Source organism: Dermacentor andersoni, chromosome 3, assembly GCF_023375885.2.
Source record: "Dermacentor andersoni chromosome 3, qqDerAnde1_hic_scaffold, whole genome shotgun sequence".
In the NCBI taxonomy this organism is placed as follows: Eukaryota; Metazoa; Arthropoda; class Arachnida; order Ixodida; family Ixodidae; genus Dermacentor; species Dermacentor andersoni.
The window spans coordinates 3,978,167-4,109,675 of record NC_092816.1 but is presented as its reverse complement, the minus strand read 5'-3'; the positions used below and the strand labels follow the sequence as shown (position 1 = coordinate 4,109,675).

The 131,509-nt window shown below is 46.7% G+C and overlaps 1 protein-coding gene and 1 long non-coding RNA gene across 2 annotated transcripts; both read right to left on the bottom strand.

The window, feature by feature from the left end:
* Nucleotides 1-19,920: 19,920 nt before the first annotated feature.
* On the bottom strand, nucleotides 19,921-27,586 carry LOC129382159 (uncharacterized). The gene is made up of 3 exons (XR_008610247.2): nucleotides 27,155-27,586; nucleotides 25,940-26,032; nucleotides 19,921-20,167 (listed from the first exon to the last, which is right to left on the bottom strand). It is a non-coding gene; the product is annotated as an uncharacterized lncRNA (long non-coding RNA).
* A 2,938-nt stretch (nucleotides 27,587-30,524) lies between these two features.
* LOC129382160 (uncharacterized) lies at nucleotides 30,525-90,428 on the bottom strand. The gene is made up of 5 exons (XM_055065660.1): nucleotides 90,320-90,428; nucleotides 84,161-84,223; nucleotides 69,895-69,998; nucleotides 69,777-69,835; nucleotides 30,525-30,642 (listed from the first exon to the last, which is right to left on the bottom strand). The coding sequence occupies exons 1-5, from the start codon at nucleotides 90,413-90,415 to the stop codon at nucleotides 30,572-30,574; spliced, it is 393 nt and encodes a 130-aa protein (XP_054921635.1). The 5' UTR covers nucleotides 90,416-90,428; the 3' UTR covers nucleotides 30,525-30,571.
* Between the last annotated feature and the right edge of the window lie 41,081 nt (nucleotides 90,429-131,509).

Here is a 131,509-nt window from a genome sequence, read left to right as displayed (position 1 = left end):
GTTCCGAGGCCGGTGTTTCTTCTTGTTGCGCGATATTGCGCTTTTGAAGCAGAAGTTTCGGAATGTCATGTTTGCGCTGACTTAATTGTGATGACACACGTGTTGTAATGGTTGGGGTGGGGCATGAAATAGATGGTAGCTGGCCCATGCCCTCGTCGAAATCATCCACGCTGAGGACGTTGTTGAAGGGAGAGACTGGTACTCATCGAGAACGAGGAATATCGGATTTATTTACAATATCTACATGAGAGCGTAACAGCTCATCAGTCTAGCATGACTGAACGAGAATGCACACTGCGGAGCCGACGACGGCTGCTTATAAACACTCTGTCCTCCCTAGATCCCTAGGTGAGGGAAAACGGTCGTTCAACCTCCGACCAATTCGGAGCGTCCGGAGTTATTGTAGCCCACCCGCCTTTGAGGAGGAGGGTTTAGGGCCGATTTACGCTCAAACCGCCCATCGCCGCACGCCGCACCGCAAGCCAGCGGTCCGCCAGTAATGGCCGACGTGACGTCACGAGGGGCGGTCGTGAACTTTCGCCTCCGTGCGGCGACCGCTTAAACATGGCGCTGGTTCGAAGCGAAGCGGAGCGCGAGGCCTAGGCCCCTAGGCTGCAGCGGCAGTTTGTTTTTTGTGTGGTTTATTGTGATCATTGCAAGAGCTATTCAGCACCTGCAAAGCTATTTGTCTAATGCAACAAGCAGCTGTACTCTTCCTGACCTCTTCAGTACGTGCGATCGCCAAAGGAAACAGACGGATGTGTGTTGTGCTTACGCGAGGGTCGGAAGTTATGGAGCCGCCGATTTCGTGTGTTTTGCCGTTTTTTGCATGTGCATTACAAACGCGAAAGCCATCGTATACACCTGCATTCTGAGCTTGACACTAGTTTGGTACGCGGCAAAATGAAAAGATTGCGATCGCCCTCCTCAGCATATGGTGTTCGTAGGTGTTGTGTGTGCGCGCTTCATCGATACGAAGATTGCAAGTTTGTGCAGTACTGGTTTGTGTTTCAGAAGTGATGGCACGATGTGTAGCGATGAGCTTCATTATCGCCTCATCGCAGTCATTCGTAATGTGCTGTTTGTGTCTACCTTCGTGTGAGCTGTTTTGCGGGCTGCGATGCGCATTGGTGACCGCGAACACGTACAGAACGTTCGAGCGCTAGGGTTCTTACTTTTACGAAGCGTAAGTGTACTGTGATGTGTACGTGCAATGTGTCGCAGTGGTGCTACGCGTATAAGTGTTCGTTTCATGCAATATGCATATGTTCTGAAGTGAACCGTGCATAAGCGTTGCGGGCGAGTTTTGGTTCCGGCCCTTTCTGCCTCGTTCACGTATCTTGTGTGCTTTTTCAGAAGTTACTTCCGTGCTATGAAGGTGTTTGTAATCAATGAGGGCAATATAAGGAACAGCTTAAAAGTTACATAAGTACATGCGCGCTGTCGTGAAATGTGGGCGCGCTTATGCACTGTTCTCATGAACGCAAATTTCGGGCACCCTTCATTTTTGTCATGTGGACACTGGTGTGAACAGCAAAATTCCTGAGGTATATTTCTAGATTAAGCAAATTATGCAGTCTAATACTGAGGGATGTGAGCATCTTGCATGTGCAAGAAATTCAGCTGCTTGTTTCTTGTTAGTATCTGAGTACACACTGTTAGTGCCAACACCAGTGGCACAGCATGATAAGCATATAATGTGTGAAAATTACATACTTCCTTTTGATTCTTGACAATTTGCATTTTTTGATAAAAAGCCATATGCATGTAACAAAGCATGAAGATGACAACACAACTGGTATGGTCAATATATGATTCGAGGATTGTAGCAGCAGAACTTAAGGAACACGGACACAGAATGGACGACTAGACGAGGATGCAGCTGCACTGTCAACTGATTTCTTAATTGAAATTACCACTCTTATTTATTTCGTCGCCATATCTCTTATCTGTCTGAGGCTGTCTCAAAACGGTGACTTCCTTTCTTGTCAAGGCGACTGACGGTGTGCTTACACATTGCGCTCCTGTTTTACTCATCTCAAATGCCTCAAGAATCTCATGAGTTAGCCTATTGTTGTTCTTTTTCAGGACTTGCACTTAACGAAATTTGGAGGTGCATGTGCTTACTTAGCTATCTTGTCTCTTGTTCATTTTGCAACATGTGCAGTGCAAGGCCAGATTGCTGCCAGGGGTCCCTGAAAGTGATGATGCGTGCTCTCTTGTTCGAACATTAAGGCATCTTCCTGTTTGCTCTATGTATTGTTTTCCACAGGACAGGAGGATGGCGTACACTACTCCTTTGACACAATCGCAGTATCTGCTCTGGTGGATGATCTGGCATTGTGGTTCCTTTTTTTCCTGGTTCACTCATGAGCACATACTTTTTCCCTTGTTTGGTGCTGAGCACACTACTCGGACGCCGTGTCTTTCACCAACCTTGATGACATTCTGGGTCAGTCCATGCACATATGTAATTTTTGCAGAATTGTTTTTGGCATCCACAACTTCAGATCTGCTTTTGCTTTCTTGTTTTCTTTTAGTCTTCTCTACGAGGCCTTCAGCTATGCTGCATAGTATTCACACGGCATGTCTTTCCTTGCATTTTTCAGCCTACTTAACTGCCGCTGAAAACTTTGTTCATTTTGATGCTGGCATGATTTTAGTGCTGAACTAAACTCTGCACTCGCTATTGCCCTTCTTACAGTCTTGAAATGGCTTGACGTGAAGGGAAGAAATTGTCTCTATGCTCTGGGCTCGAGCCCCCAGTGTAGATGTCCTGGTTGGAATTCTAGTAAAATGTCGAGGAACTGCAGGGGACTGTGGTTCAGACGCTCATAAGGGAAGTTCAACTCTGGGCACGTTGATCGAAAGGACTCCAGTACGGTGTCCTCAAGTTGTTGGTAATCAGTTGCATTCTCTTTCAATAGATGAAGCGCCAATAGTGATGGCACACTAGGAAGGAACAAAGACAGGACAAGGCACTACTTGCAACTGTTTATTGAAGTCAAAGGTGGCTGATTAATAGCCATGGGGAAAGGGGGGGGGGGGGGCGATAAAAGAGGAACACTGATTATGTAAATGTGCACTATCTATGGACATGCTTTCATTTGTGTAAATATTCAAAGACGGGGTGCTGACACAGGCTTCCCCTCTTTTCTTAATCTGGTTGGCCTCCAACAATTAATGCGCCACAGAATCTTTACTTTTAAACATGATTGTTGTATCATGAAGCCTTGCTTCACATACTTGTTTCTTCTCATTCCCGCAGGCCTTGCAATGAAGTGGCAAGTTTGAACCTTATCCATTTTTCAATGAAAGCTTATGTTCCCACAGGCATCCATTAATACATCGGCCAGTTTGGCCGGTATACTCTTTCCCACACTTCAGTGGTATACGACCCCTTCTTCACACTTAACAAAAGGGTTCGTATGTTTAATAGAACACCCGACTTTCTTAGAGCCATCTGAACCAATCGGGCGGCACAAAGTAGCAAGTTTTCGGGGCGCAGAAAAAAACCACAGGAATTTTGTATGTCACGGCGATGTGTTTAAGATTATGCGCCACTTTATGAGATTATGGTATCACCACTGGTTTAGCTTTCTTTTCGAATGTTTGACCTTCACTTCTTTTTCTTTCTTTTTTCACCTTTTTCAATAATGTCTCCGAAGCTGCGCTTAAAACCAAGCAAGAAAAGCCAGCCTTCCTCAACTTCAAAATCTGTTTGTCAAAGCTTGCTTGTGCCTTATGACAGCACGATATTTTTCAGTGCGGATTCGAGGCACATACTGGCAGTCGCACGTTTAACAGTCTTGGAGTGTGTAGACTCATACGGCAACAATTCCTTGCGGGCACGGGGTCAGCACATCCAGCAGGAACCTTTGTCAGTAAGGGTTATGTCAAGATCTAAAAACTGCAAGCTGTTATCCTTGGCTAGTTCAAAAGTAAAATCTAAGCCTTTGCCTTTCTGTTTAAAATCAGATAAAATGCCCTGCACAGTATGCGAGTAAGTCACAGGGGATCATTCCGTCAGTAAAATTAAAAATCGTCAACATACCTAAATACCTTGAGCACTTTGCCTCCGTCAAACACCTTGGACAGCACTCTGTCGATGCCCGCAAGGAAAATGTTGCAAAGTACGGGAGCCACGCCTGAGCCAATACAAATTCCTTTCTTTTGCACATAAAACTAGCCTTGAAAACAAACAGCTGTTGAGCACAAATAAAGCTCAATTAAACATACGAACCTTTTTGTTAAGTGTGAAGAAGGGTTTGTATACCGCTGAAGTGTGGGAAAGAGTATATCAGCCAAACTGGCCGATGTATTAATGAATGCCTGCGGGAACATAAGCTTTCATTGAAAAATTGATAAGGTTCAAACTTGCCGCTTCATTGAAAGGCCTGCGGGAATGAGAAGAAACAAGTATGTGAAGCAAGGCTTCATGATACAACAATCATGTTTAAAAGTAAAGATTCTGTGGCGCATTAATTGCTGGAGGCCAACCAGATTAATAAAAGAGGGGACGCCTGTGTCAGCACCCCGTCTCTGAATATTTACACAAATGAAAGCATGTTCATAGATAAGTTTTAGATTTAGATTAAATGTGATTTCCTTCATATATATCTTCAGTGTTCTCGCACGTGCGCATTCACATAATCAGTGTTCCTCTTTTCTCGCCCCCTCTTCCCATGGCTATATAATCAGCCTCCTTTGATTTCAATAAACAGTTGCAAGTAGCGCCTTGTCCTGTCTTTGTTCCTTCCTAGTGTGCCATCACTATTGGCGCTTCATCTATTGAAAGCTATGCACCAACTAGCCCCACAACATGTTTTATTGCATTCTCTGTTTGGCACAGTATCAAGAAGTCCACATATCGATAGATCCGTGTGACACGCCTTTCCTTGATGGATCCTTGAATTTTCTTGTCGCATGCTGCCAAGTACAAGTCACTCAGGATTGGGGCTATTTTTGATCCAATGCAGACCCCTCTGTTTTGGACAAACAAGGTACCATCATGTACAGTGATTGTGGCAGCGAAATAGGCGCTCAACAGCTCCAAGAAGGTCTCCACAGACATTCCTACAGAGTTTTGAAATGGAATGACTCCTTGCTTCATGACTGTCTCTCTCAATACATTCATCAAATCCACATGCGGTATTGAATAATACATATCTTCGATGTCAATCGAGGACCCATACCAATCATTTTCGTACATTCTTATCTCGAAGGTTAGTTCTGCGGAGTTCCTAATCATGAACTGATCTTCTACCCTAACTTGAGAAAGTTGCGTGAAAAGGTGTGCTGAAAGCAGCAATTGCCACGTACCAATTTTATGGCTTTTTTCACTGAAGAACACCGACAGTGTGGTGGTTTTGTTGCACAGCTGGCTACCATTAGTTGTTTCTCCTAGAAGCATCTTGACCTTTCTTTTCGCTTTCTTTAGGTCTTTATTTTCTACCTTGCAGAAGTTCTTGTTGATGGCTTCTAATGCTTTTGTATTGTAGCTGCTGGCATCAAATACTACAAATCCCTCTTTGTCTGAAAGGCACAATATGAAGTTTTCTTTTTTCAGTTCCTTTACAGTTTTAACAAAACTGTGCACATGGCATTTGCATTCTTTTGAATGAGCCAGTGTATCTACTCTGTCAGCCACAACTCTGCTAGCGTCCTCTTCATTCGCTTTTTCTGCTACTCGTCTGATAATGGCAAGCTTCCCTGCTGCGTCTAGTCTCAGGGGAAGCGCAAATTTTGGACAGAGTTCCAATACTTCAGAAGGTTGTGAGAGCTGCACCTGTCCTACTGTGACCACTGGGTTCTTGCTTATCTTCTCGTACTCTTTTTGACCTTGTATTGTTGACTTCAAAATTGGCAGGAACCACTTATGCCACATGTGTTCAGTGTTAGAACTGCCGCTGGCCAAGTGAAGACGATAGTATTGTTTGCCAGAGGATTGCACCTTGAGGAAGTCGGTGAGTAGGCGAATCTGTTTCCATATATCAGCCCGCAGTATCTTCATAATTCTTCTTGCGTGTCCTTGGGAAGGCGACAACATCCTGAGTAGCAACCTAACGTCTTCCACTGAAACATTCTTCTTGATGCAACATGAGGATAAGCGGGCCCAGCAAGTGAAGAAGGCAATGTGAAGACATATTTGTCGTGAGTCAAGCAGATCCAGGAAACAAGTAGAAATGCTGAGAGTGCTGAAAATGAATGTCAAAGAGGTGTTTAACGGGGCCAGTTGTTCCATTCTTTGAGGATAGTAGCAGCAGAGCTTGAGGAACACGGACACAGAAAGAACGAGGAGATAAGGACACAGCTGCACTGTCAGCTGATTTCTTTATTGAAATTCCCTCTAATTTTTTTTCATCGCCATATCTCTTCTCATATATCTGAGGCTGTCTCAAAAAGGTGACTTCCTTCCTTGTCAAGGCCACCGGCAGTGTGCTTGTTGGTCATTTGCATTTGCATCATTTGCATCTTCTGAAGGACCCCGTGCATGCGAATAAAGTACTTGTTTGCTCCTAATGCTTAATTTGTGTTTTTCAAATACCATACTTAATAAGGTACCATATGATAGAAACTTTCTAACTTCAAAAATACTGGGATGTAAACATCAGTTTGTATTAATTATGGTAATGGCTATTCGCTTTTAGAAAAGTATTCAATTCAATTTGCTTCTGGCACTATACTATTTGGTCCTGAAAATACTTATTTGCTCACCTGTAATATTGCATCTTTTTTGTGCTGCCTTTCACATGTGCATTGCAAACAAGACTCACATAAATGTGCACTCAGAGCATATTACATATAATTAAAGAAAATTTCCCAGTGGGCTAGTTGATTCGACATAACACTGTTGCGCAAAGTGACGAAGGGGCAGGACTTAAGAGAGAAAAACAATGCACGACACCCGAGTGCAAACTAACAACTGTCTTATTTTTCAGAAAATGAGACCTTCATATAGCCTACTCGCATGTTCAGGGATGTTCTTCCCAGTCTAACCATGCCATCTATTGTCATTCATTAAGCTAATCTCTTTGCTGAGTGATATAGATGGCACATGGGGTCATCTTGATGTTGTAAGCTTCCATGACTTCTTTTTCTTTGGTTACTACATTTCAGCAAGATCCCCATCCTGTGGAAGATACGGCATGAAGCGCAATGTATGGCAAGGTCTCTGGGTGCTTGTATCAGACTGCAGTTGTATAGATGGTCGCACAGTCAATCATTTACGCACCTGCCTGTTTGGCGCATGTAATCAGCCCCACGTGTCAAAGGTATCTTGTAGACCATGTCTATCGTGCACTCAGTCAATCCTTTAATGTGGTTTATAGTGCATGCATTCAGGGTATTCCTTTCACTGGTCATTCCATTTACTTTTGAGCACATTTCCTTCAGCTTTTGTCGTGCTGTGAGGACCACTCGTTCGCTCGGTTAAACTGAGCGAACGAGTTCAGCAAAAGATGAGAGCGAAGGCAGCATGCAGTGGGAGATTAAAAAATCGGCAAGTAAGAAGAGGCATGAGGAGGAAAGTGGATAGGAAGGTGCAGCATAACCATGAGGCGGAAAGGAGAGGAGTGTATGGCAAAAGTGTGCGAATAAAAGCGAAGTGCAGTGACGGTAGCTACGAGATGGTGCCAGAGTAGCACGCAATGTCTGGGAGGTTTGTTGGCGGTGGCTTCTGTGAACCACGTCCACGCATCACCCATGCGCTGGCTCACGCGATTCGAGATTGGCAAGGCAGTGGTGCCACACTTCGCTCCGTTTGCAACATGCCACACGAGACCGATTGTCCTTGCCAGTGAAATGACAACACATGTAGAGCTGCACTAAAATTTCGTATTAGGGAGTATCGTAATTGTCTGTGACTTTTTTCTGTCAATTGCATGTGCTGTGCAGTAATAAACATTGCAGAAGCATCGTTGGTCGCTTATGCTCTTATGCCTCTCAATATAGGTATTGTATCAAAGCAGATTCCTTGCTTTGTACACATTTGTTTCCAGAGCTGTCTCTGCACATTTTACACTTTATGAAGAGGGGAGGCTACGGAACAGCTTAGAAGTTATATCACTGCTCCATGTATTGCAATTATTCATTTTGTGCTAGGTGTCATGTGCTGTAACGTAAGCTATGCAAATGCTCCTTATGCAATCTTTTGCACACGTGGCGACACAGCAAAACACCTTCTCTGCCACTGCCGAACCGTCGCATATCTGTACACGTGTACATGTGTGATAGCATTTCCCTTTCTGTCATGCGGGCCATATTGCGATCACATCACTCTCGCTCACTATGTGTATATAATTGTTGGCTGCCAAGCTGTGGTGTACTTTTTTGTCCTTATATTCCTTGGCTGTCATTCTGCCACGTTAAGTTGCTGCCATGCAATAAAACATGTTTCAAGTTCAGTCTGCCTCTTCGTTCACGGAAGCCCTGGAACACGACACCAACCTTTCACGCTCAAAATTTGTTCTGTGAGCTGTACTCCATCTCAGTAGTTCCTTGCCGCACTGGGGAAGCTGCAGGGCTCCTTAGTTAATAGGAAGGCTGAATGACCCTCAAGGTGTCTTCATCGCACCGCACCGTCTGCTCGGTGTCTGCTTTCCATCCTGTCATTACATGCTCCATTGTTGGAGGATTGACGAAAAAAATGTTTTGACGCCATAACCAGAAGCCTTGTTTACGTCCATGCGACAGCGGAGCTTCGCTTAACCTGTACACTTTCCCTTCATTTACCTTGCAGCCACCTTAATAAACAGCAGGTATGAACGCCCTCATAAATGTTCACTTGCGGCGCAGCGTCTGCTCGGCATCTACTTGCTGGAATGAAAGCAGTTTAGGAAATAATCTAAAGCTCTATTTTACTGACTGCAGCATTTATCATGGGTGCGAAGAGGGTGTTGCGACAGAAAGCCTGTGGTGCAAATTCAAGGAAATGTACTAGGATGCTGATCAAAAGTTTTATAGTTGTATAGTGCAAAACCACATTTACATACAGGAATGACATGACACTGGTCATAACTTAAAGCAACGGTTCGTGGGGCCCACATATATGGGCACATAAACATCATTCCCAATGCAAGTTTGCCAGTTGCAAGTTTGACTTGATATGATAGTCACTTTTCAGATAGAAGTGACATGATGACATACTGGTAATCAATGCCTGTTATTTCTTTATTCCCACAATGATCAGTTGTATAATACTTGTGCTCAGATACGATAACGCATCTCTGAATCACAGATATCACATCCAATCTGCCCTATGCAAGTTTGCCTCATGAAATGGGAAACTCATTGATATAATCAGTTACGGATTATGCCAAAGTGTTATGCTGTTTCTTGCAGTTTTGTCTTTCATGAGTATTTGCATAATGTGAAAAATAGTAGCCTGATGTTCTAAATGTTAATGTATACTATATGACAATACTATTCTTTTTTCGTGATCAGAGGAGGCTTTTGTGTCAATATATAAATTGGAAGTTTTTTAACAACGAATATGTGACAAGTACTTGCAGGTGAACAAGCGTATGCAGCCTTCCAAAGGCAAGCACGGTAACGAATGTATCTTTTAGCCGTATTGGCACAAAACTTTCCAATAGGCTTTTTTTTGCCTAAAGCCAACCACCCATCTCGATCTAGCAGATTTATCTTTTATGTGACAAGTCTGTGTTGTTTTCCTTGCAGCAAGTCATTTTACATGTGTCTGCAAAACATTGGCCCTTCATTATGTTTGTTTTTTCTACAACTTTCATGTTTTTTTTTGAAACAATTTATTTTGCATTTTTGGAAGCTCTTCATACAGCAGCCATTATTTCTTGGAAAGCTTCTTTGCAACGAGGCTGTAAAGTTGTTGATACACTATTCAAGTATTTTTTTTTATATAACGTTAGTAGCCTTGCATTTAAAACTTATCCTTTGTCCCCAATAGTTAGCTCTATTTTGCACTAGTTGGTTAAGATGTAGTACCTAAATATATGGAAATAAATATTGCTACTACAAGTACTCACATCGTCGTGTCACTATTCAATATTTGACACTTACTATTTTTGTTCAATTTCTGTTTGAAAAAAATTAACATTCGCCCACCTCACAATGCACGAAGATGCGCCCAAGCCATATTTGTGATGTAAAAAAAGAGGTGAGGCATGCAGACAGGACACAAGAGCAGAGAAGTGGACTTCTCTACTCTTGTTTCCTGTCTGCACACCTCACCTCTTTTTTGCATAATGAATCCTTACCAAATAGCTCAACTTTCTGTCGTTCTAACCCATATTTGTGCTTTCTGAAGTCTTACTTTGCTGCATATAATAGTGGCAAAAAGCAGCTTTTCAGAGAGAACTTGATTTTGTTGTTCTGTGTATTCTGTTCTTCTGCCATAAGTATAGTGAACTGATAACTATTCGCATACACACAGCCTCTCAATGGAACAGACATTTATTTGATACACATGAATTTGCACCCTGTTCATCTAGATTTCAAAATTATGCTGGTTGTGGCTAGCCTCCAGTATGTACAGAAGCATGTCTATGATGTGGTCTGAGGGTACATGTGCAGTGCTACTGTGAAGCTAGTTATAGTTCTCACAGCAATGCACCAAGTAAGGTTGTTGCTTCATTGTTATAAAGAAAGACAGCATCAGCTAGGCTGTAAGGGCAACAAAAATGATTGGTGCAATTCACCAAACATACAAACAGAATATAATATGACCATAATGCCATGTGCTAGTTAGTATATCAAGTGACTAAGAGAATGATGTAAGGGCTGTTTGGTTAATCTGGTTTATTTGTCGTTTTAAAACACAGGCTGTGAAGGTAACTTCAACATGTCGAGGTTGTCAACATGTCTAATTATTTACGAAATTGGGGAGATGGCAGTGAGACTCCCTGGGAAAGCAATACCTCAGTTGTACTAATGGTATGGCTTGATTATATAATTTCATCATTGCTTGTTTAGAAATATGATGGTGAGTTAGAACCTATGAAATGCCACTACAGCAAGGCTGAACATCCATCTTTACTTCTCAGAGGCTTAGAGTGATAAACAGTTATGCTTTAGAGCATATTTTGGTAACAAATATATGCCATCTTCATTTCAGTGGAATGGAAAGAGGTGATTGAGCACAGCCATGCTATTGTAGCATGCATGAAGGAATACAGGAGAGCCTGGGGGCTAATATATGTTAATAGAGTTAACAAGTAGCTGTGACTGGCAAGATTATTTTGCTCCACAGAGGATGCTGCAGTAAGGTTTGTGCAACTGTAAGCAATACGAGAACGAGTGAAAGATTACTTGTAATATATGGATTTGTATGGCAGATGAGAATGTGCACCCAATTTGCCACTACGCATTTTATCTATTTTATGTTCAGCACAGAGTGTGAGTCACTATGGCTTCTTAACTGGAAATTTCTGCGTTCCGTTTCACAGTGTTTATGGGGCTACCTGCATTCATTTGACTACTTATGAAGTGATTGGATAATAGAACATGCCCACATCACAGATTTACACAGAACAGAATATGAATTCATCATAAAGCTCCACCCGAGAAACTGTCTGTTGGTTATGAAAACAAAAAATGGCAACAAACATTCCCTTACTTTCTTGTGCTGCCCCGTAAATGCTGCTAATTAACTAATGTCTACGATGCAGACATTCTGTTCTTTCATTAGGGGCAGGTGCAAGTTGCCCTGACACAATGAACATGCATTCATTGCCTACAAGCTACTGCATGTTGGAATTGGTGTTACAGCAGGCATGGTAAATGTTCTCCCCTGCTTGTGTCTTGTGCACCACATGAGCCAGCATTTCATTTCATTGTCGTGTACCTGTTTAAGCTGTTACTGATTCAGAAAGGCAAATATAAAACGACTTACTACGTCAACCATTTCACATGCAAGATCACTGCACTCATTGCAAAGCCTATTAGAGAGTTTTAGATCAGGAGGATGCAATCGTTGAGGCTCTAAGTACTAGGGGGCCCCAATGCTTGTGTCCCCTTAATCTAGATCTCTATAGTCGCTTGATAATCTTGCTTTGCTTTGAGATGAAGTACACATACTGTGCACCTATTTGTTAGTCTATGCACTTCTCTTTCTTTTTAATGTGGCTGTGCATTAGCTAGCTAGGTTGTCACTACATGAATGAGATTAGGGCCATGCCTAACGCTATCAAATAACATTCCTTTGCTATAGCTCACTGACTGTGCAAGCTTCTTTTTTATCTAGGGAAAAGAATAAAAAGAGAATGCATGCATAAATGATGTTGATAGCAGCAAACGGTCTCAAGGCAATCATCCTTGATTGTCGCCATTGCTGAGAGAGCAAGCATGCCTGTATTCACTTTGACCACAGGCTGTACATTGTTTAAATGCTGATAGAGGTATGGATAAATAGTGAAGGGGCAGCAGATTGGCCACCCAGGCCTTTATGCATGGGCATTGCTGCCTTGCGTGCCCCATAAACCTCTGTCATCTCTTAAGGCATGAATGACATAACACTACTTCTATTGGCAGGGACATCTTTAGCAGCAACAAGAAATGTAAACATTAGGTGAATTCACGCCTATATGGGGTGTCTTTTCAGCAATATGAATTAATATTTGTTTTCATGCAAACATTCTTCTCTTGAAAGCATATCTGACAAGCATCTCTGCCTGAAGAAGTAACTGTGATATGTACATATCACTATTATGTATGTCATAATTGTAATCAATTGCTCAGGACGTACTGATGGCTAGTTGTTTAGTCATGACTTAACATGGCAGTGCACTTTGAAATAATGATGTAACATAGTATGAACAAATGCTAGCTCTGTGCGCTCATGTACGTTCATTCGGTGTTACATCATTGTTCAGAAGTGCGATGCCATATTACATCATGTAAGCAATTGTAGGCTCACTATTAACTTGACAGCTACTAAAGAGACCTCAGCAGCAAAGTGCAACTAAATCAACAAGCCACTTTTGATGATTCACATGCGTGCTCAGTGACGAAGTGACTTGTCAATCAACACAGCTGTATTCTGTGATAATAGAACCATCTGTATAGGAGTATGTTAATAGATAATGCTGCGGCGCTTCAGCAGGCTACGCTGTTGCTGTGACAGATCCCTTGCTCATTGGCTTAGATACACCTGTGTGTTCATGTATGCACGTTCTTCCAAGCTGTTACGTACAGGGTCTGGCCCCATCCGTGAAAGGAATGCGCATTGGTTGGTGGCAGAAAACAGACCGAGTTTATTTTCTACAAGAGATGCAGATGAGAGCCGCATGTGTTCGAGGGGGCAAACTCTCAGTCCCTGTCTAGTGGCCGAGATGCTGGGGATGATGGAGAATTCTTGGAAGTCGACTTGGGGCAGGGTCGCTTCCTGTTTCGTCTGCACTGGTGCCTTGTCCAGCCGAGGAGTGGTGGTGCATCACTTGTACACAACATTTTCCTCCCTTCTCAGATGGAGTCGCCTTAGTGATCCGGAGGGTGTCGTTACCGCTGCGGGCATGACTCTGCAGTTGTGTTTGGCACGGTCTCAGGGGCAGTGCCAATCTCTGGTTTGGTCACCGATGATTGCGAAGGCTTCAGCATTCCTGAGAGAGTGGCCTCTGACGACGTGGAGTTATCTGCTTTTACCCCAAGCATAAATGGGAGCGGGACACTGCTCGCGGTTAGCGTACAGCCCTTATCCTGTGTCGCCGCATCTTCTGTGGGGTGTCTCAAAACACGGGGCTTGATGTGGTCACATTGTCATTGCACCAACCTGTTGGGGCCCTTAATGAGCCACGATCTATGGCCTAGCTTTTCCAAAACCGTTCCCTCTGTCCAGATCGGATTCCCTCCGAAGTTTCGAAAGAAAACTGCTTGTCTGACAGCGAGTACTGTCGACTTTGTGTCCCTGTTGCAGTTCGTATGGATTTTGTTCGCTTTTACTTGGGGCTGAATGCACGTGAGAGCTGTATCCAGCTCACGCCCGAACCCAAGTGCAGCTGGCATTTCACCCGTTGATGTGCAGATGGTGGTGTGTTGCTCTAGAAAAAGTGGGCCAGCCTACATGCGAATGTTCTGTCCTTGTTTTTGGCTAATGCTCGTTTTGTATCAAAAGCCATCCTTTCTGCTTGGCCATTTGTTGTAGGATGGTACGGTGTGCTTGTTACATGGGTCACTCCATTTTTCTTTAGGAAGCTCTCAACTTCTGCTGAAACGAAGGATGGCCCGTTATCAGTCACAAGCTTTTTGGGGAGCCCAAAAGCTGCGAAAAGGTTCCGGAGTTCCTCAATCAATGTGGCAGACTGTGTATTATGCATGGAGCACACTTCCAACAATTTGCTGTATGTGTCCACAACAATTAGCCAGCATTCTGCCTTCTATGGGACCAACGAAGTCTGCGTGAACTGTGTCCCAAGGCGTTCTGGTGCATTCCCATTTGGGCACTGGTGCCCTGCCTGGTGCCCTTTGGTGTTGACAACAAGTTGCACAGTTTCTAGTGAGCCGTTCGATATCTGCGTCAATGCCTGCCCAACAAAAGTACCTTCGTGCACATGCCTTCATGACCACAATTATATGGTGGTTTGCAGGTGCGAGTTTAAGAAGGTAGTTTCTCGCCTTTGTTTTGGAGTTACCATCCGGGAGCCTCTAACAAGGCACCCTTCCTGCACTGAAAGCTCAGTCTCCAGTTTCCGGCATGATGAAAACTGTTCTTTTGGCAGTTTATGAACTTCACCATTTGAAACAGCCTCCAGCACTTGGGACAGAACTGAGTCCTCTCGAGTCATTCGTGTTAGTTGACGCGGTGAATGCTCAAAGCTGAGCATGGTACCCAACATGAGCACGTCTCTTGGGGGATAAGGTTCAACTTGTGCCGGTAGTGAAAGTCAGCTTAGAGTGTCTGCATTTTGGTGCAGTAGGCCAGGCCTGTACAGCAACTTCTAATCATACGTTGCTAGTTTAAGGCACCATCGCGTAATCCTTGATGAAAAGACTCGGTGTACTTGCTTTGTTTCACTCACGATTCCAATCAATGCCTGGCGATCTGTTATGGTCACATGCCAGCCAGCTATGTACTTATGAAAATGACTGATGCTGTAGATTACTGCTGCACTTTCTTTGTTGAGCTGGAAGCAGCTCTTTTCGGCACTTCCCAGTGTTCATGAACTGAATGCAATGGGCGCCTCTCAGCAAATAGCATCTTCCCGAGCGAGGACGGCATCAACTCCGTACGGCGATGCGTCCACAGACAAAAGAAGGGGCTTCGTCCCGTCGTAGTGAGCGAGCACTGTAGATGCATGAATCATCTCCTTAAGTGCCTCGAAATTGTCTTGATGCTTGCTCTTCCACTTCCAGGGCGTGTTTTTCTTTAGGAGCCTATACAATTCCACCACGACCATTGCTCTGTTCTCCAAAATGCAGTCGTCAAATGAAATAAGGCCCAGAAAAGCCCTTAGGGATGTCTTGTTAGATGGTTTGGGTGCTTGAAGTATAGCCTCAACCTTTTTCTCGGTGTTGCAAAAACACCACTGCCATCAATTCGATGTCCCAGGAACTAAACTGACGTAATTCCGAACCTGCACTTTTCTTTCTTGAGGCGTAAGCCTTTCTCAGTGTCTCGACAGAACCTGATTCAGACGCTGTGCGTGCTCATTTGCACTATTCCCGTTGACAATGATGTCGTCAAGGTGAACACTCACCCCTGGAATTCCAGGTATCTGTGTCTCCCTCAGGCACTGGAAGATAGCTGGTGCAGCGGAAATTCAGAACGGGGGGCATTCCACCCTGAATAGTCGTTTTGTGGTGTTCACTGTGAGCAGTGTTGCTGTTTCTTCATCAACTTTCAGTTGTTGATATGCTTGATAAAGTACCAACATTAAAAAGAGGGTTCCACCATGTAGGTTTGCAAACACTTCATCTGTAGTTGGTAGCAGGTAAGATGCCTTCTTCGCTGCTGCATTAACAGTAACAGTATTAACAGTACTCCTATAGTCACCACAGACATTGAGTGTACCGTCGGTCTTCTGAACAAGTACCAATGGGGTTGCCCATTTGGTATGCTGCGTTGGTTTTAGGATGCCTTGGGGCTGTAGATGGTCAAGCTTATGTTCCATAAGCGCCTGCAGCGCCACTGAAATCGGACGAGCCTTGCAAAACATTCCTGTCGCACCGTCTTCGAGTTCCAGGTGAACTAAAGGACCTGTATAGCTTCCAATGTCTTCCTTGAAGACATCTGGGTGTCATCCCACGACCTCTGTAATTTCTAGTGCTGGCTCTCCAACGTGGTTGATCCCCTTCACCTGAATTTGAAGTGCCAAAAACCAATCTCTTCCTAGGAGGTTGCACCCGGTGCCCTTCATAACCAACAATGGCAGCAGATAGTCCTTTGATCTCAACATCACATGAACTTGTGCAGAGCCCAGTACGTGTAATTGTTTACCTGACCATGTGCACAAATCGAGCGGCTCGCATGAAAACCACGGAGTGTTTTTCTTCCACCTTCTGTAGTCCGTGTCCTCGCTTATCAGGGAGCATGCCGCACCTGTGTCCACCTCAAACTGGACTGGATTTCCCTCCACTATCAAGTCCACGAGGGACTTGGGGCAGTGTGTACGTACACTATATGTGTGCAGCTTGCAGCAGGATTTGCTGACAGGTGGTGGTTTGGCACTGTGTGCCCGTAGCTGCTAGTTGTCAGAGCGTGGTTCCGTGTTTTTCTTTTTCTTTGAGATGCAGGCATGCTCGACGTGACCTTCCTTGGAGCAGAAACGGCACTCGGCTGTCTTGAATTTGCATGTTTCAGGGTCGTGCAAGCCGTCGCATCGATAGCAATGTCGCGCTGACGTATGCTTGCCTCCTGGCTTGGTTTGCGACGTCCTGTTAATTTCCCCCGAGTTTGCCACTCCTTTGATATCTCGCTGATGCCTTGACGCACTTTCCGCTGACAAGGCTAAGTCCACAGCGCATTGAAATGTCAGGCTTTTTCTGCGAACAGTCTCTGCGGAAGATGTTCGTCCCAGACGCCGCGGACGAACCTGTCCCGCAGCATCACATCTTGGGACGGCATAGTTCGGTTCGCCGCTGAAGCGGTTGTTTGGGTGTTAGGTGACGTCGTCGATATTGTAGCCGAAGGCAGCGCTCCGAAGTTGCAGTCGGCTGTCAAGGTTCCGAGGGCCGCAGCGTAGCTGCTGATCGACTCGTCTGGCCGTTGGTCGGGTCTTTGAAACACGTACCGGCTCTAAAGCTCGGATGTCCTGTTGTCGAAGCGACGCCTAAGAAGTGTCACTAAATCATTTAAGTTGACTTCTGCCGGGATCTTCGGCGCTATCAGCGCGCGCACACGGTGTTCGAAAGTGTCGGCTCAACACGGCTTCGTCGCTGACGTCGCTCGCCACGAAGTAAAATCGAGGCGCTGGATCCACGATTCCCATGATTTGCCCGAGAAAGGCTCGACAGCGCCGTGCATTCGTCCTGTAGCCACGGTCGAAAAATTATCCGCTTCGCAACTCCTGCCTCATCGCCAGTGTTACGTACGGGGTCTGGCCCCATCCGTGAAAGGAGTGCGCATCGGTTGGTGGCAGAAAACAGACTGCGTTTATTTTCTACAAAAGACGCAGGCGAGAGCTGCATGTGTTCGAGGGGGCAAACTCTCGGTCCCTGTCCGGTAGCCGAGACGCTGAGGGCGACGGAGGATTCTCAGAACTCGACTCGGTATGGTGCCGCTTCCCGTTTCTCCGCGCTGGTGCTTCGGTCCATCGCTCCTCGCCTTTCAGCCGAGGAGCGATGGTGCGTCGCTTGTCCACAACACAAGCATTCGCTAGCACAGCTACAAAAAGTGCGCCAGCGCGCCGTACACAACCGAGCACATAGTGACCTATGTTGTCGCAACATTATGCGGTAGCAATAAACAAATAACAAAAAAGCGGCACAGGTAAGACGACTGCACAGTATTCCAAAGGTGGGTCACCACGTCAATGCCACACATGCAGCACAGAATGTGACAGTGCAGGAGTCGCGTTTTCACCACGATGCGGAAGCTTCAACCTACATCGACAAAAATATACTAGTGTCGTCTGCTGTTGGCGATAGTTGCCGACTTCGAAGTGTTGCTCTGCGCACTGCCGAATGTTTGCCAGCTTTCAACAGACGTCGCGACCCAAACCGAAGTGCGGATGCAGGCGCATTCGAACCGCTCGAGCTAAATAATAAAAAAATAACTAATAACACAGCAAACGTAATAGTAAAATTCTGGCACGGCGCGAAATTTTGCTGGTCGCCAGCACACGAGACTGCCAACTCGCTGATGCATGTTGCCAGTTGCTGGCTACCTATCTGGACAACCAGAGGGCGCATGCGAAACGCACCGCATCATGCGGTTTGAGCGTAAATGCAATTTTGTGACCGATCGCGACGACCGCCCGTTTTTCACGAACCGCATGCATGCGGTGCGGCGTGCGGCGATGGGCGGTTTGAGCGTAAATCGGCCCTTACACACTCACTCCCGCACAGGTTGCACTGACCACTCCAAGGTGAGAGGGTTTTTCGCGGACACGGGTCTGCCCCGAGCAGGCGCCTCTTGATCGCAGAGTTGACCCCGCAGACAGTCACCGCCGCGTCTGTCCATTGACTGACGACTTCTACGGCCCGTGAGACGGCGCCGCAGAACATATCCTTCTAGGAATTCCCCTGCTCCAATCGAACCGTGACGGCGGCGGCGACTCCACAAACAATACTTGGCCCGCCGACTGCGTCTAGACATCTCGGCGCCTCACGGCAGGGGAAGCGGCGCATTGTGGTCCTTATAGAGCGAGTCGTCGCAGCAGACATGGTGGCGCCGAAGGGCTGCTGACTCGGCGCATTGATGTTTTCACAAAGTGAGTAGTCACAGCAGACCTGCCGGCGCCATTCCCACGGTCGCTTCCCCGAAGATCGCCAGCTCCCGCCGGTCAAACGCACCAGTGTGCAGGCACGCGCAGAGCCGGGTTACTTTTGTTTGTTCATTGCTACCCTGCTTTGACATGATTCCATGCTTGAGACAGGCAAAAGAATTCAACAAGATAACAAAATCTCAAACGAAACTGGACTGACCCAAAGTAGAAATATTTATTCCTTATTTAAATGGCGCGCCAATCAGTGTGCGTCGGCGGCGGCGCACAGACGTCTCGGCGCACATCTCTAGTGCGGCGCCTCGAAGATTTCGCTGCACTTCAAGCTGACATAGTAACGCTGTTGTGAAGGTTGTAGAGGGAATAATACACGACGAAGCGCGACATGTATTTAGATACCGCTTCTGTCGCAGTGGCACATACAGGAGACTTGGCCGAGAATGCGCACATACCTACGTGCCCAAGGGTCCAAAAATGGGGCAGCTCGGTATAAGAAATGAAGTAAAATCAAGATAACCGTTGAATATCATGCGCTGCTCCACCATGTGTGCTTTACAGAGATAGATGCCCGTGAGCCGACAACATGAGTACACTGTAAAATAATTTACACCCCTAAGGGTTTTTTTGAGTGTCTATAACTAACCCCCTAGCACCCTAGAAAAAGCTGGGTTTTATAGGCAATTACACCCTTATGATGGTTATTCTATATTCCAATAACACCCTATCCCTTGAGGGTGTTTTGAAGAACATATTACCCTTCGACCCATGGGGTGTAAGGGTGTGATCAGGAATATATTACCCCTTCACCTATCGGGTGTAATAAGCAATATAATAGCCCTTGCTATAAGGGCGTTGAAGTATGGCATGTTGAAGCGGGTACACATGCACTTCATTGTATGTTTCGTAAGTCTACAGTCACGCTAGCACACAAAAATGTTATGTACGGTGTGCATACAATACGTAATGTGTTTCCAAATGCATGGCATAGCAACTTTGAGAGAAAACACATAATCACGTGTGAGTGTTCTGCGTGAAATGGTCCCATTTACCACAGATACAGGAAGAGTGACTGCATGGAGGGTCATTTATTCTAGCCACCTGTACAATATTTATAGCTTGCACTATGCCTTGTATGTGGTGACAAGTCTTGTGGTCGTTCTACACTGAAGAACAGTCTTATTCAAACCAATGTTCCAGGGCACAGGCGAGGCTGGTGATGCCTTTGTGTAGCTCCATTCCAATGTCCTATGGTGAGCCATCATAGATGAAGCCATTTCTTCACTGATCGCTGTAGCCATCTGCTTGTTTTCTACCTGCAAAATGATTTGTTGCAATTTAATGTCAGGAAAAGTACACGAAACATGACAAGCAGCGCTTCCCTGCATCATTCACTTTAATATTTCAAGATCACATGAAAACAAGGATAAAGAAAACAAGCAGAGATAGTGCTTACTTCCAAGAAATCGTTATTTCGAAAGAATAAGGCATTTATTCTGCCACATCATGAATGTAGGAGAGACAGGCTACACAATTATATGAGGGCAATTCAGAAATTATTGCCTCCGAGCCCACTACTTTGCCAATATTACTGCAAACATTTTGAACTCTTTATCATTGATGCACTTATGTTTATGCTATTGAATGTCGCCTCACCTTCTCGTTCCAGAGTAATCGAGCAATTCATGGCATCGAGTGGTGACGTCCAGTTGAAACAGTAGGCTGTAATTGAATTTCTGACTGTGGAAGGTTGTGCGCATATCAACATTCATCGCCATCTGACTGCAGTTTACGGGGATGCCTGTGTTGACGTCAGCACTGTGCAGAGGTGGGCAAGGACTGTGAAAGACCAAAATCCTGCCGCATCAAATCTCCAGAATCAGCACCGAACTGGATGGCCCACAATGGCTTCTGATGAGGGTCATGAACATCAGGCAGATAAGTTGACTCGGGGCAATCGCAGGATCAAGCAACACCAGATTGCAACAACACTCGCCATTTCCATTGGCTCAGTGAACCACATCATTAAAGACCTGCGTTACAAGAACGCTTGCGCTTGTTGGGTGCCACGGCAACTGATGACTGAAATGAAAAAGTTTAAGCACAGCCAACAAGTTCAAATCTTCTTGTAACCCAGGAGGTTCTTAATTATGTAGTTCGCTGAACCAATGGAAATGGCGAGTGTTGTTGCAATCTGGTGTTGCTTGATCTTGCGATTGACTCGATTCAACTCGTCTGCCTGATGATGATCCTCATCAGAAACCGTTGTGGGCTGTCCAGTTCGGTGCTGATCCTGGATGTTTGATGCGGCTGGATTTTGATGTTTCACAGTCCTTGCCCACCTCCGCACAATGCTGACTTCAACACAGGCATCCCCGTAAACTGCTTTCAGACGGCAATGAATGTTGAAGGGCGTAGAACCTTCCGCAGTGAGAAATTCAATTACAGCCCGCTGTTTCAAACGGACATCACCACTGGATGTCATGCACTGATCGATTACTTTGGAACGCGAATAGATAGGAAGATGGGGCAAGTGACATTGTATAGCTTAAACATCAGTGCATTAATGATAAAGAGCCAAAATATTTGCAGTACTACAGTTTGCAGTAGCGTGTTTGGAGGCATTACTTCCTTAACCGCCCTCAAGCTACAGCAATAACACTGGGCAGTTTGTTTTCGTGTGTGACATCTGACCCAAAACTACCCTTTAGAATGTGCACAAATAAAGGTGCTCGTGTTGAGCCCAATAAATTGCTTACAAATATATCAATCCTTTCTTACGCAATAAGTTTACAATGAGAAGCCACATCATCTCACTGCAACTTTTCGCTACAAGCAAGTTATATTGAAAATAAGGTGCAGCCATATGCTTCGCTATGCATTACAGGGTAACCATCAAGAGGTACTTTGACATTAATGCCTTGTTCCCAAAACCAATAGCTTAAATGCCAAGCATTATTTCACAGGAGGTGGTGGCCACAAGGCAAAAACAAATTCGCAAAGTTTACGTGCCAAAACACTGACCTTACACTCATCGGTTAATATAACACAAGGCATTGTTGTTTTGCCTGCCTCCTCAGGAATATACATTGTTAATAGGAGTAGAAATCAGCATTTTCACAGAAGCTTGCTCCTTTAACAAGAGGCACAAACAATGCTGTTCTTCAGATTTCCCAGGCAAACAATGCAAGCATCACTATACTAAGCATCACTAAGCTGACCTTTATTTTTTTCTTAATCTCTGACCTACACAGTGGCTGCTAACAGCCCCTCTGTCAGAACTATTCGGCATCTCTACTACAAAGAAGCCTTACCTACACCTTCTGACATCATCATAGCCATCTTCACTAAGCAAGCACATAATCCTGCTGGTATTTTTATTGCAGAGGTTTTTCACTAATGATCTTCCAAGCAAGAACACTTTAGCATCTCATCATTTAGATGCTTTTAACTGGAACAACAGTGAATCCAAACTTAACAGAACTTTAGCTATTTTAATCAAAGCACAGTGAAAGCCTTTCATGTATCAAGTTTGTCATCTGCTTTCACTTGATCTTGCTGGTTATGAGTTACACTGAGATCAAACATTCTAATGGCCAACATCTTTCATCTGTGAAGCGCAGAAAACATTAGTGCACTTGTCAGTGTTGTTACGGCATTCTTAAATGTGATGATTAGGCTGCTGGCTGTTTAGCACTGTAGTAGCATTGTACAGGGTGATCATTTTTAAGTTTTATGGAATTTTACAAAATGTCCTGTGGCAGATGGCATAATTCTTGTCCTTGAGCTAGATTACTTGAAGAGGTGGACATTACTAGCATGAGAAATCGAAACACATGTTCAACTAAACAAAAAAAAATCACTAACTTCGTAACTAATTATTTTACTGCACATATTGCAATTTATGAATTGTAGCTAATGAGCTTGGAAGACATATGCAGTTGAACTTCCAGGCTGACACCAGTTTAGGAATGTATTCCTGATAAAGACCAATACACAAGGGTGTTCCAGTTACTTTTGTGCATCAGTGCATTTTTACGGCAAGTTTGATGGTGCATATCTCCAAACTGCTGTCATTCTGGAAATCAATTCCAAGTGGATACACCTTGTAATCTCACTGGCTATGATTCGTAAATTACAACATGTGCTTCATATATGTGGTGGCACTGGCAAACACTCCCAGGGTTCTACTAGGAAACATAAATACCTAAGAAAGTGGATGGGTAAACGGCGCCCACGGTAGCTCAATTGGTAAAGCGTCGCATGCGTAATGCGAAGACGTGGGTTCGTTCACCACCTGCGGCACATTGTTCTTTCATCCACTTTCCTTTCCATCAATTTATCATTTCGTTATTTCATTTATTAATCACAAGTAATTTACCCTAACTTGTTCTTGGTGTCAGTGTTTGCTGGCTTCTTAGGATGTGATTAATAAACATCGGGTTCCTCAGTTAAGCCCCTTTATTTTCGTTTATATGAGCCATAAAGTAATTCATTCGAAAGATAATGAATAAATTTTTGTTAATTAGTTTAATATGTTTCGATTTCTCAGGCAAGATATATCTGCCTGTTGGAATATTCCTGCTCAAGGACTAGAATTATGCTATATGCAACAGGGCTATATTTAAAAACTTCACAAAACTGAAAATCATCACCCTATATAAAGACAGTGTGAATTTAAAAACAAGCTTCAGTGAACCTTATTGAATCAGCAAATGGCCAGTGTAACTAGCCTGATCATCCTGGAAATCTTTTGTAGCTTATAAGCATAGTTTTTAAATTCCATATATAGGAGTGCAATTTTTTCTTGAAATCAGCTTTTTCTTTTTAACAGCTAGCATCCCTGCCAGTTTGCTCAAACATAATGTTGCATGACTTCAACAGTACTTCACAATCATACCTTTTTCTGCTCACAGTGTCTAGTGATGTGTCTTTAGCAGCTGAGATAATTAATGCCCATGCAGATAAACATAAGAAAACAGTGCGATAACTGCCAAGAAAATGCGATCATGGGTTTTGTTTACAAAAGAGCATGTGCTCAACCTTCTGCCAAGTTTGTTCTCCATGTCAGGCTAGTACGGAACTTGCACAAGAAGCACCTTTTGCATTTTGCATCCATGAAGATATTTTATATGGTTATGGTGGTGTCGAAACATGACATCAACCATAAGACTTTAAACTATTTTATGAAACAGTTATTTGTACAAAGATAGGAAAGGCGCCAATTTTGAATTTATCACATTTGGTTTAGAGTACCATAGTATAAATGGCTCAACTGGCACAGGTACGCAAACGGGCTAGTTGGTATTGGTCGATGACGTTAGACAATGTGAACTCGACAAAGGATGGAGAAAGAGGCGATAGCATTTGTTCCATTTCTCGCCACTTTTGACGTCCTTTCTACAAGTCTGCACTGTCGAACATCATGGATCAACTAGTACAGCCTGAAACAAATGTCATGAAAGAAAACTTGGCTTTCAACTTCGACAATTCTGCCTGTAAGGTATTATGGTTTCTTTAGAACTTATTTGTTTGTACAAAGTCAGACCCATCAAGTAAAGCTTACTGAGAAAGAAATGAACAACATCAACACCACTCAAGGCACATGCATCAAAGGAGTCAGAGCATCATATACATTACCTTTAAGTGCAAGAGTATTCTTTTTCTTAAGCAAACTGCATTTCTAGTATCTTAAAAGCCTATATATTCATTTGCCACAGTTATGGGAAAATCACAACATGGAAAAATATGTGTTGATGCAATTTCAACTGTTATGTACAACAACAAAAGGTAAAGCACAGGTAGTCTCACTGCTCCTCTGTCTAAATGACATTCAGTTTCATTTGTCGTGTCCACTCCTATCCTGATGGCAGTAGAAACAGGAAGACAGCAGCGTGGTTCAGAAACTAGACGAAGGAGCTGATATCCTAGCTGACATAAAGAGTAAACAAGGGAGCTAGCTGGTCAGGCCATGTAGTGCAGACTTGAGACATCATTAACTAGCGTGAAAAAGACAACGGACGACAGCTAGAAGCACACAGGACAGAACTCTAGGCTTCAACTGAAATTTTGGCTACACAGAAACAGGATTCAGGGGATGCGACTATGACGCATGGAAGCAACATTCATCCTTCCTTTTCCCGGCCTGACACAGGAGGTATCGGAGCAAATCGATGGACAGGTTCATTTTGAGATACGAACATTCTTTTTTGGCAAGAGCCAAGGAAGGGGTGCTTACACACCTATCACCCGCTCTTTGATGCAAAGTGCTTCGAATATTTTCATGTCGACCTGCCTCTAGAGCCGCCTGGGCAGATGAGTGCTGTGAAACTTCTCAGTGCATGAGCACCTACAGCAATGATTGGCCGGATGGCCACCAGCCACTGACAACTGCCCTATCTTTGTTCCTCTAAGTGGTCGTTTAAACACCGACCTGTTTGGCTTGAGGAAACACAGGGCAGCCGTAGTGGCTGGTGGCCACATGGCCAATCATCGCCATACGTGCTCATGCACCGAGCAGTTTCAAAGCAATCGTGTGCTCAGGCAGCTCCAGAATCAGGTACATAGGGAAATATACAAACCACTTTGCATCAAAAAAGCGGGGAATAGGTGTGTAAGCACCCGTCTCTGGCTGTTACCAAGAAAGTTCGTAAGTGAAATTAACCTGTTCATCAATTTGTTCCGATAGCTCCTATGTTGTTTCTGTCTGTCGAAATTCTGTGTAGCAAAAATTTCAGTTAAAGTCTAGAGTAGAGTTCTGTCTTATGCGCTTCTCGATGTTGTCTTTGTCACGCTAGTTATTGATGTCTCAAGTCTGCAATGAGCACCAACTAGCCCAAGTGCCTTCTTCAACCATGTAATGCATAGGGCAGATAACCGGTGGCACATTCAAGTTACAGAATGGATGCCAAGGGAAGAGAAGGGTAGTCAAGGATGGTAGAGAAGTAGACTATCATGAAGTCGGAAAATTTCCAGGCTTCACTTTGAATCAGCTAGCGCAAGACAGAGGTAATTGGAGCTCACTGGGAGAGGTCTTCGTCCTCTGGTGGGAAAAAATATGTAGGCAAATTGTGATGAAAAAAGTATACCTGTCGGCTCAGACGTCTTCACTGTCTTTTCAGCAACGTGTAGGCCCAAGACAGCCAGTCGGTTCCCATGCAATTGCTTCATGCTGACTGTAACTGCATGGGCACAAGAAAACAAACCACCATTAATGCCACCCGAGATTGACCACTGAATAAAAGAACCTCTAAAAACTGCAAATACAATTAAGCATTTACCAGCTTAATACATACATATATAAAGGCCAAGAATAGTTACAATAACCATACGCTTTATAACTAGACATTAAAATAAGGTAGTGAAACGTACAATAACCGTGGGACGTTCAGTGCAATTCATTTCAAAATACTGTTGACCACTGACATGACGCCTTAGGCAGGGTTCAGTCACACAACAAGAAAACATAAATAGTAGTAGTAATAAGCATGCCTGCGTGAAACCAAGACAAGAGTTCAAGGACGAGAAAAAAATTGGCTTCCTCAGAGCACTTATTTATACAAAAAGATAAATTTATGAACAAATAGCGCAACCACGCGTTCATCCGCAACAGCACGAGAGCTTCTAGAACAAACGAGCCCAACTTAAAACGAAGGATAAGTACATAGCCGGGATGGTCGTGGTTCTTTTGTTTTGCATTAGTTCTAGTCATGAAAGCACAAGCATTGCATTGCAAGCTACCTGCGCCATTACCTATCACGTGACCTCCGACAAAAAACAAAAAATAATACAATTGAGTACAAGTACATAAGCGACATTTAATACGGTTGTCACACTGCACACTTTTGGTCGCGATCGATCCTGACGAATCGAATTTCTGGGCGCGTTTGGCTTCGTTGCACAGTCTGCGGACGGGAGCCAATCGCGGTCGAAAAGTTCCATCCTGAGCGGGCTTGATCGTGATCGAAAGTGGCCCTGTGACACCGGTATAAGTCTGCGCCCATCTTTGGTAACAGAATGAACCAATTAGTCAAACCATAGTATTATTTACCTGCCTGCGCCGAATACTGACGCGTAGCAGTGCTCAATTCTCTGCAACTCTAGTTGAGGTCACGTGAACAATGAAACATTCGATTTTTTTTTTCTTTTTCACATTCGGTGCCCGTAGGCTACGCCTGGAGTACAGATACTACACTCGCATCCAACACACCCTGTGCTGTCCTTTAAAAAAATTACGCGAAAATTACAACCACAATGACGCACCATAAAAACGCGATGCTGAACGTGACTACGTACGTACGTACCCTTTATATGAGCAGTCCATGCGCCTTGCAAAAGGCCCTCCGTTTGAAGGCGGAGCGCTGTCACGATGTGTACTCTGGGCACGCCGTTTCGTTTACGTAGTGGATGGACCATGTTGACGATGCATTCCGCCGAAAAACAAAACGTCCACTTCATCACTCTTCAGGCCGAATGGAAGATGTTTTCTCCTTCACCACGAATGACGGCCGTCGTAGGCATAGTAAACACACTGTCACAAAGAAACACCGATGTCGTAGGCCGCTGCTGCCTTTCTTTCTCACGCATAATCGCGTCGCCATCACTCTGGACGCTCACTTCGCGTCGATGAGCGCAAAAGTACACGAAAACAACGAGGTTAACGAGGTGGTACAACCTAAACGCAGCAAAAGACAATCTAATTACTCACAACTTCAAGAATGTCACGGAGAACCAACATAACACACATGCACCCGGCGGCCCGCCGCGAGACGCAGGAAATGACGTAGCGGCGACAGCGGCGACACCCGTCGGGGGAAGTTATTTCAATTTCGGTTTCGTTTTCAAGGCATAAATACAAATATTTTTGTAAACTACATGTGTATATTACTTTCCAAGCTATTTATTTTACGCTACCTCTAAGCCATTTTCTGTGTTTACGGGTAGCTTCAGTGGAAATTTATTCGCAGAAACATTGGCTGATTTTAAATCAAATGGAATGGCAAAGGTGGGCTGGTAACTGCGGGTAAGTGAATTCATTTTCTATATATATATAAATATATTGCTTGGACGTTCATTTGTAAAGAGACGTGGTCCTTCCTGATTGTATAATATGCAGAGGTATTTGCGAGTCTGTCTTTTTATTTATGCACAAAGAAAGAGAGAGAGAGAGAGACAAAAAAAGCTTTAATTGGCATTTTTAAAAAGTTGACAATGCTCATATTTCTTAACTGGTGTGCTCACGCAAATTCTAAATAGCTTGGGCGAACGACAGATGTAGAAGTACTTGCTTAATAGCTTTATAAACGTATAGGCGATACCACGAAATTTCATATGTGCAGAATTACACGAAAACCTCAAGTTTGCAAGTACGAAAAGTCTTTATTTGCGTGGTGTCGTGAATGTGCAATCGAAGCGAATCCAGTTCTCGTTTTTTTTTTTTTTTTTTTTTTTTTTAAGAGCGGGTGAGCGAGTGGGGCCGATGACCGCTCAAACGAAAGAACACATATAACAACGGGAGACGGGCGAGTCTCGCGCAGGTCTGCATATGTCAAGACATCGCGAACGTAATTGGCAGGTGGGCAACTGCGCGCGCACACTTGAAAAATGCCTCGCCACTGTTCCGTGAACAAAGATGGGTCTGCAAATGCCCCGCCAATCTCTGGAATCTCGTTATATCTACAATGATTGGCTTAATGTCCTATTCATGCATGCAATAATACTGTCTCCAATTTGGGAGGGGAAATATTTGAGTAAATAGCGCTGTTAGGCGGTGTTGTAAATACTGTATGCATCGCAAGTTGTACGTTGGTTCTCTATACTTTCTCATATTATTCTCCCTTTCGTTTTGAGCACTCCGTTCTGGCAGCTGTTTGTAAGCCAGTAGAAATTTCCTTTACTATACAACTACAAACTTAATAGTTTTTTTTTTTTTTTGTATAGCCAGCTTCGTAAATTGACGCAGACGCGATGCCATGAGCGTTTTGCACGGCTCTTTCTGCAGATGCTGCTTGAGCAAAGCATTGTGGTGGGTGAGAAGGCTGAAGTTTGCAAACGAACCTACCTTGTTTATAAACGTGAGAGAAGTAGAACGAATTGAGGTTATTGATTCGGCGAAAAAAGGTCAGGTGGGGTCAAAGCTTCCCGAATTGGCGTATCTTTTTTCCGCGTATGGTTCGTCGCGCCCTTTTCTGCCTGTTTTGTCGTGCTTGAAAGAAACCTAGACGACCGCACTGCATTGGAGCAATTGTGGCGCGTCCAGCTGCATGCTGTCACGTGGCCTATTCATTTTGCTGGATTCCTGGCGTCCCAAAAGCAAGAGCTGCACTAGTTCTGCCTTACTGAAAACATTTTGAACATTTTTCTTTTGGTTAAATATTCAATACTAGAAAAAGTAGCAACAGCAACAGGTTTTTCGCAGGACATATTTAAAATAGTTCATCAAAACAGACAGTGAAACGTGGGGGACTCTCTTCAGGAGTTTTGTCGGCATTGAAAGCCCGACATGTCTCGGTGGGAAGGGAATGGGGTAGGGGAGGGCCCACTTCTGGATCCGCCACTGGTTTGTAGTGCCGTGGGACACGCTGTCTCTTCGTACAACTGTATGTTTGTGAATGTAATAAAAATAAACAAAAACACCCTTGCACCCACCCCCAATATTCTTAGTCAGTGCACCCTTTCGGTGGGTAAAAGGGTGTTATGGCATCTAGAACTACCCTATGCTTCGCAAGAAGTCATGGTGATGGGATGTTTCTTGAATGAAAACACCATTCAAGGGTGTTATGACACGCAATTATCACCATCAAGGGTGTAAATTATTTTACTGTGTACACGTTTTATGTTGCGAATTGTTGTTTGAATACGCAGAAGAAGGGCGCGCTTACTGGCTCTACATTGTGAGTCAGAATTCCGTGGTCTATAATAAGCTGGAGCATCCTACAGAGTATACCTTGTTTCTCAAGAATGACAAATGTCTGTTTCGTTTAAAGCGCCGCAAGGCGGAAATTCCTCGGTCGACGAGTGTTCAACAATACTCGGGGCCGAGCTGTTGGCGCTGCGCAGCACACGACCAAACAGTGCACTGGCAGCTGCGTACCAGTTGGCGCTTATGGCATATAATTGTTACCGTAAAAATAAATTAAGTAAATACAGTTGAACATAATGTGTTATACCGTTAAAAAGAGTGCGTCTATACATATGGGTGGCATTATATACCAGGTTTTATGCCGATGAGAAAAACAAGAACAAGGTAAAAGCGGGAATTTTCTCTTGACTTTCCATCTCCCGTCTGCCCCGTGTTTTTCTCAGTTCTTATGTACTGATTTCTTACGCAAAGCAGCGCTGCTGACAACTACTTTCGTTAATAGTACTGCAGCGCAAAACAAGCGACGAGGAGGACAGTGACGAAGGGACTCGTCGTCGCCATTTTACTTCTTCATGCTCATTTGAAGGTTGAGCTGCGTTGTGTGTAGCTGAACCTGAGGTTGTGAGTTGGCGCGCGTCCTTCATTGCCCTCCGTTTTCTTCCATCACAATGCATAGTTTCTCGCCGGGAGTGCATGCGAATTGCGCTAAAAGTCGCTTTAGCCGAGGTCCAAGTAACGCCAGTCAACTCTGTTCATCGTCCACCATTATACGCCGGCTTCAGTTCCTCTCAGGCGCGAAACCGACGAACCACGCCAGGGACGCCAAGCGCATGCACTCGCACGAAGCGTTGCCAAGAACTCACGGACTGAGATCAAGGGCCAGGACACCGGGCGTCGACAGACCCAGTCCAGTCAGTATGGCAGGCACAACTGCGTGTCACAGAATACAAAAGAAACGGCGTGGCACTCAGCTTGAGCTTACCTAATTAACTGTGGCTTGTGTGTTTAAGGAATCCTTGGCTTCTCAAGCACCAGCTCGTCACGTACGAGGATCAAGGGGACGCTAAAGCCAAATATTAAGTCAAGCTAAAGTGATAGATTAGTGCTCGATAATCCCTAAGGCGTCAATGTTATCGCCAACACAGCCTTAACAATCGAGAAATTGAGGTAAATGCAGGACATGATTAGAGACTTCCCCGGGACATTCAAGTACTTGCCCGATGATGAAAGCACTCCTCAGTTAAATTCTGTCGCTAGCACTCAACCACTCGTTGCAAAAAAACATCCTTGCATTGTATTATCGGACAAAATGAAATGCTACTTGTCGAGTTCTGTTTAATTTTCTTAGAAAATATGACTCATTGAAATTACCCTTGACAACGACGCGGGTAATCGAAAGGCTTCGTATTCGCTCGACTATGCGCCGCCCACGCTTTCGCTTTTCAGTAGTGTCGTTATAGCGTCGTGCTGCGCTGGTTTTACTGGCTCAGGAAACTCGCACAAACTGGAAGTAGCAGAGAATTAAACTTCCTGCGTGATGTCGCCGGATGCCCGAACGGTCTACGCCACTTGACAAAAAAGCAGCTGCAGCGGCGAATCCACCGCTCTGTCTTGGCTCGGTACCGCCGTCTAGCAGGTGTCGCTTTACTCACCGATGGCAGCAAAGGGTAGTGATAGCGTATGCGACGTCACCACTCCCCGGTTTCTGTAGCGGGAGATCTCAATTCAGAAAAATGTATTCGAACCCTTCAGGTAAAATTTTCTCGTAATCTAAGGCTTGGCACGAAACAAGCGTTGCGAGGTTTCTAGATCATTATTTAAACAGTGCCGCCTACTTAGCATGTGCGTCTAGTGTCCCTTTAAGGTGACCTGCCAACGGTGAAATCATCTTAAGAAGGGAGCTGTTTTTCGAGTTACCACAGGTTTTCCGCATTTCCGATAATATTGGAGTTTCACTTTCTCCATCCACCACAAAAATGTTAGCCCATACACCCTGATTTCATCGTAATCCCATCCAATTTTCGTATGATACCGTAGTACACCGTGTGGTGCACCCATAGACGCAGCGCCCACTGTTTCGTTCTTTAGGCACCGAGGCTATACCACTTTTCGAGCTTCCAAACGCGTTTCTCAGCATTCTTTTCCCGGCTTCTTAGGTCCCCGGAGAAAACGTTTCACTGCATCACATAGGCGCTTCGACATCGCGACAGCGCCTATCGGTTGTGGGGAGAAAAATGTGCTCATCTTGGAGCCCACAAAGCAGCACCGCTCAGTACCATATTTAAAGATAATTAACACTGAGCTCTTCTGGGAGTTGTCCAATTATGCGTAAGCATTGTGTCACTGGCTCATCTCCACGCAGCGCGGTGTCATTATCGATGTTATGAAACTTTATTCCACCAGTATAAACCCTTATACGAAGGCGAGTGACGTTTGAGTGATTCCTTCCAATCGACGCCATTTCGCGAAAGAGCAGAGGGTTGGCGGCTCTACCCACTTCCTCCCCCTTCTGCCCATCCACCCCAACGCGTGCTCTTTGAACTCCACTGTTGCTTCGGCAGTGACGTCAGCTCTGCCTTCATCCAAGCATAACACGGATCGCTTCCGTGTTTTTATTGCTATAGCAATTATATGGACATTCCAAGCGAATGTCAGCCGCCGCTATCGCCGTCGCCGTGATGCTCCGTATAAAGTCCAAACACGTGAACATGGTCGCAGCGCTCCGTACGCTGTATGTGCAAGTGAAAGCTCGCGAGAATCAGCCGACGATCGCCTCTCCCCGCCATCTTCTGTCGCGCGCGAGGCAAGGCTGCTTACGACGCGGCCGCGTACCTTGAAAGCAATCTGTGCTGTGGACAAAGTGTACGCCCGCACGGACCTCATCTTCAAAGCGATCTGCGATGTAGACAAAGTGCATGTGCCGAGTGCCGGTAGCTTCGTATGCGCTGTGCTTTCGACGTTCAGTTAGCGTTGAAGCGAGAGACAACATAAAGGTCAATTCGCTCGCTGCTGCTGCCTCACTCCATGGCCTTTTGACAGCGAGTTTCCGCGGTCGTTGAGCGCGACGGGTTCATATTTAACTGTGCGCGCGTGAGACCATGCTTGTTAATTTAATAAGTAAGCGAATGTTTACAACTTTACACAGTCGATAAGGCTGCTATCCTTAGTTCTTATAGCTGTCTACTAATTTGCTATCCCAATCGATGTTTCACCTTGCGGTCGAAACTGCGAGTTTATTTTTCTTTCGTTTTAGGACAAATAATACGACATAAGCGATACTGAAGTGCTATCAGACTAACCGAATTTTCGTGTGCACCGCAATGACCGTGTATCTACGCGCGGTGGCGGTGCGCTGATTGCATTTCACGAACGATTGCCTTGTGCAGTCATCAATATTCAATCACAGCTAAAAATATTATTGTTGATTATCCAATCACGCCCACAGGCCGTACTACTAGGAGTTTGTTACCGACCTCCCCACACTACTTCCGAGTTTTGCAGCCAGCCTAACCAAACTATGTGTCACCTTATTGCTGCTCATCCAAAGGCACACATACATATATTCGGCGATTTTAACTTCCCTCAAATAGACTGGCGCGCTTGACAATTTGTGTTCAACGACAGGACTAACCGAAACCAGGAACTTGATCTCGATATCTGCCTCAATTTTAATATGACCCAGCTAGTTTTTGAAGCAACACGTGATTCACAGGATACACCCGATATCTTAGATCTAATATTAACAAACAACCCCGAAAGCCTATCATACATTCGGTATCTCCACGAAATCAGCGACCACAAATTAATTCATGCCAGTTTTTCTTTTCAACCAACAAAGCGCGAGATGTACACGAAAACAATACAGCTCAACGACAAAGGTGATTATGAAGCGATAAATGTGGGCCTTAGCACATTTTATCCCACATTTCAGACAACTTTTCATCACCATAATGGAAATGGCGTAAGCGCCCTTCAACAGCCAGTGTCCGCGCTGCGTTGTCGTCTGGATAGGAGGTGCGGTGGTTTCACACGTGGCAAACGTCCAATTTAAGCCTTTTTTTTGCCGTTGAGATGTAGCACGGTCTTACAAGGCACGAGCCTGACAGACCTTCGGAATGCCTGAACATAAAAGAAGTCAAGGCATACGACAATGGAGAGCATCAGAGCCACAAAGCACCAAAGTGACCACACGAGGGCGCGTCACGACAGGTTCCGGCTCTGGGTTCTACTAAGCCAAACAAAACCCCGTGGATCGACTGGCATGCATGGCCAAGTCGAGCGACCTTAGAAGCATGCATCATAACTTAATGGAGAGCTTTCCACCAGACTCATCAAAAATCATGGCAGGACGAGCCCACACTTCGGGAAACTTGTAGCCCAAGTGATGCCGCGCCCGGGTGATATGGAACCAGACCTCCTTCCGTGCTTTTGCAAGCACTTCGTCAAGGCCCGGCGCCCGCCCCCCGGAAGCAACTTCACAGCGTGCCAACGAAACTTGGTATGAGCACTCGACAAGAAGAATCACGGACTGGTTGATCGCCTGATTAGGCAAAGGGTGAAAAAAACGAGCAGCCTGATACGGAACACCGGGAAAACTAAAAAGACTAGGAATCTGTTGGAAATGAGCTGCGGGAAGCAAACATTGCGTAAAGGTATGAACGGAACCCTCACGACCGCCACAAAAAGGGCACACTCCACGAGCCGGGATGGCTGTGAAGGGCTTGTAACTCAACCGCTGGCACCCTAGCGCCAGGCGGTACATAAATGTAGCGCGCCTGGCGTCGAGGCAACTGGCCGTAATGAGCTTTCAGCTTGGCCTGTCGATGGACAGATCGTACCTTTGGCAATGTGGGGGGAGACCTGGGGTGAATATATCGACTAGTTCTTGGAATGGAGTTGCAACTACATCGATTTCTTGTGGAGGCATACGAGAAAGTTGGCAGCCGCCGCATAAATGGTGGACGGGGAACCTGAGCGAGGAACACAGTGGGAAAAGGTGCATTGCGAAAACAAACTAGTCTGGTACTACGGAAAAAGGAAGTAAATCTTCGAGTCAGGAGCATATCCCAGTTAAGAGCGACCTGGGTCCACCTGACGTGTAGCGCAGTAGCCACGATGCCCAGATCGGGAATTCCGAGTCCTCCCTTATCCTTGGGCAACTTAAACACATGCCAAGCTACACAACCTGTTGTCCCTTTCTAGAGGAACCAAAAGAGGACTTCCTCTAAGATAAGCTTCGTTCTGGTTGGAAAAGGAGACACACACGCCACGTACATAAGGGAGAAAAACAGAAGTTAGCGAAGAATGGTTGCTCGGGCTGTCAATGGACATGACAATGGTAGTTCGTGAATCCTGGTTTCAAGCTTCTCCTTAGCTTGCTGCCAGTTTCTAGGAGACAGACTGTCTAGATCAAATTGGAAACCTAAAATTGGAAACCTAAAAAAATTGAAAATTGGAAATTGGAAGATGAATTGGAAGAAAATTGGAAACCTAACACCTAAACCACATTTTCACGGGAAGACCATGAATGGGCTGCTGACGATGTGGTGGAGTTCAAGTACATGGCTGCACTGTCAAACTATTGAACCTTGCACCACTCACCCCGCAGTAACTGGGCATGACATCCAAGACGGTGCAGGCTGATGATTCGTCCGGGACGACAATAGACAAGTAATGCGCATAGGCAAAGAGTGCAACCGGAGGGGAACCTGGTGGGTGTAGGAACCTGACAATTCTACTGTCACAGGACAACCTCTGCAGAAGCGGTTTAAAAGCGAGCACGCAGAAGGCAGGCGTGAAACGATCCCCCTGCCCTACACCACGTCCCACAATGGATGCCTCCGAGACGCGATCCTGTATGAGAACAGCAGAAGTCGGTCGAGGACAAAAAGCTTGGACCATCTGCCGAAAACCCACACTAAAGCCAGCCTGTTCCAAAACCCGGAACAGGTACCTATGGCTCGTCATATCGAAAGCCTTCTGCTGATCGAAGGAGCACATATTACCTGGAAGTTTCCTGGCATTTGCCCACAGCAGAAGGACCCCGACTGCTGAACCATGAAGCTGAGTGGAACGCCGCTGGACACAACATGCCTAGTATGCACCCAAAACAGTGTTGAGTACTGCAGTGAGTCGCATACACAGACACTTTGCTATGAGTTTGTAATCGCAGTTCAGAAGTGTGATTGGACGCCATGCTCTTAGATCGGTTCTTCTCGACTCATCCTTACAAAGGAGAGTGATTAGCCCCTTTCTTTGAGACGCTGACAGAGTCCCTTCACCGAGTAGCCTGCTCACCAATGATGTGAACGGCTTCCCTAACAGTGTTGAAAACAGTGCCCCCCCCCCCCCCCCTCCCGCAAACACACCTAACATGCCGTTACCAGAGCTTTGTCACCCACATCATATGAAGATCCTTTTGACTTGCGTCGACCTTCTCACTTGAAACTTTACTTGGGCTAATAGCTTACTGCATCATTGTTGGCGCGGACGTGCATGCCTTTTAATTTATGCTTTCGCTTTATTTCTGCAAATTCTGACAAAAGGAGGACACGCACATTAGAAGCACTAGCGGTGGCTGCCACATCCGTATTTTCGCACTTCAACATTGATTTAAATGTCCACTGTAAGTACGATGCACATACAGAACATATTTAAATATACACACAGGACCAGGTTTATTCTATTTTTCAGAGAGATGGAAGTAGCCAGCTAAAATTATTTCTGAACGTATGGATAGCCTATGCGTAGAGAATGAATCTGTTGCGGTATGTCCACCACGCTTCAAATTTCCTTGCGTGCTTTCTTTGACCATGAAGAAAACCTATAGACTTCAGTGATCCCTTCAACAGAGACTTTTATCAATGGCGTGTGGAATGCACGCGAATGCTGTGTCTCAGTATTGCTTCTCTTTCCAGTAAGCAGTGCTAACGACTCAGGAAGAAACATTTCTAATAATTTACAACATTAGGGATAGGAACATCGTCAGTTGCATGCAAAGGTCATAAATATACACAGGGTGCCCCAATTAGCTAACATGCACCAAGATTTAAAAAAAAAAGAGCAATGCGTTACTCGAAGAAAACCTAGTGCATATTGTTCACAGTACGGTGAAGTACGGTGCCAGTAATTTTTTGTTACTGAGATTTAATTATGCAATTGTAATTAATTATCTAACTCGATATGTACGATCTAAATTATCCAAGCGTCAACGAGGCACTTGAAGGCAGAGCCAAGGGAGATCTAACTGCGGTATTTTCAGTGACGTACTAATTGCGTATTATTTTTTTTCCGACTGTGTCGTGTTTGAAGTAGCGGACCGAGGCGACTTGTTGGCAGTGCAAAGAATGACCAACTGGTCGTTTATTCATACGCTTATGTACTTGCGTAGGCAGCGAGGGAAAGGAGAGCCAGGGAAAGAAGTGGCAAACGATATCGGCGCACATGCGCGATAGCCCATTCTGATACACCGACTGATAAATAAACCCCGCGAAATGTCTTACAGAATACCACATGACTGCGTTCCCACCGGGATCATAAAGCAGCGCCCTCAAACAGGCTCCATCTGAGTTATCCAGAACGAAATAAAGGAAATAAAGAAAAATATCGTCACTGAGCTAGTGCGTTACCTGCCGCACCCCGGCCGAAGTAACACGTCGCGTTTGGTGTTAGCTGGAAACAAGATGCGATAGCTGTTGTCTTAGGGTAGATAATGTGCACGGATTCTTTTTTTTTGTTTTGCCACGAAGGTTATCACAACAAAAGTGAATTGACAACGTCACTGCAAGTATTTAAAGGTGCGGTTTGTTTCGTCCCAGTTGCAATGTCTTTCTCTAATGATCAAAAGATAAACATGATTCTTGCCTTGCGATCAGGAAATGGCAACAAGAGGAAGGCCGCAAATATATATATATATATACGAACCCCAATTTGTGCAGGCCGCCAAATGCTCAGGCCACCAAATGTTGCACACGAAGTGTTTAATGCAGAACCAGATGAATTGATAGGCGTGGTTGTTGAAGAGCGGTCTCGCGGCAGCGTGGCTAACGTCGTTCTCTTCTTTCTTTCATCTGGTTGTCTGCGCGGCAGGCGTAGTTCATGCATGACAGCTTGTGACTATATATATGTACATATATATATATATATATATATTATAAAGGAGATTTATTGGGGTTCGTAGCGACCGCCGGTTCTAGCATGCACCGAGCAGTTCCCGAGCACGAGCCTCTGCCGCGCGCTTGATGCTGCCGATGCTGCTGACTCTGTCCGCACGTTGGTTATCTTCCTTACAATATATATATATATATATATATATATATATATATATATATATATATATATATATATATATATATATATATATATATAGATATATCGTCGTCTTCGTCCTCAGTGCAGCCACACTGTGGCAGCTGTTCTGTAGCATCACCCCCGGCTGTAGAAGCACCGTCCCGGTGCTTAATCTACACATCCGCGATGAAAGGTGTGTGGTATGGTTTTAGTCTCGCCACGTGAACGATGTCACTTGCAGCTGATGATGACGCTGAGAGGTCGGCGGGGATGATTTCATACGTCACATCGGTCACTTGTCGCAACACACGGTAAGGGCCATTGTAGCGCGACAGCAGCTTTTCGAAAAGGCCCACACGTCGAATGGGTGACCAGAGAAGCACCACAGAACCCGGAGAAAAGTGCACGTCGCGATGGTGGCAATAATAGAGGCGTCTCTGATGCTCCTATGAGGCCTCGAGACGGGTGCGGGCGAACTGGCGTGCGTGGTCGGCGTGTACGATCGCGTCGCGGGCGTATTCAGTGGTTCAACGTGTGGCCGAGGGCAGCAAAGTGTCCAAGGGCAACGCGGATTCTCGGCCATATAGGAGGTAGAATGGTGAACAGCCGGCGGTGTCGTGACGCGATGAATTATACGCGAACGTCACATATGGTAAGTGAAGATCCCAGTCGTGGTGGTCGGTCGCAACGTACTTCGAAAGCATGTCGGTGATGGTCCGGTTGAGGCGCTCCGTGAGGCCGCTGGTCTGTGGGTGGCAGGTCGTGCTGAACTTGTGCTTTGTCGAGCAGGAGCGGAGGATGTCCTCGACGACTGCCGGGAGAAAGCTGCGGCCACGGTCAGTGAGTAATTGGCACGAAGCACCATGCACTAAAATGATGTCATACAGAAGAAAGTCGGCAACGTCAGTAGCACAACTTGTCGGAAGGGCTTTGGTGATTGCGTACCGCGTAGCATAATCAGTAGCGACGGCGACCCATCTATTTCCGGATCCCGAGAAAGGAAATTGTCCAAGAAGGTCTAGACCAACACGGAAAAAGGGTTCGGGTGGGATATCGATCGGCTGGAGACATCCTGCTGGAGGTGTGGAGGGCTTCTTCCGGCGCTGACAGGGCTCACAAGCGGGTGGGCGAGACCCGGCCAAGAGAATCGACGGCGTACACGGTGGTATTTGCGCGAGACGCCCAAGTGTCCAGCCATGGGAGCATCGTGAAGTTGCTGGAGGACAGTCGAACGCAGATGCGATGGAATGACGAGCAAAAGGTCAAGGCCATGTGGATCAAAATTGCGGTGGTATAAAGCCACATCTTTAAGGAGAAACATCCGGAGAGAGGCGTCGTCAGGAGTTGACTCCAGGCGGTCGATGAGGGCTCGTAATGAAGGATCGCGGCGTTGCTCGTTGCCGATTTGAAGCAACTGGGACACAGAGAAAACGCAAGCGATCGCGTCCGCATCAGCCGGTTCGTCGACGGGGTAGCGGGACAAACAATTGGCATCCTGGTGCAAGCGTCCCGTCTTATATACCACGGAGAAGGTATATTCTTGCAGGCGTAACGCCCAGCGAGCGAGTCGTTCCGTGGGGTCCTTGAGCGAGGATAGCCAGCAGAGAGCGTGGTGGTCAGTGATGACGCAGAAGGGGCGTCCGTACAAGTATGGTGGCTAGAGGGGGTAGTGTGGCGGGCGCCTCATCCGCGCCGTGGAGGAGGAGCGCGCGGAACGCGGTGAAAATTTAGCCACCGCTAGGGGCACTGCTGTGTTCAAAGGTGCTACGCTTGCGACGGCCGGGCACCGACAAGGCTTCGCCGGCTGCGTTGACGCTTCGCTTTCGCCTCTGTCGTCGTCTGTGAAATTTGTCTGCAGTGTTGGGTCTTCGCGTTGCCACACGAGGAATGGACTCTTCAGATTCAGACTGTTGGATGTAGTGAACCCTGCCGTCAAGCCGCCCAAGCACGTGCTTTATAACTGGATGCAAAGGCGGGTATCGATCTTTCTCGCAAAAGCTTTCTGTGTTTGAAAGCCCCAACTGATGTCTTGCAAAGGGAGCAGTGGACCTGAAATATTAAACGGGCTGAAAAAGAGCTTACCAACGACAGCGTGGTTTGTGAACGGCACTTCGACGAAAGGTTCGTCGAAAGGACCTACCGGCATACAGTCAACGGTGAGGTTGTGGAATTGCCGCGCGATCGTCCGCGTCTGAAAGAAGACGCCGTGCCCACTGTGTTCCCTGAGGCACCTAAGTATTTCACGAAGCTCCGATGGAAAGGAAAGAGAGAAATATATGCGAGCAGCTTGGACCTGCTGCAAAACGGCAAAAGCTGAACGCAATCAACAGGCAAGACGCCCAGCAAGAAGACACCGTAGCGCACACGCAGCTACGCCAGGGGCCAGATATACCAGATATCATTGCCTCAGATAAACAGCACGCCGTGCAACTTGAGCGTGCGTGTCATAATGTCTGCCTACCTGATGCAACATGGAATAAGGTAACGTTTCCAAGTGAACGTTACAGTGTGTTTTTCGGAGCCAGTGAGTTCGAGGGCGAGCAGGTTGACCACATCTTGGTGCCGAAGTTAGTGAAATTCAAGTCGGAAAGCAACCAACCGGAGTCGTTGTGTTGCTCTGTATTCCTCAGGGGCCAATTGCGCTCACAGTGCACTGTTTCTTCGCCGGAGGAAGCGCAGTCAGTGCTCCACAGCACACATGCACTTATATTGTGTGGAGGCTGCGGCGTGAAACCAGAGGAGCAAGGAAGATATATATCGTTTGCTAGGTGCTACCTTTCCATCAAGTGCACTTACGTATGTGAAAGTAACGGCCCCTGAATTCATTGCAAATACTTGAGAAAACTGCTGCAGAATCAATTTTCACGAAAGCGACGGAACGGGAGTGAAACAGTTAAAAAAAATAATGAATGAAAATGTCAGAGCCCTGACTACAGCATTGCCATTTCTACTCTAAAAATATAAGCTCTCCAAGGAAAAATAAAAGAGAAAATTAAATTTAAATTGTTTCAACACTGTACAAAACCTTCGAGAGCGAAAAATAGACACGCGAACCATTGCTTCTTATAAGAGGAAATATTAAGCAGTTTACACTCCAAAAAAAGCCCATAAAGAAACAAACACTCAAGACATAGTTTGACTGCGCTCACCTAAATGGATTAATTCACATGAAGTTGGCCAAACATGTCAAATCTGGTCAATGCTGAGAAACATTTAATTATAAACTAAACGCCGCTTGCCAGTTGCGTCTATCAGAAATATTGTGGTTTTCGTTTCTGTTAAGTAGCACCATTTAAAATTTCAAACGCACGCTTTTCAACGAACTGTTGAACCCCGCTGGCACCTGTCGCGCAGCCAGCGCCATCTACTGGGGCCGCCATCTTTCATCACAAATTTGTGCACCCCTCCGCTCCCGCCCGTCACACTACCCCCCTCTAGCCACCATAGTACAAGTATGGACGAAACTTCGCAACAGCCCACAAAAGAGCAAGGCACTCGCGCTCTTTGATTGAATAATTGCGCTCGGCGGGTGATAGAAGTCGGCTGGCACAGGCTATAACGCGATCATGTCCACGCTGGCGTTGTGCTTACACTGCTCCTATGCCGTGACCACTGGCGTCAGTTCGAACTTCCGTTGAGGCAGACGTGTCAAAGTGGGCCAAAATTGGAGGCGTGGTAAGGAGAGTAGTCAGCTGCGAAAAAGATGCGGCATGGTCAGGACACCAAAAAAAAGGGGCGTCTTTCTTCAAGAGGTCGGTAAGGGGACGTGCGATGGTCGCAAAATCCTTCACAAAGCGTCGGAAATAAGAGCACAGCCTTACGAAGCTACGAACGTCCTTGGTACACTTGGGAACAGGAAAATTCGTAACGGCGCGAATTTTGTTCGGATCAGGTCGCACGCCTCTCGCGTCCACGAGGTGTCCAAGGACGGCGATTTGGCGGCGAGCTAAGTGACATATTGACGAGTTTAACTGGAGACCGGCGCGGCGGAACACGTCAAGAATCGCTGAAAGACGGTCTAGATGCGTGTCGAATGTGGGCGAATAAACGATGACGTCGTCCAGATAGCACAAACAGGTGGATCACCTGAACCCCTGAAGCAAACAGTCCATCATTCGTTCGAAGGTGGCGGGCGCGTTACAGAGACCGAAAGGCATCACCTTGAACTGATAAATGCCGTCAGGGGTAATAAATGCAGTCCTTTCTCGGTCCATGTCGTCGACGGATATCTGCCAGTAGCCGGACCGTAAGTCGATAGAAGAAAAATAGGTGGCACCGTACAGGCAGTCTAGAGCGTCATCAATACGTGGGCAAGGGTATACGTCCTTTTTTGTGATTTTGTTCAGGTGGCAATAATCTACACAAAAGCGCCACGTTCCATCCTTCTTCTTGACAAGTACCACGGGAGACTCCCAGGGACTACAGGAAGGCTCGATAATGTCCTTTTCAAGCATCTTTTTGACTTCCTGTTTGATAACAGCTCATTCCGACGCAGAAACACGATATGGACGTCGGTGAATAGGCTTCGCATCGCCAGTATTTATGCGATGGGTCACAACCGACGTTTGACCTAAGGGTCGATGAATAAAGGGAAAATCAGACATCACCGATCGTAGCAATTGCTACAAAGGAAACCCATACGGGTTTCTCGAAAGAAAAGCCTCATAGTTGAAGAAAAATTCGTCCTGGTCCACACAAGTAAAAAATGTCGCGATAGCCTTCAAGAACGCGGCAAAGAGCTTCAGCTTGAGCAGGTGTAAGATCAGAGGAAACCATCTTCTCAAAACTTAGAACTGAGGTGAAACAGCGCGAAAAAGACGAGGACACAAGGAAACAAATACCACAGACAAGCGCTGACTGCCAACTGGAAGTTTATTTGAAAATCACCGGACATTTATACCTTCTTCAGCATAGGCATGCGCACATCAGTCGCAAAAACATCTGCAAATTATCATTTTAATCTTTCTTCCAAAAATGTGATTTCTTTTCCCGACAAGGCAAGAGAGGGAGTGCTTACACATTTATCGCCTTCCTTTCTTATATGAAAGGCCTCTACTATTTCCCTTTCCTTCTTACTCTTTCCTTTCCCTATGAATTTAGTCTTTTCAAATATGGGGGTGCATTGACACTTGTTACAGTGTCCAGCTAAATGACTCCCATAGCCATTCTTTAGGTTAGTGCTGTGCTGACGAGCTCTTTCATTGAAGCACTGTCCCGTTTGACCTATATAAGATTTCCCACAGCTTAGCGGTATTTGATAGATGACATTGCGCCAGCACTCAGTGAAACGAGTTTTATGATTAGTGGTGCACAGGTGCCTTTCGCGCTTGTTCATGCGATTGCATATCGAGGACAACTTACACGGGGCACTGAAAACCAAATTAATATTATGTCTATTGGAAACTTTCTTCAGATTGTGAGACAGCTTGTGTAGGTATGCCACCACGTGCGCTAGTCTTTTGTCTTTGTTTTCTTCTTGGGAAGCATCGGAACTTCTTTTCTCTTTCTTCAAAATGGCTTCGCATACTGAAGTGATCACAGAACTGGGAAAGCCTGCGTTCTGTAGTCGCGATATCTGATTTAAAAAACTATGATCGCACTCATGCTCACATGTCTTACTAAGTGCTGCCTTAATGCACGTTGTTGCAATGCCTCTCTTAATCAATTTAGAGTGTGCGCTGTCGTAACGCAACAAGGTTTTCTTAGATCTGGGATGATATCCCCAGCATACGTGCTCGTCCAAAGAAAAACAGAGGTTAATATCTAGAAACTGAATACGGTTGTTAATTGGCAATTCATACGTGAACTTAAGTCCTCCCGATGATTGATGAACAGGTTCAAAATTTCTTCGACCGCGTCATGAAAATGCATACAGGAATCTTTCTTCATAACAATTAAGTAGTCGTCAACATATCTAAACACTCGCGTTACAGGCATGTCAACCAATTTAGCAGAAATTACATTGTCAACCGAGGATAAAAAAATGTCACATAAAATGGGGGCGATGGCTGATCCTATACAGATGCCAGTATGTTGGATGTAGAATTGGCCATCATAATTAACAGCAGTTGAATGAAGATAAAAGTCTAAAAGCGCTAAAAAATTGTCGCTGTTGACACATACAGAATTCTGAAAATTAACTTCCCCGAAATCTTCTATCCTATCGCGCACAGTGCACATGAAACCATCTCGCGGCACAGAATAATATAAGTCCTCTACATCTACTGAAAATGCGGTTAGTGCGGTTCCCTGGTCTTCATTTATGGCCGAGATAACTTCTTCCGAGCTTCTTACCAGGAAAGGGTCATTTATCTGCAACATCTTGAGATGGCCTTGCAGAACTTTTCCTACATGACATTGCCATGACGTCTTCTCGGACACAATAACCCTGAAAGGGTATTCAGGCTTGTGTGCAAGTGAAAAAAACATCAAGCAAATCAGTCTCCGCTTTGTTCACAAGCTGCCGTAACGAGTCTAGGTGCAAGTCTTTGAGTAGCTTCAGGGCGGCCTTCTTTTGCTTTTTCGGGTCGAAGGGAACAGCTTTGAAATTCTTAATAATAGCTTGCATGGATTTCTGGTTCATAAGGTTTTTAGGCAGGACAACAAAACCGCCTTCTTTATCTGCCTGTAGTATTTCAAGCTCATCATTCTTTAGCTTCTTTACAATTTTCTCTATGGGAGGCGTACCTGATTTTCCACACGGTGCGTGTTTTAGGACGCAGTCCACGGCTTCACCGACAACTCGTTCACGGTCTTGATCCTCAACCCTGTCTCCTATGCTTCTACCCATGGCTAGGAGCTGTGGAGCAGTAAGCTTTGGCTCAAAACTATATTTCGGGCCTTTTTCCAGGGTCCTCCTAACTTGGTCTGGAATTGTAGCCCCCCCCAAGCGTGGTGACTACGTTGGAATTGGTGATCCTGGTGCACGGCTTCGGTAGGGAGATCCTGGTGCGTTGCCACAGGAATTCTGTGGATTGCCCGGCAAGTCTCTTGTAGTCGCACAGCGTTCGGTCCTTTTTGCAGGGGTATTTTCTTTCTTCAACGAGTACTTTCAACCAATCATTGTATAATCGTATTTGGCGCCATTTTGCAGATTTCAGCAATTTGCACATCCTTTTTGCGTGTCCCCAAGAAGGTTCTACGAGACCAAAAAGGCCTGTGATTTCAGGTGGCGTGATGCGTCTTCTCAGGTAGTAACCAATAGATGACATTGCGCCTGCACTCGGTGAAACGAGTTTTATGATTAGTGGTGCACAGGTGCCTTTCGCGCTTGTTCATGCGATTGCATATCGAGGACAACTTACACGGGGCACTGAAAACCAAATTAATATTATGTCTATTGGAAACTTCCTTCAGATTGTGAGACAGCTTGTGTAGGTATGGCACCACGTGCGCTACCGCTAAGCTGTGGGAAATCTTATATAGGTCAAACGGGACAGTGCTTCAATGAAAGAGCTCGTCAGCACAGCACTAACCTAAAGAATGGCTATGGGAGTCATTTAGCTGGACACTGTAACAAGTGTCAATGCACCCCCATATTTGAAAAGACTAAATTCATAGGGAAAGGAAAGAGTAAGAAGGAAAGGGAAATAGTAGAGGCCTTTCATATAAGAAAGGAAGGCGATAAATGTGTAAGCACTCCCTCTCTTGCCTTGTCGGGAAAAGAAATCACATTTTTGGAAGAAAGATTAAAATGATAATTTGCAGATGTTTTTGCGACTGATGTGCGCATGCCTATGCTGAAGAAGGTATAAATGTCCGGTGATTTTCAAATAAACTTCCAGTTGGCAGTCAGCGCTTGTCTGTGGTATTTGTTTCCTTGTGTCCTCGTCTTTTTCGCGCTGTTTCACCTCACTTCTAAGTATGAACCAACTAGCCCTCATCAAGATCTCACTAATGCATCTTCTCAATGTCGACGTCAGTACCGTGCGATGACGTCACGGTATGGGCTGAGCTGTAACGATCTTCCACTTTGAATGGGTCGACCTCATCACCTTGCAAAGCGTTAATTATTGCCAAGGAGATCCCTTGAGGCATAACTTGTGCGGTTAGCGCGAAATTGACAAGGGGAAGGCAGGTGCGGTTGCCAGTATTTTTCAGCACAGTGTGCGATACGGTAACACCATGTGTAAGCACAACGGCCGGAATTGGTGCGGCCACGTAATGGCCGTCAGGTACAGCTGGTAAGGACAACAAGTCGACGTCTGTCACAGAGTGGGGTGGTAGGCGAATGAAATCCATGCAGCTCAAATGGCTTGGAGGCGGGTCCACAGGGTCGGCAAGAAGAGGCAAGTCAAGGTGAAGTGAGCCGGCCGAACAGTCAATGAGGGCAGAATGATTGGCAAGAAAATCCAGACCGAGAATGAGTTCGTGAGGGTAATGCTCGATGACGGTGAAGAGAACGACTGTGTGTCTCTCAGCAATGGTGATTCGGGCAGAACACATGCCAACAATAGCGACAGTCCCTCCGTCGGCGAATTGTACAACTCGGTTCAGGGCAGGCATCAGAACTTTCTTGAGCCGACGGCGAAGAGCAGCACTCATAATTGACACATGCGCCCCGGTGTCAATCAACGCGCACAAAGGAACATTGTCGACGAGAACGTCCAAGAGATTCTTGTTCGTGGGTAAGGTGAAGCGAGGATTTCGTGCCAATGTCGTGATTGCAGCTTCACCTCCAGAAGCTGCACTGTCTAGTTTTCCGGTCGGGGGTGCGGCGAGTAGGTCGGAGAAGGAGCACGGCGTGACGGGGGCGATCGAGATTGGCGGTGGGAGGGAGAAGGCGAGTGGGAGTAGCGCGGTCGTGTCAAAGGTGTCGCAGGGTCAGATGATGGGGCGGGCATAGAAGGAGCGAAGGAAAGGGATGAGCTAGAGGGGTGAGCGTGGTAATCAGGAGAATAGCGCGTGGGAGAAGTACAGCGGCTGCGGCAGTGGCGAGCGACACGTCCAATGCGTCGGCAGTTAAAATAGATCGGCTTGTCGTCCACGGTTCGTCATTCGGAGGGGTTGCGCTGTCCATAAAAGGAGTAAGAAGAGCGGGGTGGTGACGTGCGGGGCGAAAGAGGTTCCGAGCGTACGGAACGAATGAACTGCAGGCCGACGTTGGACAACTCTTGACGGACGACGGCCTGGATCAAGGAGATTGTCACCGGAGAATGATCAGGTAACGGTAATGAAGGGGCCGCCGGTTGTGCCGCTTCGACCTCACGACGAATAATGCGAGTCAAGTTGTCACATAGCGACGGCTGGTGGAAGAGGTCGTCACAGGATGACGTAGCAGCTGTGTTGGGAAGTCGCGTGATGTGCTGGGACACCCGGCGGCTTTTAGCATGCTCAAGACGGCGGCACTCCTTGAGGATGGTATCGATGCTGGTGACGTTCGTAAACACCAGTAAATTGAACGCGTCGTCAGCAATGCCTTTGAGGACGTGATTAACCTTATCGTCCCCAGACATGTTCGGGTCAGCCTTGGCACAAAGGGCCAAGACGTCGAGAATGTACGACACGTAGGACTCGGTGGACGTCTGTACACGTGTGGCAAGGGCGTTTTTGGCATTGACTTGTCGACCAAACGGATTGCCAAAAAGGTCGCGGAGCTCGTCTTTGAAGAGATCCCAGCTCGAGATCTCCTCTTCGTGAGTCTGGAACCACGCCAGTGGAGCTCCGTCGAGGTAGAAAACAACGTTGGCAAGCATAATAGTCGGATCCCACCTGTGACTGGTGCTGACACGTTCATATAAGCGGATCCAGTTGTCAACATCAGGATTGCCGACTCCGTTGAAAACACCAGGATCCCGAGGTGGGGAAACGGCGACGTAAGTCGGGGCGCCGCCTGCTTTATTATAACCTCAGATGCTCTTCTAACGCCTCCGTTTGCCGGTTACATGTGCCCTCTTTGAGCAGTGCTTGTACAGAATCCAATCTATCGGCGCGACGAAAAAAGCGATCCGCGACTTATACAGCAGCAGTCGGAACCTTGCCCCTTCAGACACAGCGATCACCAAATGGGGAGTAGGTGCCCACTGCCTCACCGTGCGGGCAGCCAGCAGCGGAGCGTAAACAAACTCGACCGCACTCCAAGGCGCACCCCGCAATGGTGGCACGTATAGGGGACAAAATCTCCTCCGAAGTGCCTAGGCAATATTCAAGGAGCAAAAGCCCCCAGGTTTTCTCTCTCACTCGCGCACAAACGGCTGGCGATCCCTCAAATGAATGTCTCGTGAGCACAGGCACCCTGGAGCTCCGTCTCACTGCTCTGCGAGTGCCCCATCCTCTCGCTCGCGGCCCTCGCTCGCATTTACCGTGGCCACAACCTACCGTGCGCAACAGTGAACCGTAACATACCACCACATTCAGGGCCGATTCTACTGGACTATTATGCGACGGGATATAGAAAAGTATGTGGCCAGTTGTAACAAGTGCCAACAATTCAAGCGCCCTAATACTGCTCCGGTCAGACCCCTTCACCCTGTGGCGCCATCATTATCTCCTTTCGAAATGGTTGGAGTGGACCTTCTGCGCCCATTCCTGCGCTCAACAAACGACAACCGTTGTATTATAGTCTGCGTCGACCATCTGACGCATTATGCTGAAACCGACGCGATGCCAACGGCCACGGCTATTGATGTTTCGAGCTTCCTCCTGTCCTCCGTTGTACTGCGTCATGCCTCCCCTCGTGTTATTGCGAGCGATCGTGGTCGCCGGTTCGTGGCCGACGTAGTCGAAGAGCTGTTGCGACTCTGTGCTTGCCAGTTTCGCCACGAGACCCCGTATCACCCGCAGACAAATGGTCTCGTCGAGCGCAACAAACAGAACTTTGACCAACATGCTTTCGATGTACGCCGATTCCAGGCACGAAAATTGAGATATCTTGCCTTTTATCACATACGCCTACAACACTAAAAAGCATGAAACTGCCGGCTACAGTCCTTTCTATGTTATGTCAGACCACCCCGGCAGCTTCCTTGACACCATGCTACTTTTGCTCCTCGTGCGGACTCTTCGATTGCCCAGACTCTCTGCCGCGCCGAGGAAGGACGCCGCATAGCTCACCTCCGTACGTCGACATCCTTGGACCGCTTTAAGCTACGATTCACGCCATAAGAACGTGTCATAGGACAAATGGGGTATGTTATGGTTTTGGACACCACTTCGCAAGCGCGGCCTGTGCCAGAAGTTTCTGGCTTGTTATACCGGGCCTTTCTGGGTCACCAATCCCCTAAGTGATGTGACCTATTCGATTGCTTGTCTCGCTTCTAATGGCTACCGGTCTAAGAAGACGCAGCTTGTTCACGTCGCACGCCTGAAACGCTCTCATCCCCGTGACTCCGAGTGGACGTAACAATTACTCACCCAGCAGGCTTCGTCTGTGAAGGGAGGAGTGTTACGCTAAAGCTACAGGAAGAACGGAGGAAGAGCAGAACGAAGTGCGCTTGTCTTTGCAGCGGCTCGGTGTCGACGCGGCCCCTTTTCATCAATTCACGTTTAAATAAACGCACTCCGTCGTATCAATATCCACAACAGTGTTAGGGAAAAGATATTGCCCATGTACTCAGACTGAATCAGGGAGACCTGAAAGTCTGTACCGATGTATTCCCTGTGGCTCTCCTGGCGATCTTCTTCAACGGGCCAGCCAGTCTAATCGAATGGTATTCCCTATTCAGATCGTATTCGACTTTAGAATTTACTATTAAAAATGATGGATAGCCGTTTCCGTTCGTATGTAACGCAGAACAACACTTTTGAAGTCTCGAAGGTGAGGGGCCGATGCAAGTGAGGACTCTCATTCCGAATGATTGTGGTGCTCGAGAGTCGTGGCTGTTGCGCAGAGTCACACCAGTTCCTGAGGGAACTGACCCACAGGTGCTAATCCGTTGTGCTGAATAAGTTCCTAGCTTTCACTCAATGTAAACGCCAAGGCTTGGGGAAGCCTGTAAATCTGCTAAGTTGATTTACAAAACGCAAACGTTTTTTTGACAGTCTCACTATGTCTGCAGCCCATTAAATCTGGGTGCCCAATTATCACCCACACTTATCTTCTTCAACGAACACAGCAGGTCTACAAATATATCTACGTGTATGTGAGGCATGCCGTTCCTTTAATTGCTTCATTGTAGTGCTTATGATAGTGCACCGGATAATTGAAAGCAGCCATTTATAATACAGAAGCTGCTTAGTTGAGCGGACGTACAGTTGGGAACGGCATTACATTTAGGTATGAAATATAAGATAAGATTGATAAGCGTAACATGTGTTTCTCGGAAATCAGACTCGAGAATAATTCCTTTTGTTACACCCCTAGAAAAAAGCTGAAGGACGCAGCTACCTTCTTTTTTTCAATTAAACAAAATTTTGCGTCTTACGTATGGCGATATGGTTATCGGGCACCCTGTTCGGTTCTCGCCACCTGGGGTCCTTTAAGGTGTGCCTAAGCAGAAGTGCGCGAGTGTTCTTCCATTTCGTTCCCATCGAATTCTGCAACACGGTTTGAGCCCTTGAGCTCGAGCTTAGCAGCGCAACGCCATATCCACTGTGTAACCACTAATTAGGATACCGCGCCACTTTTCATTGTTGTTGTTGTTAAGCATGGACTGGACACGAAATTTCACGTGGCTTGAGGGGCAAAGATTGGGATATATAATGGCTACCTAAAACTATTTTTGGCGCCCGAGGTCCGACCGCAATAAAAGAACCCACACCAATCACTTCGCATTCTGTTACGCGAGGAAAACGGAAACATGAATGGAATGTGCCACTGGAGTTCTTTTTTTTTTGTTCTTTTTCTATAAAGATACTTCCCGCAAATCTGATAGCAAGGCGCCGGATGGGGCAGATATGTTTTATGTATTTGAAGCGGCAAGCAGGAAGTTTACATCTTTTTCCATAAGCGTTTCGCAAAACCTAGTGATGGAAAACTAGACGCGCAAAAATACACACGAGAGATACATTCTGCTTGAAGAACAAGAAAAATATTTATTCTCCAAAAGTAACCATACAATAATATAGTAGAATGAAAGCCCACTCTGCGGCCCGAATGCACGCACAACCACCGATCGAGCGGCATAAAAAAAAATAAAGATGAGGAAGAAAGCCCTCTATACCCAAGGCATAAATAGATGTGATATGCAATTATGAACACAGTTTGAGCGATCTGAACGCGTATACCAGTGCGCGAAGTAGTACGAATGACCCTTCAGGGGAGTATCGCCAGCAGTTTCCAATGGCGCGACATTGATGCGGCCCAATACATTTCAGTGGCAGCGCCGCCACAGTATTTTTCGTCGTCGCGCGCCTCACTGCAAAGTATGTACCATAGAGTTATACGTACTGACTCTAGAGGCGTTGCTCATGGCGATGCTCCGCCTTTTGGGCCACCGTCCTCTCTTGTTTACATCTTTCGCGAAACCACGCCGCGCTGCGCGTGGTTTCGCGCGCGGAGCGCGCTCGCTCGCTCCGCAGCAATACTAAACAATCGCGATGTCTCATTGCGTTGCCGTTGCCGAACCCATGTTAAAAGAAGTTCATAATGAACTTCGCACATTGGGCCGTGAGGTCGAATCGGCTGCTTTTACCGGCTTTTATGAAAATAAACCTTAAATATAAGGCCAACCAACTGAACTGTTCTCATTGACCGCAGGTACCGGCCGCTACCCAGCTCTTGCGTGTTCTTTAAAAAAAGGTCCCCTTTATCGCTGCCTTCTACTTGCTTTTCTCTGCTTGGGCTTCCTGGGGCTCTCATACGGTCTTGCGAGCTAGACGTCTGGCGATGCGAAAAAAGATGTACGCATTCTTACTGCACTGCAAGAACGCACTGGAGGCACGTACGACACACCAACCCATTTGCGATCCATTTGGAGTTTATGAGCACAAACACATTCTCGCTTGAGGAATCGTCGTGCTTTATTGAACAAACTTCGGGTGGCCGCGCATCACTTCGACAGCGCGCCGGCGAGGAGGCAGAATGTCATTTCTGACTCCGCGTTTAGGTTCATTGACTGCGGCTTGAGGTGCCTTCTTCGCACGGTAAGTGAAGCGTCACGGAACCAAAGTTTTGCGATAGCCGGCGCACGGTGCAGAACAGTACGCGCGTGGAACCGGCCTACCTGCGACCATGGAACAGCCGCTTGCTGTGTTCGCAGGTACGCTCTGTGGAGCCTTCCTTACTCTTGCGGCGCATCCGCTGACCTTCCCTGCGCTTCGCGCGCGCACAGATAAGGTACCCCTGCGGTAGGGAGGGTTATTTCCTTAATAAGTCAAAGCAGCCGCTTCTTTCCCATCTTCCCGGATGAAGAGTAGACTGGCCGGCGCACAGTGCCGAACAATACGCGCGTGGACCCGGCCTATGTGGGAGCATGGAATAGCTAGCCGTTCGACGTGTTCGCAGGTGTACGTTCTGTGGAGCCTTGCATATTCTTGCAGCGCATCCGCTAACCTTCACTTTCCTGCGCTTCTCGCACGCACAAATGAGATAAGCTTGTGGTAGGGAGGATTCGTTCTTTAATAAGTCAAAGCAGCCGTCCCGGATGAAGAGTCGACTGGCCATGACTGCTTTTTCTGCGTTTCTTTCCCAGCGAACGATGCGCGAAAGGCACCGTTTTTTCAGTTTTCGTTCCGCGCACGAGTTGTGCGGACGCTTGCCTAGGTATCCGCTCATCCAATGCCAAGTTGTTGTGTGCCAGGATGCAAGTCGCACACGCCGAAAAGTGGACCGCCCATATCTTTTCACGTGTAAGTAAATTTCCCTATGTGGTTGGTGTTTTATCGGAGCAAAAACTAGAATTTATGATACACGCATTCACATAGCGATAATAATTCTATAGTAACAGTATAACAGTAAAATATTGTTACGTAAGAAGACGCAGGTGAAAAGCTATATACAAGTATATTTACAACGTAATACGCCGCACTTGGCCAAGAGGCAACAGCCCGCGCTAGCCTCCAATCGTCGTCGTCGTCTTCTTACTGCTCGCCTCTTCATTGGTAATACTATTCCGTAGCACTACCCCCGGCGGCAAAAGCGCCGTCCCGGAGCGACTAAGGTCGGACTCGGAAGCAGTGTAGTAGGCCTTGAGCCTACTGACGTGCGCGACATCACTAGATGCCACAGTAGATGACGAGGTTGAGGCCACAGGCGCGATTTCGTACGTCACAGGCGTCACCGGCGCAGCACGCGGTGGGGCCCTGTGTATCGCGAAAGGAGCTTTTCTGAAAGCCCGACGTGACGAGAGGGCGACCACAAGAGCACGAGCGCACCAGGCGAAAACTGTACGTCACGGTGGCGGGCGTTGTACTGACGCTGCTGAGTGGTTTGCGAGTCCGTCAGTCGAGCACGGGCAAGCTGGCGTGCATGGTCGGCGAGGGCGATGGCATCGCGCGCATACTCGCTTGTTGAGGTCGAAGCAGGAGGAAGTGCCGTGTTAAGGGGCAAGGTCGGTTCGTGACCGTAGAGTAGATAAAAGGGAGAAAATCCGGCGGTGTCGTGCCGGGAAGAATTATAAGCAAATGTGACATAAGGAAGGGCAATGTCCCAGTCGTGGTGGTCCTTGGAAGCGTACTTGGACATCATATCGGTAAGAGTACGGTTTACCCGCTCTGTCAGGCCATTGGTTTGAGGATGGTATGAGGTAGTCAGCTTGTGTTGAGTGGAGCAGGAACGTACAATGTCGGCAATAACTTTCGAGAGGAAGTTACGACCACGGTCAGTGAGCAGCTGTCGTGGGGCGCCATGAAGTAAGATAATGTCACGCAAGAGAAAGTCCGCGACGTCAGTGGCGCAGCTGGTAGGGAGAGCCCGCGTGATAGCGTATCGGGTGGCGTAACCAGTTGCGACGGCTACCCATTTGTTCTCAGAGAATGACGTGGGAAAGGGACCGAGGAGGTCTAATCCAACACGAAAGAACGGTTCCACAGGGACAGTGATCGGCTGGAGATGACCGGCAGGTAACACCAGAGGTGTTTTCCGACGCTGGCAGGTATCACAGGCAGCAACATAGCGTCGGACGGAGCGAGCGGGACCAGGCCAATAAAAGCGGCGGCGGACGCGGTCGTACGTGCGGGTTACGCCAAGATGTCCTGCAGTAGGTGCGTCATGCATCTCAAAGAGCACAGTCTGTCGTAGATGTTTTGGCACGACAAGAAGAAGATCCGATCCGTCAGGGAGGAAGTTCCTTCGGTACAGGATGCCGCCCTGGAGGATATATCGGCGAACGGACGCGTCGGTAGGTGTAGAGCGCAGACGCTCGATGAGTGCTCGCAGCGTAGGTGGTCTCGGTACTGCTCATCGGCGATGTTAGCGAAGGCAGACACAGAGAAAATGCCGTTGGCGGTACTACTGTCGGCGTCGTCAGGCTCGTCTACCGGGTAACTAGACAGGCAGTCAGCGTCCTTGTGTAGTCGGCCAGATTTGTAGGTGACAGTATATGAATATCCTTGGAGGCGTAAGGCCCAGCGACCAAGTCTTCCTGTAGGATCTTTCAGTGAGCATAACCAGCAAAGCGCGTAATGGTCTGTGGCAACTGAAAAGGGTCGGCCATATAAGTATTGGCGGAACTTCGCAACCGCCCAAACTAGGGCCAGACACTCACGCTCAGTGATGGAATAGTTGCACTCGGAGGGTGAGAGGAGCCTGCTGGCGTAAGCGATAACACGGTCGTTGCCGTGCTGGCGTTGTGCCAGTACTGCGCCAATTCTTTGATCGCTGGCATCAGTACGGACTTCGGTAGGCGCAGAAGGATCGAAATGGGCCAGAACGGGAGGCGTTGTGAGAACGTCGATTAGATGCGAGAATGCAGAGGCCTCGTTATCGCCCCACTGGAAAGGGGCGTCTTTTTTCAAAAGCTCGGTTAGTGGTCGTGCTATGGCCGCGAAATTTTTCACGAAACGGCGGAAGTAGGAACAAAGGCCGATGAAGCTGCACACATCCTTGGCACACTTCGGAACAGGGAAGTGCGTAACAGCACGGATCTTGCCTGGGTCCGGTTGCACTCCGTTCGCGTCAACGAGATGCCCAAGGACGGTAATCTGGCGACGGCCGAATTGGCACTCCGATGCGTTCAGTTGCAGACCGGCGCGACGAAAAACGTCCAGGACTGCCGAGAGGCGCTCGAGGTGCGTAGCGAACGTTGGGGAGAATACTATAACGTCGTCCAAGTAGCACAGGCATGTGGACCATTTGAAACCGTGAAGAAGGGAGCCCATCATGCGTTCAAAAGTGGCAGGAGCGTTACATAGACCGAACGGTATCACTTTGAATTGATAAAGACCGTCCGGAGTTACAAAAGCAGTCTTCTCACGGTCGAGATCGTCCACGGCAATCTGCCAGTAGCCGGAGCGGAGGTCAATAGAGGAGAAGTAGCGAGCACCATGGAGGCAGTCAAGGGCGTCATCGATCCGAGGTAGGGGATACACGTCCTTTTTGGTAACCCTGTTAAGGTGCCGATAATCCACTCAAAAGCTCCATGAGCCATCCTTCTTTTTTACCAGTACAACAGGTGACGCCCATGGACTGCATGACGGTTCTATGATGTTCTTGGCAAGCATTTTGCGAACTTCTGTGTGAATAACTTGACGCTCAGCCGGTGACACTCGATACGGGCGGCGATGAATAGGAGAGGCATCGCCAGTATTAATGCGATGTTTAACAGCTGTAGTGTGGGCCAAAGGACGATCGTTAAAGTAAAAAATATCGTTGTAGGAAAACAGAACGTGGTAGAGCTCACGAGCGTGCTCGGACGGCATGTCGGGCGCAATCATTTTCTGTAAGTCGGCGATGGTACAAGTTGTCGACTGCGATGGCAGAGGAGGATCGGCTGAATTGTCGTCTACCTCAATAGATGCTATTGAGTGATCCTCGAATGAGCAAAGCTGGGCCAGAGACATCCCGCGTGGCAGCACTTGTGTCGTCAAGCCAAAATTGACCACTGGCAGGCAGACGCAATTCGCCGTAATAGATGAAACGGTATGAGGTACCGTGATGCCGTGTGTAAGGAGGACGTCTTGCATAGGAGCCGCGATACAGTGACCGTCGGGCACTGGTGGAGATGACACTAGGTTAACGTAAGTCAGTGCCGAAGGTGGCAAGCGAACGAAGTCGACGGAACTGAGGCGACTGGGGTGTGATTCAGCGGGATCCAGAACAGGCAGGTCAAGGCGGAGAGTAGTGGCGGAACAATCGATGAGAGCAGAATGTGCAGAGAGGAAGTCTAAGCCGAGGATGATGTCGTGGGGACAGTGGGCGATGACTGTGAATAGCACAATTGTGGTGCGATCGGCGAAAGAGACACGGGCGGCACACATACCAATTACGGGGGCTGTTCCGCCATCGGCGACACGGACAACATGCGTCGTGGCGGGCGTGATTATTTTTTTCAGGCGGGTACGAAGGTCAGAGCTCATTACCGACAAATGCGCCCCAGTGTCTATAAGAGCAGATACAGGAACACCGTCGACTTGCACGTCAAGAAGGTTCAGATGAGTGGGCTACGTCAGTAGAGGATTTGGCGGCGTAGGGAGCAATGCTGCATCACCTCGAGGCGCTGCATCATCTAGTTTTCCGGCTGGGAGCGGCGGCCGAAGGGAGTCGGCGAAAAGGAGTGACGGGGCTGGGGAGAGCGAGATTGTCGTCGTTGGGGCGAAGGTGAACGAGAATAGGGGTGGTTCGGCGCAGGAGAGTCAGTGGCGAGAAATGTGCCCGATGCGACGGCAGTGAAAACAAATGGGCTTGTCGTCAGCAGTGCGCCATTCAGATGGGTTGCGGAAACGTGGTGGGTAAGAAGATGCCGGTCGGGGCGGAATCGTAGAAGAAGGATGGGTATCAGGGCGATGGGCCGAGCAGATGGTGTGAAGGCCCATGTTTTCGAACTCCTGGCGGACAACTGCCTGGATCAGGGAAACCGTGACTGCAGGTGCGTTGGTGGGGCTGGAGACGAATGCAGCCGGATAGGCGGCCTCGATCTCACGCCGGACGACCTTGGTAACATCGCCAGTGTTGTTGGGACGAGGAGCGTCGGCACAGGAAGATGTCGCGGGAGTGTTGGGCAAACGGGCAAACTGCTGGTCGATACGTCGGCTTTTAGCGAGTTCCAGGCGGCGGCACTCTTTTATAACAGCATCCCCTGTCGCGACGTTGTTGAATACGAGCAAGTTGAAGGCGTCATCGGCAATGCCTTTGAGGATGTGGGATACCTTGTCTGACTCAGTCATATGTGCATCAACTTTGCGGCACAGAGCCAAGACGTCCTGAATGTACGTGACATAGGGCTCTGTTGACGTCTGCACACGGCCGGAAAGCGCCTTCTGCGCGGCAAGTTTGTGACCGTAGGGGTTGGCGAACAAGTCTCGGAGCTTTTGCTTGAGCGAATCCCAACTGGTGAGCTCATCTTCGTGCGTCCGAAACCAAACTCGAGGTGTGCCACCGAGGTAAAAGACTACGCTGGCGAGCATGATAGTAGGGTCCCACCGGTCATTGCGGCTGACGTGTTCGTACAGGCTGATCCAGTCCTCGACGTCTTCCCCATCTTTGCCCGAAAATACGCCATGATCACGAGGAGCAGGAAGAGTGATGTAGGTCGTCGAAGTGGCAGCAGGTGTCGGAGGCGGCTGAGTCGAGTTGTCATCGCCGGGAGCCATGAAGCTAGGCTCGACGTACCACCCACTGCGAAGCTCCGTGACGAGGTACAGGGAACGTCCACCTCCACCAGATATGTTACGTAAGAAGACGCAGGTGAAAAGCTATATACAAGTATACTTACAACGTCATACGCCGCATTTGGCCAAGAGGCAACAGCCCGCGCTAGCCTCCAATCGCCGTCGTCGTCTTCTTACTGCTCGCCTCTTCGTCATTGGTAATACTATTCCGTAGCAATATTTTACTCGCACAGTATAAGTTATCATCTAATACATATGCGCGTGATTCTTCATTATCAGGTTTCCCGGTGACACCGTTCGTCGGAAAAAGTGGATAGAGGCAATTTGGCCATCCTCCAGTGTTGATCGAGAGCCTAAGAAGCAAGCCCGTATTTGTTCAACTCACTTTCGGGATGAACATATCGATCGCACGTCGCTAAGTAGAGTCCGTCTGCGGTAACATGCAGTGCCGACGCTCTTGGTTAGCAGTGATGCTTCTTATTGGCATGGCTCTTGCAATACATGCACACATGCATATAGGGGGGGGGGGGGGGGGGGGGGGCTTTCTTTAAACTGGTAAACAATGCTGATACCTGTATGCGACCAGAATTTTAGTAGATGATGAAATTTTAGAAAGCAAATTTACACACAATCAACCGACTTACCGAAACAAATAAGCAAATTTTCAGCAGTATACAGTACTCACTATACAAGTTTTCCAACTTTAACACGAGTTAAGAAACTATATGTTTCTCATAAATTTTAATTATGCATATCGTACCTGCTTCTCTGGTTATTCGTGGCACCCAGTAGATGAGTTGGAGTGATGGAAAAAATTAACTGCATGCATTTTAAACTTTCTACTGCAAGCACAATTTCAGAAGTAATTTTGGCAAACCATGCCAAATAATTTTGTGAGAGCAAACAAAGGATATGTTGTTAGCAGTCCCAAAGTGGCCAAGCACATATTCAGTTACTGCTATTTGACATCCCTTCCTTATCATGTGTAATATTAATAATATGAAATTTGCAACCTCCCAGCTGCCTCATCCAGTTTACCAAGGTGACAGTGCATCTGATGCAACAAGCCATGTTGCACACTCGCACTCTGCATCCTCTCAACTCACGCAAGGATGTGATGAAGGCTTGATGGTGCTTGCACAGGTGAACATTTCAATTCACTAATAATAGTCAGCAGTTGCTATTGAACACAAAATTGTATCAGGCCATTTGGTGCATATCAGTTTCAAGTAAGACTGCACAACGCATAATAGGGATGAATTCGGCTATCGCACACTCATCCCTGTAAATTCCACATCTCGCTTAGTCCACGTCATGCTGCATAGTTTTACTTGAAGCAGTTATTTACTGATTGATGTCTTGCCCTCAGGTTGCCACAAGTTTTGATGAACGCACAGCTCAGGCCAGCCTACCTACCCCTGGTTTGTCTGGCTTAGGTGCTGGTCTCTACAGTCAGACTACATTTGAACAGGTGCACATTATTTCCTTCTGTGCTGCACTTTTCCTACACCTTTGTAGTACTTCAAGTAGGCAGTTTACGACATACAGCTGATTACAATAAGCACTCTTGTTTCCAGGCTGCCATGAATTTGGAGTATGAAAGTGCAGTCCAGAACAGCCTGTCTGAGCCCGGTCCATCCGGCCTAAGTACCAGCCTTCCTATTGAGCCACAACTTGCGCAGGTGAGCATCTATTCTATGTGCGATTCATCCAACACTTTTATTGTGTTATAAGCATACAGTGGTTGCAATTGAAGTTTAAACGGAAATGGCTAACATGTGCTCTTGCTATCAGGCTGCAATCGATACTGGAGACAACAGTCAAGTATAGGAGAGCCTCTATGTCACCGACCCATCCAGCTTAGCTGCTGTTCTTCAATTGCAGGTGACACCAGCACAGGTAAACACGTCTTTTCTGTAAAAAAGGCTATGCTTACATAGTTAGCACCTTCCATTTAGTTCTGTGCTTGCATTATTCTGATGTTAAGGGATGCATGAACTAGCCTAGCTTAAAGTATTCTAGTCACAAGACACTGGTTTAGTGACTGTGACGTTCTGTCCTCCTCCCGTTTGATCACTATGAATACAGAAATGAAAGTAGAAGAAATATGTAACAGGTTTGTGGGCCCAACTAATTTTTGATAAAGGTATTACCTAATAAAACCTATATGATTGCTATTACTCTCGAGAAACTGATTCAAGCTAGCAAGGGCATACATGCAAGCTTACAGATCTGCTTTGAAAACATGGCTGATTAGTGCTGACTGTTTGGTAATCATGTTTGGAGGGCGTTAGCCTGTTACATGCAGTCACGCACTCGTGATAGTGTGGTATGGGCTAATATGGAGCACCTACAATATACACCTCATGATTTGCTGACACTTCCCTTTTTTCCATAGGATAAACTTAGCATGGAGCTTTCATATTGGTTGCAGTATGCTTCTACAGGTTAACAACAGTAAAAAATTCTGTAGTGTAATGTTGTTTTTAAGAAACTTCAGTCCACATCTCATGATCAATCACGTTGCTACCTTGAGGTGCATTGCTCATGTAACAACTAGTGCTGTGCATTCATTGCAGCAGGGTCAGTAGTGTTATCAGTCATCATCTCACGTGTTAGTCAAATTGCATTAAGGGTACAGTAGTGTCTGCCATAACTATTTATGCAAGTCCCAGTAAATATAAATACTTGTGCTCATTGCAAATAATTTAACCATTAATTAATGCGGTGCTATCAACTGCTTCTGCAGAAATTGCAAAGGTAATCGAATGTGGAAGCTGCTCTAACAACGCCAAAAAAAAAAAGGAAGTTGGCAAAGGTAAGGGAGATCTACGATGGAAACTATCTTACCAAAGCAATGTATGTGCATCCAAGTAAATGAATGTGAGCAGTTCTAGTAACCGGGCGTCCTTATTTTGACATTATCATTTTTTTTAAATCACCTGTGGCGAAACAGCACAATTATACTCATCGATCTGGATGGCTTGGAAGAGGTGACAATTAATTACATAAGACATTAAAAACCATAATTGAATAATTAACAAAATTTCACTAATAACCTTTCGAGCTAGTAAGTTTAGCCTACATATTGCAATATACAAACTGAAGCCGGTGATTTCACAAGGCACATCCACTTGGAATGAATTTTTAAACTTGCACACCTTTTGAAATAAGCATAGTTAAACTTGCGATGAAAAGGCACTGTTCGTCTGCTTACTTTTCTTAACAATGTCTCTTTACACACTGAGGCACAAAAAAACTGCTGGAACACCAAAGCAGTTCGTCATGAAACTTGAGAATGCATATCCCGAAACTGGCGTCTTCATAATTCACTTGGAGCAGATGACTTCCGAAGGGATTGGCTACAAGTGATAAATTGCAACGTGTGCTGCACAGTAATTAGATAAACTTAATTATTTAAATGCAGTGCAACAATTAAACAGATTCTATGACTTGCTTGTACAATTCCGGTGCGCTGGTCCACCTGTCCAGCAATTCGCTACTGAAGGGAAACCAGCGAATAAAAACACCGCTCCGCATGTAAAAAAATGCTCTACTGTGACGCTTCTCAAACGATTGTGATGCATCACAAGAACTGTCTACTCGCGTGATGTTCTGAACAAGATACATTTGTTTATTTACATGTGAAGGTATACGCCAGAGCAGTTCGAGGCTTGGGTGGCACAAAAGGCACGAATGAGTCACAGCGCCGGTGTCATCGCTCGATGACATGTGAAACCTATAAACTGTACAAAACTACTACGCTTTCAAAAAAACAGACATTCGAAACCGAAATTCGCGCCATGCTTCATTGCATGAATGTGTACATCGTGATTTCCATAAGTCACGCACTTAGCAAGTGCTTTGTAAACTTAATATCAACACATCACCTTCATAAAGCTATCAGGTATGCGTTTTTAAATGGCGAATCATAAGGTGACCTGTACTTGTTTTCAGCTCTTTCAATGGTAACTGCGCTGGCCACATGGACCAGTAGCAACAGGGCGGCGCCCTAGCGGTTCCCACTTTTTCGGGCCAGCTATTCCTCTAGAGATGGTTATACCAACTCTATGGTATGCAGCACCCCATCCGCTCGTCGCACTCAACCGTATTCTGGTACACTATAGTTATCGCCGCTCTAGCGTTGAGGCGATAGACCGCACGGAGGTCACTTCGCTCGCTGCTGCTGCCGCGCTTGCTCGCATAGGCGTTTTGACAGCGAGTGTCCACCCTCACTGAGTGTGATGTGTTCAGGTTTGTGCGCGTTGACAACATGCTTGTTAATTCACTTAGTAATCGGATGTTTCCAAGTTTAAAAGGCCGTTAAAACTACCATCCTTATTTCGTATAGCTGTCTACTAATTTGCTCTTGTAATCGATGCTGCGCTTTCGGGAGAAACTGCGACTTTTTTATTTAGTAAAATAAATACTATTACCAGAGATCTTTAATATCCTTCATCGAAGCTGTCCACTGTGCAACGTTACTTTCATAAAGTAGACACCTTGTGAAATGAGGAAATGTTAATTTTGCTCTATAACAATGCTACTTCCGGTCTTTTGGTGCCTTCTTGCATTGTTGTTGCGCCAGGTAAGCAGTAGTAGTTCCAGTATGAAGCTCCCTCGGACGGCATCAGCTAATAAAAATAAATTACAAGCATGTTTGCTCAGACCTTATAAGAAAACTGCGTGCTGAGGCGAAACGTGCTAAGTAGTAAGTGGGCGACATTACGAGCAAAGGCAATTATCTTTTACAAACATGGCGTAGAAAACACCTGACGCATCCCAAGCCATGCCATTTATATAAAGCATAACGAAGGCCTGATTTCCAAGCATTTCCCCATTTCCTGCTCCTTGTTTCCTTCTTTTTAAGTGCACAAATACTCGGGCGTCCGCATGTTTTCAACGCAACTTGGCTTAAGCCGACACGATGGTACGTCAGGTATACAGAGGTGACCACAACAAAGGCTCCCAGCTAGATCATGCCATACTCTCGCAGAATGCCTTCTACACGCACTTGAGACAAGGGAGTGGGCGCAACGCATGCTTTCAGTCATTCAGAAGACGGCATTTCGAATCGCAAATCTAGGTTATTGCTCTCCTCAGCGTGGTCTTTTGCACGTTTTCCTGGCGCAAGCAACACACTCCCGAGTTATCACACTTGGCAATCGCTCGTCGCATTTTAGACAAGCGTGATTACCGAAAGAAGGTATATGTTGGCAGGGGGGTTACAATGCGTCTCAAACTTGGCCCAGTAAGATTAAGCCAACGCGAAACTAAACATCGTTAAGCTAGCTGCGCCACTGCGGCCGACCTGTCTTTCACTAACTGCGTCAGAACGTCCGCTGTAGCCAACATGCCCGAAAAACTACTGGAATAAGTTACAACGATGTTGGGGTTTATAAAAAGCGTCACAAACATGCCCCAATAATATTCAGTACACAGTAAACTGCGCCACAACGACGTAGCTGTTTTTCGCTAACTGGGTCGCAACGCCCGTTGTGACCAGCTTACCCTAAGCCTAAATTGCACGAAATGCAGCACCGACTGTCAAACTAAGTTCCTCACCTTGCCGTCGTCCAATAGCGCAGCAGCGCCGGGTCGAAGTGCAGCAGAAACGCGAAAATATGCCGAGAGCCGGAGACCGGAGCACCATTTAAAACAAGTATCACCCAGAAACTCCTCTGGGAGTAGTCTAAGTATACGTAATCATTGTGCCACTTGAATGCTCATCTCCACGCAGCCCGTTTATATCATAAAACCTGGTCCGGCCCGTACAAAATACGGCGCTGCGGTGGACAAGAACTGGTGCGGACGGCGGCGCAAGGTGCACTGATCATCATCATCATCAGCCTGGTTGCGCCCACTGCAGGACAAAGGCCTCTCCCATACTTCTCCAACTACCCCTGTCATGTACTAATTGTGGCCACGTTGTCACCTGCAAACTTCTCAATCTCATCCGCCCACCTAACTTTCTGCCGCCCCCTGCTACGCTTCCCTTCTCTTGGGATCCAGTCCGTAACCCTTAATGACCATCGGTTATCTTCCCTCCTCATTACATGTCCTGCCCATGCCCATTTCTTTTTCTTGATTTCAACTATGATGTCATTTACTCGCTTTTGTTCCCTCACCCATCTGCTCTCTCCTTATCCCTTAACGTTACACCCATCATTCTACTTTCCATAGCCTGTTGCGTCGTCCTCAATTTAAGTAGAACCCTTTTCGTAAGCCTCCAGGTTTCTGCCGCGTACGTGAGTACTGGTAAGACACAGCTGTTATACACTTTTCTCTTGAGGGATAATGGCAACCTGCTGTTCATGATCTGAGAATGCCTGCCAAACGCACCCCAAACCCCTTCTTATTCTTCTAATTATTTCAGTCTCATGATCCGGATCCACGGTCACTACCTGCCCTAAGTAGATGTATTCCCTTACCACTTCCAGTGCCTCGCTACCTATCGTAAACTGCTGTTCTCTTCCGAGACTGTTAAACATTAGTTTTCTGCAGAATAATTTTTAGACCCACCCTTCTGCTTTGCCTCTCCAGGTCAGTGAGCATGCATTGCAATAGGTCCCCTGAGTTACTAAGCAAGGCAATATCATCAGCGAGTCGCAAGTTACTAAGGTATTCTCTATTAATTCTTATCCCCAATTCTTCCCACTCCAGGTCTCTGAATACATCCTGTAAACACGCTGTGAATAGCATTGGAGAGATCGTATCTCCCTGCCTGACGCCTTTCTTTATTGGGATTTTGTTGCTTTCTTTATGGAGGACTACAGTGGCTGCGGAGCCGCTATAGATATCTTTCAGTATTTTTACATATGACTCGTCTACCCCCTGATTTCGTAAGGCCTCCATGACTGCTGAGGTTTCGACTGAATGAAACGCTTTTACGTAATCAATGAAAGCTATATATAAGGGTTGGTCATATTCCACACATTTCTCTATCACCTGATTGATAGTGTGATTATGGTCTATTGTTGAGTAGCCTTTACGGAATCCTGCCTGGTCCTTTGGTTGACAGAAGTCTAAGGTGTTCCTGATTCTATTTGCGATTACCTTAGTAAATACTTCGTAGGCAACGGACAGTAAGCTGATTGGCCTATAATTTTTGAGGTCTTTGGCATCCCCTTTCTTATGGATTAGGATTATGTTAGCGTTCTTCCAAGATTCCGGTACGTTCGAGGTCATTAGGCATTGTGTATACAGGGTGGCCAGTTTTACTAGAACAATGTGCCCACCATCCTTCAACAAATCTGCTGTTACCTGATCCTCTCCAGCTGCCTTCCCCCTTTGCATAGCTCCCAAGGCTTTCTTTACTTCTTCCGGCGTTACTTGTGGGATTTCTAGTTCCTCTAGACTATTCTCTCTCACAGTATCTTCGTGGGTGCCACTTATACTGTATAAATCTCTATAGAACTCCTCAGCGACTTGAACTATCTCATCCATATTAGCAATGACATTGCAGGCTATGTCTCTTAACGCATACATCTGATTCTTGCTTATTCCTAGCTTCTTCACTGCTTTTAGGCTTCCTCCGTTTCTGAGAGCATGTTCAATTCTATCCATATTATAATTCCTTATGTCAGCTGTCTTACGCTTGTTGATTAACTTAGAAAGTTCTGCCAGTTCTGATAACGCAAGGAAAGTATACTGCAAGTGGCGGCGCCAGGTGCGCTGATGACGTTGCAATCATTAGAAGCCATTGTCGCTCTTTAGCGCCTTATCCATCCGCGTCGAACTATTATTAACCGAGATCAAACGTGCACCGACACGGCCGCGCAGACCGTATCTTGAAAGCGATATGCGATGCGTACAGAGAGCGCCGACTGCTGATAACTCCACGCGCTGCGTTTTCGCCGCATCGCGTTCAAGAGAGAAGCGCGGGCCAGTATCTTGAAAGCAATCTGCGAAAGGGGCAGGGTGTGGCTTCTGCCGAGAACGTCGGTGCTGTGTTCTCGCCACCTCGTTCGCGTTTAAGCGATAGCCAGCATGAAGGTAAAGTCGTTCGCTACTGCGGGCTTTATCGTGAAAGCGATTGTCTTATGAACGGACAGGCGGGTGGGCATTTTAACGCGTGTCGGCGGCGTTGGCCGTGAGCGAAAAATCCTGGAAGGCAATTCATAAATAAAACAACTTGCAAGATGGGCTGAGTGGGAATCGAACCAAGGTCTCCGGAGTGTGAGACGGAGATGGTACTACTCAGCCATGAGTTAGATGGTTCAAAGCGGGACAAAAGCGCCTCTAGTGAATGCGGTATTGCCTAAGAAACGCGCCGTAGAAAGTTATACTTCGGTGTATATCGGTAATTATGAGCAGGTAAATTACAGAATTCGCAGTTAAACCAGTAGCGAAGTACATTTCCGCTACATTTCTTCTGTGCTTGGCGCACACCCAGAGCTATCTTGCGGCAAACACAGAAGATCCCCTCCTCGCAATGTACGGCGCTGCCCCGACACGTGGCGTGCCACTCGCCTGTTTCTCCCCTTCGTCTCGTTTGAGCGCATTGGGGCCGTGCGGGGACCGATACGAGGATGCCAAATACACTTGCGTTTAATAAGTTTTCTCGCGCTCTCCCCTTCCAACTTCCAGCTTGCGTCACTCGAAACCTCGTGTTTAGGCGACGCGGCTCCTCTTTCCGCTCACAGCGCGATTCCTAGGTGCAGCGTCTGACGTGATCGCTGCGCCGTAGCGCGTCTGGCGGGAAAGCGTCCCCTGCGATGTGTGCAATGCTGCTGGCGAGGAGTCATGCGTCTGCGTGGTGCTCCCAAGCGAGATAGAGGACGATCCCATCGAGGTGTCAGCCCCATGATGGCGTCCGCCTTCATGGCGCGTCGCGGCCCGGCTGTCCGTGCCGATCACGAGGTTTGGCTCGCGTAGATCGTTTCTCCCTCCGAGAAACCGAGTTCCTTGGTTCGTTCCGCTTGCTCAGGCGCACGTTTCGTTGCCGCACCGAACGCTGCGTTGCTCGGCGCTCACCGCGTGATTGGTGGGTGCAAAAAGAATGCCGAGCGAGTGAGTGGGCGGTGCGAACGGGGTGCGATAACGCTATCGCGTTCCATTCTTGAAGGCGAAGCTTAAGCGTCCTCCAATTTTTTTCTGGTTTGGTAAGCATAGAAATCCTCACGCATTAAAAAGAGGCAAACCAGATGCCGAACAAGAAAACGCTCACATGCGCAGCCGGCCTCGCTCGCTTCAGTGGCATGTCTGGTGCACGCATCTGGCGTGTCATTGGCTTGTTGCTAAGTGGCGTAGAAAAATAAGTCGCAAAGTATTGGGGGCGAGCTCCACCAGTGGAAAAGCTGGCGCCACCATCGGCATGACGTGGCACGAGGGATCACGTGGACACAGCGGCAGCGTCGGCTGCTTCGGAAGTGCCGAAGTGAGCTGAAAACGAAAGCTGAAAGTCTCACCTGCACTGCGGCTCTGATTCAATGGTGAGGCCTTCCCGCCTTAGGTGTCTGCTTGAGAACATCTGAAAGCACTCGGCAGTGGCTGCCTTTGGAGGTGTGCAACAACGTCGGCTGCTGCTCGATGCCACAGTGCCAGACGTACGCAACGGAGCCGGGCGACAGCCTTATTCACACGTAGAAGCAGGACAAGAAGCTGCGTGAAGCTTGGCTCGCGAAACTTAGAACCGGCAGAGGGCCATGGGCTACAACTCAGATATGCAGCAAGCACAAACGCGAGGAAGATTTCTTCTACGGCGCCGGGACATGCTATGCTCGGTGAATAGCAGAAAACGCGCCCTGACACGCTCGGCAGCTCGCCCGCGCCCGCTGCCCGGCTAATGTCATGAGTTTGGTCAATGAACTTTTTGATGCTAGGTACTGGCAAGTTAACTGGAATGGAAAGGGAGTGGTAAAAAGCACAATAAAGAAGGCATGGCATATCGTCATGTTTGTGTTATGAATTAATGCACTGGATTAGGGAAAGGAAGCAGCGGGAAATCACACGCCGAGAAGGCCGTTACAGATACAGTGCGACGCAACCTGAGAAATAATGTTGAAACGTCCTAGAATTTAAAAGACAAGAAAAGATTAAATCGTCGCGACGGCACACCAATATCGCCGTGGACGTCGATATCTCTATAACGAAATTGTTTTTGAACAGTTCTGATAGCGTCCACGCAACAATTAAATTTTAAGTATGGGGTTTTACGTGCCAAAACCACTTTCTAATTATGAGGCACGCCGTAGTGGAGGACTCCGGAAATTTCGACTACCTGGGGTTTTTTAACGTGCACCTAAATCTAAGTACACGGGTGTTTTCGCATTTCGCCCCCATCGAAATGCGGCCGCCGTAGCCGGGATTCGATCCCGCGACCTCGTGCTCAGCAGCCTAACACCATAGCCACTAAGCAACCATGGCGGTTTCCACGCAACAATGGCTGCTTGGGTACTGTCAAATGATCATATTCTGCGGACTAAATCTCACGGAACGGTGCGAAAACGCGCACGCAGCGAAAGCGAAACATTGAGTGCAGATATGCATGCAGACGCGCAGTCGGTCACGGCGAACCCGTGCGCTCGCCGCATTGAGGCTTCATTATGTTATGCTGCATTTGGTTATACAGACAGCCCACTAGAAGAACTTATTTCACATAGTTTTCTCTCAGCGTTTGCCTACCTTTCACGCAAGAAGCCGGTTCGGGAGACTCCATCGCGGCGACCGCGCGCAGTGGCGTTCACTGTACGTATTCGGTAGAGACAGCATCTGTACACGATTCTGTGCTTACATTTGCCCAAGATTATTATTTGGACACTAACAACCTTCCCTCGTTTTCAGACTACTGACAGAAATGCCCAGGAAGGCTGCCGCGTGGTGTTTTTATTGAGCGCCGTAATCGCAACCTATGAGGAGCGCGCCGCGTCCTCCCTCGCACTACGCAAGGGAGGCGCTTCCAACAGATGGCGACTCCGTAAGTCCTCGCCCCCAATAACTTCATTTAATTAGGGAAAATCAGACGTCCCCCCAATCGTAGCAATTGCTACAAAGGAAACCCATACGGGTTCCTCGAAAGAAAACCCTCCCACTTTAAGAAAAATTCGTCCTAGTCCGGGACCCGAACCCGGGACCACCGCCTTTCCGGGGCAGCCGCTCTATCATCTGAGCTAACCAGACAGCCAGCAGAGGCAGGGCGATGTCGGATTTGTCAACAACTCAAAGAAAAGACAGGAGTTTGACGTAATAGTTCTGCGGAAACGTGCAAGGTGGAGAGAAGTAATTAATGAAGGGAAAATGAGACATCCACCCAATCGTTGCAATTGCTACAAAGGAAAGCCATACAGGTTCCTCGAAAGAAATTGTTACGATTACTAGAGTTGTTACGACTGGGTGGATGTCTAATTCTCCCTTAATTACTTATCTCCACCTGGCGGATTTCCGCAGAACTATTACGTCAAATTTTTGCCTTTTCTTCGAGTTGTTGACAAATTTGACTTCGCGCTGCCATCGGGTAGCCGCCTTGTTAGCTCAAATGGGAGAGTGGCTACCCTGAAAAGGCGGTGGGCCTGGGTTCGAGTCCCGGACCAGGACGACTTTTTCTTCAACTACGAGGCTTTTCTTTCGAGGAACCCGTATGGGTTTCCTTTGTAGCAATTGCTACGATTGGGTGGATGTCTAATTTACCCTTAACTAATTACTTCTCTACCTTGCGGGTTTCCGCAGAGCCACTACGTATAACTTCATTTATACACAAGTGCATTTTAGTTTTAGCAGGAAAGAATAAAAAAATAAATCGCCGTCTGTGGCACAAGGCTAGTGCGCAAGCTGCGGCATTCCAGCACTAGCCTTGTGCCACGGTGTAATGATTCGCTGCCGTGAAACTTGTCTAGTCCAACAGGCTTTTGCAGGGTTCTCGAAAGTCGATGCGAGAGCACTTGCGCGCTCGATAGAGTATTTGCTGAAAATGCTCTATGGCCCTCCACTTTACCGCTGTATAAGAGCTGTGAAAGAGCAATCGCATTTGTACGAGAGCGCATGTTGTATCTACGCTACCATGACTATGTATTTTAGAGTGTACGTTGCCTGTCCACTGCACATTGGACGGCGGGGCCAGGGAGACGCGAGCTGTGTAACCCGACATTGAAATTATAAGGTTTGACACGTGAACGTTCGGCAAGAACACTCACCGATAGCGTTTCGGTAGACATCATACGAGATGCGCATCCGTAGCTGGGGAACTGGCACACTGCAAGAACACGGCGATGATACGGTTTCCTTCTCAACGCAACTCCATGCGCAACTCACCTATCGAAGTAATTGTATCTTCCGAGGCGCTTCCAGCTTTGTTCTGCCTTGGCTGATAGAAGTATGGCGACATTCGTCCCAAAGCTCGATTCTGGGTGCAGCTCCTATATCAGAAGAAAGACACACACACACACGTCAACACATTTTGGCTGTTTTGTGGTTCACTTTAAAGCTTTATGTTAGTGCTAATAGCAAGTCAAGGGACGACAGAAGTGTCAGAAGGCACAAGGAATGAGGTTCAACACATAACAGCACATGCATATATCGCGTCGGCATATACGTGCACCTGCAGTTGCGCCGTTTGCCGGATCAGTTCTAGGATCACACTCGGCGGCGATAGACACAGGAAAACGCTATTTAAATATTCTCACTGTAACAAATATATGCCTGCATCATTGTGTAATAAACTGAGTTCATTTCTTTTTGCCGTTTTATTGTTACTGGCTTTCTTTGGCTTCTTCGCCCATTTTTTTGGCTTGGTCCGCTAAGGACACATGCTCTGAATTGCACGCCGAGTTCGTTGTCGAACGCAAACTGTAGCGCGATGGCTTTGGAGTGATCCGGAGATGCCGTCATCAATGGTGCCACTGTGGCGTCCACCGCGAAATATTTTCTTACCTTTTGGTCTATGCTTTCGAACTGTACCCTTCTTCCATGGTTAATACCAAGGAGCTTGGTAATAAAAATGAGATTTGAAAATCGCTATGTAGTACCAAGGAGGTTTTGGGATGAAGACATTCCAGTGTGATATACCTGCAAATCTGTTGGTGAATATGGCACTTAATGCGCCAATACACTTCGACGTGACCCGGAGCGCGCGCGCGGTGGTTGCGCTACGTCACGCCAGGTCGGCTACTCATGGCTACGCCGCGTCAGGCGTAAATCCGTCCCCCTACAGTACAACGCCGCGCGCCTGCCGCAGGTGGAGTAGCGCATGCGCAGAACACCGCGCCGCTCCGTGCCGCCTGTTGTGGAACATCGAAACAAATCTTTTCGCGCGCTTTCTCTGTCGGTAGCGATTGCCACCGCGGATCGGACTGTTGCTCGGCGATGGCACGGATGCAGACACATTCCGCAAGACGAAACATGAAGCAGGAGACACACGGTACGATTCGGCGTCCGATCCGACGTGCGGCGCCGCATGCTCCGGCATGCGGCATACGACTATTCGGTGCACACGGTGCGTGCATCCGAAAGATTGAGCGGCGCGTAAGCTCCACCCAGATCCAGCCCCCCAGCTCGACCTCATAGCCACGTCGAGAAACGCAATATAAACAACTCTGCACAACACTGCTTCGCTTTAGACGAACACTGTCAATAAAATCATGCCCCTGCAAGTGACAGAACACTTCACGACGGCGCGTTGTCCACCGACGACTCCGCTAACAGCCAGCGATAGGGCCGGTAGGCCTAGCTAGGCAGACGGCGCTTACGATCCAACCCGAGCTCGTCGAAGAGCGCTTATGTTTGCCAAAACAATTAACACTGTACACTTAGGTCGCCCGTAATTAAATACAATTGGTTTACTCGACGCAGTCGTTGCAAAGGACAAACGTGCAAGCGAAGCGAGCAGCGTCGCTCAAACGGTCGGTGTGGGATGTCCGCCCGCGAAATGCGCTCGCGTCGCGGCTCCCTATCTCGCCAGTAGCTTAGTGCTAGTGTACTAGGTGCTGCTTTGCATAACAGGCACACGTTCGAGATAATTTTACTGAACTGGTAACTCTTTCTTGTCCGAAACAAACTGCAGCAGGCAAGAAAAAAAAATTGGCTGACGGCTTAGCTTGGTTAAGCCTGGAAGATTGCGAAAGCAATACCGTTGGCTACGCCTTGGTTCGGCTGATGGTGTGGACATGATTGCCCTTTGTTAAACTTATGGTTATACATCATCCGACATAGCGCAAGGCAGCGCGCCGACGACTGCGAGGAGCCGAGCTGTAGCCCCATTTATCTTCCTAGCGTGACGTCACACCAGCGAGCGCCCTCTCTCGGTAGCGCCGCAGCAGCGGCGCGCAATGCTTCGCCTCCACCATCGATGCCGCGAGCTGGGGCCCCGTCTCTCGGTCTGGCGTGACGTCACAACAGCGAGCGCCCTCTCTCGGTAGCGCCGCAGCAGCGGCGCGCAAGGCTTCGCCTCAACTATAGTGTACTAGAATAATGTCCTAGTGGCGCGAGCAAGAGGGAGGGACAATGCCCCGGCTGAAGCAAATGCCAGTAGCCGCCGTCGGTGGCGCTGCTGTGCTTTTTTCTAGCTGCTGGCGCGCGGTCGAGCCAGCTCAGACACCATCAGACACGCTCTGCGGCTGTTTGCTCCGTGTGTTTTCCGAGCCGTGTTACGTTCAACGTGGCCATGCTTGTGAAAAACAGTGGATGATTTGAAAAAGAGAAGGCGTATCCCTGCATCTACTGCAGCACAGGAGGTTCGATGCCAAAAAGATAGACGGACACCCATTGTTACGCTCCGCGCTGCCACAGCGATTATCAGGGCGCTCCGAAAGCGTCATTGTTCGCCGCACCAACGGAAAATGAACTTCGGAAGAAATGGGAGAGCGCAATCTGCTAACAGCAGACAAGCATCTCACTGAATCTTCAGCGGTATTTCATTAAAACTTCTTTCTCGGCGAGTTGGTGCATACTTGACATAAAAATTGCGTGCTTGTGTCTCGTGCTTGTTACTTTGTGGTTGCATGTGTTTGCGATGTTACAATTTTTTTATGTTCAGAAGTATGTGAGCGCCACTTTGAACCTCAATACATTTGGAGGGATTACGTCCACATCATCAATAGCACCGAAATGAGACTTCCACGTGGGAAGCTGTCGCTGGCGCCTGGCGCGGTGCCTACCCTCCTGCCCGACTGTACGTCCTACCTTTCTGTCGCACCTGTTGAAGAGAGGCTAGAAAGGAAGAGGCCAGCCGCAGAAAGTGCACCGATGGTAAGCACGAAGCCACATAAGAGCGCACGGACCGCACGGACCGCACAGAATGAAGAAAGAGCGGGAGATTGTCAGCTCCGCCAACCACTTCGCGAGATCCTGGTCGAGGCTGCGTAAGATGAAAACGGACAGTTTACGGAGAATGAACCATTCCCAATTAGCTCGCTCCAAGTAGTGAATGTTCCCTCAAGCTCTGGTGCCACTTGCAGTGACTAAACCGTAGTTTTCGCGACAACGTAGGTACAAAAGCAAGAAAGGCTCGAGATATTGCATGAAAAAGTTCTGCATTTCAGTGGGCATGAAGACGAAGTGTCTGCTCAACTGTACTTTAGAGGTGCGCTGTGCCAAGACATAGTTGTACGCTCCCTTGCCGCTGCGAACCATTTGCTACAAGACTCTGAGAGCCGCATCATCTGCCAAGGAATAATGCCTGAAATTGACTTTCATGACCTTTCACATGTTTTAACTCGAGGTTGCAGCCTGCTGCTGTGGTATTTGGGACTCCAGCATCCGTGACAGCCGCTTAATTTTCTATATCGCTGGTTGTGGCGAGAAAGTGCATTTTAAAGACAGGCTATGACGCCTGCCTGAACTTACTACTGATCACAAAATGGGCAGCAGGAAATTTGAGGCTTGCAGAGTTTACCATATGAAAGACAACGGTGGTTTGTCATATCCTGCCTCCCCTCTGTACAAGTTTATGATCAACTTGGACAAAGACTTCATAGTTTGTTTTAGTCTTCTTGAGTTGCACGCAGACAGTGTTTAAGGTGTTTTAGATGCTGTTAAAGCCAGGCTGCAGCATCAACTTAGCTGCCCTGATCACTTCGAATCCATCACAGCAGAACTCACTGCTTTCTACATCACAACCAGGCTACATTTCTTCACAAAAAGCGTGAATAAGTGCAATGAAAGAAGGCGCCAGGCATCAAAATATATTAAGCTCAGTTGATGTTCCTAGGACTCCATGCTACAAGGTGTTTTTGGTCATGTGTTTTAACAGTAATAGTTACTTATAATGGGATTAGATGCTCGGTGTCTAGGGAAGGTACACTTTAGGGTCCCTTTATAGCTGTGCTATTTTCATTGTGAATAAATAAAAAGAAACACTAACCTGGATTTTTTTTCGAGCGTCACTCTGACAGTATGTGCTGAAGATGCGGCGGATTTCTTAGGAGCCATAATTTCGGGAAAATTTGTGAGTTTGTATGTGCGCAATCGCATAGTCAAAAATGAATTCATTCCGGGGTTTAATGTGTAGAACGCACTAAGATCTAATTATTAGGCACGCAGTAAAGGGGGGGAGGGACACAGGAATAATTTCGACCAACTGGGGTTTTATAACCGGCAACACGGACATGTTTGCATTTTGCCACCATGAAAGTGCAACCAACGAGACCATTATTTTTATCCTACGCCCTCGGGGTTAGCAGCGCAACACCGAAGTCGCTACGCACTTTCCTGTCATTCGCGATAAGCAGGCGATTTAAATGGAGTGGTAAATATAGCTCCATAGAAGCAAGGCAGGCCCAAATATATTGGCTCTTGAGCAGTAGATGAGCAACAAGAAGCTCGGTGAATTGCCAGCTGACACAGGCGATAGGACGAGCGCAATGAAAGCGCAGGACTGTGCGAGAATACGCTAGCAGACGACATTGTCGATACTAGTCTCGATGTGGCCTTCAAAATCTTCCTTTGCACAATACTTTGTTAAATACAATCATTTTCTGTTATAATGAAAGAACTATGTCCGTAAAAAACGCTTAATAACACGGACCGCCTCAAAAGCAGCGAATATGAGAGCAGCCGGTCTGCTAGAAAAGGTCGCAGTGGCGACACCTAGTGGCGTCAACGGAAAGAGGCACGCGCGCCCCTTTCCGGTCGTGTCACTAGGACATTATTCTAGTACACTATAGCCTCAACCATCGATGCCGCGAGCTGGGGCCCCGTCTCTCGGTCTGGCGTGACGTCACACCGGCGAGCGCCCGCTCTCGGTAGTGCCGCAGCAGCGGCGCGCAAGGCTTCGCCTCCACCATGGATGCCGCGAGCTGGGGCCCCGTCTATAGTGAACTAGAAGGGGGTAGTGGGATCAGGGAGAGCCCGCGGGTGTGGCATCTCACGTCGACGCCGCCAGATGGCGCCACTAGAACATGGGCTGTACGTAACGCGAAACTCTGATAGCGTCCTCGATCACCTTGCCCCGGGGTTGCCCCGAAACCAGAATGGTGCGCTTTGCCCCGCCGTGGTGCCGCACTGCGGAGGGTCAACATCGAGGACAAAACTGCACCCTGCGCAGAGTGCTTGCATGCAGCGCTACTTTGCCCCTGGCGCGCAAAACGTGCGCAAACACGCGCACGCGCATATTTTATTGTTTGCAGATGCTGAGCATCTGCGGCAAGCGCTCGAACCTTGTCAAACTGCGTGCTCCGACATACCTGGTTGCAAGCAAACACCAATGAATTTTATAATTAATCCTGACGACCCGTTCAATGAACCTGTCCACTTTCGGCCGCTCTTCACCACACTGTTTTTGGACGAGGTCGAGCGGAATGTCGTCTTCGCTGTCAGACGAACTTGAAGAATGCTCATCGATTGCGGCAACTAGCAACGCTTCCTTTCTCATCGCCGACAAATCCACTAGCTAACTCCGTCAACTCCGTTGCAACGTACCGCAGCTATCGGGCCAGAGCGTCCGCAGTTCTGCAGTCGGCAGTACGCGCGCACGTCGCGCGTCCCGCAGTGCTTGCTGGGATTGCACTCCGCGCACCGCCGATTTTCTCGGTGCGAGACGGGGCAACGGAAAACCGCTCCAACAGGGTGCGCTTCCGGTGATCGAGGATGCTCAGTGCGCACCGGTGCGATTGATCGAGGATGAAAGTGCGCACCAAGGCGCCCCGGTGCGCACCGGTGCGGGTGATCGAGGACGCTATGAGCATTTTCAACGTAGAGAAAGCCGTGTGCGCTTGGTGTCGCGCTGAAAAAAGAAAGCGCGCAGTTCCGTAGCATGTTTTCTGAAAACTTCCTCTGAAATAAGACAAGGCGCAGAGAAAGGTGGAAAGGCGGACGTTCTTCAAGCTTGCGTGAAAATAAAGTCGACCCAACGAGTGCAGACTAACGGCCGCACGACGATGCGACTGATTTCTAAACTAAAAGCTCGCGAACACCGTAGAAGAGGTAAATATGTGAATGGGTAAATTGCTTAATTCATTTGCCATTAACAATTTTTATACAGGTCAGTACCCAATCGCATTCACAAGTTCACGTGAGCCAAACAATTGCGGCGCGTGTACTAACACATTCGGAACAGAGGCCAGATATGATGAGGTTTTATTCCTTTAAGTGCGATTTTGTTTACGAAAGCATATATCCACTGAAAGCTTGGGAGCTAATCCTATGGTGATGCCACTATTATGCGGTCGTAGTGGTTACCAGGGATAGCGGAATTTCGTAACACAGCAAAATAAAGAGAACTCATGGTGGCCAAATTGTTTTTCGCCACCACGAGTTCTCCTTATTTTGCTTCATCGGTACAAAAGATGGGCAGCTACTCCTTTCTCAAAGTGCATGGCTGCTACGAAAGAGGCACTATGAGGAACGGCTTATCTTCGCATGCAATTTATTTTTACGCCGTTCCTGTCGCGATTGGTTGATCCCTTTTACATAGAAGTGCAGCCTGGTCAGCATATAGAACTTGGTCAACTTTGTTGTGAGCGCATCTGAGTGCTGGCTGCCGCCTAAGGCATAGCCGATGGCCCACAATTGATGTGCCATGTGAGCACACACAGCTGCGTACTGGTGGGATATGGCTTTGAAGTATTTAGCGCTCGTCGACTAGTGGCGAATGATGGTGACTAATAAGAAGTTTAATTTTCATGACTACGTGTTTTTTGTTAACTTTTCGCCCACTGGTATTCCCTAAGTGCGCATACTGGTGGCGTATTTCTGCAGAAGGCATTTCCATCGTTCTTACGTTTTCTTTTGCGAGAAGCTTTGCCGATGTGCAATGTTTTATAGCCGTAAGCATTTCTACGCCTACGAACGAGGAATCGTCCCCATGTGTCCTTAACGTAATGCAAACCGCTATGAACAAGTTAATGAACAAATGAAAATATATTGGAAAGCAAAAACGATGACACCACGCTCAGAAGCGTAGTATCTTGCCCAGTCGGCTAAACAGCAAAGCTTGCAGAAGGTGAAGATATCAGAAACACATGAATTTGAAATAAATGTCAAAGGAGAACAGCTTGTTTGAAAGCTTTGTTGAAAGACTTGGTAGAATAAAAGCCATCTTCCAAGCCATCTCCTTCACTAGCAACATTACATTCACTATGCTGTCACTGCAGCGTTTCTTTCGGCTGAAGAACACAGTGAAGATGTCTTCCAACTTATTCACTGCCCTAAAAAGCTCCAGCGAAGGATATAACAACCCTCCCTTGTCGCATGTCACAGTGAACTCAGAATTTCAGCTTTCCGTATTGGGGGTTTCCAAAGGAAAGGCCTTGCAAGGCATGCAGTCATAACACTTCAGAAACTTTCGAGCAACATACCCTGCCATGTAATGTATTAGACGGTCGTCGCTTTTCTGCTCCACTAGCTGTGCTCTGTGCTCTGTGCTCAGCATGCAGGAATACTACGAAGCATGCGCTCGGCTGAAGCTAGGTTTCCTTCCTCAATGAGATGTTCGATTGCAGCAGCCCTGGCTTATTGAGCTGGAGCATCTTGCGCACTCAGCAGAGAACTCATTACTCCACTAGCTCCATTAAGGTCAGCATTGCCTGGGCGTACTATTTTCGCAAGGTTATAAAAGGATAGGCAATTAACGACAATTAGAAACTGCATTGGTGATGGGTGTTCATTAAACCCACATGATTGCCTGACTATACCGAAAAAGTTTTCCAGCGAATCCTGGCTTAACCTGGATGTCATAACATACCTAAATCCATGGCTGACAAGATAATCCAGCAGTGATAATGTGCTGGATATCGTCACCCTTAGGCCATCTGCAGTTGAATCGCTTAAAAATCCACCTACTCTTTTAGCATGTTTCGCATACAAACCGCACATGTTTCGTCGAGTTTCTTGTCTTCGCGGGGCACGTTGTGTTCCCAAATTCGTCGTCTTTATTCATCTTTCGGCACGGTGAACAACGACGGCTGCATTTCTTTTTTCCACTTATATCCTGTTTCACAGCCGGGAGCAAAGCAGTGTCGTTGCCGTTGACGTTTCGACTTTCCTACTTCACACGTGTTCGGCCGACTGCGCGCGAAACAGACTCGAACGGTAGGGTGAAACACCAAAAAACAGTCAACGTCGCGAATCAAGCCCGCACGAACAAGCGCGCGAAGCTCTTTATTCTATGGCGAAGCAGCGGAGGGAGCCAGCCATGGAGCCAGCCCACGCGACTACAGCGCCGCCACCGAAATCCGCGTCCCGTCCGCACTCGCCGCCTCGCTGCAATTCATAGGGCGCTCCGGCTCCTGAGCCCACTACCCCCTTCTAGAACACCATACCCCGTCTCTCAGTCTGGCGTGACGTCACACGGTCACGTGACGCGCAGCTGTGTAAGGAGGCGCCACGACCACCGACGGGCCGAAAGTGCGAGCAGTATTCCTTTCGCAATAAAAAGAAAACACTGCGAGAAACCAGTCAGTCAGCGCCGCCTCCGTGGAGGGAACGTTGGAGAACGTCACACAGCCGCGCTGTCATTGGCTGCGGCCAGACGACGGTGCGGTTGCCGGTCACGTAGGACGACGAAAATCTGCCCGGTTTGCCGCACGCCGGACGTCCGATCCGGCGCTTCGGCACGGCAAAACACCATGATTCCGGCTGCCGTTCCGGCGCGTCGGACGCCGGATCGGACCGTGCGTCTCCCGCTTTATTCTCGCTTTGTTGGTGCGTCGTCTGCGTCGCAAGAGGAACAGGTCTCTCTACATAACACAGACACGTAGCTGCTGCCACTCCTTTTCGTCACTTCAATAGCTTTCAGTTCACGAGTATAGCGGTCCCTCAGCCGCTTCCATAGTTTCAGGCACTCTTCGACTGAAACAGGGAAAACAAGACAAACAAACTGGCGCTGAGTGCATAGCATGTCTGGAGACGTATACACACACGTGCGTAGCACTGGCGCTCCTGTTGAGAGGCCGGAGTACATGCGTATCTGCTCCCACGCGTTGTTTTCCCGCTTTGCATCCCAGTAGTCCATTCTTTTGGTGTCGTAGACACAAGGGTGTTGCTGGACGGCGTCCAGAAACTTTTCGATTTTGGAGCCGCACAGGTCGGGCACGCTTTCTTGCGAAGAGGCCATCTCGTTCTGGCTCAGCCTGCCGAGTAGCGAGTCTCTACCTCGACGAGAGAGGGCGCTAGGCGCTAACTTGCTCTAGTGTTCCTGTATATGCTCCCGCAGGGAGCAGAGTTGCGCATAACTTTTCCGGCGCCGCTCGCACCGCTATTGGCCGAGCGCGAAAAATGACGTCAAATGACCCGCGCCGCTGCGAAGCCAACTTTACGGGCGCATCACCGACTTGTGCGAACTCGTCGTTTTCGTCAGTACTATCGCCATTGCAATCAGTGGACCGTCGATCGTGCGTTCAGAGGAGCAGCTAGAAGCTCTTGCATCTTGAACCTCTTTCTACTTGCAGATTTGCTGCTACTAAATAGTCATCATCATCAGCCTAGTTACGCCCACTGCAGGGCAAAGGCCTCTCCCATACTTCTCCAACTACCCCGGTCATGTACTAATTGTGGCCATGTTGTCCCTGCAAACGTCTTACTGTAATCCGCCCACCTAACTTTCTGCCGCCCCCTACTACGCTTTCCTTCCCTTGGAATCCAGTCCGTAACCCTTAATGACCATCGGTTATCTTCCCTCCTCATTACATGTCCGGCCCATGCCCATTTCTTTTTCTTGATTTCAACTAAGATGTCATTTACCCGCGTTTGTTCCCTCACCCAATCTGCTCTTTTCTTATCCCTTAACGTTACACCTATCATTCTTCTTTCCACTAAATAGTAAGCACTACTAAACAGTAAGTACTACTAAATAGTAATAGTAAATAAAAGTAAGCTTTGCTTAAAATGTGCGCATGTCAACATTTGAAATGCGCTTAAATCTGTGTCTGCACCGCATGTATCGAAAACGTGCAGCTGTTGTGAACGATGGTTAGTCATAAATGGTGCTCTGTTAACGGTCACTGACATAACTGCAGGCACGATAGCTCTCTTGGCGACGGTCCTTAATCGGCTGGTTTCGGCAGCCAAAATGCGCTAAGTGTCCACCTTACGTGTGTGAAGTTCTAAACACTCTTTAAAACATTTCTTGCTTTCTGACCATGATAAGACAACTTCATATGCATGCTGAAAATCATTGCACCGCTTTTTGTGGCAACGTACTGCGCGTTTGCGAGCAAACTTTGGAGCTGTACGAGCCACGGGAATACCTTATTTTGGGGAATCGAAGGCGGTCCTACCCCCTATTTGTACGTTCGTGTGTGTGTTTGTATATGCGTGTTTACATAGGTACATACAAAGTTTCGGTTGGTTGGAAGCCCACCCCCTCCGGCTGCACGAATGACTCGTTCGAGCGTAGCCTGTATTAAGAAGTGCCCTTTGCTAAGCGCCTGCGAACAACTGGCGCTTGTAGTTCGCGACCACTAGAGAAAAAGGCGGAACACCGCGCGGCATTTGGCTCCTGCGCGCGCGAGGAGTGGCTTCGCTGCAGAGCTGGATCACGGCGGCGGACCTATGCGCCACTCTGCTCCCTGCGGGAGCATATACCGAAACACTAACTTGCTCGGCGCGGTCGGCGCGAAATGCAGTCGGTTGCATTCGGCGCCGGACGACGTCCGAGCGCGCTGAATGCCGCCGGACTAGCCGGACTGTAGAGGGTCGTGTTTTCGCCAACGTAACGTCGCCATGACGAGCGCGCGTTACGTCGGAGTGTATTGCCCCCTTGAGTCTCGACGCCGGAGAAAACAACGCCGTGCCGGTACGGGGGCTGCCACGCGTGCCTCGGTCGTTAGTCGGTCAGCAACATCTGACCACGGTTGAAGCAACAGCACGGAAGGGACGGCGTACGTTGTGATTGGGCACCAGGAGGAGTGACCCCTAAGTTGACTTGTGAATCGCATTAGGTTACCGTAGAAACTGCGGCCGCTGAATTCCCCAAGTGTGACGGCGCACCGAGTGGCTTTCACATGAGGTCTGACGATTCCGCAACTGACCTACACCAAACCGGCCACGGAAGGCCAGTAAGCGTAACGGCAGTAAGTCATCCTGCACTCCTTCGCGCTACATGATGCATCCCGAAAAGAACGACGGAACGGCGAGGTACGTAACTGCCCCGTGCCCTTTGTCCGCGTTCGCGCAGAACATGTTTCTCGGTCTCTTGTTGACCGGTGGCTCGAACGTGCTTGATGCGCCCACGTCGTCAACGACGACCGCACCTTTCTTCGCGCCCTGCCTTTATGCGTCTGTCGCCGTCTTTGGCTGCGCTACATTATTCACCGCATTCCGATCTTTACGGCGCTTCTTTCTACGACGATTTTTCCTCGAACTCCCTTTCATGCCGCCTTCTCGCGGCTCCAGCTGGTCAGTGCACATATCGTGGGCCCGGATCGCTTTCCTACCCGCACAGGCTGAGTGATTTTTCTTTAAATCAACTATCAATTTGATACGTGGAAAAAACTCCGAGGTAGCGGAAGAGGTGGCGATAGCCCTAGCCATAGTTAACCCCAGTTGCAGATACGTACTCAGTGACTCGCAGACAGTGGCTAGAAACTATGCACAAGGCAGAATTTCGCCGAAGGCTAAGGCTATACTCAAAGTCAACGCGAACCATGTCACCTCCGAGGAGACGGAGGAACGACACATTATGTGGTTCCCGGCTCACACGTCCCCCGACACCCCCGTACCCAACCTCAACGAGGAGGTCCACCCCGTAGCGCGAGGTCTCACATTCCACGCCCGCGTAAGGATCCTCTCTTGGGGTTGGAAATCCAACGGAGGCATGGACAGAGAGAGAGAATGAGCAGGTACTGTGATATTACAAAATTTTATCAAAACTCCTGGCGTGTTTATCCGCCCCCTAACCCCAAACTCGACAGGGCCCAAGCGGCAGACTGGAGGCCGTTACAAACAAAGACCTTCCCCAACCCCGTCCATCTCAGGAGGATATATCCGGACATCTACTCAGACGATAGCTGCAAACTATGCGGCAGGGCTCATGCATCTCTTAGACACATTCTCTGGGAATGTGAGGTTATGTGCAGAGAAAATGCAGTTTCCCCAGATGAAGCTGCGGCGCGGTGTACGGCCCGCCTTGCGCAGCTCAAACCTCCAAAATCAACTATGGGCCATCCAGCAAGCCCGTGAGGCGGCGAGGAGACAGGATCTCCGGACCTCCTCGGGGGTGGCCTAAGCCCAGGCCACGAATTTGCCGGATTGTCAATAAAGTTGTTACCACCACCACCACCACCACCAATTTGGGGCTGTGCATTAGTAATGAAAACTTGTTTTCGTAATAATCAGATCTTGCTCTCTTGAGGTCGATATTGAGCCTGTTGCGAAATTTTGCGAAATTTGCTGAAGATCAGCTTCAATTTCATGTACGTTTTTTCGTAGACTTTGTGCATTGAGGTGATGTAGAAGTGATTGTTCAGAAGAATAATTATTGCTGCTTACCAAGTTATTAAAGACATTCGGTGTAAAATAGGATCCCATGATAGAGACAAGTTACAAATAAGTGTGTAAGCGGTGCGCCTACACTGACACAACCATTTTTTCCGGATCACTTTCACAAGCAATCCATATGGGTCGCGTGCCTTGCTCTTTCTTTGCAAAAACCTTTCCCTGGGAACCGCACACAGAAGTGTAGTTCAGTTCGCTTGCTTTATCCTTAGCAAGCCACAGAAGGCTCTTATTCACGGCAGTGAGGTTATCGAAAAAGCGCAAAGCGCTTGCGCACTCATTCAGTTTATCCCGTTTTGCCAGCCACAATGCTTTCACCGTTCGCCTGGAGAATCGGATTAGGCTGATCGGTAGCTTGTTCCGACGCGGCGGGAGGTGATGCACACTGACAACGTCTGTCCACTGCTCCTTTCTTCTTTCACCCTGCATGTTTATGTGACATAGTCCATGGCGAGCTCCCTTTCTTGCTTTCCTCCTGTTTCTGTTATTGACCGCGATGCTATTATGAGGTTCCCTTAAGGGACCTTCTTTATTACTACCTATTCTGGCCTCATGAGCGCCCGTGGGCCCCCTAAAGAGCAACAGCGTGACCAGCAAGTCACAGCCCCCTTCTCATGCAAGCCTTTAATTGAAGTGGATCCCGTCTCGTTGAAAACAACCACAGCTTCGCTTGGTGAGGCAAGGAAGCGCCATCTACATTTCGCGGAGCCAACTTCCCGGTACGGGAAAAATCAACTTTTGACTAGCCACCATAGTTTGACGTTCGCGGCTTGTTGCGCCAAGTCATCTACTGCACCAGCTCACATCACGTCGCTTGTAGAGAACACACAAGAGCACAAAATGAAGCGTAAGAGAAAATATTCGCCACAGCAACGCGTCATAATCTAATACGAATACGCCCATCTCTATTTATAGGCCTTATTTTATAACCTCACGCATTACCCTCGTGAGCCTTGAGAATTTTACATCAATTCATAGCAATGGTTTTGCCCATATTTTGATCTAAGTACCAAATGCACGTCTCCTTAGTACCACGACACATCTTATATCGGTGTTAAGATAAAATCAACATTACGTTAAAATATTTCACACAAAGCACACTTTAATCTGCACTAACACAGCACGCGTGCCACCTATAGTTTCTTTTAGTACTGAGGAAATAGCTAAAACACATATTTAGTGAAGAGGCAGTTAAAAAATAAAGTTACTAATAAAATTTTATAAGGTCAAGACCATATATAGTGCTATTACTTTTTAGGTCTACACGTGAAAGAGTTTTGACATTAAAAAGCTAAATGCGGTAATACCAACCTACGTATATCTCAACGCGCATCACCACGAACAAACGTCAGAGAGCCTGCACAGTTTAGTACTCTTAATTATTCGCGAATGGAAGAAAACAGCTTGTGACTTGACGTCTTGTTATTCTAATGACATTGTCTGTACTTTTTCAAATGTTTCCATCCGTGACATATTGGATGCATAATTTTCATCAACTATAGTGTTTTGCCCGCAAGATGTAGTCACGCTTCAATCGCGGGACCGTAATACTGGTCTTTGCTCGTTGGTTTGGAACCCCATTTCAACATCGCCTTCGCGACCTATGTGCATTGACCTTGGTGCCCGCAGCCCAGCATAAAATTCAACTCACGGGAGGCTTCCAATCCAGCGCCGTGCTGTTGACAGGCTGTTGGATTAGTCTCAGCCGCCTGATCTGCAACGGTACAATATTGTCACGTGGCGGTCAAGAAATACAGCTGCAAAACTGTCAACAGCCTGACTAACTTTTTATTGGGCGAACCTGTGCCCACAAAAGCAAGTTACACTCAAAGCACAACGAAAGCGGCGAACACAGTTGGCGATCGTGGAAGATCTGATCAGTGTGTCAAGCGCGCTGGCTTGTGTACATGATTCATCCAAGGTTCCAGAGAAATCGCTGGTGCCCGCGTGTTCCAGAAAGTACTGCACAATTCACGTCGCGCATACATGCGAATCAGATTACGCAGGGTTCGGTGACAACGGACAGCGGGTAGAGCCATTGATAACGTTCCAGAAACTTCCGACACATGCAGGCGCGTCCTGCACTGAGCGATAACATTTGTTAGACGGTGAAACGCGCCCACGCGATGAAAGATAAACAAGTACACGTGTCAATACCCCCTCGTCCCGATGCTGCAAACACAAAAACGAACAACAAAAAGACCCGAAGATAAAACAAAATAACAAAGTTCATCAGCGGGCGTAAAAGAGCTTAAGACACACCACATGGACCACTGCAGATCGTGTGCGGCGCCGCTGTGATTGAGAAATGCCGTCTGGCACGAACTCATAGTCCTGCGGGCCAATACGTCGAATGATCTTGTAGGCTTTTAAATAGCATCGCAATAGTTTCTCTCGCTGATTCCTCGTCGGCGTATCGGGGTTCACACCCACGCACGGTCGCCGGGCTGGTATTCTACGTGGTGTCGTCGAAGAATATAGTGCCGGCTGTCGGTCCTCTGCTGGTTTTTCACGTTCAGGCTGGTGTGCTGTCGGGTTTCTTCGGCGCGCTGGAGATAGGCGGCGACGTGGACATCTTCGTCAGTGACGTGCGGCAGCATGGCGTCGAGAGTCGTCGGCGGGTTTCTTGCATAACCCAGCTTGAACTGCGTGATCTGTGTTGCGTGTTATACTGCCGTGTTGTAACAGAATGTGACAAACTGGAGCACGGCATCCCACGTCTTGTGTTCGACGTCGACGTACATCGCTAACATGTCGGCGAGCGTCTTCTTCAGTCGTGCCGTTAGGCCACTCGTCTGCTCGTGGTAGGCAGTTCTCTGGTGACTTATGTGGCTATACTGCGGCATGGCTTGAGTAAGCTCAGCTGTAAAAGCCGTTCCTCTGTCAGTAATGAGGACCTCTGGCGCACCCTGTCGCAGCACAATGACCTCGACGAAAAATTTGGCTACTTCCGCTGCGCTACCTTTGAGCAGGGCTTTCGTTTCGCCGTAGTGGGTAACGTGGTCGGTGACCAGGACGATGCACTTGTTTTCAGATGTTGACGTCTGCAAGGGTCCCACCAAACCCCCCCCCCCCCCCCCCCTCCTCGATCTGCTAAAACGGTCGGCAAGGAGGCTTGATCGGCTGTAGTAATCCCGGAGGCCTTGTCGGTGGTGTCTTGCGTCGCTGGTAGTCTCGACATCTCTTGACGTAACCGGCGAAGTCGACGGTCAGGTTCGGCCAATTTTTTCTTGATTTCTTGCAAGCGTACGGAAACGCCGAGGTGCCCGGCCGTCTTATCATTGTGCAGGGCATGGAGGACTTCGGACGGGAGTGCTGCGGGCACAACGAGAAGGTAGTCTGCGCGGGCTGGCGAAAAGTTTGTCACCATGATGTCGTTTCGTAAGAAGAACGAAGACAATCCGCCCCTAAATACACTCGGGACAAACTCGGTCTTGGCTTGCAAGTACTCGGCAAGGCTTCCGAGCTCCGGTGGCGGGTCTACGGGAGCGCGAGACAGGCAGTCGGCTTCAGAATGTTTTCGTCCGGACTTGTAGATTACCGTGATGTCACATTCTTGCAGTCTGAGGCTCCACCGTGTCAGGCGTCCTGAAGGGTGCTTTAATTTTGTTAGCCAGCACATCATGTTCGCTGACGACTGCGAAGAGCCTGCCATATAGGTAAAGGTGGAATTTTTCTGTAGCCCAAATGATGGCGAGGCATTCCTTTTCGGTCGTAGAATAATTGCCTTCCGCTTTTGACAGCGACCGGCTAGCGTGAGCTATATCCCGTTCAAGTCCGTCTTTCCTCTCGACTTGGACGGCATCGAGGCCTATAGCTACTGACGTCAATGTAGATTTCTGTATCGGCACCCTCGTCGAAGCGCACAAGTACCGGTGGCGGCAGCATGCGTTGCTCGGGTTCGTGAAATGCGTGGGCCTGCGGCGTTTCTCACTCGAACTCGACATCACGTTTATTTAGATATGTCAGTGGCTCAGCGATGCGTGAAAGGTCCTTGACAAAGCACCTGTAGTAGACACACATGCCAAGGAATCTATACACTGCTTTTCTGTCGATGGGCTGCTCGAACTCTGTGATGGCAGCTTTCTTCTGCGCGTCGACGTGGAATCCACATTTGTTGACGACGTGGCCCAGGAACAGAAGCTCGTCGTTAGCGAAGTGGCACTTTTCCGGCTTCAAAGTGAGCCGTGATGTCTGCACGGGCTTTAGTACTGTAGCAAACCGTCCAAGGTGATCATCGAAATTTCCCAGGACGACCATGACGTCATCCAAATTAACACGACAGATCTGCTACTTCACTCCTGTTAACATGTCCATCAGGCGCTGGAACGTTGCAGGCGCCGATCACAGTCCAAATGGCATGACCTTGAACTCACAGAGGCCGTCTGGCGTTATGAAGGCGGCCGTTTCGCGATCCCTCTCATTGACTTCTATTTCACAGTAGCGAGTGTTGCGATCCATCAACGAGAAGTATTTAACGTTGGAGAACCGATCAATTGCGTCGTCTATCCGTTGGAGGGGATATACTGTAAGATTTGTCGGACGATCCCACCGCTGGCATACAGTCAGAATCAGAATCAGAATCAGAATCAGTTTTATTCATGACAAAATGAGGATAATTACAACATAAGTATATACAGAAGGAGGTCCCGTAGTTAGAAACTGAAATGGGACCTCCTGTGCATGATGACTAGAATGAATAATACATACAACAATGGCAACATGAAAAATTTAGGAATAAAGGTTTAAGGAGACAGGGCATAAATGAACAGAAAAGCAGCATATCTACGTATTAAATAAAAACAAGGCTTCGACTTAGTCAACGAAAGGTGAAACTACAAAAATACCTAAGAAGAAAGAAAGTAAAATATATATGCACACATATATACACACGTTATATATACATACATATATATATATATATATATACATATATATCACATACATTCACACACACACATGTATATGCGGGAAGGAAATCAAGAGACAAAGAGAAAAAATACAACTTATACAATACTCAAATGGGAAAGTCGGAGGAAGCTAAAAGAAAATGCTTAAGTTCAGTACGAAATCTGTGAGCTTTGAACAATTTTAAAGGGAATGGTAATGTATTCCACAGAGATAAAGCTGAAAAGTGTAGTGACTGCTTACCATAGTTGGTGCGAACTAAGGGTAAAATGAAGTTAATATCTTCAGCAAATCTAGTATTATTTGTATTAGTAAGGGATGTCTTCGGTATGATGGTTACTGGAATATCATTGTTTAGTGCCCTAAAAATAAATATGGCCAGGTTATATTTCACGAGGTCAGTCACATTCAAAATATTATGTGCATGTAACAGCTGAGTTGCGCTAATACTACGAGGTGAAAATGTTATTAGCCGAATAGCTCGATTCTGAATGACTTGCAATGAAGTTAGGTGACTGATATAAGTGTTTCCCCATGATTCAATGTTATAGTTAATATGAGAATGAACAAAAGCATAATAAAGCGACATGAGAGTAGAAAATGATAAATATGGTCGTGCTTTGTTTAAAACGCGTATCCCGTATGCCATTTTCTTATTAACATTAGCAATGTTGTAGCAAGTTGTAGGCGTTGTCGGACGATCTCGCCGCTGCCACCATTTGTAAGGGTTGAAGGTTGTAGAGAGGAACTTGGGAGGAACTAGGCGTACAGGGTTGATTTACAGTATTTACATTTTAAACAAGAGGATACATTCAGCAGTATAGCGTGGCTCCCAAATGGGGCACGCCAGACGAACATACAGCATACGAGCCCGAAGCTCCAAACACACTGACGAGCACAGAGCACGACGACGAACACGCAGTAGCAGCGACAAACAGCTGCTTATAAACACTCCATTCGACGTCATCGTTCGACGACATCGTAGACTACCCGCCTTTTTGGAGGAGGAGGGCTCACACACACACGTACGCACTTTCACTGCCCCCCCTCCGAGGGCAGACGACCTTCGCAGCAGTCGGAGCTGACCTTCGCAACGCGGCCGTCGTGGTGTCCATTGTCTTGCGTCCCCGTAGCCAGGTGGTCACGCCCGACCCCAGCCGGCGCCTCTAAATTCCAGACCTGCCTTTCTCCGGTAGTCGCCACGTGTGTCAGCTGACTGTGACGAAACCTGGGGCCCCCGCACCGCAAAGCACGCTTTTGAGGGAGGGGGGGGGGGGACTTCTTGCTGCCGTAGTCCGCAGTTTTCTGAAGTAAGCTCATGGTTGGTTAGTGCTGTCCTCGCTGGTTCTCTGAAGAGCGCGCCCACCGCGGGTCGATCGAAACACGTGCAGCGGACTGAAGTAGCTTTGCAGAGCAGTACCCCTGCAGGCCGATCCTAACAATACGTCCTTTTTTATGATGTTGTTCAGTCTACCATAATCGACTCAGAAACGTAGGATTCCGTGCTTTTTCTCCACTAAGAGTACAGGAGATGCCCACAGGCATTTCGTAAGCTGGATGATATGCTCAGCATTTTGTCAACTTGTTGCCTTATAGCTTCCCGTTCTCGCCTCGAAACTCGGTAAGAGCTCTGATATGCGTAAGGTCTGCTATGTGTAACCAACTAGCTCAAATTTCGGTGCTCTTGACCTTCAGCTGCCTGGATTTGAGGGCCTTCCCATGCAGTCTTAACTTTCTTCAACGGGGCAGCAATGGGTCCACTCATCACGGAGTAGTCTGCTTCTGTGTCCACTAAATCGGCGACTGCGTGGCCATGGAGAAGCACGTCGAGGTCGGTCGTTCTCTGTCTTGCGTTGCAGTTAGGTATTGGTGTCCGATCACGGCTACTTCGTGTTGACCTGTGGCTGGAACGCATCGCCGTCAGGTTATTTGTCGGTGTGTTCTTTGTCTCTAGGCTTCGTAGGGATGGCGGCGTCTCTTTGATATGTCGTCAGAATAGCCTTCTCGGGTGTCTTCGTCGGCGGCAGAGGATATTCGTCCGTTCGACAAACAGCAACCGCACCTCCATCGGTTGCTGTATTTAGTTTTTCGGATATGGGCTGACGGACTGGCCCCGGGCTGCGGTATAGTCGACTCTGCGGCGCCAGGAAGCGGCCAGGCGGATCAAATGTTGATCCACGGACCGTCGGTGGCTGCTTGGGCTGCTGCCGCAGGATTGGTGTTGGCGACACTGGGGCTCCAATAGCAGCTACTGTCATGGCCGTGCACTTTCTGGTCTTTTGAGGTAGAAGTCCGTAATTTGGTAGCAGTACTTGCTGCATTCGCCTAGCTCACTGGTAATTGGCGGTGTTGGCGTTGTCCTCGGGTGTCGGGCTTGAATCGAGGATCTTAGGGCGCGTTCCATATGTGAACGCGCTCCCAGCACCTCCACCAGATGTCACGTGGCTTTGACGGTAAAGAAACACAGCAGCAAAACGGCCAATAGCTTGACGAAGCTTTTATTGGGCGAACCTGTGCCTAAAAACGCAAGTTACACTCAAGGCACGATAGCGGCGAACACAATCGGCAAACGTCGAAAATTTGATCATCGGGTCAAGCGCATCGGCTTTTCCACATGAGTCATCGAAGGTTCCAGAGAAATCGCTGGTGCCCACGTGTCTGCCACAAAGTACTACACAATTCGCGTTGCGCATGCATTCAAACAAGATTACACAAGGTTCGGTGACAACAGACAGCGGATAGAAGTATCGACGTTCCAAAAACGTCCGTTACGTGCAGGCGCGTCCTGTATTGAGCGATAACATTTATTAGACGGTGAAACGCGGTTAGGCGAGGAAAGATAAACAAGTAGACGTGTAAATATCGGTGGCTCCAGTGACACAGCCCGACACAAAGTGCGCACCTTTTTGATGGCAATCTCCTTGGACTGCTCGTTGAGCCAGCTGACGTCGCTTCCCCGGAGCAAGAGCAGCAATGAGGCCCGAATCTCTTCCACCATCCGCGATACGAGGCGCTGCAAGAAATTGTGTCTCAACCAGCGGCGCACATTGGCAATCATCGTATACTGATCGTGCTGACTTGAAATCCATGTGTGAAAGAGCAGTCAGTCTTGGGCAATTTCCAGGAGGCTGTCCAATTCGCCATCTTGTCAGCTCTGACAGGGCAGCTGAAAACGCGTTGCCGTGTGGCAATAATTTCGCAGTGCTCACAATGGCACCCAGGACAAATCTGATAGGCAGTTTAGGTGTATTCTATCTATACCAAAACGTGATGATATTCAAATGGGGCACGCACAATAACGTAATCATTTACAGGAAAGCACGTGAAAAAGTTACTCTGCGCAAGAACAGCTTTTAAAAGGCTGAACGAAAAATTGGCAATATGCAGGAACACATTATGTACACACACATGCGCAAAAAGCAGTTTACGTGCTGCATCAAATGAAATCAGTGATTCAGCAATGAACAAAAGATTCCTGAACTGTACTTGGTCATTTAGCCATCAAGCCATGTGTTGTTCAAGTTCACGTACGAAATTCACATAGCAAGAAAAATTGTTACCAACTGTTATCTTTACCGCTCATTTCAGGGACGATCTGATTACTCTGGAAAATAAAGTGGTGTAAAGTTTGTAAACAGGAATAAGGTGCTTTCTGAGGCACCTTATCCCTGTTTACAAACTTTATACCACAGTGTGCTATTCCATCTGTCAGCCCCCTTCTTAATTGTGGAAAATAAAGGGAATATTTCTTTTTTATTCGCGTCGGTTCAGCATTTTACTGTTTAAATATATTTGATTCGGATAATCTGGGAGCATCATGTCTTAATTTGTTTTGTGTGAAACAGTAACATTTCTTTGTTTCTATCCTTCAGTCAGACGACAACAAAGCCCAACGTAATTGCCCGTCGTGACTGCAACGTGGAAGTTGAGATGACCTTCAAGTTTGATGTTTCCGTACGACATATTTTTCAATTAGGCTTTCGCATATATCAATATTTAAGCCGCAGGTGAATATGCAATTTCTGCGTTTAAGGCTTCACAGGTTTAAGGCTTGACGACTTATACCGAATTTCCACCTGAGACCATCAAATAGAATGTGAGGCCAGAACGTCTACTACAATTTCGGTCACGAGTGAAATGGCGCCGTACCACCTACGAGACTTAAGCCCTTTCATTTTCTCTGTACATTTGCAGTACTACTCCATAGTGCACTTGCGGCCTGTGAATACTGTGAGTTGCTGTGAACTATTGTGTAAACTACGTGGCGTTGTCGCTGCGACGTTACTGTTGGCACTGACGTTGTCGATGCTTTCAAAGTTGTTTTACACCAACAAGCTTATTCTCGGTGCATCCTGTGTTGTCGGTATGTGCAAAGCCTGAGGCTCATCATCATCGTCGTGTACGCTTCTCTTGTGCCACCACAGAATTTTTCAAGAGCGTGACAACGAAGACTTGCATACCAGCTCACTGCCATCTTGTTAAGAACACTTTCTATATGCGATGAACATAATGAAATCCTCGCCCACTTCAGTATTGCCAGTTCTGGCATGCGAAATATAGTCACAGATTTTACTGTCCTCAAAATGTGTGGAGTGCAAAACCGTGCAATAATTTCGTTCCGCGATAGCTCCGTGGTTAGCACACCCGACTTCCAAATGCACATTGCTTCACTGGCGTGGGCTCAAATCGTCATGTCTCGAAGTAATGATAGTCTTGTTTTTGTCAACGAGCATCAAACTATGACCAATGAGAAGCTGTAAAGGACTTGCTTTAAAGAAGGAAAAGAAATGGCGGTCCCTCTGGACTGAGAATTGTCATATTAAGACCCGTAAAGACAGCAGGGTCTTTTGGATGAATGCGGAATCTGATCTTCGTGTATTCACTTGACGCTGATTTGTGCAGTTTATCTTTCGTGTCTTATAATCTTTGTTTTATATCCCCGTGGCACTACGTTCACCTGACGAAACAAAATCGTTGCTCTCTGATTCTGCCTCTTCGTTACTGCACATCAACGCGCGTAGTTTATGCAAATTCCATCACAGCATTGCTGCCTTCTCTGAATCGCTCTGTCACTCTTTTTCATTTCTGTGTATTACTGAAACGTGGTTAGACTATCGTGATGGCAACCTGTATGCTTTCCGTTCGCACAATTCAGAATATTGTCACCGTGATTGTGGTCGCTACGGAGGCACGGCTATATATATATCGTCTGAAATTAAGTACAAGTGTAGGTTTCACTTGTATTTAAATGTTTTGAACTGTGAGACCGTGTGGATTGAACCTAATGTTTCCCCTTCTTGTGATCTTAAATTTGATCATTGCATGAATTTACCGTTCCCCATCTTCATCAATCCCGGATTTTCTACGCAATTTCACTGCAGTACTCGATGTAATTTCCGCTGAAAAGAAGAAAGTTGCGCTGCTTGGCGATATCAATATTAATTTATTGGAGACATATAACAACAGCACAATGGCATATAGTGATTACTTTCCTGGTTTCGTGCTTGAGTCCCTAATTTCATCGCCACAGCGATTTTCACAAAATGAAAATGGTACTCTTCTTGACCACGCTTTAAGTAATATCACACCAACGCCCCGCGCAGGCGTCATTGATGTACTTATCACTGGTCATCTTCCCGTACTTGTAATTTTCGCCGCAATATTACCTCTCTATTACACGTGACATTTTACTTCTAGGTTAAAACGGGATAATTTAGGAACACATTTAATGATACTGACTGGACTTCCATTGGGAACTTGCGTGATCCTGAAAGAGCACTAGAGAATTTCTGCTCCTTGTTTCTTAAAGCTGTGTATGCAAACACTAAAACTGTCAAATGCAAGAAAATTTTGAAATTTCTGCCTAATCCCTGGTTAACAAGAGGTTTGTTAACTAGCATGCGAAAGAAAGCTAATCTATATAAAATACTAAAAAACAGCCATTATTTGTGTGTCTGAAAGCTAGGGATGAAAAATATAGTAATCTCTTGAATAACCTTCTTAAAAAATCTAAGCCACTTTATTATGAAAAAGAATTTTATAAAACAAAATATAACCCCTAGTAAAAATGTCAACTTTTCCATAACTTCTTGAATATACCGCAGGTTAGTAGACTTGATGAAATATATTATAAACAACAAATCTGCATTAACGCATCCGGCATTGCTAACTCGTTTAGGAATTACTTCTACAAGATACACAATAACAGGCCTCTAGCTTAGTCCTATCCTCTTACACGTTGTAACCATTCATTTTTCTTTTTCCTGTCACCCCTGATGAAGTGTGTCCTACAATCCTAAATTTAAAATACGCTAGCGTTGGTCTAGATAATATTTCTGCATATCACTTAAAGTTCGCTCCTTAATTTATTGAGGAAGTAATAAGCAGTATAATTCATCTCATTTTTAAATGTGACACCTTTCCGAGCTCACATAAGAAAGCCAATTGAATCCCGGTGCATATAAAAAGGAGATATTACAGAGGTCCTAAACTATCGCCCTATCTCTATTCTGTGCTCAGTTATCTGAATAATTGAAAAATTATTTCTGAAACGTATTAACAAGTACCTAGGCAAATTTAAGGTATTAAAGCCTTGGTAATTTGGTTTTCGTGCACGTAGTTCAACCAACTTAGCTTTACTGTCATTAATCGATTTCTTGAAGTCTTCCATCGACAACGGCGACTTCGTCGGTTCGGTATTACTTGATTTTACTAAAGCCTTTGACACCGTTAATCATAATATTTTATTTACTCAACTAAAGTAATTGCGTTTAACTCGTCCACCTTTACCTTTTTTAAAATAGTTACTTGATCGCGAACAATCTATCTGCATGGGCGCGTTTACTCAAATGTTGAGGTCACTAATCAAGGGCTACCGCAGGGCTCAATACTCTGGCCTTTATTGTTTTGTATCTGCATTTATGATTTACCTGATAGCATTAATCTTCCTAACATTGTCCTATACGCTGGAGATGCCACCAGTTCCATGCCACACAACTCGTTAACAACGCTAATCTCTAAAATGAACAACGAATTGACCAAAGTTATTAAACGGTGTTTTTCAAAAATCTCTCTGAACCCGCTTAAACCTTAGTTCATGATTCTTTAAATCTTCGCAAAAAGTTATCCCTTATCCACCGCAAGTATCCATAGGCAATCATTTAATCCCAGAGACCGATTGCGTAACTTTCCTTGGCATAAAATTAGACCTTAACTTCAAGTTTAATAATCGTATTACTTATGTTAGGCAAAAAACTGCTTTTGGTATAAGACCTCTCATTAAATCTCGTCCATTCTTTTCTGTTCACGCCTTATTGTCTTTATACTTTGCCTTAATACATTGTCGCTTTACATATGGCATTACTTCGTGCGGAAAAAAATATAACTGTCACCTTTCGTCCATACAGCCCATTCAGAACCAGGTCATTCGCATTATTACGAACAGTCCTTTTTACTTTATTGCTGCTCCGCTCCTTCCGGTTAACTTCATTCTTCCTATATCTGGCTTGTTTAAATTTCATTTACTTGTCACTTTAACTAAATTACTTAACAACTAGCTCGCGTTTCAATTAATAGACTCTAGGTTGCTCCCAAATACCAAAAACATTAGGCTTGCCCATAATCACAATTTTCATTACCTAAATGCAACACGAATTATGGCGAAATGATTTCCTCTTTCTCGAGAAGAAATGGGGGGTTAACTAAGTGGGCCTATTTTTGTTAGTCATATCATAAGAAGCCAACAAACACTGACACCAAGGATAACATGGGGGAAATTACTTGTGCTTAATAAATGAAATAAAGAAACCATAAATTAATGGAAATAAAAGTGGACGACAAAACAACTTGCCGCAGGTGGGGAACGATCCCATAACCTTCGCATTTTGCGTGTGATGCTCTACCAATTGAACTACCGTGACGCCGTTTCCCCATCCATTTTTTTGGGTATTTATGTTTCCTAGAAGAACCCTGGAAGTGTTAGCCAGCGCCACCACTCGCAGACCTCGGCGCCGGTTAGGGAACATCCCTTGGGCCGCAGTGCGAAGGTTGTGGAATCGTTCCCCACCTGCGGCAAGTTGGTTTTTGCCGTCTTTCACGACCTCATAGTCCAGTGCGCCAATACGTCAGATTATCTTGTAGGGTCCTAAAGAGCGTCGCAAAAGTTTTAAAGCCCTCGTTTGCCTATCGGGGTCCAAACCTAAACACAGTGGCCAGGTTGGTATTCCACGCAGCGTCGTAGAAGATAGTGTCGGCTGTCCGTCCTTTGCTGGCTTTTGATATGCAGGCGGGCAAGTTGTCGTGCTTCTCCGGTGCGCTGCAGATAGGCGACGAAATCGAGATTTTCTTTTTCGGTAATGGGAGGCAGCACGGTGTCGAGAGTTGTCGTCCGGTTCCTCCCGTAAACCAGATTAAACGGCGTGACTTGTTTTTTTTTTTTCACTGGCATGTTATGAACGAAGGTTACGTAGGGGAGGACCGCATACCAGGTCTTGTGTTCGACTTCAACCTACATGGACAACATGTCGGCGAGGGTCTTACTCAGGTACTCTGCAAGGCCATTCTTCTTGCAGGTGGTAGGCGGTCGTCCTGTGTTGATTTGTCCGGCTGTATTGCAGGATGGCTTGAGTAAGCTCCGCAGTAAAAGCAGCTCCTCTGTCGGTGAGGAAGACTGCTGTGGCAGCATGTCGTAACAGGATGTGCTCGACGAATAAATTTGCCACGTCGGCCGCGGTACCTTTGGGTAGTTGGTGACCACGACAATCCACTTATTCCCGGACGTTGACGTCGGAAATGGCCCCAAGTCGATTCCGATCAACTGGAATGGTCGGCAAGGTGGGTGGATTGGCTTCAGAAGCCCCGCTGGCGTTGTTTGAAGTTTCTTCCGTCGCTGGCAGTCTCGGTCTCTCCTTACGTAGTGAGCAACGTTGGCGGTCAGGCGCGGCGTAATACTTCTCTTCTATCCTCGATAGCGCACGGGACTATCCGAGGTGCCAAGTGGTCGGATGGTCAAGTAGGGCGCGCTGAACCTCAGGGCGCTGTGATGAGGGCACAACAAGAAGGTAGCTGGCGTGGACTAGTGAGAAATTCTTCTTTACGAGGAATTTGATCTCGTTTATTAAATAACGAGGGCCTCGAATCCAGCAACATTGATCCCTTCAGGTAGCATGTGTGGGTTTCTTGTTTATTGACGAGTTGCCTTCACCCAAAAAGATCACGTTCTCGTGACGCCTGTGGCAGAAAGGACGTTCCACATCCGCTACCAAGGTTTGTGAGTGGTGGCACTGGCTAACACTCCCAGGGTTCTACTAGGAAACATAAATACCCAAGAAAGTCGATGGGGAAAGGACGCCATGGTAGCTCAATTGGTACAGCATCGCACGCGTAATGCGAAGGTTGCGGGATCGTTTCCCACCTGTGGCAAGCTGTTTTTTCTTCATCTACTTTCATTTCCATCAATTTATCGTTTCTTTTTTTTTAATTTATTAAGAACAAGTAATTTCCCCTATGTTGTCCTTGGTGTCAGTGTTTGTTGGCTTCTTATGATATCACTAATAAAAATCGGGCCCCTCGGTTAACCTTCTTTCAACTCGTTCTTTACAAGGATGTTGTTTTGCAGGGAAAGCGAAGACAATCGTCGCCTAAAGGCCCTAGGGAGAACGGCGGTGTTACCTTCCAAGCAATCCGCGAAGCTTTTCAGCTCCAAGTCTGCCCGTTGCTGTGCAGCGAAGCCTTCCGCACTTATTGTTCGCAGGAAGGCCTCGTCATCCTCGCCGCCTTGCGACGGCGGATTAATGGGGGCACGCAATAGGCAGTCGGCATCAGAGTGCTTGCGTCCGGACTCGTGCATGACGGTGATGTCAAATTGCTTGAGTCTGAGACTCCATCTTGCGAAACGTCCTGAAGGGTCCTTTAAGTTTGCCAGCCAACACAAGGCATGGTGATGTCTTACCACTTTGAAGGGCCTGTCGTATAGGTAAGGGAGGAATTTTGTGGTATTGAAATCATCGCAAGGCATTTTTTTCCATCGTAAAATAATTGTCTTTCGCTTTCGACAGCGTCCGACTAGCGTAAGCAATGACCCTTTCAAATCCATCTTTGATTGGACTAGGACAGCGCTCAGGTCTAGGTTATTTGTGTCGGTGTGGATTTCAGTGTAGGTGTCTTCATTAAAATGGGCGAGCACTGGCGGTGACTGCAAGCGTCGTTTGAGCTATTCAAATGCTTCGATTTGCGCCGTTTCCCTCTTGAACGTGGCGCCGCATGTTGGGATATATGTCATGGCTAGGCGATGCGTGGAAAATCTTTGGCGAAGCGCCTGTGATGGGCACACAGACCAAGGAGTCTTCACACTCATTTCTCGTCGGGGTGCTGTGGAAAGTCAGCAAGGGCAGGTGTCTTCTGCGCATCAGGACGGACTCCAGATTTGCTGCTGATGTGGCCTAGAAACAGAAGTTCATCGTAAGCGAAGCGACACTTTTTCGTCTTCAGAGTCTGCGCATCAGGATGGACTCCAGTTTTGCTGATGATGTGGGCTAGAAACAGAAGCTCATCGTAAGCGAAGCGACACTTTTCCGTCTCCAGAATGAGTCCTGATGACTTGATGGACTCTATTACAGTTAAAATGGTCGATGAAGTTCCCAGCGAAGACAACGACGCCATCCATGTTGAGGAGACACGTCTGCCACTTTGACCTTGCTAACAACGTGTCCATGACGAGCTGGAAATTTCCAGATGCTGTCATGTTTGGGGTCGGGCATGAAATAGATGGTAGCTGGCCCATGCCGTCATCCAACTTATCCACGCTGAGGACGTTGTTGAAGGGAGAGACTTGTTCTCATCGAGAACGAGCAATATGGGATTTATTTACAGTGTCTACATGAGAACGTTACAGTTCATCAGTCTAGCATGACTGAAAGACTAATGCACACTGAGGAGCCGCCAACGGCTCCTTAAATACTCTCTCCTCCCTCGATCCCTAGGTGAGGGAAAACGGCCGTTCCACCTTCGACCAAGGGGAGCGACCAAAGTCATTGTCGTCGACCCGCTTTTGAGGGGGAGGGTTTACACACTCACTTCCGCACAGGTTTCACTGAACACACCGAGGTGAGTTGGTTTCTTGCAGACAGGGGTCTCGACCCGAGCAGGCGCTTCTTGATCCAAGAACTGACCCAAGAAAGTCAGTGGCAGCCGCGTCTGTCCATTGACCGACGACTTCTGGCGCCCGTGAGACCGCAGCTGCAAAATATCTCCTTCCAGGAATTCCCCCCCCCCCCCCTGCAAGCATCCCGTGGCGGCAACGGCGAATCCAATAACAATACTTGGTTCGTCGAGCGCGTTTAGTCATAGCGGCGCCGAGGGGGTGTTGACACGGCACATCGTCGTCCCTACAAAGCGAGTCACCGCAGCAGGTGGGGAAGGGTTGCAAGGTCGCTTCTGGGAAGATCCGCCACCTCCGCAGCAGCGGCTGGCTGGGAAAATTTGGTAGGTCGGTACCCTTGCAGCCCATTCGTAACAGTGCAAAGCAAAGTCCGAGTGGCATGACCTTGAACTAGTAGAGACCGTCGAGCGTGATTAAGGCGGTCTTCTGGCGACGGCTCTCGTCGATTTATATTTCCCAGTAGCCTGTCTTCATACCTATCGATAAGAAATACTTAACGTTGCAGAGCCGGCTGAATGCGTCGTCTTTCCGCGGGAGTGGCTATACGTGCTTCTTCATAATCTTCTTCAGCCGACGGTAATCCATGCAGAAACGCAGGGCTCCGTCCTTTTTCTGCACCAAGACTGCAGGAGATGCCCACGGGCTCTTGGAAGATCTGGATGATTTCGTCGCGTAGCATTTCGTCGACTTGTTGCCTTATAGCTTCACGTTCTCGCGTCGAAACTCAGTACGGGCTCTGACGGAGGGGCCGAGCGCATTCCTTGATCATTATGCGATGTTTAGCAGCTGGTGTTTGTCGAATCATCGACGACGTCGAAAAGCAGTCTTTGTATCGTCAAAGCAGACTTCTGAAATGTTGCTGCTTAATGACGGGGAGACTTAGATTTATGCCGAAGTCAGGTTTGGGAACTACGGACAAACGCATTGCTAGTTTCCAGAATTTCCTCGATCTATGCGATCGTCGTGCCCTTGTTGATGTGCTGGAACTCTTGTCTGAATTTTGTCAGCAACAATTTTGTTTTTCTCCATACGGTCGAGCGACCCCTCCTGCGACACAAATTTCACGGGCAGTTTCCGACGACTCCTTCTATGTCTCCCGATGTATTGGTGCCGACGGAAATGATGATACTGGAGCTAGGCGGGACGCTAACTCGATCTTCAAGCACACTGAAGGCATGGTGTCTCAGAGAGATTTCCGGTGATATCACATAATCTTCGGATAGCGTTATCGACTCGCACATCAGGTCGATGATTGCCACGTGTGGGCTCAGGGAAGACCATGCCGAGATTTACGTCTCACGAGCGCTGTTTGAGGACAACGAACGTCACAGGGTAGATCTGGTCATGAACTTAATTCTTGCCGTGCAGGTTCCAAGCGGTACGTTTAACAAGCGCTGTGTTATAGGAAATTAACCTGAGTAGTATGAAGAGATAAAAATGTGCTGTAACATTCGTCTGCAATGTGTGAATAATTACTTTGCCCGTTTGTCATCTTATGTGATTAGTCCAATAAAAATAACCTGTTCTTACTCTTAATAATTTGTTGCCTTTCTAGTGGCTTTGAATTCTGCCACCCAAGGCTCCAAAAAGCAGCACTCATTCCCTGCTGCCACTAGCCATTATTCATCCATTTCCTTGTACGAAATAAATTTGATCTAGAAACTCGTGCATCTTGAGCTTCTATAATTTTTTCCACTTGCAGATTTGCTGCTACGAAGCAGCTGTTAAGTTTGCGGTATGAATTGTAAGAATAAGCTTTACATAAGATGTGCGCATGTGAACATTTGAAATGCGTTTGAATTTTCGTGTCTGCACCGCAATCACCGAAAACGTTCAGCTGTCGTGAACGACGTTTTGTGATGATGGCGGTCAACGGTCACTGACATAATTGTAGGCACGACAGTTCTGTTGGCGACATTCATTATTCGTCTCGTTTCGGCAGCCAAAATGTGCTCACATAATTGTCGTACCATACCATAAATGTCTACCATACGTGTGTGAAGTTTTCTTTAAACACCCTTTAAAGCATTTCTTGCCTTCCGGCTCGGCGAGAAACCTTCATATGCATATCTTATTTTGTTGTAGCACAAGCTGAACAAGGACAACACAACAGCACATCTGACACACACAGTGCTAACTTTCAACGACGCATTTATTTCCCGTTCTCGTCGCTATATATACACCCTCGAAATGTCACACAGCACACGTAACATTTCGGTAAAAATGAAAAAAAAAATAAAGTGGGAACCACACGTAAGCAGTGTTTTCACTCTCATATTCACAGACATGTACACGTTCAGCGCGAACAAAGATAATTGAGCTCTTTTGAGGATAATGACATGGAAGGTTTACTGACGCATGCGTCGCCGAATGTTGATATGTCTCTAGCTTCTATTATCAAGCGCGTCATCTCACACCTGCTTCTACTCATGATGACTGTTTCTTTAAATCTAGGTTCGCACTTGCATCTCCGGCAATGGATGGCAAGAAAGCCGTCAGCTTTCTTGCGCAACTCAAAGCGCAACTCTGCTTCTATGCGCAACTTTGCTTGTAGATTTAAAGGAACAGTCGTCATGAGTAGAAGCAGGTGTGAGATAACGCACTTGATAATAGAAGCTAGACACATATCAACATTCGGCGACGCATGCGTCAGTAAACCTTCCGTTTCATCATCCTCAAAAGAGCTCAATTATCCTTGTTCGCGCTAAACGTGTACATGTCTGTGAATATGTGAGTCAAAAACCTGCTTACGTGTGGTTCCCAGTTTCTATATATGTCTTTTTTGTTCATATTTACCAAAGTTTTACACATGCTGTATAGTGTTTCGAGGGCGTATATATATATATAGCGACGAGAACGGGAAATAAATCTGTCGTTGAAAGTTAGCGCTGTATGTGTCAGATGTGCCTTTCTGTTGTCCTTGTTCAGCTTGCGCTACAACAAAATGAGATATACCGTACCAGGGCTATGGCTATCCTCATCGACTTCATATGCATGCTGAAAAACATTGCACCGCTTTTTGTTGCAAGTTAATGCACGTTCGCACACGAACTTTTGAGCTGTTCGAGCCACGGGCGTAGTCAGGATTTTATTTCGAGGGATCGAGGGGGTCCTATTCCTTATATGTACAGTCATTTGTATATGTGCGTGTATATACGTGCACACAAACTAAAAATTTCGGGGGGTTGGCACCTCTCCGGCTTCGCCAATCGTTCCGAACTTGGCCTGAATTAAAAAGTGTCATCTTGCTCAGCGTACTCAGCGTACAGTTGCCGCATGTAGCTCGCGACCCGCAGACAAAAAAGCAAATAGAACGCCCCGCGGCATTTGCCTCCTGCGCGCGCGAGGAGGGGCTCCACTGCAGAGCTGTATATGCTCCCTGCGGGAGCATATACAGGAACACCAAAGTGTCCACTCTTAACGATTACTATATTACTCTATGATCGCTGGTGCCCGCGTGCATTCCAGAAACTACTACACAATTCGCATCGCGCATAAAATAAGATTCGGCGTGGACAGACAACGAATATATAACATTCGATAACATTCGACAAATTTTCGGTATGTGCATGCGCGTCCTGCGCTGACCGATAACATTTATCATTTGTTAGGCCGTGAACAGCGGTCACCGGAGACAGATGAACGAGTAGACGTGTCAATCTGCTTCCTCAAGCAGAGTTACTGAGGCGGTAGGACCAGGTATTTGCTCCAGCACGGCTCTAACTCTCCGGATCGCTTTCACTGCCCCATGGTGGCATCACGGCGGAAGTGCTACGGCCTCATGTTGCTCTAGGTGGCGTTGGATCGACCCACTATGCTCGGCTCATCCTCGCGCGCTTTCACTCGCATTGATTCCCGCGGTTGTTTAGTGGCTATGGTGCTGGGTAGCTAAGCATGAGGCTGCGGGATCCCGACCACGGCGGCCGCATTTCGAAGGGAGCGAAATGCGAGAACGCCCGTGTACTTAATTTAGGTGCACGTCGTCGAACCCCAGGTGGTCCAAATTTCCGGAGTCCTCGACTATGGAGTGCCTCGTAATCACGTCGTGGTTGCCGCACATAAAACGCCATGATATAATTTTTTTTTTGCTCGAATCCCTAGCATACGGCGCGCCGCCACGAAGTAATCCACTTGGACTCCAATGCCCACGGAGAGTGCGGAAATGCGCTTGAAGGCCTTTATAATTCCTGCCGGATACTCCGTGTTGCTACGTAGCCACGATCTGCTGTTGGAGCGAGACGTTTGGCTTGGACCAGCGTTGCCCTCTCCTTCTCTTGAAAACGTAGCTCACCTGCGCGGAATCGGCGCCGCCAACAGCCCGGTACGCCATACGGCCCATGGCGACGGGCAGCATTCGGGTCGCCTGCTCGAAGCAATAGCCCAGCAGCTGCGGCTGGTCCTCGGCACCAAACTTGACCATGTAGAACGCATGCCTGGCGTTCATCATATCCACAGTGGTGGCAGGACCCAGAAGCGCCACCACCCGCCAGCCCAGATAATTGAGCAGCATGCGCCTGCAGTCATCATGCACACAAGCAGCCACATCTCGTGGACTATATGAACAAATAGCACGAAACATAAGAAATATCATGTTCCAGAGACTACTTTAATTACTGCCAACAGCAGTTATGACGTGGTATCGAGAATGACGCACCGGTATTCCTGAAAATCTGGACAAAGGTGCTTGCTGTACGCAGTGTCATTCTTTAGCAATGTGTGCCTATAACCTGACGCCAAACCTCATTTGCTGCAGACACTGCTACTTCCGCGTCACGGTTAATTTCATCACATGAGCAGTGTTAGTTGCAGGTTATATTACGTAATTACCATTTCATGCTATCAATTTTCCTAATCCTGTTATAAGGGGGTTACTGCACTATGGACAGAAGTACAAGTGGACAGGACGCACGCAGACACACAACTGAATTTTAGTGGGTGGAAGATGGCATTATATATATATATATATATATATATATATATATATATATATATATATATATATATATATATATATATATATATACAATGATCAAAATTACGTCATCATGCCGATAAGCCGTCACAATCTTGCGTCCAGAAATTGAACCTCACAATCAGCAAGCACAATCGAAGCACCGACAATCCCTGCGTCTGTATAAAATTTTAGTTTTTTTTATAAGGGGAAGGCACACCTTCTTTGTCTCTTTTTCACAAGCCCTGCAATGTTTTGCTACGTGGTAATGTTTGTCAGATGACTGATTCCTAAAATGTCCTTTTAAACTGATTATTTTGTTTATTTAATTACTGACAGGGCCGTTGAGGCGTTACAGATAGGAGTGGTCAATATTTATACAAAACAAAAAAGAATGGCAATTTTTAACATAGGTGATGAAGAAGCGCAAATTTGAAAGCTTCAGGTAGGTGGTTCCAGTCTGAGCTGGTCTTGGGGAGAAAAGAATAAAAATACTGGTTAGTTCTGCAACTTGGAAGCCTGCTTCGAATCGATGATCAATGCGGGATGATACGTAATTTGTAGCAGTGAAGAGACTGAGCGATTCGTTTGCGTAATATATATTGTGGAAAGTGGAAAGCCAAGAAAAATGACGCTGCATGGAAAGATCTGGAAGGTCTGGGGCTCTTAAGTGTGGCACGAGGTGCACGCGTGTAGTTAGTCAAAGTAAAAAGAGCTGAACGATTCTGAACAGATTTTAGAGTACTAATCAATTTTAGGGTCCCATACTGAAGATGCATATTCCATCTTAGTTGGAACGACCATTTTGTGCAAATGTAATTTTAAAGCAACTGGAGCAAGTGAAAGATTACGGCGAAGCAAACCAAGCATGCGATTAGAATCATTAGATATGTGTCGATATCAGCATATTAGATATGCTGATGTGCACGCCAGTATATTTATACACAGAGAAAGGATAAAGGAGAGCCATTAAAAACATTTGGATGCAGGTTAACTTTGAAAGGAACTCGCGTTACTTTCATTGCCTTGCATTTGGATATATTAAGTTTCAGGAGCAAAGTGCCACACCACGCAGAAATGCTATTATTGTCATTCTGAAGGATATTAGTATCAGATGGGTTAGAAATTTCTCTGTATATAAGACAGTCGTTAGCGAACAGCCTGATAGATGATGTGTGCGAGATCAGGAAGATCGTTAATATAGAATAGGACGAGGAGAGGTCCTAGTACAGATCCTTGAGGACCACCCGATGTCACTGATAAAACATTAGAGTTATGGTCATTAGCTGTCGCGTATACAGTTCGACCGCACAGAAAACATTCAATACTTTTTTATACGGCCTCGTTTTGTTTAGTTCACTAAGCTTAAAAAGCAGAAGAGCATGAGACACGGTATCAAATGCTTTAGCGAAATCAATTAATATGCAATCAGCGACGGAGGAACGATCCAAAGCTGCAGAACGGTCATTAGTGAAAGCGATCAACTGTGTTTCACAAGAAGGATTTCTTCGAAAACCATGCTGATCATCTGTAAAAAAGGAATTGGATTCAAGGTGACTGATGAGCGCAGAATAGACAATATATTCAAGTAATTCGCATGGAATTGAAGTTTATGATATTGGTCTGTAGTTTGAAGGACTGTGAGCATCACTAGACTTGTGCACTGGAACCACCTTGCCCACCTTCCAGTGATCAGGGAGCGTACCAGTCCGCAAAGATTAGGTAAAAATATCTGACAGCATAAGAGAAGAGTAAGTATTCGTGCTTTTCAACAACTTGTTATGTCGTAAACACTTGAGGATGACATTTTAGAGTTATCGACGAGTTTGGAAATTCCTTCCCATTCAATGATATCATCCATCAATGGGAAATCTAGAGAAAATATGTCGGAAAGGGTAACCGCAGTAGTTGAGAAACATGAGCAAAATGTGTTATGGTTGTACAAGAATGGTTCGGTGGAACCAGAGCACCGCGGTTAGGTATCACTATGATGCCTTGTTTTGATTTCACATTAAGGATGGTCCAGAATTTGCGCGGGTTAGTAACCAGCAATCGAGGCAGGGGGTCTTGAATAAAGTAGCGTTTCGCGGTGAAAAGAGCATTTTTGTATTCAGATGCCACAGCATAAGCATTACATCGGTCAGTCGCATTTGTTAACCTGCAGCGACGAAACATACGCTTTTTTCTTGTTTAAGTGCTTCAGTGAAATATTAAGCCACGGTGAACGTTTAGTACACGTTATTCAACGAAGCGGGATGTACTTTTCAGTAAGGGCGTTTAACTTGTCCTTAAAGAGAGTCCAGTTATCGTACAACGCGCATTCCCAAAAACTGGGAAAGAATACGTCAGCAAATGTCTCTAGTTCAGTGGTAATTGCAGAATAATTTCCTTTTTTGTAGACTCGAATTATCTTGTGATAATTTAACTTCAATGGTTGCTTAGTCCAGGTAGAAGTGTCCAGTAAATTGGCAGTGGATGCTGTGACGCGAGTTGGTTCTTTACAAGTTGACAAAGGTTGAACGTTGATCATAGGTCTATGAAGGCTAGTGATTTTCAAGAAGAGGAAATAACAGCAGCGTAGGCTTCCGTCCATGATATGGCAGGGAAATTAAAAGTGCCCAAAAGAAAAAGTGGTGCGTTTGAGAACCTGAGAACAATTTTCAAATAACAGTCATAGAAGTCATCACAAAAACTGCTTGCTGATAGGGGTGGTCGGTAACACTCACAAAAACGGGTCTCTTTGTGGTTTATTTTAATACACGTGAACATGAATTCTAGCTCAAAGGGTATCAAAACGTCATGAGAAAATAAGTAATCCGCAGCAGCTTTCTTATCCCGCCACCCGAACGCCCGAACTGATCTTGAGTGTAAACATTGTAATGGCGTTGACAGTCAAACAGTTGAGAATTATCAATTCTAGCTGTTTTGGTAATGACGACTACATCTGCACCACACGCGTCTATCAGAGAAGACCGGGCATCGCGTTTGTTCAAGAGGCTTCTAATGTTCGTGAACAGGAAACTAAGGTCGCGAGTAGGGCCGCTGCTTCCTAAGGACCAGTAGCAGACGACTTTGAAAAGCCTGCTGCGTCACCCACACTTGTCAGGGTTGACAAGGCGGGCTCAATTTCTCACACACGATCAGTCTGTGAACAGTAAACACAGCATTTCCTGTTCACATAGAGTTTGTTATAGCGCAAGTTATAAAACGATCCCTTGCCTTTTCCAAATTCTAAAAGCTTTTTCCGAGATAGTCTCGTTCCCTCACAAAAATCTTCTTGCAATGAAACACGGTATGTTTAGCTTTGATTTCTGTGATAAGATGTTTTTTGCCTTGGAAGAAAGAAATTTGACAATTATTGGTCGCCATTTGCTTGTAACGAAAGGTCCCAATCTATATGCTCGAGAGATGGCTTCCTCATCCAGCTGCAAGGAAAGGGAATCTGCTAAAAATGATCGTACTTTTCGTTCGGATTGGGGCCAAGTCTCGGTTGATTTGTCTTCAAATCCATAAAAAATTGAATTATCTCGGCATCACCTGTATTCATACTGATCAAGACGAGAGTGGATCTTGGCAGCCTTGCCTTGAACAGCTTCCATAATTACGCAGCTAAATTCAGCAGAATCGTGAAGCTCTTCAAGCGTGTCTACTTTGTCCTCAACTGCGGCTAGCCTCACGGTAATATCGGAAATTCGTTCCTCAACGATCGTTTGGCTAGTTTTCACTTCGTTAAGGGTCGACATTACTTCTACACGACGCGATTTCATTGTACTGGCTAGCGATTTAATTTCCGCTAATATTTAGCTTTTAGGGTTGCCCATGACATTTTCCATAGGGCCGGGATTGAGTTCAACATTTTCCGACATGAAAAGCAAGATAATTACATTCACGCAACAAACAGCAAGTACTGACAGAACATGTTGGCGTGGTATGAGCAGCAGGCAACGGTTACTTGTACGCTTAGAATAAAGTAAATAGGGTTGACTAACCTGGGTAACGAGAAGGAATAGTTTCTGCTCTCCCACACCCACTAGCCCACGTGCATGAGAGAAGGCAATTTAAAGGCGGTGTCGCTTTTGGCCCTATCAATGCAGTTGGACTTGTAGAAACAGAGCACCGCTGCAGTTCCAACGCTGGAAAGCGGCAAAACCAAAATCGGAAATTCGCAGGTTGCTGAGGCAATTTAGAGGTCTTTGGAGATGATCAGCGGTGTCACCGGTTCCAAGGGCTCTTGAAGGAAGGCAGGATTCCACGAACAGACAAAAACCAGCAACTGGGTAATGAGAAGCAACGGCTTTAGAAGCGTCTGCATCCTTGCTGCTCTCCCACGCGTCCTGTCCGACCGGCACAAACACAGCCGCAGGGAAAAGGGAATTCGTAAAGCACAGTGCACGTGCAGCGAACTGCTTCTTCAAAAAGGGCCCGCTTATGTGCACAGGCCCTGAGAAAGCTTGAAAAGGTAGCAATCCATAACCCTTTTGTTTGCCATGCTCGTCACAGGTCATAGTTTGTTCCCTGCACTTGCAGTGCGGTTTACGAATTCCCTTTCTCTTGCGGCTGGTGTATGTCGGTCAGACCGGACGCTGTATTAACATCCGTTTAAACGAACATTTTAAGGATCGGTCATCTGACGAGCATTCCCACGTAGGAAAAGAATGCAGGGTTTGTGAAAAAGAGACAAAGAACGTGCGCCTTTCGCTTCTAGAAACGAAAAAAATTTATACCGTCATTGGGATCGTCGTACGAGGGAGCTGTTCGAGGCGTATGTTATAAAGAAAAACACGTGTGTATGCATTAGCGATGAGTGTGTGCCCCATCTTTCACCCAATAAATTTCAGTTGCGAGTATGCGCGCGTTCTGTCCACTTCTACTTCTATTGTCCGTGTAATCATAGCGCAGTAACCCCCTTATTACCAGCTGAACTTCAACCAACTAGCCCAACTTGCCGCTCTACTGCTATTTTCCTGATCATGAAAAGTTGTAATGTATCGTACGAATTTAAAATGTGAGCGTTACCTCTTCCCTCCCGCCAAGAGGCTTTGGTGTAGGACAACTCAGCTTAATTGAAACCGCGTTGCTTGGATACTGCAGTTCGGAATGTGTTTATTTCGACGTTATAGTTCGTGCCGTGTCTGAACGTGACGAACGAAAGAATGAATGACGGGCCCAACTCCATAAATGTTGCTCAGACTGAGAGCAAAACTAATAGCTGCGTAGCTCGCATCAAAGTCAAGTGCCAGTCGATCAGCTCATGAGGAATGCCCTGTCCTTGAATGCGGCTTTGGACGTTATTGTCAAGTAATATACTGCACGTATTTGCGATGTCAGTTCTCCCGTGTCTCCAAGGCGCAGCAGCAATTCAATAAGAGCATGGATATACGCACCGGTTCTCCGAGGCGAGAAACTTGTCGAGCGCCCGCAGGGCGCTGACGTTCCACACGAGGACCTCCTCGTCCCAGCGCGCGGCCACTCCGCCGCGCTGGTAGGCTTCGCGCGCGATGCTGGCCAGGAGTTCCTGTTCACGGACGTCCAATGTGTCTCAAAAAGTGCCGCACATATGTTAAAAGATATCAAGCAGAACCCGATGACTATTCGAGTCGTCAGAAATAGCCGAAACGCACCGTGTACGAGGCGTGCACTGCAGCCCGGCTCCTCTGTCGCCCTTCCCTATGGACATGCCGTGCCTTCTGGCGGCGGCGCCGTGAAATCCGCACATGCCTATACAGAGTGACATATACACAATGGAACACACCCACAGAAGGGGCGCACATTTGAGACTGCAGTGTCTCCGTGGTCAGCGCCCGCCTTTTGGTTGGATAGCTAGATATACCCCTGTAGAGCGAGATAGCCGGAAAGCGAACTGGACTGACAATGCCAAGAACGCTGGTCGTGTTGAAACGTTCTGTCTACAGCTTACACGCTTCATCTCGCCACGTTGCTTTAATACAAACGCTACTATACAACCGTTTCATCCATCCGTATATCACGGACGCGATGCTCGTGATGCATGACCTTGAAGCTCATAAACGAGCGCCTTGGGAGTGCTGAAGGCTCTCGAAAATTCCACAGGTCACATTGCTTCAACTCGCGGAATGCAAGCTATAACAAATGAGCATGAAAGGAAAAATTGTCATCCACCCGAATGTACCACCAAGGCACAAAGAATACGGGTTTTACAGAAAGAAAGCTTCGCAGTTGAAGAATTCGTCCCCGTCCCAGCATCGAGCCGTGAAAATGCGTTGGTCCTAGGTTCCATCCCTTGACCAGGACAAACATTTTTTTTTTTGCCTGCGCAGCTTCCTTTCTCAGAAACCCGTATCCCTTGCTTCATTTACATTTGTACCGTTCAGATGAGCTGTGACAACGAGAAACCTCGACGCCCATTTTATAAACAGCTATTTTTCGCTCAATTATAGTTAGTCCTTCCCATTATATCTGAACTCTGTTATTCCTGTAATATTTCATTCGGTAAATCCATAGTGCCTTCCCAGTTGCTTCACGCCTAAAGCCATGAAACCGCCCTGGTATTTTGTTCGTTCTTGCCATCCAGTCTTGTAGCTCTGCAGATTCCGATTTTTTCCCCCTAACTTCATTAGCTTATTTCCTCACCTTCCGCAAGGGAATCTTTCTTTATTTCTTTATTCAATTCAGCAAACCTTGTACAGGTCTAAGCAGGGTGAGTTCAATGGCAACAAAACAATAATAACAAAGTTGAAAACATCAAAGTGTGGCGAAAGGCAATAAAGAATCATTCCAGTCGGTTACAGTGTGAGGAAAAAAATAAAAACTTGAATAAATCTGTTTGCGCAGAATTTGGCATCAGGGAATTAGGATGATGGTAGCGTGTATGCCTCGACGTTGAAAGCGACAGATATGAAGAAGGGTTAATAGCTAGATCTTGATTCCAAAGCAAGAAAATAAATTGCAAACGTAAATTTTTTCTTCGTTGTTCAAGACATTGGATACCGTTGATCTGCATTAATTCAGAGGGTGAGTCATACGGGGAAACTTTACAGTAAATAAACTTACAGCTTTTCTCTGTACCTTTTCTAGGCGGGTGATATTGTGTTTATTAAACGGGTACCAGACAACGCATGCATATTCAGGTTTCGGTCTAATTAGTTAATTCTAAGCAAGGAATTTTACGCTAGAGGGAGAATTTCTAAGCTTATGTCTTACAAAGTATAGTTTACGGAGCGGAAGAGCAGATGTTATATATATGTAAATTCCATGATAAAGTATTTATTTATTTATTTATGTTGTACTGAAGGCACTGGGCAGTGGGCATGGTGCTAGTGAATGAGAAGAAGACGACGAGGTGTGCTTGCTTCCCCGCCCGTTTCGAGATAGCACCGACCTGTTTTAAGCCTACCGCTGCAACCTAGAGCTAGTGCTGCTAGGCGAACACCCCCGTTGCATTTGGTGGAGGTGCTGGGTTTCTCTTCAACATCCTGGAACTCCGCAGTCGGACGCTACCACCAGCTGTTACAATGGATGAACCGGGACCGTCCCAGGCTGCTGCTCCCGTGCCCCCGGCCATCGTCTGCTCTGGTGTCATCCGCCAGCGCGATCCGGCTATATTTAGCGGCACAGACTACCACGACGTGGAAGACTGGCTCGCCGAATATGACCGTGTAAGCGCCTATAATAAGTGGGACGACCGCGCCAAGCTCACAAATGTCATATTTTACTTGAATGACGTGGCCAACCTATGGTTCCGCAATCATGAAGCCGATTGTCCCACCTGGTCGGCTTTCACGGCGACTTTGGCTGAGGTCTTCGGCCGTCCCGCAGTTCGCCGGCTTCGCGCTGAGCAGCGCTTGCGTGGTCGAGCTCAACGCCAGGACGAGACCTTCACCAGTTATATTGAAGACGTGCTCTCGCTCTGCAAGCGCGTCAACTCATCCATGTATGAAGCAGACAAGATCAAGCACGTCATGAAAGGCATCGATGAGCATGCCTTTCGGATGCTCGTCGCGAAGAGTCCCCGGACTATTGCCGAGGTCATATAGCTTTGCCAGCAGTACGACGAGCTGCGTAATCAACGTGCACCAACATGCGCTGCTCAGCAGGACACTGCGGATCTATCCCCGTTGGACTTCGGTCGCGACGCTGCCGACATCTCTGCTTTAATGCCGGAGATAAAGCAGTTCATCCGCCAGGAAGTCGCACGCCAACTCTCTCTGGCGAATAGCGCACCCAAGCCGTCGACAACCCTGGCTCCTTCGCTTCGTAGGTCTGCTGCGAACTCATCTGTTCTGTTTACGCCGTCGACCACTTGTGCGCGCCGCCGGAACTTTCTGCTTCCGTTTGCTGTCGTCACTTTTTGCGAAGGTTATGCTGCCCTTTACGTGTGCAATCCGTCCGCCTGCCCATCATCCCTACTCCGCGACGAGTGCCTGGGTACCGCTGAAGCTTTCGATAGCATTCTCCCGGCCCCCATGTTTGGTGATACGGCATCACTTCCGATTTGTGCCGTAACTCCTCCCGCCGCGACCGATGCCCCTGTAGACGTCTTCGCTCGTGCTGTCGACGCAGAACTCACACCCGCGCAGCACACCGAAATCATCAAGCTCCTCCAGCGTTTTCGTGCCTCATTTGACATTGGCCAACCATCCTTGGGCCGGGCGTCCGCAGTCGTTCACCGTATCGACACCGGCCAACAAACACCATTGCGCCAGCGTCCGTATCGTGTGTCGGCCGCTGAACGCCGTGTCATCGACCAGCACGTTGACGACATGCTGGAGCGTGGCGTCATCCAGCCCTCTAACAGTCCCTGGGCATCTCCGGTTGTCCTTGTTAAAAAAAAAGACGGCTCCATTCGGTTCTGCGTCGACTATCGCCGCCTTAACCGAATAACGCGCAAAGATGTCTATCCTCTGCCGCGCATCGACGATGCCTTGGACTGTCTGCAGGGAGCGGAATTTTTTTCCTCGCTGGATCTACGCGCCGGGTATTGGCAAGTGCCAATGGCAGAGGCCGATCGCCAAAAGACAGCCTTTGTAACTCCTGATGGGCTATATGAATTCACCGTCATGCCGTTCGGCCTCTGCAACGCACCTGCCACTTTCGAGCGAATGATGGATAGCATTCTTCGAGGGCTGAAGTGGAAAACGTGCCTCTGTTATTTGGATGACATTGTGATTTTTTCCACCGACTTTGCGACGCACCTCAGCCGCCTCAAGCAAGTCCTTGCGTGCCTCTCCACTGCAGGACTGCAACTAAATTTGAAGAAATGCCACTTCGGCGCTCGCACGCTTACTATTCTCGGTCATGTAGTTTCCAAAGGCGGTATCCTCCCGGACCCCACGAAACTTAGCGCCGTCACCGAGTTCCCTAAACCAACCACCATGAAAGAGCTTCGCAGTTTCATCGGCTTGTGCTCATATTTCCGGCGCTTCATCCGTAACTTTGCCTCTATCATCGCCCCCTTGACGCAGCTTCTCACCGGCAGTTCTGACCTATCAGCCTGGTCCCCGGCATGCGACGACGCATTCCAAGAACTGCGACGCGTTCTCACCTCTCCTCCAGTACTGCGACACTTCGATCCTTCTGCACCAATTGAGATCCATACGGACGCTAGCGGTGCCGGGCTCGGCGCTGTTCTTGCACAACGCAAGGATGGCTTCGAAGAGTACGTCGTCGCGTACGCCAGCCGCACCCTTACCAAAGCCGAGGCGAAATACTCGGTTACTGAAAAGGAATGTCTGGCCATCATTTGGGCAATCGGAAAATTTCGTCCTTATGTGTACGGGCGTCCATTTGACATCGTGACCGACCATCATGTCCTATGCTGGTTATCTTCATTAAAAGATCCAACTGGTCGGCTCGCCCGTTGGGCATTGCGCCTACAAGAGTACGACATCCGTGTTGTTTATCGCTCCGGCCGAAAACATTCAGACGCAGACGCTCTATCCCGGTCACCCCTGCCCTCCGGTCCTGTCCACTCGTCTATTTCCACACATGGAGCCTTCGCCCTCAACATTACCGACATGCCATCAGAGCAGCGCAAGGACCCATGGATCTCTTCGCTTATTGACTTCCTGTCTAGCGAGTCACCAGCGCCAATTTCTCGGACGCTCCGTCGTCAAGCCGCGCACTTCATCATTCGGGATAACCCGCTGTACCGCCGCAACTACAATTCGAGCGGTCGCAAGTGGTTGCTTGTTATACCCCGACACCTGCGCCCTGACATCTGCGCCACGTTCCACGACGCTCTCCAATGCGGCCACGCTGGTGTCTTAAAGACATACTCCCGCATCCAGCTTCGGTACTACTGGCGCGGTATGTACCGCTTCGTTCGCCAGTACGTCCGGTCCTGCCTCATATGCCAACGACGCAAGACGCCACCTCAACATGCCACCGGCCCCTTGCAACCTTTACCATGCCCCCCGCGCGCGTTCGACCGTGTCGGCATTGACCTATACGGTCCGCTTCCCAACAGTCCAAGTGGCAACCGCTGGGTTATTGTCGCTATCGACCACCTCACGCGGTACGCCGAAACTTCAGCCCTAGCATCTGCCACAGCAAAAGACGTCGCCAGTTTTATCCTTCGAAACCTGATTTTACGCCATGGAGCACCTAGAGAATTACTGAGCGACCGCGGTCGAGTTTTTCTCTCCGACGTCATTGCAGCATTGCTAAAGGAGTGTCGCATCATTCACCGCACCACCACGGCATATCATCCTCAAACTAATGGGATGACAGAGCATTTCAACCGCACCCTTGGCGACATGTTGGCCATGTATGCTTCATCTGACCACTCGAATTGGGATCGCATTCTGCCTTTCGTCACCTACGCTTACAATACCACCACGCAAAGCACCACTGGGTTCTCCCTTTTCTTTCTCCTTTACGGACACGAACCTTCATGCACTATGGACACGATTCTGCCTTACCGACCAGATGCTTCGGAGTGCACGACTGTTTCTAGAGCGGCTGCTTACGCCGAAGAATGTCGCCAGCTCGCTCGTTCGTTGACATCCTAGGACCAGTGGCGCCAAAAGCATCGCCATGATTCATCTACTGCGGCTACGTGCTTTGCTCCTGGCTCGCTGGTCTGGTTGTGGGTGCCCTCTACTCCTCCAGGCCTTTCCTCTAAGCTGCTCTCCAAGTACCACGGTCCTTATCGGGTACTGAAAAAGAAACATCCGCGGTCAACTACCTCATCGAGCCAACGGAAGCGCCTTCCGACCAGCGTCGTTGCGGCCAGGAAATTGTGCACGTCTCCCGGCTCAAGCAGTGCCATGACCCCTCTGTTTCCCTGCCCTTAGGTCGCCAGGATGGCTACTCTCTCGGTGGGGAGTGATTGTACTGAAGGCACTGGGCAGTGGGCATTGTGCTAGTGAATGAGAACAAGACGACGAGGTGTGCTTGCTTCCCCGCCCGTTTCGAGATAGCACCGACCTGTTTTAAGCCTACCGCTGGAACCTAGAGCTAGTGCTGCTAGGCGAACACCCCCGTTGCAATGTATTTATTTATTTACCCTATTTATTTATTTATTTATTTATTTATTTATTTATTTATTTATTTATTTATTTATTTCACGTACTTTCAAGGCCCCAAGGCGTTACAGAAAGGTGTGGAGTCAAAACAAGAAGTAATGCAGTAAAAATACAAACAAAAAGTATTCACAAAAATATTAACAGAAGGCATTCTGAACGGCGGTGTTGAAGTTAGTAGGGTCGGTGATGAGTGCGATTGATGCGGGAAGGCGATTCCAGTCCGTGCTTGTCCTGGGGATGAATGAGTCACTGTACCGGTTAGTACGGCACAATGGCACCCCGATTTTAAGGTTGTGGTCAGTGGGGGGCCGAAATATAAAACAGAGGGGCAAGAAGGGTTTCCTTTAAAAAGGGGTTCAAGTGAAAAACTTTGTGAAAAAGGGAGAGACGGGAAGATTTACGGCGTGACGAAAGATCAGGTAAGTTAAGAGTTCGCTTCCGTGAAGAGATACTTGCATAGCGAGAATAATTAGACAAGACAAAGCGTGCACCGCGGTTTTGGATGCTTTCAAGAGTAGAAACTAATGAAGACTGAGTCGGATCCCAAATGGCTGAAGCATACTCCAATTTGGAGCGAACTAATGTTTTATATAGAGTTAGCTTCAGGAAAGAAGGGGCAGAGCTAAAATTACGGCGCAAGTAACGAAGCATGCGATTAGCGTTTTTAGTAACATAGTCAATATGCAAGGGCCAAGAAATGTTATTTGATATGTGAAGGCCGAGATACTTGTAAAAGGTAACTGACGTCACAGGTGCATCATTAATAAAGTACGTGTGCATGGCAGTGCTACGAGATATACGCATGGCCTTGCATTTATTTGAATTTAGTTGCATGCACCCATTAGAGCACCACTCAATTACGCGGTTAAGGTCGTCCTGCAGCTCTTGGGAATCTGAAGGATTAGTAATTTTACGGTAAAGAACACAGTCATCCGCGAAAAGCTTTATGGAAGAGGAAAGAACGCAGTCCGGAAGATCGTTAATATAGATAAGAAAGAGAAGTGGACCCAGGACTGACCCTTGAGGAACACCTGCTGGTACGTTAGAAAACCGAGAATTACAGTTATTAGTGTTTACAAACTGCGTCCTGTTAGAAAGAAATTTTTTTATTCACTCGAGTACATTTACGTCCAAGTTAAGTTGAGCCAGCTTAAGCAGAAGTAAATGATGGGTCACAGAGTCAAACACTTTGGCAAAATCAAGAAATACGCAGTCAATGTCGGTACCTAGATCAGAAATTGCAAAGAAATCGTTAGTAAATGATAACAGCTGTTTCACAGGAAAAGAACTTACGGAAACCGTGTCGACAGAGGTTGAAAAAGGAGTTTGATTCTAAAAACTCAGGCAAATGTGAATATATTATATGCTCAAGAATTTTACATTAAATGCTTGTTAGTGAGATAGGCCTGTTGCTGGGTAAATGTGTGTTACCTGATTTGTGAACTGGAATCACCTTTCCCACGCACCAGTCGTGTGGAAGAACAGACTGCTGTAATGACTGAGTGAAAATGTGCGACAAAATAACAGCAGAAAATACATTAGTACACTTCAAAATTTTTGAATTCAGGCAGTCTGGGCCGGCAGATGAGGACGTTTTTTGATTGTTAATTAGGCAGCTAACACCATCCCAGTCAATAGAGATTGAATCCATGGGCGAAAAACCAGAATTGGATACAAGCGGTAATCTTCGTGGCATTGCGGTAACATGGGAAGAAAACACACCCTTAAATACATTACAGCATTCTTCAGGAGGAACAGGTTCATCATTTGGGTATCTTAATTGGATTATTTTGTTTGGAGTACCGTTAACTATGGTCCAGAATTTACGAGGATTAGTTTACAGGATAGAGGGAAGTGTAACAGAATAAAAATGCTGTTTCGCACTAGCGGCGGCTGCGTTGTAGTCACTTTCAGTGCGGTAGTAAGCGGACCAAGTAACGTCACTGCGTGAAACTTTTGCGCGACGAAACAACCGCTTTTTTTTTGTTACGTAGTCGCTTCAAAAAGGGGTTGAACCAAGGGGACCGTGGCTTGCAAGCGACGGTTCTTTGCGGTACGAAACGTTCGATTAGTGACAACAATTTATTTTTGAAAATGCAGCAGTTTTCTTCAACACAGTGCTGATCGCAATTAGCGATGTAAGAAGCTGCGAAATTTTCCATTTCAGCGGTAATGGAAGCCAAGTCGGCTTCGCTGTAATCGCGGATCACGTTCGTAGTTTTCTTAACAGGAGCCCGTGTGTTGATATGAAAAGTGAGTGCAAGGTGATCACTTAAGCCTTTTAAGTAAAGAATTGGGGAAACTGAGTCAGGGTTGGTAGTGAGAATCAGGTCTAGTATGTTAGATGAAGAGGCAGACACGCGCGTTGGTTTCATTACAACCTGGGTGAAGTGGAAATCCAAACAAGTGTTTATAAACTGGGTACTCTGAGAAGACTGGGACGTTGCCGTGTCGTTACGCCAAATGATATCGGGAAAGTTGAAGTCACTAAGAAGAAAAAGGGGCGCGTTAGGGTATCTGACAACTAATTTGTTCAATGCGTCGTGAAGGTCATCGCAAAATGATGTCGAAGCAGTTGGAGGGCGATTACATGTGCGAAAAATAACATCTCTGTTGTCGAGTACAACGCGCACGCAAATAAGTTCAAGTGGTGTTTCTATGGAAACTGAGTTCGAAGTGAACCTTCCAGTAATTGCAATCAAGACACCTCCACCTGATCGCACACCATGATCACAGCGATAACATGAATACAGTTTCTCACAATCAAACATTTCGCTATTTTTTATCCGAACAGAGAGCCATGTTTCAGTGAGACATACGATGTCAGCAGAGCATGAATCAATCAGTGAGGACACTGCAGCACGTTTATTTAGCAGACTTCGCACGTTAGTGAAAACAACAGATATGGTGTTATTAGATTGCGCATGTGCTAGCTATGTCTTGACGCGACCGAAATGAAGAGCGTGCTGCACGTGGCATGTTGACTTCGCATACATTGTCAGTGGTAGAACAGTAAACGTAGCACTTCTTGTTTAAAAATAACTTACTTAGCCGTATTGAGTATGTCTGGCCCGATGCCTTAGCAAAATCAAGCAGCTTTTTCCTAGACTGGCGCGTTGCTCGGCAAAAATCTTCGCCCACAGATACCCCGGTGGACTTCAGATTAAATTTTAGTGCCACAATTCTATCCTTTAGTTTTGAGCAAGAAAATTTAATTATAATCGGGCGAGTCTTAGCAGTATACGAGCCAAGTTGGTGGGCTCTACATACCATATTTTCGGGGACCTCAAGCTTAAGATGATGAGATAAACATTCACATATCAATTTTTCGGACTGCACCCGTGTTTCTGACGGAGTGTCAGAAATACCATAAAATATTAAGTCATCCCGGCGGGAGCGATCTTCTAGATCATTGAGACGTGTTAGGAGGGAGGCATGTTCAGTTTTAACGGCGTCAGCGACAACTGCAGGTATGTCAGCTGACGACGGGTTAAGCTCAAGTGATTCAACAAGCGATTCAACTGTCGTTAATCTAGTGGTTAAATCGGACACATTATTAGTTAACTGAGCTTGCTTTTCTTTTAATTCGGCAAGACCACTCATTACCTCTATGTGTCGTGAATCTATTTTTGCTGAAAGGGCAGAAATGGCTGCAAGAAGTTCTTTGTACTGCGTGTCTGTTACGGGTCCCGGATTAAGTTCAACGTCACGACATAGGATGAGTAGCCTTGCAACAAACGCACATTCATACAGTGAGGCAAAAAATACACTTGGGCACGGGAAAAGCAGCAGACAGACGTTACTCGTACGTTTAGAGTAAAGAGACGGAGCTTCACAGACCTGCATGAAGAAGCAAAAAGGGTTTAGCGGCGACTGCATGGTTGCCGCTATCCCGTGCCCACTGAAAGTGGCCGGACGAAGGCAGCTGCTTCAGTAGAGCCAGAAGGGAGATGTCGCTCCTAGCGGCTGTGAATCCGTGTGCAAAGGTATGAAGATGGCGCCCTGGATGACTTGCTGGCACCAAAGATCTTGACTTGCGTCAGATAGCAGGACTGGCAGTAGTGTCGGTGAGTCATTCTAGATGAGCACTGGTGAAACCGCACAAGCGCAGGTCGAGGGATACAGCCATGCTCCAAGAAGCACGATGAACTGCATGAAGAAGCAAAAAGGGTTTAGCGGCGACTGCATGGTTGCCGCTATCCCGTTCCCACTGAAAGTGGCCGGACGAAGGCAGCTGCTTAAGTAGAGCCAGAAGGGAGATGTCGCTCCTGGCGGCTGTGAATCCGTGTGCAAAGGTATGAAGATGGCGCCCTGGATGATTTGCTGGCACCAAAGATCTTGACTTGCGTCAGATAGCAGGACTGGCAGTGGTGTCGGTGAGTCATTATAGATGAGCACTGGTGAAACCGCACAAGCGCAGGTCGAGGGATACAGCCATGCTCCAAGAAGCACGATGAACTGCATGAAGAAGCAAAAAGGGTTTAGCGGCGACTGCATGGTTGCCGCTATCCCGTACCCACTATTAGTAAGTGTGACACCCAAATACTTATATTTAGTCTCTTCCAGCAAAGGTGACGAACCTAGCCTGTAGTTAAAAGAAAGCGGAGCTTTTTTGCGGGAGAAGCGAAGAAAGACGGTTTTATCAGTGTTAAGTTTCATGTCCCACGTTTCACACCATTCAAAAATCTTAGCAAGAAAGGAGTTAAGATAGATTTGGTCGTTAATTGAAGTTATTTCTTGAAAAAGCACACAATCATCCACAAACTACCTGATTTGGACATTCGGATGTCATTGATATATAATGAAAACAGTAATGGCCCCAGCACGCTTTCTTGGGGCACGCCAGAGGCGAACGGAAGGCAACCTGATTGTTGCTCATTAAATGCTACAAATTGGTAGCGACTGGTTAAATAGTTTGATATTCATATGATTAAAATTTCCGGGAGGCCAATGCGTCTGGCAATATTAGTTTGCCAGGGGGAACTCTATCGAAAGCTTTACTGAAGGCAAGAAATATTGCATCAATCTGCCGTTCTTATCGAGACATGAAGCGAGTGAATGCATTACTGCCACTAATTGTGTAATTGTTGAGTATCCTTCTCTAAACCCGTGCTGGAAATTAGAGAGGACTGCGTGCGCATCTAAAAATTCATTTATCTGGTTGGCAATAATATGTTCGATTAGTTTACAACATGATGATGTAAGTGATATTGGACAGTAATTTTTTAATAATGTGCGGTCACCTTTCTTGTGTATTGGCCCAACCCTGGCTATCTTCCAGTCGCTCGTTAATTGTCCATGAAGTAATGAAATACGAAATAGAATAACTAGAAACTTTGCAACAGATTCAGCATATCTCTTCAGAAACACGTTAAGAACGTTGTCGGGACCACATGATGATTTAGTTTTTAAATTTAGTAACAGAAACTACGTCAGGGTATGACATAAAATTTACATCACAGGGGTGAAACACTGCATCATTGGATGGACAAGCACCGCATTTAGAAAACACACTGTGAAAGTAGTCATTGAAGTGGTGCGCAATATCCCCGTGATCGGTAACCACAGAACCGTCAACCAAAATTTACGACACCGGTTTCTTTTTTTCACTTATATAATTCCAAGACTTTTTTAGTTCCTCTACAATGAAATTTGGCAGCACTGTATTAAAATAATATTCTTTCGAAGAGTCTACTGCGCGTGTAAGACATTCTTTTAAATCCTTTAAGTGACCTAAATACAAGCGCTGTTTTTGAAACTCTTCATCTTTCGCTTTAAGTGGGTTATTTCACGCGTCATCCACAGCGCTTGCCTACGAACAAATTTACGTTTGCTCGACACAAACTTATCTATACAGTAGTGGCACATATCTTTAAAACGGTGCCAAAGTATGTTCAAATCAGTATTATTAAAATCACTATCCGGTTCAATAGCGATCAAAAGTGGCCCGTGTAATTGAGTAATAATTTTCACCGGTATTAACATCACCGAATCGGACTTCTCACTGATGTCAAGCACGCGAAATCAGGAAATGAAGGATGGCGATAATGGTGTGATTATTACTTATTGTCGTTTCCCCATGAAACGGGGCGGTGAAAAATATGCACCTAGCCTTCTTAACCTAATAACATAATCATGCCGTATCAGCCTAACATTCTGCCTATATCTCCTGAATATTTTCCTTTATTTTGTGAAGAAGAAGACGCGTCTCGCGGTACAGCCTCAACGTCGACGCGCGGCACGGCTCGGCTTGCGCTGCTGATTGCTGGCGTCTTTTTGTACGGTGCTTCGGGCTGCCTCACAGTTCTCGGTCGCTGTGCCTTTGCATAAGGAGCCTCAAAAAAACCTCTTCTCAATTGGTGGAGGTGCTGGGCTTCAAACCCCGTCACTTGATACCATGCAGCTGCGTTCAAGAACGCTACCGCCCGCCTTGACTGACAGCTCATCCGAAACGGTGCCGAGGACACAGTCCGTCACCTGCACCGGCATTCTACGACAACGGGACCCCGTGATCTTCAGCGGGGCAGATGATGAAGACGTGGAAGGCTGGTTTACGTCATACGAACGGGTCAGCGCGCACTACAAGTGGGATGATCAAGCCAAGTTAACCCACGTCAGCTTTTATCTGGCTGGCGTTGCCCAACTCTGGTATCACAACCACGAAAGTGACGTACCCACATGGTCATTCCTCAACACAAACTTTACAGAAGTGTTCGGCCGAGCCGCTGTTCGCAAGCTGCGCGCTGAACAACGCTTGCGAGCTACGCTCGCTACACTGAAGACGTGTGTACCTTTGTAAACGAGTCAACGCCGCCATGCCCGAAGCTGAGAAAATTCATCGCTTATTGAAAAGCATTGACGATGGCGCATTCCAGATGCTCCTAGCCAGGAAACCACGTGCCGTTTCTGAAGTCGTCAGCCTATGCCAAAGTTATGATGAGTTAAGGAAACGACGCGCTTCGACTCGGCGTCGTCCGCGAAGCGACGACTCGTTCGCGAGCCTTGACAGCACGTACGACCAATCCTCATTCTTTCAGCAGGTCAAAGACTTCGTGCGTGAGGGAGTTGCCCGCCAACTTTCTTTAGTCCCCTTCACTCAGGAGCTCACCTCCCGTCTTCTAAACACGTTCCGCACCCTCATTTCCGAAGAGGTCGCTCAAGTGTTTCCTTCTGCACACCACCAGCTGCCTGCATCCGCGAATATCAACTCTACGTTGGCAGTGCAGGCTGTCGCCACGCCTCTCACATATGCGCAGCCAGTCCTGCCTGTGGCTGCACCTCTTACATATGCGCAAGCAGAACGCAGGCCCTCCGCCGGCGCCTTTCTCGACCTAGTCCCAGCCGGTGTCACGGGAAGCCCATGCTGCATTTTGGTCCGCACCCAGAGCTAATCCTTCGAGGACGCTTGACAATCGTCCCATCTGTATTCCTGCTGCACTTCACTACTTTCGATCACGTTTAACTTACTATCTTCTAAGTCGCCAAATAAAAAGAAAATTATAACTTTGCCGCTGTAAATGAGGCCCTTGCTAGTTTTTTTTTTTCTGTTTGCTCACTGACTTTAATCAATGTTCAGTCGACAGTAATTGGTGTTTATTTGGGGACAAACTGCATGAAATTGTAGATTTGATTATATCACAAGCAAACATTACGAATAATCTTCAATCTCCGTGGTACGACAGGCAATCTTTGCCGTCGCAATTAATAATGTCCGTCCGTCATTTAACCCCTTCACTCCGGTGCGCCTCAAGGTTGCGTTTTGGGACCCACTCTATCTTTAATTTATATAAATGATATTCATCAGAATATGGACTCGGAAATCCAGCTATTTGCCGACGATTGCGTTTTGTATCGTTTTAGAGGTGGGATTGCGCAACATTTTGACGAGACACACAGAAGATAAACACACACCACAGAGCGCTCTGTTGTGTGTGTTTATCTTCTGTGTGTCTCGTCAAAATTTTGCGCAATCCAACCTCTAATATGCTATACCATCACGCCCAGTCTTCAACTTTGGCAAATTTTGTATCGGCCGTTAAAATGTAAGGCTGACTGTGTTATATTACCAAATGACTGGAACAGGATTGAAATATGGTGCTCAGACTAGCAAATGAACGTAAATACGTCAAAAACTATACTTACGAGATTTACTATTTGCAGTGAAATTACGAAGCACACATACTTTCTTAATGGTGAAACTCTAGAAACTGCAGAATCATTTAAACATCTAGGCATTCATCATTCTCCGGCTTTGTCTTGGCATAACCATGTGGGTTGTATCATTTCCGCTGCATGTAAATCTCTTGGCTTCATTCGTCATACGCTTCGTCAGGCTAATAGTGACACCAAGCGTCCTGCATATACCACCGTACTTCGTTCAAAGCTTGAGCATGCCTCATTTATATGGAACCCGCTCCAAACGCATCTTATTACCAAATTAGAATCTTTTCAGAATAAGGCAGCGCGAATAATTACAGGTAACTATTCACAACTTTCAAGCATCACCAAAATAAAACATGACCTAGGACTCATCCCATTGCAGACTAGAAGAAAGATATCTCGGTTAACTTTCTTTCATCAGCTTTTTCATCACCCAATTAAATATCTTCTCTCAGGCACACATCTTACCACCCAAAAGGAAATTGCCACGAATTGATCACGAATTTAAGGTCGAACAGCCATTTCCACGTACTAAACTACTGCAGCTTTCATGTCTGCACTTAACGATTTCGGAATGAAATCGTCTCCCAAGGAATATAGCCAAAATAACTGACCATATTATATTCAAACAAACACTTAATGATATATTCGGAAATCAGAAACATTAAACATGGCAAACATGGCCTTGCTATTCTTCGTCGCTGTCTCGTGCACTATTTCTTTGCGACTGCACCTTGTTTTGTTCTAGTGATGCGGCTTATAAGTTCCCTGCCTTCACGAAATAAAACCAGTTGCAAGTCTCCACTTTGTTTGTGCGTCTATGTTTCAGTTCCCGTCCTGTCTTCCTCGCGCAGTTTAAAATTTTGCATAACTAGCTGTATAGCTTGTCTATGCAATGAGTAATTAACATTATGATGACTGCAGCGCAGCAGTGGTCTAGTAACATAGTGTCGATCTCGTATAGAGGCGGTACTAATTTAAAAATCTGGAAATGCCATAAATTGTGCAAGCAACGAACTTGCGTACCTGATCCTTTGGTATCCCGCAGCCGCAGAGCGCTTGACCACTGCAGCAGTCAGACATGCTGTACATTAGAGAGTGGCAGGAATTCCGAGATGGAGACAGTTGCCACTGGAAGTTCCTTCGGCCAGGTGATACATCATGTGCGTCCAAGTATTTCTATAGTTCACTATAAGCCTTTGTAGAATGAGGAACTTTTCAAGAGTCAAGTTGTTACACACAAAATAAAACTACCACAAAGTAGTGACCAGTTTCTTTTATTTTGCAAGCAAGCAGATTGCATGTATTTGACATTGCTTACTAATTCATACTTATTAGCTCTCCGATACAACAAGCACATGCATTCACATATGTTTTCAAACAAAACTATTGTGTGGAGCCATATTTGTCATAATGCGACGCAAGATAAGTGCTATGTTGCATGACTCTTTGGTAATATTGATAAGTTCTAGTGAGTTGTGACCAATCTTAATATTTTGCTGTTCCTTATCTGGTTCCTGGCAAGTTCATGAAAATTCAGGTCAACAGGTGCCTTTTGCCTGTCATGTGAAGGTGCTTGATGAAGTTTTTTTTCTGAAGTTCTCTTTAAAACCCTAGCAGCTAGCAAGATACAAGCATGTGAATTGGGAGCAAGTGTACATGATACAGAATAGTTCATTTCCGCCTGGCCTCTGTTTTATAACTGGATCCCTTGTAAAAATGTAGCACTGGACAGATGCGCAGCTTCCTGCTCACAGGCAAGTAGGGAGTAGCTGTCTCAGCGATGGTTCATATCTCCATTTTTGTGAAAGACAATGTAAGCTACTGTTTTTGCGAGCATTCTGCAAATGCGGCTCGCTTGTAAGCACCCAACTTTTTATGTCAAAAAACACGGAAATAAAGTCCAGTATTCTTGGTTACCTTTTAGTAAGCTTATCAGATAGCTCAGTGCTAACATACAGGTGAGGTAACAGAAAGCAATAATAATTGACAGTAAACACTGCTTGGTTGGCGAAAAACATGTGAATCAGATTATTTTATTTTTTGACAACTTTTGGGCGTAGGAGGCTAAGCAGCAAGACTGTAAAAACTGAATAAGATGGATGACTGCCCCTGGAACAGAACAGCCATGGATGTTGTGCGAAGCCCTTTTTCCGTGCTCTTTCACTGCCTGAGCAAGACTACAAACAGTGATGCGTCATAGTTAACTTTCCCGGTGCTTCATCATATCATTTCTGCAGTCGAGTTCCGTTGAGTCTACCCTCACGAGGGCGACGAAATCGATCCAATTGTCCGACGTGTCAAATTAAGATGCGAAAAGATGCCGAAACACCGTTGGTTTATTTGGCAGTATGTGCTTGAGTAACACGCCTCCGAAAAGAACGCGCGCCAACTTTCTATTTGTCCAAAGTATAAAACTAAAGTATAAATGACTTAGGACTTCGAACTAAAGTAGAAACCTAACGCGTACCTGATTTTTTTTAGAATAGCAGCCGATTTTCTAAAGTCAGCTTCGCCGTATGACAGAAATGATATGCGATAAAGCACATGAATGCCTCAACCGCGGTTCTAGTTTCGCACTCGATTGCACAGCGTATGCAATTTTTGGCTCAATTTCCTTCAAAAACAAAAAGTGCCCATTAGAATCAGATACATACCACAATCGGACGTTGTCAGCTACCGTTATTGCTTGAAAATCTTCTTCGGGTGGGTCAAAAATGGGTGTTTCAGAAAGGATATGGCGTTTGTCTAACGCATTCACTGTCTCCTAAGCTGTGCTGAGACAGTGGCTGCCATTGAAAGGGGTCGTTATTAGGGTCTGGCCAAGTTCGTATTATCCAGGCAATGCCAATTTTAGGATCGAAATAATGAATGTTTGGGCCCATAGAAAAATGCATAGGTGCCAGCCGGGACCTTCGGCCGAGATCGAATTAACCGAAAAATTAAATTAACCGGAGTCGGATTAATGGAAGTTTACTGTACACCCATTTCCGTTAAACAAGGAGTTGCCATATTAATAAGTAGTTTTCTTCTATCACTGTGGCAGTGCTGCTAAATGTAGCTATTGTTTAAATCATCTATTTTTGAAATTAAAAGTACAAGTTACAATGTAGGGGCACACTTTCGAACTTGAAACATTTGCAGATATAAATGCAGGACACGTTAACAGCTGTCCACTTAACATCAGTTGGCTGTATTATGTGCATAGCATGTGGTTTGTTTTTCAGGAATGTGGTCATTCTGTAAAATCAAGCTGTATTTGTTTCAAATAAATTGCTGAACTGTTGCTTTTGTGTTTTCCTTTGCTCTCTGTTCTGATTGCCCTTTTTAAAGTGCAGTGAGTGACTACAGGCTGAAATGCATAAGGCTTCACCTTATCATGCCAGGAAGCACTTTTGCTTGATCAATGTGCCTTAACCCCTTCCACGCACACACACTTTTTGTGTATCGACAAATCAAACGGAAGAGACTGACGTTTTCTCGCGAATATTAAAACCTGGCAGTGTTAAACCCAGAGTGAAGCTGCGCAACTGCAATTTATTGTACGTATTCTTGCTAAAACCTCATGCATGTGCACAGCATGTGCTTGCAGTGCTGGTTATGCTTTGGTAGAGCCCTGAAATAGTTTTCACCACACTGCCTGCTACAGCATTGCTGTGTTCTGCAACCTGGGGGCAAAACTACAGATCATCTCTAGAACTTCAGTACTGCAATTGACAGCTATTACCGTATGTTTGATGCATTCCTGGCCAGGAACTTTTCGTCCTGCACGCAAAAAAGGTGGCCGCCTCGGACGCCATTTCGCGAAAAGCGAAGCGTACCTCGAAATCCCCCCTCGCAATGCTTCACCAGCAGGTTTTACCAGCGACAGTGGAGAGGGGGCACAATAATTGAACTTTGCATGGTGTGGCACAATACCTTAAAATGCTACTGCTTCTGGCTCCCATTTACAATGACATGCTTGTGCACCTAAACTTGAAGCAACCCCATTTTACTAAAATTTACTTCTGAATTATTCTACCAAATGTTCTTACATGTTGGTAGAATGTGTTACATGTTGGTAGAATGTGTAGTGTTACATGAATAACAATTTACATGTTATTCTACCAACATGGTGTGGTGTGGCTATCTATGATCACTGTATAAAACCGGGGCAAACATATCATGTCCAAAAAGTGCACAAGCTGGTATAACTGTAATCAATGACCTGCAGTCATTCAAAATTTGTAATATCGCAAGAATTGGTCAAGCTAATTGAAACTCTGCAGAGTTTAAGTAGTCCTGAGAATTCTTTTCTTATGCGTGTGTAGCTGTCATTCAGTTAATTACACTATGAAACCTCAAATTTCTTCTATGCGCAACATATATATCCTGAATGCAAACATTTAAAAATGTGCCAAAGGCAGTGTGGCCCCATGATCTTGTGACATCATTGCATGGTAGGTCACAAACAAATGACGCATGCTGCAGTTGTTCATGACTAAGCCATGCCATTATTAGGTCATTGAAAACCGAGAATGTTAGATTTTCTATGCACCACAACATCGGTCTTTCCTTTCTGTCTTGGTGTACATTTGATGTGTGATGGGAGGAGCGACTTGGAAGGTGAGGGTGATGCTCTATGTTGCCTGAGAAGTGGCAGTAGAAAAGCTTGTATTGCAGACTCATTTTGTGCTAAATGCAAAGAAATGTGCGAGAAGTATTGTGCTGCTGAGGTCAGCGGTTCGATCCTGGCCATGGCGATTGCATTCGAATGGGGGCGAAATACAAGAACGCTTATGTACAGTGCGCACATTGAAAAACCTCAGGTGATGAAAATTAGGCCGGAGTCCGCAACTATAGCATGCCTCGTAATCGTACTGTGGTTGTGACTTAGAAAATACCAGAAATAAATTAATTTCAATTTAGATTTTTGAGAAGAGTCGAAAGAAATTTGATTTAGTGAAGCAGGTCTTGGCACACATTAACAATTGCTCAAAGCACACCCAGCTTTCGGTGGCATGGTGTTGTTGTAAAAGTTGCCATGTGCAACCAGATTAATGTAAAAAAATCCAGTAATAAAATTAATGTCAGTGCTGCTTTACATATAAGCACGAGGGACACATCTTTTCTGTGTAACATATAAAACACATCTGAATTCTGTGTAAGTATCTATCGATGAATATCAAATGGTCCTACATCTAAGGGAGTTATAAGGCGTTATGACAACAGGAAGCCACTAGCTTTTTGTTGTGCACTCTTCCCATAGAAACAAAATAGGGCAACAACAATATAGCTGAGCCCAGTGAAGAATTCATTGAAAATCCTTGCCAATTTTGTAGGTTCACTATTACTAAAGCTTATATGAAGGCCAAGCATGCTGAAATGCACGCTCAAACCTCATCAGCATTGCATCACTTATTTCAAATAACATGTATTTTGTTATTTTGTCATTTTGCCAGAATAAAAGCTCTCTAAACTTGCTAGGCTGGTTTCGAGAACTTTTCGAGACTGGTTTGGTTCCATTTGAATGCAGCTTAGTCAATCTTTAGTGATCTAGACACATCGTTACTGCTCTACAATTAAGTAGATCAAAGCAGATGCTGTCGAAGTGAATATGAGAGTGTTTGAAGTGTGCATTCCTGGGTGATGTTACCCAGAATGCAGTTGTAAGCTTTATGCGCATATCAGCTATAGCATATGAAAAGCAGCACTTTATTAAGTTTTTGCATACAGCAGACCTTTAGCAAGGCTTGAGCTAATACAAGTCCTAATCTACATAATTTCAACCATATATGGTCATTGTCATCACATTTCTTGTGGTCTGACAATTTATTCCTACTGTCTACAATCAAAATCGCTGCTAAGAACAACAGAAACAGTATGATTCGAAATTGCAGAATTCTCCACCTCCGGAGGTGGCTGGCTGATTGCCGTGTGAGATACTTTGTGAGCTGATATGGATGTCTAAATCGGAACTGGCTCTGCAAGCATACAAAATGGGCTTTGGGATACTCTTACCACAAGAAGAGAGACTAAAATAACTTTTGCCTGTGACATATGGCACATACCCATGACGAGGGATCGGCTAGAATTCTCCATAAATACAACATCAAATAGCTTTATATTCCCAATAACTTGATAGTACATAATACTGATATGTAACAAGATAAACAACCAAGTAACTGAGAAACAAGCAAGTCTACTATGATTGAGCCACAAGGGGAAATATGGAAACATTTGTGTTAATTGCATGAAAAACTGTGCTTAAGATGTCATCCTCCCCGCAACTACAATATGATTATGCACAAACTAGCATTACTCTTCAGGCACACCCCAGGCTACTCGCAACATTATCTACAAAATTCGAAGGCCAACATGCAAAAGGAGTAGCTGTCAAAATTTGTTTAGGCTGAATAGCTTCAGCAGAAAAGGAGAAAGTTATTCTATTCCACATCCTCATATGAAAAACTTCGCAATATTGTTGTAAGCCATTCTCGGACATTGAAGGCACCCGCAATGGGATGGAGAAAATTGAAGTAGCACTCACGTTCTTATTTCCCTTGAAATGCAAACCTACAGTTGCTCATTTTCAGGTGCAAGTGCCGAATTCGACATTGTAGAATACTAATTGGCACCGTGTACTGTTATGAGGAACATGGAACAGACATTCCAAGGAAGTGCAATATATTTGTAATCCAGTAGGGCAAGGAGGGATTCACTGTTGGTGTCGCCAGAATTTGGCCGGTCAGAAGGCTAAGGCGCGCTAAATACAAAAAAAGAAACCTACAAGCCCACTGTGCAATGTATTTGCCAAACTATCCGAAACATCAATGTGTGCAAGTCCACAGTGACCAGGAAAGGAAATAAACAAATTTCTCGAAGATGGAAGGAAATCCTTATGAACATGTAGCCTTGCAAAGGAATGGAAAATAGCGAAAGTAATCTCCGTTCATAAAGCACGAAGCAAAAGTGATGTCGGTAATTACAGACCAATATCGCTAATGTCCACATTAGGAAAATTATTAGAGCGTTTCATATTAAAGCATATCACGAGCTATCTAGAGCAAGCACAAATATTATCGCCTATCCAGCATGGTTTCCGGCGGGGACTTTCAACCATAACCCAATTACTTGAATTAACGCATGACTTATCCCAAAGCATTGATAATCAAAAACAAGTTGACTTAATAGCATTATATTTTTCTAAAGCGTTTGATAGAGTAACCCATCAAAAACTAATCAGCAAACTTAAAACAACTTTAGGCGATGGTTCTATTGTCAATTGGATTGAAGATTACTTAACCAACCGGTTTCAGTATGTTGTTAGCAATGCACTTTCTTCCGTTGTACCAGTTACATCGGGCGTGCCTCAAGGATGCGTCCTTGATCCCATTTTATTCTTTATGTTTATTAATGATTTGCCCTCTAACATCCCCATTAAAGTGAGGTTTTTGCCGACGACCGCATTCTTTATAATGAAGTTAACTCTATGAATAATCACGTTGATTTAAACAGCGTCCTTTATGATGTAGTGAAGTGGTGTAAAAAGTGGCAGATGTAACTGGACATTAAAAAACGACTTTTTTATCTATAACCCGCAAAAAACATAGGTCGGACTTCGAATACACTATCAATAACATACCACTCGCCCGAGTTCATGAGCATAAATATCTTGGCTTGATCATTTCACATGACCTAAGATGGGAATCGCATATTAACAGTATCATACCATCTGCTTTAAAACGGATGTTATTCCTTAGAAGAAGACTTCGAGCTACGCCACCGGAAATTAAACTGCTATCATACAACGCATTTATTCGCGCAGTTGTCGAATATGGTAACACGATTTGGTTTCCTTATACACAACAGCTTATTAACAAACTAAAAGGAGTGCAGCGAAAGGCAACTAGATTCATTTTAACAAATACAAGAATAGCGATTCACCTACCCAACTGCTAAAACAAGCCTGTATTCCTACTCTGCGAAACCGCTCCAAACTAGCAAGGCTAAAATTATTACGTTAGGATGGATAGTTGGGCGTGTTGGTTAAGCATGATTTCTGAAGTGAAGGCGCTAAAAAGACGGAGGACAAAGAAGAAACACACACACACAGGGCGCCACTTCCAACAATGTTTATTCAGGAAAAAACGCCACTGATTTATACTCGGAGCGTAATCACAATTTCTCAGGGCGCATTCGCGTTTAGGTAGAACAGTTCTTTGCGTTACAGTGATATGGATGCAACACTTACGCAGTTATCAGCTGCTTCAACGATTCCTTTGGCCTCAATTATTAATCTAACCCATTTGTCACGGCTTCTGGCGACCACAGCGCAGG

Coding starts and splice junctions, on each gene's coding strand:
- LOC129382160 (XM_055065660.1), bottom strand. CDS start 90,415: ATGGTGGAAGAGATTCGGGCCTCATTGCTGCTCTTGCTCCGGGGAAGC. Junction 84,224..90,319: donor AGGAGATTGCCATCAAAAAG/GTGCGCACTTTG, acceptor GTACCGTTGCAG/ATCAGGCGGCTGAGACTAAT. Junction 69,836..69,894: donor AGATACAATTACTTCGATAG/GTGAGTTGCGCA, acceptor GTGTTCTTGCAG/TGTGCCAGTTCCCCAGCTAC.